At 36.8% G+C, this 121,896-nt stretch overlaps 2 protein-coding genes and 1 pseudogene across 5 annotated transcripts in view; 2 read left to right on the top strand and 1 right to left on the bottom strand.

Annotated features, from left to right (window-relative positions):
* Window positions 1-216: 216 nt before the first annotated feature.
* POLQ (DNA polymerase theta) lies at window positions 217-98,888 on the top strand. Of its 4 annotated transcripts, none has more exons than XM_046657851.1 (30): window positions 217-481; window positions 962-1,147; window positions 2,846-2,976; window positions 4,411-4,567; window positions 6,477-6,585; window positions 9,421-9,640; window positions 11,902-12,049; window positions 14,164-14,310; window positions 15,676-15,888; window positions 20,809-20,951; window positions 22,633-22,837; window positions 23,179-23,321; window positions 30,211-30,404; window positions 31,318-31,442; window positions 33,003-33,246; window positions 41,737-44,471; window positions 46,825-46,968; window positions 47,955-48,151; window positions 56,757-56,997; window positions 64,003-64,196; window positions 69,294-69,431; window positions 70,660-70,834; window positions 73,239-73,365; window positions 73,981-74,102; window positions 79,222-79,406; window positions 82,711-82,822; window positions 86,570-86,694; window positions 94,546-94,699; window positions 97,545-97,660; window positions 97,913-98,888. In XM_046657851.1, the coding sequence occupies exons 1-30, from the start codon at window positions 301-303 to the stop codon at window positions 98,024-98,026; spliced, it is 7,425 nt and encodes a 2,474-aa protein (XP_046513807.1). In that variant the 5' UTR covers window positions 217-300; the 3' UTR covers window positions 98,027-98,888. The 4 variants fall into 4 exon arrangements, with proteins under 4 accessions (XP_046513807.1, XP_046513805.1, XP_046513808.1 ...); XM_046657849.1 differs by having other exon boundaries at window positions 41,737-44,852; XM_046657852.1 differs by lacking the exons at window positions 79,222-79,406; window positions 82,711-82,822; window positions 86,570-86,694; ... (1 more) ...; window positions 97,545-97,660; window positions 97,913-98,888 and having other exon boundaries at window positions 41,737-44,852; window positions 73,957-73,994.
* LOC124237824 (ATP synthase F(0) complex subunit C1, mitochondrial-like) lies at window positions 45,132-45,539 on the top strand (annotated as a pseudogene).
* Window positions 98,889-119,061: 20,173 nt separating the features above from the next.
* STXBP5L (syntaxin binding protein 5L) overlaps window positions 119,062-121,896 on the bottom strand; it is a 352,935-nt gene continuing 350,100 nt past the window's right edge. Inside the window, exons 25-27 of the mRNA XM_046659436.1 lie at window positions 121,544-121,655; window positions 119,679-119,899; window positions 119,062-119,103 (exon numbers count right to left, since the gene is read on the bottom strand). Coding sequence (XP_046515392.1) covers window positions 119,062-119,103; window positions 119,679-119,899; window positions 121,544-121,655 — 375 coding nt within the window. The remainder of the gene's footprint in view (window positions 119,104-119,678; window positions 119,900-121,543; window positions 121,656-121,896) is intronic.

Raw genomic sequence — 121,896 nt, 5'->3', positions numbered from 1 at the left:
TCTTCCCTCTTTTAATCTAGGCCCAACTCTGCTTTTCTCACTCTAACCAACGATTGACGTGAAACGCGGGTAGTCTAAGACGCCCCCGGCGACAGCGAAAGCCGCTCCTTCCCTAGGATTCTATGGTTCTCAGGTTACTCTCCCCATTGAAAACTCTATGGTTCCGGGGCGAGCTAGGAGGCCTGAGTTTGAAAACCGTGGCGGGAAGATGGCGGCTCCACCTGTCACCAGGCCCGGTTTCCCGCGACAGGGTGGACGCTGGGACTGTGGCTTTCCCTGAACTGCCAAGAAGAGTTCGCGATGAATCTTGCACGCTGGAGTGGGAAACGGCGGCGTTCAGCATCAGGCTCCGACTCCTTCTCGGGAAGCGCCGGTGACAGCAGTGACAGCCCCCGGCTGCCCTCGGGGCCGGTGCTGAGCCCACCTCCGGGCCTGGGCCGCAGCTTGAAGGACCGCGGCTGCCCTCCGGCCGGAGCTGCAGGTACTCCCAGGCACTCTGGGCGGCGGCGGGCGAGGTGGGCAGCTCAGCCGGGCCGCACGTCGGGAGGTGTCCTCACCGCGCGGAGTGGCCTGTTCGCGCGGCTTACTCGGCCTCTACTCCCTTTCTCAGTTTGTGATTCGGGCCTGGGGCGGCAGGTCACTTTCTGTTCAGAAAGGATGTGCTTTCAGCCCATACTCAGCGACCGCCTGGTAGTAACATTCAAGTGGTTTCTGGGTCTTTCGACCTTTACAGCAACAGTTTCCTAGTTGGCCAAATTTCATCGCCCGCAGGGGCCTCTCTCCTAGTAGTGCCCAGTGCTCCTTACAGATCCTTGTATGGGATGTGCGTTGTGTCCGGGTGTGCTTTCAAGAGCCTCCTTCCATCACATAGGAATTCCGGACACAGTGGAGGGCTACCTACTGAAGTCAAATGTTAGAACTGAGTTCAACTGTTAATTCCTTTTTTCTTTTTTCCTGAAAGGGGAAGGGGAATGCAAGCAGACAGTTCCTGAGGATCAAATGGACAAGCTGCTCTTGGCAAACTGGGGACTTCCTACAGCGGTTCTGGAGAAATATCACAGTTTTGGTGTAAAAAAGATGTTTGAATGGCAGGCAGAGTGCCTTTTGCTTGGACAAGTCCTGGAAGGAAAGAATTTAGTCTATTCAGGTATTCAAATTTGTGCAAATTAATTTCTCTACTGTTTTAAAGACATGAATGTAAAGGATACTCTATTGAGGTAGTTATGATTTTTTTAAAAGGTGGATGAGGCAGTGCTTTATAACTAGAGAAAGTATTAAAATAATATGTATGTTTAAATTATTCAAATTGCATTACATGGCTGAGAGGAAAAGGCAAGAAAAATAACTTAGAAAGCAAGGCAAACAAGAACTTACTCTGCCAGCCATTCCTCTCAACAAACATATCCCAGAGTGAGTGTGCAATGGGAGATGTAACTGCTCTTCCCTCAGTTGATCTCAGTTGCTTTTCAATGTGTGAACATTATACTTTATAGGTTTATAAATTGATCTGCCTGTACAGGATTGTATACACAAACAATACGTAATATACTTTATGGAAGATTTATGTGGGCTTTCAAGAGCAACTCTGACGTACATACTTTTTAACCTTTTTACTATATTGACTTTAGAAACTACTCGTTTGGTAAGATGCACTTTGTATCCATTTTCTCTGAAATTGTGAGTCATCCAGATTCTTTATTATGGCTGCAAAAAGTAATTAGACAATTAACTTATCAGTAGATATAAGTTCAGGCTAGGGAATCAGACTAGTTGAGTTACACTGGCTCGTAACCTTGCAAGTTACTAGACAGTGCTTAGACCAGTTTTTGACATATAGAAAATACATAGTAAATGCTAACTAGTGGCAGTGGTAGAATGATCTGACCATTTCAATTGCTTAAACCAAAACTTGGGGACCATTCGCAACTCTGGTCACCAGCACACTTCAGTTAGCACCATGTCCAGTTTCTGTTACCTCAGATGTCGTGATTCTGACTACTTCTCCCTGTTTTTAGCTCTTTTACCTAGTTTACTATCATCTTTCTTCCACATCATGCTCCCTATCATCTTAGTTTTTGCAGTAGCTTTATATGTTTATCTTTTCTCTCTGGTGTTGCTCTGCTCCTGCAGCCAAAGTGATCTTTATAAAGTACAAAGCTTTATATGAGCTTGTCATTCCTTTTCATAAAACTCACTACTTATTCTGCATAGCTTTCAAGATAAATTCTAAAACTCCTTACACGGTGGGATTATAAAACTCTTTCATGTGGCACATTTATCGCTCTTCATTCACTCCCCTCCTTGTTTTATATGTCAGGCTTACTAAATTACTGTCATCTGAACATACCGGGCTTTCCTCCAGGCCTTGCCCATGCTATTTTTTTTGCTTAGCATTCCTTTCCTCTTCCCTTCTCACCTTCCTTCTCATAAGTTCTGTTTCCTTTCCGTAAACTTTCTTACAGCTCCTTTCCTTCAACTTCTATTATAGTTCCTATCACAGTGTATGAAAGTTGTTCGTTTTCTTCCTCAAAGCAGAGGTTTTAACCATTCATTACTTAACGGAAAGGATCTTTAGGTACAAGCTAGGTACTCAATACTATTCATCATTTATTGCTGATAAAAAGATTTATTTAATAATTCTCTATATTCACTGTGAGACTATCTAGAGAGCTAGTTTAAAGTCAGGGACATTTAAGAGTGTAAACTTTTCAATCCTAGTTGGGGCCTTAATGGTAGGTTAATCTTAGGCTCTGCAGTTACTGGATATGTTTTAAAACATTTATTAATGCAGTATATCAAATATTACTTCTTTTTGTGATAACCTTGTGGGATAACATGTTTTTAGCTCCTACAAGTGCTGGGAAGACTCTTGTTGCTGAGTTACTTATTTTGAAGCGAGTTTTGGAAATGCGGAAGAAAGCTTTGTTTATTCTGCCCTTTGTCTCTGTGGCTAAAGAGAAGAAATACTATCTCCAGGTAATGTTCTTGTACTGATTTTGAAATTGTGATAAGGCCCATTATTGGCAGCTGTGGCTTTATTCATTTGAAATAGAATTATAAAAGCAAGTGAAAAATAAAGTTTCTTTTATTGCATCCCAATGTAGCTTTAAAAGTTTACCATTTATGAAGGGAAACTTTTTTATTATTGCATAAAGGAGAAAGAGCCATCAAATCAAAAGAGTAATTGGTGAAAGTTGTGTTAAAATTTATAAACTTTTCCTTAGGAAGTAAAGAGAATAGTTCAATTAGCATGTAAGCATGCAAATTAGGAGTGAGCATTTTAACTGAATAGTGGGATAGACTGAAGCATGGCAAAGAGAGTGTTTAAGGAGGCATGTCCCATCCCAACTGAGGGCCATTCGGAACATTTATGGGATGGAGAACAAGATCCATTTGTGCTTAGGTAAAGCTCCAGGCCTGTGATCTGTTCCTCTGTTCTGCAAAAACGAATGATAACATTTTTCATTTGTGTGATACTCACTTTTAAGGCATTTTTACAAATACAATGTTTCATTAAGTAGAATAAATTTATTATTGTGATTTCTGCAGTGAAAAAATGTGCTGTGGAATGGCAAGATTATTGTACTGTGGTTCAAAAATGTGGGTTCTAGCCCCACTTTTGCCACTGACTATGTCTTCAGGCCAGGCACATAATCTGCTGGGCCTCAGTTTTTTCCTTGATAAAATGAGGATGTTAACCCTAGTACTGTGGGTTAATTCAGAAGCGTTTTATTGAATGAACAGCTCTAAAATTCTATGGTTCTACAAATCTTTTTAACAATTATTTCAGAGGCCAAATAGCCAACAAAGCTGATCCTATATGGTAACAACCTATCAACTTAGACCAAAGTAACAAAATGGTGAAAGGATCCTTTTTATTGAGAAGGTATGTTAGTTAAAAGTTGAACTAAAAAAAATTAACATCAAAGTCCCACTGCATTTGACTTTTGAAAACTTTTCATCCATTATATGAAAAGTTAGTGGGATAATGAGAATATTTTCCTCATGAAGTATAAATTTATTTCTTAAAGTGTTACATTAGTGTTAAAGAAAGAGCTAGGTTTTTGCTTATTAGATTAAAAATGTTAGTGCTTAATGTAGTTTTTTTCCAGTTTTCTATAAATAGCTGTTAGAACTGCTTTGATTGTTAAACGCTATCATTAAAATGGCATACTTAATTTTATTTGACTCTATCTTAACAGAAAATCTCTGTACCGAGTTTTGTCAATTCTAAGCTTCTTATTTTTAGTATATGATTCTAAAAAGAACCAGCATGTGCTGGTCAGGAACAACTAACAGTAATCTGATGAATGTCTTTAGATACTTATGTCTGTGTTCTAGGATAGAACCAGTCTACAATTATGAATTTCAAATATTTTCACCTATATTGTTCATTTTTACTCAATTCAGAGTCTGTTTCAGGAAGTAGGAATAAAAGTAGACGGTTATATGGGCAGTACCTCTCCAACAGGGCCTTTCTCTTCCTTGGATATTGCTGTCTGCACAATTGAGAGAGCCAATGGTCTGGTCAATCGCCTCATAGAGGAAAATAAGATGGATCTGTTAGGTAAGAAAATTAGGAAATAAGGAAATACTTTCTATTGTTATTTTTACTGGAATGGAGTGGAGCTGTTGTGATTTCTACATGTCTCATGTTTTTTTCTCTTGTTTCTTATCTACTTCCGGAGGAGAATTGGCATCTGTAATGTTAGGAACTCTGTGTGAAAAAAAAAAAGTTTTTGTGTTCTGCTGCTGTTATTGACTCTTCTTGTATTTTTGCACTTTACAAAACATAGAAGATATCCTTGAGCCCTCAAATCATTTTTCGTTGCTTCTTTCCTGTCTAAACTTTACCAGGAATAGAAGGAAGCATGCTAGGGCTGGATCTACTGTCTCCCTAATTAGTGTATATGTTTATTCATTACCATATTCTAGTGCTATGGTATCTAGATTAGGCCTGTACCCAGAGGCTACCATTTAGCAGGGAAATGTAGGGAGCTACAGAAACTGACACTGTATTTGAACTTGAGACTCTAAGAAGATTTTCTACTTTAATGCTTTTTTTTTTTTTTACCACTTATGAAAGCCCACTATGTAGAGGTATCAACAGGAAGAAAATAGTTGTAGCAGCAACAGAAGCATCAAGAGGATCAGTTCGCTCCTCATTAACATCCTGGTGAACTTAAATAGTAAAATTGGGGTAGGGTGGGGTAGGGGTGGAGAGTGAAATCAAAGATTAATAAGACATGAGCTCTGCTCTATAAAGCTTGGAAAGAGAAATCACATTCATCAATTTCTATCAGAATTGTCTTATTGTGACCCTATTGGACTTTAAATATCTTGGGTATTGCAATAGAATCTTATCAAGTGTTATATCCAATATACCTAGTACAGTGCCTGGCACACTAAGTAGAAAAAATGTTTTATGAATGAATAAATGTGGAGATAACTCATCATACAGTATGATTTGGAGCTAGCTTACTGTTGAGGAAAAGGAGCATCATATGTCGTTAGGAAATAGTCTGAAAATTTGTGGAAGGGACGCCAAGTACATGTGGAAACTATGATATTATGAAAAGTTTAACTAAAGAAGGCTTTGGTTGACACTAAATTTTCAGTAATTCTTGAGCATTATTCCAAGTGCATAGACTGGTTTGATTCTCCAAGTAGTGGAAAAGGAGATTATGATCATATTTATCCTTGTAGTAGGGTGACTCACTTAGCTTACCATAATTAAACCAAAACATCCCTTAAAAACATTTCTTTCTTCTTGATCTGATTCTGTTTTTCTAAGCAACTTTCTAACATCAGTAAGCTTGCCCTGGCCGTTTTCCCCATAGAAAAGTTAATACACTGAATGACTATCATAGATGTCTTTGATACCTCATTTTGTACATATATTTCTACAACGTTGCCCATTAAGAAGTGTCCAAGTAGCAAGAGGCAGTTTTCGCGGAGTTCACCCAGAGTTAGTGAATCACTGGTTTTTAGATCTGTAATACATTGTAGTAGGACCTCTTTGATACCTGAAATATCTTGGAAAAGAATTGTCCATTAAATGGAACTTGAGTTTTGTTTTATGGTTAGAAATTTGCATCATCTGCAATGTATTATAATGACAGCTATTTACTGTATAAGATATAAGATATTAAGTGTTTTAAAATTCTTCTTGAGGGGGCTAACCTGGTAGTATAGTGGTTAAGTTGGCATGCTTTGCTTCAGTGGCCCAGGGGTTGCAGGTTTGGATCCTGGACGCAGACCTGTACACTGCTCAAGCCATGCTGTGGCGGTGTCCCACATTCAAAATAGAGGAAGACAGGCACAGAGGTTACCTCAGTGACAGTCTTCCTCAAGCAAAAAGAGGAAAATTGGCAATGAATATTAGCTCAGGGCCAATCTTCCTCACCAAAAAAACCCAAAAAACCTCTTGGAATTGTGAAATTCTGTAAAACCTAGTATCTGGAAAATCTCCTTAGGAATGGTGGTTGTGGATGAATTGCATATGCTGGGAGACTCTCATCGAGGGTATCTGCTGGAACTTTTGCTGACCAAAATTTGCTATATTACTCAGAAATCAGCATCTCGGTAAGTACCTGAGACATATATTTATATGTAAATAACTTTATATATTTATATATATGCACATATATTTAAATAACTGAGTTCCTGAAATTTCAAACAATGTTGAGAAAGTGTCTGCGAAAGTGCATAATAATTGTGAGTCCAATAAATTAAAGGAGAAGAAGAAGAAGAAGAAAAAAGGAGAATAGTACTTATTTAGAACAAACTCATGTACAGCAGTTCATTTTTGTTCCAAAAGAAGTATTTCAGGCTGAAATTGATTTTAGGTTATTTTGTAAACATTCTTAAGTTTCTGACTGCTCACCACTTTGTGATAGGATTTTAAAAGTCTAGTTTTTGTATTTGTCAGTTATACACACATTTAAGTAGTTAAGATTAATTTTGAAAAATATCATTTCCTAATTCCTCACTCCCAGAGGCAGCTACTTTCAGCTCTTACAGCTTTTTAAAATATTTATTTACAGTGGTATCTCTAAATGCAGTGACTTGAGTTTTTAGTTTTACACATTATATATTGACTTCTTACTATGGAAGATGAATATCTAGCTCTTTTTTATATTCTTTACTCACCCCAGCAATCTCCTCCCCGAACTCCTACAGTGTCTTTTTATCCTCTCATCATCTTCCTATTCCTCAAATATAGTTATGTCATAATTTTACTTAGATCAGTATTCAGTGTTACACTATTATGACTGTATAAATGCCATTGTCAATTGAGCCATGTAGTGTATTATGGTTACTTTTACTTTCTAAATAACTTTTTGTTTTCAGTGAAATTAATAAATGTCTTTTTTGTTTGATGGCTTGCTTTTCTTGGTTTAGTTATCACTGATTTCTCCCTAGCCTCTTCCCCATTTATGTAAATCTCCACCCAAAATGTTTCAAAACATTTGCTATTCTACCAAATTCACTTCTTGAGGAAGTTTCTCCTAAAAGCTTTGGAATTGTTCTAGTCTGGGTAGGTAATCTATATATGTGCTGCACAGCAGTTATCTTGGGATCTTTCTTTATCATAATCATTTGTTCTCATTGTTGTTTGCTTGAATCAGAGTCCCCTTTTTGGGATCACATGTCTTTCTCTTGATTTACTGCCTATTTTTAGCAGGGATATCTTCCAGGAAGTTCTACTTTATTTCAGTGTACAGGCTATAATGGGTATAAATGTTTTGAAAATTCACATCTGAAAATGCCTTGGAATTATTTTATAGATTATCCAGGTATGAAAGTCAAGATTTTAAATATTTTTGCTTTAGTGTTTTCAAGAGATTACTTCGTTTTCTCATTACTACTGAGAAATCCAATGCCATGCTGATTGTTCATCCTGTGTATAAATTTTTTTATTCTCTCTTGGAGTTTTTAGGAGCTCCTTTTCTTCCTCAGTGATATGAAATTTCACACTGACGTGTCTTGGTGTTGGTCTGTTTTCATTCATTGTGCTGGGTACTCAGTAGACTTTCAATCTGGGAGCTCTTGCCTTTCAGTTAAGGGAGATGTTAATACATCTCTCATGGTATGTGAGAAAACATGCAGATAATCATCTATCAGTAGGGCTATAAAAGATATAATTAATACAATTAGCAAATTTGACCTAATGGATGTATGTAGAACAATTACCAAATAAAAGCAGAAAATGTATTCTTTTCAGTTACATAGGAAACATTTACCAAAAAAAATTACCATATACTGGGCCATAAAGCAACATATTTTAAAGGATTTAAGTCATTTAATATATATATATATATTTTTAAGATTGGCCAATCTTTTTTTTTTTTCTACTTTTTCTCCCCAAATCCCTCCAGTACATAGTTGGATATTTTAGTTATGGGTCCTAGTTGTGGCATGTGGGATGCCACCTCAGCATGGCCTGATGAGCAGTGCCATGTCTGTGCTCAGGATCTGAACCAGCGAAACCCTGGGCCGCCAAAGTGGAGTGCACGAATTTAACCACTCGGCCACGGGGCCGGCCCCTAAAATATATTTTCTGATAATGGTGGAATTAAGCCAGAAATAAGTATAAGAAAAGCATAACTAGAAAATGCCCATGTTTGGAAATTAAATACATTCTGACCAATTTTGGGGTCAAAAAAGTAATCAAAATAGAGATTAGAAGATAGTTTGAACTGAAATATAATAAAAATATCTCCTAACAAAACTTGTGAAATGCAACTGAAGTTATTTTGAAAGTGAAATTGATAATATAAAAATGTATATATCATTAAAGAAGAGAGACTGAAAATTAATGAATTATCCATCTCAAGAACTTAGAAAAAGAATAGTAAAATAATGCCACAGAAAGTAGAAGGAAAGAAATAATAAAGAAAAGAGCAAAAATTAATAAAAGAGGAAAGTCGTTATCCCGAACATTAAAAAAATTCTGCAAATTGATAAGAAAAACACAACCCAGTATATCACTGGGCAAGGAGCTTGAACAAGCATTTATAAGAGGATATCCATATGGTCCATGAACATGAAATGGTGCTTAATCTTATTAGTAGCCAAGGAAATATAAATTACCTCCTCAAAGAGATATTACCACGCATTCTCCAAAATAGCTAACATAAAAAAATTGACAATACTAAGTGGTGACGAGGTTGTGGAACAATAAAAACACATGGATTGTGGGGGTGTTACTTTGGTACAGTCTCTTTGGAAAACAGTTGGACATTATCTAATAAAATTGGAGATAATTTGTGACCCAGTAATTTTACTTCTAGCTATATACCCTAAAGAAATGTAAGCATGTACATACCAAAGGACATAACCAAGAGTATTGTTAGCAGCAATATTTGTAATTAACGCTATGTATCTTTTAACATCATTTTAATTTGTTTTTCACAGCCAGGCACATTTATCCAGTCCTCTGTCTGATGCCGTGCAGATCGTTGGCATGAGTGCTACTCTTCCTAATTTGGAGCTTGTGGCTTCCTGGTTGAATGCTGAACTCTACCACACCAACTTTCGTCCTGTACCACTGTTGGAGTCAGTAAAAATTGGAAATTCCATATATGACTCTTCAATGAAGCTTGTGAGGGAATTTCGACCCACGCTGCAAGTGAAGGTAAGTCAGTATTTTTACATCACTACCACCAATACTTTGTATGTGATTTCATTTTCTAGCAACTTGTTAACAGTTTTTGAATTATGTTATGGATTAAATTAGGGATTGCAAAGTAGATAAATAGGCCTTACATACCCATTAGAAGGATTATTAATATTAAGCTCATAACTTTCATCTTAAAGAATTGGTGATGATGGTGAGAGAGGAAATACAGTTGTGCCTTTAATTTAAATGATTATCATTTCCTATAAGTAATAAAAATGACTAATTTTGTAGATTTTTCTTTTTAACTGGGAAACGATTTTTCTTATGGCTTAGTTTACATTAAACATTAATGTGGGAAAATTAACCTTTTGTTAAATGGTAGGTATAATATTTAATAGAGTAGAAAAGACATTATTTTGGAGTCACACAGACCTACCTCTGATACTTAATAGAGATACTTGATATGACTGTGTTATCGGTTGAATCATAAAACCTCTCTGAATGTAGTATCTTCATCTATAAAATGAGATGTAACATTTATCTTTAATATTGTAAGAAGGAAATATGATTTTTAAAAATTGTCTAGCATCTGGAAAGTGCTTGATAAATTCCCTTCCTCACCCTAAATACATTTAAAAAGTTTTAGTTCACAGTATTTTTCTGAGCCTGGTTCTTTAATCCTAAGGTTAAAGAACTAGCTCATCATCTGTGGAGTGAGGCATCTATTTTTATGCAGAGCTGTGCCTCTGAGTACTGAAATAGCTAGGGTAAGTTTAGAGCTGGGAATAAGTCTAAATTTATGTGTTCCAGTACCCTCATAGTTATGCATTTGTAGCCTCTGTATGCCTGGGATGGAATCTTATTCAGTTGCTTTGCTCTGTACCGCAAATTTCACCTGACTATGCCTTGGTTACCTCAATAAATATATATGTAAACACATTCATTTACTCTCCTGTTAATCTTTTTCTTCTCTTACCATATCTATGCCTCCATCCTATTTGAATCACTTTCAACTCTTACCTGGATTATTGAATAGCCTCATAATTGATCTCTCTTTCCCAACCTTGTCCCCTACAGTCTATGCTTAAATCAGGAGGTAGTGATCTATTCAAAATGAACATCAGGTTATGTAACCATTCTACTTAAAAACTTGTGATGGTTCCCTGTTTCATTTAGAATGAGAGCCAAGGTCTCTGTAGTAGCCTACAGGGCCCTGCATGGTCTGCACCTGTTCCCCTAATGCTCTCAACCTCACCTGCTATACTCCTTCTCCCTCCCTCCACAGCCTTTTTGCTGTTCCATGATATGCCAAGAATCTCCTATCTCAAATTTTCTTTGTCTGGAATGCTGTTCCCCTCAGGCATCAGTATGGTTTACTCTTTTCATCTTTGGACCTTTACTCAAATGTCACTTTCTCAGACCTTCTCTGGCCACCTTATCTAAATTTCAATGTCCTCCTCTTCCTGGTCCCTATTTTCCCTGTATTATTTTTCTCCTAAGCACTTTTCAAAATCAAACATGCTGTGTTTTACTTATCTTGTTTTCATTATTATCTATGTCTTCCTATTGGAGCAGAAATACCCTGAAGCCAGAGCTTTTTTTCTGCTTTGTTCTCCATCCCCAGTGCCTAGAACAGTATCTGGCACATAGTAAATACTTGTTTAATGAGTGAATGGATGGATGAATTAATTAACCCAGTTTTGATAACTTCTGGTTTTTAGAACTCTCTGGGCCACCACTGGGCATTCAGGCATGCTCTTTGTTCTGCTTGAAATGTTTCCTCTGTCTCCCAGTTACCGTTCATTGAGATGATGCCTCCCCTCCTTCATATCTCAGCTAAATCATCGTTTTCTCAGGGAAACCTTTCTTTCAGATATTTCTGTCAAATATGAGGCCTCAAAACATCATAAAACTCTCTTTTATAGTACGTCTTATGATTGTATTTTACATTTATTTGTTTAGCACTTTGTTTCCCCGGTGAGACCTAAAACCCTTGAAGATAGGACTTTGACTTTCTTTCGCTCACCATTATATCCCCATCCCCTGAGGATTGGAAGTCATTAAATATTAGTCGAGTGAATAGAAATACTTTCTTCTCGCCTTACATCATAATGAAGTTTATTTCTTCTTTCCTTTTGTTACTGACTTTGTAACAGATTTCTATTATGACTTTGAGTAGAAATAAACCTTCCCTCTGAAGCAAAATGAGTGACTTTAAACTGATGTGAAAATGTTTTGAAAAATCACTGCAGTGGCTATTTTGCTTTCTTTTTTAGGGAGATGAGGACCATATTGTTAGTTTATGTTATGAGACCGTTCGTGATAACCATTCAGTATTACTTTTCTGTCCATCAAAGAAATGGTGTGAAAAGCTGGCAGATACCATTGCCCGTGAGTTTTACAATCTACACCATCAAGCTGAGGGTAAGTTACTGATGGACATGAAAGCCTCCATACTTAGTACATTTGCTTGAAAGTAATATTAATAATTATATTAGCAAAGCATGGCTGTCTTTCATTGTTGCCATCACCTGCCCACTCAACACTCCTTTACAAAACTTTTTTACATTACAAAACATTACAAAATGTTTTTGTGCTTTTATGATTCCTCCTCTCCTTATCCTCCCTGTAGACAACGTATACACACACTCAGGCTAATCTTCAGTTTGTTATGATACTGGATTTGTACAGGTATATACTGAGGTTCTTCATCTGGGATTCATGGGCTTTGCGAGGGTGATCTTTGAAGCCCCTAAATTGTATATAAAACTTCACATAAACACATTTTTCTGGGGAAAGCAGCCATATCTTTCTTTGTATTTCCAAACTCTAAAAAGAATCACATATATACGTACATACATATATATATATACACACATATATGTTTATATATACACGTGAATATTAAAATAGCTTTATTGAGGTATAATTTATATACAGTAAAATATACCCATTTGAAGTGTGAAACTTAATGAATTTTAACAAATATATATACCTGTTTAACTCCTACTGTAATCAACATATAGAACATTTCTATCACCCCAAAATGTTCTCTTTTCCTCTTTTGCTGTCAATCTCCCTCCTCTGTCCTCAGCCCCAGGAAACCACTGATCTGCTGTCTGTCACTCTAGACTAGTTGTACCTTTTCCAAGAATTTCATATAAATGAAGTCATGTAGTATGTATGTGTCTTATATGTCTGGTTTCTTTCACTCAGCATGATATTTTTAAGATTCAAGTTGTTACATTTATCAATTTGTCCCTTTTTTATTGCTGAATAGTGATCTAGTGTATGGCTATAATCATTAGTTTATTTTTTTACTGATTCTAGGATGTGCACTGTTCCCTCACCACTTTTACTAGGCTGTGGTCCCTTGGGGTCCAAGATAAGTGTAGGGAAGACAGAGACCAGTTCTGGTCACAGAATATTAGGATATTTATGACTTTATTATGCCAATGGCATCATGAGAAGGCTCTGCTCCAATATTATAATATCTCTTCTAGTTCCTTCTTACTTGATATTTTCTGTACTATGCCAACTTATATTCCTTATGTTAGACCATGATAACTTATATTCCTTAATAACTAGAAACATTACTATTATTTTCTTTGCTTGTGGTTCTGTTATTTTGATTTATAGCAGTGGTTCTCAAATCCTAGTGCTTGGACCTGGAGCCTGGACAATGATGAAATTTTCATGAGAAAAGTAAAGGCAAGGCAGCACATTTTTCATAAAGCTGAAGTTTAAATTCTGAAATTACCCCTACTAATTTTTTATGTTAAAATGACTCTTCTTTTTAAATAAAGATATTCATTAATGATAATTTAAAACAATTTTTAATTGTCCTTAGCATAATAAAACATTGGCAACCCTTTGTGGGTCATCAAAATTTTAAGAAAAGTTTACCTAAAAAATTAAAAAGTATGAGATACATTAAAATATATTTTATGAGACATTTTACTAATTCAGAAACCCAAAATTCTGGGAAATTCTTTAAGAAAACATAGTTCCTGCATCTAAGAAAGTTAAGTCTTATTGGGGGAGAAGTTTACACAGAGAGGTAAAAACAGAAGGTAAAGTGTGATTAATTACCACATTGCTACGAAAGAGGCTAAAAAAATTGTTGTATAGAACTAGTCTCCTAGATGGTTAGTGGGGCACACTCTGAGCAGGGATTTTGATTTTTGGGCTGTGAGTGGTAGTCAGTATCTGTAATCCTCACCTTCCTTCAGCTGGTTCCTTTGATCCCCTCCTGTGGGTTTGATCTCACTCTAGTATAGTGTTTCCTAAACTTTGGTAAACATTAGAATTGCCTGGGGAGATTTTAAAATTTCTAATGTCCAGGTTGCACCCTATTACATCGCAATGTCTGGGGGTGAGAGCCAGGTATCAGTATTTTTAAAAGCTGTGCAGGTGATTATTATATGTAGTAGTTTTGGAATCATTGCCCTAGTTTTCAGCTCTTTCATGGCTTAGGCAGATGGCACTTAAAGACATCCAGCCAGAAGTGAACAGTGTTGATAATTTTTTTGTGGCAGGATTGGTAAGATCGTCTGAACTTCCACCAGTGATATTGGAACAAAAGGGCCTCCTAGAAGTGATGGATCAGTTAAAACGTTCACCTTCAGGACTGGACACTGTATTACAAAAAACTGTACCATGGGGAGTAGCATTTCATCATGCAGGTATCCATATTTATAATCTCTTATTAAGAAGCCCCCCCAAAAATCCTCATAATTTTTTCATTTTTATATTTGCGTGCATTTGATTTCTTGTTAACCACACTTAATACTCTTAGATTTCATTTTAAGGAATTGTGTGAATGAGATTAAACAAGCGTAAAATGACCGTGTTTAGATTTACTTATCTGTATAGTATATAAATACTAGATATATGCTTTTTTGTACAATTGTGGAAGCAAATTCTAAAATTGTTACCTTTTTATACTTTGTTTCCTTAAAATCTAGGTTAGGGTGGTACTTGCTTCCCTAATTTTATGCCACTCTGAGTGTCTCATTTTATCTCAAGGAGTATTGAAATATTCTCACGAATATATCAAAATCAAATTAATTTTAGAACATGTCATATTGTATTTTGAGAGAGCTAGGAATATTTAAAAATTAAATAGGTTGTCAAAATTGCAACAATTACGACAGTCACTGAATTAAATAACTTCTTTCAGGGAGTGGTCTGTTCATGATCATATGTGCTTAAGGATATGATTAAGAATATATAGTTTCTAAGATTAGGAATTTAACCTTTTCAATTTATATAAAATTTCTATCATGCTATATGTAAATAAATTTTTAAATGTATATATATATATATATGTATGTATATACATACACACACATACAAAAGAATATTTTCATTGTATATAACTTATGCATACTAATAAAATGAATACCTGTGGATCTGCCAATTAACTTACAAACTAGAGCCCTAATCTTTTTTATTTTTTTAAATAAAATAAAAAAGAAGCCAGATAAGTATATATCCTATAGGCTGTTTTTCATTTACTCATGTATTTATTCTTCAGACATTTATTTATGTCAAAACTATGCATGACCACAGTGTTGGATAGGTCCTGAAGATACTGTGATGAATAAGGCATGTCTCCACTCTCAAGGAGTTCAGTCTAGAACAGGGCTCAACAAACCACAGTCTGCTGGTCAAATCCAGCCCACCATTTTTTTTAAAAATAAAGTTTTATTGGAGCACAGTCGTGCCCATTTGTTCGTGGCTGGTTTCATGTGACAATGGTAGGGCTGAGTAGTTGCAACAGAGACCATCTGTCCTACAAAGCCTAAAATATTTACAGAAAAAGTTTGCCAACCCCTGGTTTGGAAGACATAGAAATGTGCTGGGGGTGGCAGATTATACTCTTAAATAAATAGACTGTGACAACTTCTTGTTTATAGTCATAACAGTATCTTGAAAAAAATCTTTGGAGTCTTGTAGCAGATTCTCAGATCCATTTGTAAGTGATCGAGCACAAAATTTTCATTATATGTCAATAAATATGTGTTATTGTAACTTTGTTTTTTTAGGTCTTACCTTTGAGGAGAGGGATATCATTGAAGGAGCCTTTCGTCAAAGTCAGATTCGGGTCTTGGCAGCAACTTCTACTCTTTCATCTGGGGTGAATTTACCTGCACGTCGTGTAATTATTCGGACTCCTATTTTCAGTGGTCGACCTCTAGATATTCTTACTTATAAGCAGATGGTTGGTCGTGCTGGCAGGAAAGGAGTAGACACAGTTGGTAAGTGAGTTTGAATTTAATTGTAGAAGCATTGCTTAAGGACAGTGTCAGTCTATTTGAAATTTGACTAGTGCCTGGCAACCATTTTTCATCATGCTATATTTCTTTGTTATCCTAAGCACTAATGTCATCATTTTGGATTTACTTAATATTTATAATGAGTATAAAAGTTATAATGTTCATTTGTGGTCAACCATTAATTTTCTCAAAAGAGAATTAAGATTTTCTTTTGAATTATGTGCAATGAACTGATTCAGTAATGTTAATCAAGATGACTTATTACATTTAGCTGGAAGATAATTTTTAATTTCCAATATAGTCTACTATTTAGCAGACAAAAGGAGTAATTTTCATGAGTATTAGTTCTCTCTAAGAGACAGTTCAAATAGGGATCTTGAGAACTGGGAATCACTCTCAGACTTTGGGAATAGGAGCTTCACATACCATCTTTTTCTCTCTAAATTGGTGCTGGCTCTGAAAACACCTTTTCAGTTTCTTATCTTGTACAGCAAGTAATGATAATATTACCAGCAATCCAAACAAAAGTTTTGTCTTAAGCAATGAAGAGGAGGCTTGTTTGAATTAAATATCAAGTTAGCAGCAAATGTTATTTATAACCTGCTACATTCTTCTGGGTGTGACTACGTTGTTATGAGTCTTCTACATTAAAGAACCTTGGGAGGAACGTTCTCTGTCACTCATCTTTCTTCTCTAGGATGTGGTTTATGGACTCCAATATTATACTGTATATCAAATAAACGGGCAAATAGTTCTGTGACTACTGAAGAGAAATTAGGATATCCAGGATAAAAGGCAAAGTATTAATGGGAAAATAGGTGGAATATTCTGGGCACCAAAAGCTGGGTAGTATACTGAGGAAGTGACTTTTAGAATAACTGACTTGTCACGTGAAGTCCCCAAATATAGTCAATCCTTGTTATGTGGATTTCATATTTGTGAATTTGTCCACTTACTAAAATTTATTCCTGACCCCCAAATCAGTACTTGTGGGGCTTTCGTGGACATGTGCAGGACAATGAAAAATTTGAGTCTCTGCCACATTTTTCACATTTTTTTGCGTTTTCTTGGTGATTTAACTGTTTAAAATGACCCCCAGGCATAGTGCTGAGGTGCTGTCTAGTGTTCCTAAGTGTAAGAAGGCTGTGATGTGCCCTACAGAGAAAACAAGCATGTTAGATAAACTTGGTTCAGCCGTAAGATAGAGTACTGTTGGCTGTGAGTTCAATGTTAATAAATCGACAATATATGTTAAATAAGGTGTCTTTAAACAGAAACACATATAAAACAAGATTTTGTTTTGATTGATTAATGAAAATGTTGTGTCTAGAGGCTTCAGGGAAGCTACCCCTGTATTTTCCCTGGGAGCACTGGTTCAGTATTCCCTAATTCAGCATTGGCAGTGACTTATGGAACGTAACTACCACCAATAACAAGAATCGACTAATTTATTGAGGACTAGATTAGTTAGAATGTAAATTCACTGCTGTAACAAAAGCTAAGATAATAGGTGCTTAAACAAGGTAGAAGTTAATTTCTTCTCATATAACAGTAGAATTGTAAGTAATCTGGGCTGATCTAGTGACTCCAGTGTCAGGGACCTAGTCTCCTAGTTTATTTTTCCATGTTCAACAATTTAGTTTTCCCATGGTATAAGATGGCAACTCCAGTCTCTGTTATCACATCTGCATTTCAGCCATCAGAAAGGGGAGATGAGGCAGTAAAGGACACGTCCTGCCCTTTAAGGGCACTTCCCGGAAACTGCATGTAGTATTTCTTCTCACATACAATTGGCCAGAACTTAGTCACATGGTTACATCCCCCAACTGCAAGAGAGGCTGGGGAATATAATCTTTAGCTAAGTGGCCATGTGCCCAGCTAGCACTTAGGGGTTTTATTAAAGGAGGAATGAGAGAATAGCCATTAAGTCTCAGCCTTGGCCATAAATGACTCTTCTATCTATAATCTCTGAAGAGCTATTGATCTGCCCCCCTTTTAAGCCCTAAAAATTTTGGTGTTAAAAAAAAACCTACCAACTCATTGGATTTCTCCTATAGGTATTGAAGAAGTTTATCCTGCTTCTGTTTTTTACTTTACCTACAAAATATGCAGATTACATGTATATGTTTAAAGAGTGAGGGGAACAGACTAAACATGCCCTTCCCATTTCTCTCTGCCTCCCTCTGCGCTTCCCCCAGCTCTGATTTCTTAGACTCACAGCTTTGGAGAGTGGAGTGTAAGTTTATTTTACACAGATACTCTTCTTTCAGGTCCAAAGGATCTTTAAGATCAGGTAGAAGATGAGGTTTTATTTGCCTTTCTACATTCTTAGCTGTGCTTATCTTTCTCATGGGGAAGAGTAATTGGAAGGTTGGTGCCCTGGCTAATTATCAAGCCTTAAGTCAGATAACAGTCCAACAAAACTAAAATATACCACAATAACTTTGTTTCTGAGATCCTGGAAGCTTCTGAGATTTTGGCTTTGTATAAGCTCCATTTCAGGATGGCATATGGTTTGCTCAGAACTTCCAGCAAGTGGGGAATGTGCAAACATAGTGTTTTACATCAACTACAAAGATGTAAATACTTGTTCATGCTTTTGGACTGTGTAGCATCTTTGCCATTTCTATGCATTTTATAAATAATGATAATGTTTCCTGGACAGTTCATGATGTTTTATTTAGATTACACTTTAATCTTTCTGTGGATTTCCTGGAACCTTCCAGTGTAGGATGATGGTGCTTTGTGCCGAAATAGTGATTTGCAAGTTAAATAGTTAGTAATAAATAATTTGATGCTAATTAACTTCTCTATTGTGGTATAGTTACTACCTCCCCAGACAGGTGCGAGCAGGAACCTGGACATGTATACTGGCATCAATTTGGGCATTTTCATAAATCTTGATCATCCTGAAAAAGAGTTGTCCATTTTCTTGAAGAATCAGCCCAAAGTGGCTTTAACCTTGCTGCTAATGCTAGTTGATCCATCTTCTAGGTAAATTTTTTTGTCTTAAGCTGGGCTATTTTGTAGTCACTATAAGAGCCAGGTGATATATTTTTTTTCACCTGTTTTTTTTTTATGGCCCTATATTTTTGTAATTATATGTTGGATGAATAACCAATGGTCATCAATTTTATAGTCCCTTATATTTGTCCTATTTTGATTCTCAATTTGGCAGTCAGTGTTCGGAAAGCATCATCTGTATCTAGTCTCTGCCTTGGGTGATTAGTATATACCACCACAGTGTCACTTTTATTTTTCTCTAATGCAAATAGCCTTCATTTTGTCTCTTGAGCATCTTATTTACCTGCTTCCTTTCCGCAACTATTGGATTCATTTTTTTTGTTTGTTTTTTAAAATTTTGAAGTCAATTTTTTTTTTAAGATTTTATTTTTTTCCTTTTTCTCCCCAAAGCCCCCCAGTACATAGTTGTATATTCTTCATTGTGGGTCCTTCTAGCTGTGGTACATGGGACGCCGCCTCAGCGTGGCTTGACAAGCAGTGCCATGTCCGTGCCCAGGATTAGAACCAACGAAACACTGGGCTGCCTGCAGCGGAGCGTGCAAACTTAACCACTTGGCCATGGGGCCAGCCCCTGGATTCATTTTTTAATAAAAGATTATGGTTTTCTCTAGTCTTAATTATTATAATAATAGTTTATGTTTGTATAAATTGTATACGTTTTTACTTTATAAGTGCTTGCACATGTTTTTGTTCATTTGATTGTCACAATAACCTAAGCATTTAATTAGTGAATGTTATAATGTAATTTTTAGGTATCTGTAAATATTTTTTTTTTTTTGAGGGCGATTAGCTCTGAGCTAACTACTGCCAATCCTCCTCTTTTTGCTGAGGAAGACTGGCCCTGAGCTAACATCCATGCCCATCTTCCTCTACTTTATATGTGGGATGCCTACCACAGCATGGCGTGCCAAGTGGTGCCATGTCCGCATGTGGGATTCGAACCAGTGAACCCTGGGCCGCTGAGAAGCAGAACGTGCGCACTTAACCGCTGCGCCACTGGGCCAGCCCCTCCATAAATATTTTTGAATTTATATTATCATCATGTATAAATAGTAATAATTTGCATTTTCCTTTCTAGTTTTCAAAATACTTCTATTACTCTTATATACTTAATTATTCAATAATAATAGTTAATTCTGGAGTTGGGGAGAAACCTTTTTCTCTACCTTCTTAGGTTTTATGGCTAGTGCCTTCAAATTAAACTGAAAAATGACAGATTAACAGGAGAAAAGGCATACATATTTTATTGGATGTTAATATTTTAATTTTTTATGTGTACAGAAGCCTACAGAGAAAAGAAGTAAAGACCAAAAGAAATGATTAGATGCTGGGGGCTAATATACCCTTTTAACAAAGGGTGATAAATTGTGGAAAAGTGACAATACAAAGGAAAAGGGATTTTGGCTGCTAGGGGTGGTAAATTGTAGAAAGGTAAATATTCTGGAAACTAATGGAAGTTAAGGATTATTTGGTAAGGTTTGTGCAGACCCATCTTCGTGCTGACTTTCTGTTCTCAGTGATAAGAATTGTTCTCCTGCTGTGGGAGATGTGAAGGGGAATACCTCACAAAGAAAAATTTATGTCCTGCCTGTAGGCAAATAAGGAGAGGGTGAAGAGCTCTTTCTGTGTTTGCTGCTTTCCAGTTGCCTTCAGATTAAAATAATCTTTATGCCAAAGTGGCATATTTGATGTGGTGTATTCTGATCCCCTTCAATGCAAAGTTCAGAAAATAAAAACATTAGTGATAATTCTGTGACCATAACAACCACTGTCATCTATTATTTCCTTTTAAACAAGTAAGACAATTTAAATTCTCTTTAGCAGATATCTTATGGAAATGTGTGGGGATTTTGCAAATGTATGGTGTTTTGGTTATAGGTGAGAGTATATTAGTTTGTAAGAACTCTGAGAAATCAGAAGGCATAGCTCTACTTCAGGGATCTCTAAAACCTGTTTGTAGCTGTCTGCGGAGACGAGAAGGAGAAGAAGTAACTGCGAGCATGATAAGAGCTATTCTGGAGGTAAGAAAGAGTTCATTAAATTACCATTTATACCATTTTTACTAAAATACAATGGTAGAACTTTAATATATGAAAAATCTTACCTGTGTGTTTCTTTAGGAGATTATTTGTAGCCTTCCCAAGTCTGAATTTTTCTATAGTGATTTCCTGGAGCTTAATACAGCTAGGGCTATATCAGTCTGTTTCAAAACAGTGAATCAAAAACCAAATGCCAGATTTAAAAAACTTTTTAGATAGTCCTTATTTTCTGAATTTAAAAAAGGTTGATAAAAATGGACCCTAGTTTCTCTATCCAGATAATACCTGTTGACATTACAATACAATCAAATGACAAATACACATGATTAAAAGTTTCAGGGGCTGGCCCAGTGTCATAGTGCTCAAGTTCATATGCTCTGCTTTGCAGCCTGGGGTTTGCTGGTTTGGATCCTAGGTACAGACCTACACACCACTCATCAAGCCATATTGTGGCGGCATCCCGCATAGAAAACTAGAAGGACTTACAACTAGGGTATACAACTATGTACTTGGGCTTTGGGGAGAAAAAAAAAGAGGAAGATTGGCAGCAGATGTTAGGTCAGAGCTAATCTTCCTCACCTGAAAAAAAGAAAAACTTTCAAACAGTATGGAAAGATCCAAAGTGAAAAATAAAACCTCTGCACAGAGTCCTCAAAGGTAACCCCTTTTAAGTGTTTCATGTATTCATCCAGAAAAGTTTTCTATTCATATACCAGCATGCCTTGCTGTTGCTTTCAGAACCAGTGCTGGGGATACTGGTATCTGTATTCATACTCTTTTTTTCCCTTTTAGCTCATGGTTTGGAAAAAAACCACAAAGTAATTGATAACATAGGGTTGGTAAAGATGTAGAAAGTAGGTACTCTCATACACTGATGAAACTCTTTTAGAGGGCAACTTGGCCATACCTACTAAGATTTAAAAAAAAATGCACTTATCCATTTATCTAGCATATTCACATCTAGGAATTTTACCTAGGGATGTATTTGTGAAATTATATCAAATTAAATTACAAGAATATTTATTATACCACTATTGGTAATAAGAAAAAACTGGGAACAACCAAAATACCATTGATACTAAATAAATCTTGGTAAAACTATGCTTTGTGGTCATTAAAAACAATGAGATAGCTCTGGTTAGGGTGATTTGGCATGTTTCCAATATATGTTAAATGAAAGAAGGCAAGGAGCAAATTAGTATATGTAATAGACTAGTTGCAGGAAAATGATATCCACAAGACACGACTGACTTCATCTTTTTCTACACCTATTTCCACCACTCTTCTGGGTGGGAAGTATTCAGTACTAGCATTCCTATATGCCCGCATATTTCAGAAGGAAAGATGAGAAGAATTGATGTGGTACATGACCATGAGCCATTAATACCTCCTTTGTAGATGTTAGTTCTCACATTTCAGATAGATAATAATTTATTTATTTTCATTTATGAGAAAATGTTTATCTACTTTTAAAGAAAACTTTTCATGTTGTCAGTAGGTGTTATCTACATTTATAATGAGTGATGATGGAAGAGTTAATAAAGAGTCTCTACATTAAGATGCTGAGAAGATTTTAAGATAAAATCACTTCATTACTTTTATATCGTGAGGGCCTACATGTCTAATTAAAAAGTTACAGAAAATTTCAAACCTCTTCTATCAGGTAATAGTTGGTGGAGTGGCAAGTACATCACAAGATATGCAGACTTATGCTTCTTGCACGTTTTTGGCTGCAAGTATGAAAGATGGGAAGCAGGGAATTCAGAAAAATCAAGATTCTGTTCAACTTGGAGCAATTGAGGCCTGTGTAATGTGGCTGCTAGAAAATGAATTCATCCAGATTACCGAAGCTAGTGATGGAACAGAAGGTAAGTATGACTTCTTAGTTGCAGTGTACTCACTTTTTCATCTTTAGTGGCTTAGAGCATGTAAGACTGCTTAGTAAAAGGAAATTGACTTTTCTGGCAGTATAAAAGGAAACTGATTTTTCAAGTAATGTGTCAACTCATTTTTAGTAAGTCAATGTTATGTTCAGTAACCATCAGACAATTAGCATAGAGCCTGCTCATAAATATCTGTGCATTGGGCAAGATTCTGTTTGTAAAATTCCTCAGAGCCTAAAAGGTTAATTACAGAACATGGAAAGACAGTGTTTTGTTTTACTTTTAACGTTTTGTCTTTTATTTTCCTACTCCCACCTCCAAACCAGGAAAGGTATATCATCCAACACATCTTGGTTCGGCAACTCTTTCTTCTTCACTTGCTCCAACTGATACTTTAGATATTTTTGCTGATCTTCAAAGAGCAATGAAGGGCTTTGTTTTAGAGAATGATCTGCATATTGTCTATCTGGTAAGTTCTGTTTTTTTCACTATTGTGAAAATGGAAATACATTTATAGAATCCTGAACATTGAAGATCCCCTAAGGGAACATCTTGTCTGTTTTCCTTGACTAGGCTAGTAGCGGGAATAGAGAAAAAGAAGTAAGAAGAGAATTGTTTTAAAGTAATAAGCCAAATTTTCTAGTGACCTTTTAATCTATTTGCCTACTTATCTATTTTATCCAGCTTCCTTTCAAAAAGGATTTGAAGTGATTTATAAAAAACGTATTTTACAGTATACATGAGAACAGCAAAGGACAATGAGCTATCAGGAAATTAAAGATAAGATCATAATGTAAAACTCAAGCAAAAGTTGGTACATACACTTGCATGCCATTTAGTCATGTAAATTAACATGGCCAACTTTGGTCCTGGGCTTTCTAGCAACTACAGTAAAAATTCATAAGATAAAAAACAAAAAAGTTGGGAAAAGCACTGCATTTTATTGCCTAAGAGAAATTTAGTCCTAAAAAGACATGACGAGACTTATATTCTTGATATAATCTCTATAATGAATGCAATAAAGAACTTTATAAAAGACAATCTTTTATAAATATTATTTCTTATAACAAAGATTTTGATAAGGATTAGATAAAATAGAATTTGAGATCATGTTCTTTGGCAAGAACCTGGGCGGAAATACTTTATTTTGTCAGTTAAGAGCAGGTGTGGGGAGTGAGGTAAGCAAGATGGTGGAATAGGAGGTCCCTGGCTCTGTCCTCATCACAAAAATACAGATTAGCAACTAATCACAGACAAGAACACCTTTCTAAAAATCCCTGAACCTCATAGTGAGGTTGAAACACTCTCTTGGAGCACAAAAGCTAAGAAAAGGCACATTAGAAGGCTAAGAGCAGTGGTTCCACTTTGACTGCATTGCCCTTCCCCCAAGCCAGCACAGTGCCACACTGAGAGGGATGCCCTGGGCCTACAGTTTCTCCAGTATGAAAAAGAGAACCCAAGGCAGACATCCAGCTTCACTAGCATTCCAGGAGTTCCCAAGGAGGTCCACTTCTCCCTCACCTCATGGAAACACTGAGGGAATAGGCAAGGCTGGACCACCTGAGACCAGCTAGGAACAGATAAGAGGGGTGGAACTCACAGTGATTAGTTTGTGGATTATGGTGGTGGCACTACATCTTTTCCAGCCACTTCACCCAATCAGAGAGCCCAGCAAGCGGTTCCACCCGCCTATGGTGCCAGACTGACTGCCCCATCTGGCCAGGAAGCAAATTGAGCAAAGCCTGCGGCCCTGCTCAACCAGGGAGCCTGACTGTAGAGCACAGCCTGGAATACTACACGATCACAGAGTTCATCCAATAGTCCCACCCAAGTGTGGAGCACAGCCTCTGGCCACACCTGAATATGGAGTCACTAGCAGCACCACCTGGTCAGGGAGTACAGTCTGTGGTCCTGCCTGACCAGAGAGCCCAAGCAGTGGCCCCCACCCAACCACAGAGCTCAGCCAGTGAGTCCACCTGACTATGGAGCCTGGCCAACAGCCACATGTGTCTGTGGAGCCCAGGTGGCAGTCCCACCTGACCAGGCAGCAGTTTGGTCTGAATGCAGAGCTGAGAAAGTGGCCCTACCCAACCAAAGACCCTGGCAGCAAGCCCTGCCTGCCCTTCTGTGGACTTTACCAGCTGGCCCTTGGAGAACTCCAGGCTAGGCTGAGTAGTGAAGGTCTTTCCCTGCTGAAGCAAACCTATAAAGACTATAAGAGGTGACTGCTTCCTCAAATGCACAGACATCAACACAAGTATACGAGAATAATGACAAATCAGGGCAACATGACACCATCAAAGAAACTAATAAAGTTCTGATAACTAAACCTAAAGAAATGGAGATCTATGAACTGGCTGACCAAGAATTTAGAATAATTCTCTTAATGAAAGTTATTCAGGAAAACAGAGAGGCAACTAAACAATGTTAGGACAACAGTCCATGAACAGAATGAGAAGTTTAGCAAAGAAACAGAAACCATTAAAAACAAACAGACAAACAAATAGAAATCCCAGAGCTGAAGAATACAATGACTGATCTGAAAAATTCAACAGCTTCAAAAGCAGACTCAATCAAGCAGAAGAAAGAATCAGTGAACTCAAAGATAGGTCATTTGAAATTATACATTCAGAGGAACAACAACAACAAAAGAATGAAAAAGAGTGAGAAAAACCTATTAGACTTATTGAACACCATAAAGAGAAATAGTATATGCATTATTGAAGTCCACGATGGGAAGAGAAAGAAAATGGCAGAAAGTCTATTTAATGAAATAATGGCTGAAGACCTCCCAAATATGGGGAGAGATATGGACATCTAGGAACATGAAGCTAAAGGGACCTCAAATAGTTCAAAGAGGACTTCACTGAGACACATTATTATCAAATTGTCAAAAATCAAAGAATCAGAGAATTTTGAAAGTAGCAAGGGAAGAGAGGCTCATCATAAAGGAAACCCATTCCTTCCTAAAAAAGGAAATCCTCATAAGGCTTTCAGTGGATTTCTCAGGAGAAACTTTGCAAGCCTGGATAGAATGGTATGATATATTCAAAATACAGAAAGAAAAAACTGCCAACCAAGAATACTATACTTGGCAACGCTGTCCTTCAGAAATGAAGGAGAGATAAAGACTTTACCAAATGAAAGCAAAGCAAGTTCATCATCACTAGATGAGCATTATAAGAAATGCTAAAAGGAATTCTTTAAGCTGAAATGAAAGGATGTTAATTAACAATATAAAAAACATATGAATGTACAAAACTCACTGGTAAAGGTATTTTTATAGTCATGCAGAATTCTGAATGTAATGGTGGTGTGTAAATCACTTTTAACTCTATACAAAAGTTAACGTCAAACGTATTAAAAATAACTGAAACTACAGTAATTTGTTAATGGATACACAATATAAAAAGATGTAAATTGTTAACATCAGTGACCTAAAATGTGAGAAGGTAGAGAAGTAAAAGTAGAGTTTTTGTATCCAATCGAAGTTATCAGCTTAAAATAGGATGTTACAACTATATATACAATGGAACATCATTCAGCCATAAAAAAGAAGGAAATCTTGCCATTTATGACAACATGGATTAAGCCAGAGGGCATTATGTTAAGTGTAATAAGCCAGCCAGAGAAAGACAAATATTGTATGGTATCACTCATATGTAGAATCTGAAAAAGTCAAACTCAGAAACAGTAGAATGGCGGTTGCCAGGGTCTGGGTATGGGAGCCAGGGGGAGATGTTGGTCAACGTTCCTTTGGCTATTTGGGGTCTTTTCTTCTATATAAATTTTAGGATTCTTTGTTCTATTTCTGTGAAAAATTGTTGTTGGAACTTTGATAGAGATTGCATTGAATCTGTAGATTGCTTTAGGAAGTATGGACATTTTAATTATGTTAATTCTTCCAATCTAAGAGCATGGAATATCTTTCCATTTCTTTGTGTCTTCGATTTCTTTCAACAGTGTTTTACAGTTTTCAGTGGACAGGTCTTTCACCTTTTTGGTTAAGTTAATTCCTGGATATTTTATTCTTTTTGTTGAAATTGTAAATGGGGTTGTATTCTTAATTTCTCTTTCTGCTACTTCGTTGTTAGTGTATAAAAACGCAACTGATTTTTGTATGTTGATTTTGTATCCTTCAACTTGACCATGTTTGTTTATTATTTCTAAAGGTTTTTTGGTGGATTCTTCAGGGTTTTCTATATGTAAAATCATGTCATCTGCAAATAGTGACAGTTTCACTTCTTCCTTTCCAATTTGGATCCCTTTTATTCCTTTTTCTTGCCTATTACTCTGGCTAAGACTTCCAGTTCAGTTTACCATTTAACAGAACCTATTTTGGTTTAGTTGACTTTCTGTATGATTTTTTGTTCTTCATTTCACTGATTTCTGCTCTTTATTATTTTCTTCCTTCTTGCTTTGGGTTTACTTTTTGCCCTTCTATTTACAGTGTTGTAAAGTAGAAGATTAGCTTATTGATTTGAGATCTTTCTTCTTTTTTAATATAGGCATTTATAGCCACAAATTTCCCTCAAAGCAATTCTTTCACCATATCCCATAAGTTTTGGTATGTTGTATTTTCATTTGCATTCATTTCAAGGTCTTTGTAATTTCTTCTCTGACCCATTGTTATTTAGTAGTGTTGTCTTTAATTCTGGGATTGTGAACTTCCAAAATTTTTTGTTATTTATTGCTAATTTCATTCCACTGTCAGAAAACATACTTTATGTGATTTCAGTCCTTTTACATTTATTGAGGCTTGTTTTATTGTGTCGTGTGTGGTCCATCCTGGAGATTGTGTTCCATGTGAGCTCTAGGAGAATGGCATTCTGCTGTTGGGTGGAGTTCTATAGATGTCTGTTAGGTCTAGTTGATTTATAGTGTTGTTTAGTCTTCTGTTGATCTTCTGCTTAGTTCTATCCATTGTTGAAAGTGGGAGTATTTAAGTCTTCAATGATTATTTTTGAATTGTCTGTTTCTCTCTTCATTTCTGTCAAGTTCTGTTCATGTATTTTGGGGCCATGAATATATTTTCATTTGTTATATCTACTTGATGGATTGAGCCTTTTATCATTATATAATGTTGCGCTGATCTCTTAATATTTTTTGAAAAGTCTGCTTTATCTATTAGTATAGCCACTCTGACTTTGTTATGGTTCTGGTTTACATGTATTTTCCTTCCTTTTACTTTTGACCATTTATATTTTTGAATCTATAGTGTATCTCTTATAGACATCATATAGTAGAGATTCTGGAGATTCTGTTTTTTATCCAGTCTGTCAGTATCTGCCTTTGATTATATTATTTAAGCCATTCACATTTAATGTTATTATTGATATAGTTGGATTTACATCTTCCACATTTTATCTTTTTATTTTCTATATATCTCATGTCTCTTTTGTTCCCCTGTACTTCTTTTACTGATTTCTTTTGAATTAAGTGAATATTTTCTAGTATAATATTTTAATTTCTTTAATAAATTTTTATTTATATTTTTTGGAGTTATTTTCCATGGGGTTACTGAAGAGGTTACCATATACAGCTTAAAACTTATACTAACTTAATTTCAGTGAGATATAGAAACATTATTCTTGTATAGCTTTATTCCTATTCCTTTTTTTTTTGTGCTGTTACTGCTATACATGTTACATCTATATGTGTTACAAACCCAACAATACATTTTTATAATTGTTATTTTATGTTTTTAAATAAGCTAAGAGAAGGAGAGCAAATGTTATGCTTATAGAGTTTGTTACATTAACATTCTTATTTTAGATTTATGTTTTTCTTTGTTTGTTCCTATGGATTTTAGTTATTATCTCTTATTATTTGGGCTATTATTGTCAACATATTGTATTTTTATATGTTATATACATATTGTTTTAGACAGTTGCTTTTTAAATTAGTCAAGAGAAGAAAGGAGGGAAATATGCAATAGAACCGTTTTTATAAGTACCCACTTAATTACCTTTGTTGGCACTCTTTTTTGTGCATGTGGAATTAAAATACTGTTTTAGGTCACTTTCTATCAACCTGAAGAGCTTTCTTTAGTGTTTCTTGTAAGGCAAATCTGCTAGCAACACATTTTCTGGTTTTTGTTTATCTAGGAATGTTAGTGTTATACCTTTCTTTTAGAAAATAAGATTCCTGATTGACAATTTGTTTTTCTTTCAGCAGTTTGAATATGTCATTTCACTGCATTCTGGCCTCCATTGTTTTTGATGGGAAGTCAGCTCTTAATCTTATTGGGTTTCCCTTGTGTATGGTGGTTGTTTTTCTTTTTCTGCTTCCAAGATTTTTCTCTTTTTTGGTTTTTTGCATTTGACTATGATGCATGTGAGTGTGGATCATTTTGAATTTATCTGATTATTTGAAGTTCACTTAGTCTCTTGGATATATAAACTAATGATTTTCATCAAATTTGGGAAGTTTTTAGCCATAATTTCTTAAACCGTTTTTTCTGTGCCTTTCTATATTCTTCTGGTACTTTTATTATGCATATGTTGGTGTACTTAATACTTCCCACATTTCTCTGAGGCTCTGTTAATTTTCCTCCTTTTTTCTCCCCTCTCAGATTACATAATCTCTATTGATCTACCTTCATGTTTGCTGTTCTTTTCTTCTGCCAGCTTGCATCTTCTGTTGAAATCAACAGTGAGTTATTCATTTCAGTTCTTATACTTTTCAACTCCAGAATTTCCATTTCAGTTTTTTTTTTAATAATTTCTTTCTCTTTACTCGTTTTCTCTACTTGATGAGACATGGTCATCAGACCTTCCTTTACTTCATTAAGCACGGTTTTCTTGTGTTCTTTGACCATATCTATAATGTCTGCTTTGAAGTCTTTGTCTGATATTTCCAACATCTGGAACCTCTCAAAGGTGTTTCTTTTGCCCGTTTTTTTCCCCCTGTGTTTGGGACACACTTTCCTGGCTTTTTTCATGTCTCAGAGTTTTTTTGTTGTTGAATCCTGAACTTTTTAGATAATATATTGTATCAACTGTGAATATTTATTCCCCCTTTCCCTCCCTTCTCTTTCTATTTTCCTGATTCTTTCTTGGAAATCATACAAAATATTTAAGATTGTACTTAGCATTATGATATTGAGATTAAAAGTGTCTGTGAGTAAAGTTCTTAGATTCTTTAAAATCCAGTTTGTACACTTAGTGATCTCTTTTCCTTTTCTCTTGGCCATGAGTTGTGAATAAATGAAGTTTCCATAAAAATGAGGTACTATCACATCCAGAAATTTTTCCAAGTATTGAAGACTTTGTTTTTAATATGAAGTTTACAGTTACAATTTTGTTCCTTTTGTAGTGCAATAGTTTTAGCTAATGAATGATGCTTCTTTCCTTTAGGTTACACCTATGTTTGAGGATTGGACTACTATTGATTGGTATCGATTTTTCTGTTTATGGGAGAAGTTGCCAACTTCTATGAAACGAGTGGCAGAGCTAGTGGGAGTTGAAGAGGGATTCTTGGCTCGCTGTGTGAAGGGAAAAGTGGTAGCCAGAACTGAGAGACAGCACCGACAAATGGCCATCCATAAAAGGTAGGTGTGAAGGAGCTTGGACTATCTAGTATTTAACACAGTATTGAATATACAATAGATAGCCAGTTAATTGTAATCACTTTAATTATCATTAAAATAAAAGTTTTGCCTGAGTATAGTAAAAATTTTCAATTTCCCGTGTTTACTGAATTTATTGATATTTTAGTTTCTTCTTTGCAGCTTGTAGTTTAGAAACCATTATATATGAAGACCTTTTGAAGTAGAACATTTAATTACTTCCTTTCCTTAAAGAAGGTGTGAATCAGAACCCCCAGCTTAATGTGGCTTCATTTGAGAATATGTTTTGTATCATCCTTAGAAATGATTCATTACCAGAAGGGAAGAGCCAATTAAAAGAATCAGATGGGGAAATTGCACAGGCTTTTAGCGTCTTTAAAATAGAATAAAATTATTATTTTTTAAAGCATTAGTTTCTAGTATGTTATTTACAACACAGTCAAGTTTAAATTTTATGGGGATTTATATACTTGAATTATTTGTAGCACTATTGCCTTTTAAATCAACACTGGTTTTTATAATCAAATTCTGTCATTTTATTGAAATAGTTCATGATCATATAATTGTGTATGAAGAGTTTTTTAAAGTTTTTGTGCCATCACATTTCTTGAACCTTCAAGTCTTTGAAATTAGTTAGCAGTATTGGAATATAGAGGAAATCTTTTTGTTATACAGATTTTGGTTCTTTGCTATAGTACTAATTTATGTCAGAACTTACTTTAGAAACAAAGATCTTAGTCTTTGTCCACTACTCCTATATCCTACTAGGTATTTTCTTAGAGTGTATAAACCCTTTCTTGCCTTTTTGGTTCTTACTTGTTTCACAACATACATTGTACTTTCATAGTAGACATAAGTGATGTCGTACCATACTTTTTGGTGATTTACTTTCCAGGTTTTTTACCAGTCTTGTGCTATTGGATTTAATCAGTGAAGTTCCCTTAAAGGAAATTAATGAGAAATATGGATGCAATCGTGGACAGATTCAATCTTTACAACAGTCGGCTGCTGTGTATGCAGGTCAGTTAAGGGTTTCCACATTTATTTAAGAATCTGGTTTGAGGTCAAGTTAAGATTACTGTTTTTCAAATTCCATTTTATTGTAGCTTCTCTGAAAATGAGGGCATCATGTCAAGCTATAATTTTGTATAGTTCTTGTCATCATCAGAATACCTAAAACAGTGGCTCCTCTGGGTTCCGTTACCTGCTCTGGACGACTGGCAGCTAGCTGAGTGTCTCCACCTTAGTCCCATTCCATTCCTTAGCAACTGCTGACCATCTCTCTTCTTTCTGTTTTTTTTTCTTCTTCTTCTTCTTCTTTTTTTCCGCCCATTGCAAGAAGAAACACACAAAGTTCCCAATGGTCTCCCTTTTCTCATCAAGTTACTAATTAATACTTGTTATTGAGGAGGAGGGTGGTAAATAGAGAGGGATTTCTGGACTTCTGTCTGAATGCTGTAAATATTATCTCTTCTCTAAGGAAACGCTCATCTGCCTTAATAAAATTAAACCCATATCTTCTAAGCTAGGCAAACAGGGAAGTTCTGAGTCTGATTTTACCAAGAAATCCTTACAAGCCCTTAGGAAAGAAACCTTAGGCTGCTGGAGAGTGTGTGTATTTATATATGTAAGAGGTTTCATTGTGAAATTGTGTGCATATATGATAGAGTACTGAGGGAAAGAGGAAGGGAGAGAATGATAAGAAGGGAGAGACTCACTCTTTAACTTACTGGCATCAAAGATCTCGGATTGCCTCTAGGGTTAATATTCTCATAGGGAAATGATTTTCTTAATGACTTGGCACTTGACTGCCTTGGCCTCTTTACTTCAAGAAGGTGTAGGGGCTGGCCCCGGGGCCAAGTGATTAAGTTCGCGCGCTCTGCTTAAGCAGCCCAGGGTTTTGCTGGTTTGGATCCTGGCTTGGACCTAGCACCATTCATCAAGCCATGCCGAGATGGTGTCCCACATACCAGAATCAGAAGGACCTACAACTTGAATATACAACTATGTACTGGGGGGCTTTGGGGAGAAGAAGAAGAAGAAAAAAAGAACATTGGCAACAGATGTTAGTCCAGGGCCAGGCTTTGAAAAAAAAAAAGGTATAGCTATTGAGCTGGGTAACTTTTCTTTGAAGAAATTATCAATGGGAGCTTCAGTTTTTGTAATCCTCTCAGCATTTGAATATTTAAATCAGCTCTCTTGTTTTCCTCTAGGTGGAAAGAGTCCCTCACCTGTTTTAAGAGTTCTCTCCTAAAAAAGAAAGGAAAGGAGGGTGAGAGAGAGGAATGAACTAGGGTGAAGTCTTTTTGTTTGTGTTTATGTGCTCTGCCTCAGTTTTTTCAAATGTCAAGTTTGTGACTAAGAATACATGAGATGATATTTAATGTGTTTAGCACATTTATTCGTTGATTAGCTGGGCCCTTATTTATCTGCTCTCCTGTTCACTTACACCTTGGGTCTGTTAAACTTTTACAGTTCAGCAGGAAATAGAAAAACAGTGAAACAAAAGTGCATCTAAAGAAATAGAGAATTGGTCTATAAAGAGTTTTTAATTCAGTAAATATTCTATGAATATTCTAGGGATGATTACAGTATTTTCCAACCGCCTGGGCTGGCACAACATGGAATTGCTACTTTCCCAGTTTCAGAAGCGTCTTACATTCGGCATCCAGAGGGAGCTGTGTGACCTCATCCGAGTGTCCCTACTTAATGCACAGCGAGCCAGGTTCCTCTATGCTTCCGGTTTTCTTACTGTGGCAGATCTTGCCAGAGCAAATATTGCTGAGGTGGAGACTGTTTTGAAAAATGCTGCGCCTTTTAAAAGGTAACAAAGTCCCCCTGTCTACATAGGGTTATTAAATGAAAAATAAGGTCAATTTGTAAATAATAGATAATGTATTACAATGTTTTTCTCTTAGATAATATCATGACATACTTGGTGTAAGTAGAAGAAAATGTGGCTGCTTTTTCTCCTTTTGGGATTGCTTTCTATTTTGTATATTTTAAAAATATTTCATGCCTTAAAAGACACTTCTAACAGTATCATAATTCTCTCCTAGAAAGACGAGTGAAGGTAAATTACCCATGCTTTCTGCTTTAATGGATTTTTATTTTCAGTGTATATCCAGGGCTCATCTTAGACTTCCTTTAGACCAGAGCACTTTAAAATGTACTCCTCTTGAATGTTCTTTGGAATACTAGTCCCTCAAAACAATTTGTGTGAAGAGTATTCCTTGACTATTGTGTGTGTGTATGTGTGTGTGTGTGTATGTGTGTAAACAGTTCATTGAATGGGCTGGATTCAGCATATAATCAAGGAATAGCTTAATTATTTTTTCAACCACTGTTCTTTGAACAGACTCTTATATGAAATCTCAGCCAGATCCTGTAGCTATTTAGGCACTTTCAGATACTAACAGTTTTATTTTCAGGTATTAAAATTTTGTTCTAAATTTAAAAATCAGTCTGGTTTCCGGTTCAGTTCTTCTTCCTTCCCACTCAGTTTAGGCCTGACACAGGCTCTGAAACTTGTAATATGTGTGGGAAGAGATGGAGGGTAGTCAAATGAGGGGCCTTGCTGCCCAGCACCAACTCATATCATGGGCTCTGCCCTGTGCATTCTGCAGCCACCCTAGGTATGGCTTCAGTGGGCCCTGATGCAGCATGTGCTACATCCAGCATAGCTGTGGAGGCATGGCCATCTCTACCTGGATTTTGAAGGATAGAATCACCTGGAGCTTTAGGCATGCAGCCCAGGCAGAAAACTGCCACAGTAGTAGGCCACTGCGGAGTCCGTACTAGGGCAGTGCCCCAGTGGAGCTGTGGAGGCAGGGCCAACCCTGTGACCCTAGACCAGAAGAGCAACTGGTGTGCGATTTTGTCACTTTGGGGTGTGCCTCCGGCCGAAGTCTACGTAGAGTATGCTTTAAAACCTACTTATAAGCATACAACCCAGCAATTTAATTCTTGGGCATTTATCCCAAAGAAATAAAAACTTATGTTCACAAACAAACCTGTACACGAATGTTCATAGCAGCTTTGTTTGTCATAGCCAAACACTGGAATTAGTTTAGATGTCCATCAACAGATGAATGGTTAAACAAAGTGCAGTACCTACATATCATGGGATACTACTCAACAATAAAAAAGAACGAACTATTGACACACACACCAATTTGGATATATCTCCAGGGAATTATGCTGAGTGAAAAAAGTCAATCTCAAAATATTACATATGCTTCCACTTACATAAAATTTTTTCAGTGATAAGATTGATGGTTGCCAGGGATTAGGGATGGTGGGGGAGGGAGGATGGATGTGGATGTAGTTACAAAAGGGCAACAAGGATCCTTGTGGTAGTGGAACTGTTCAGCATCTTGACTGTGGTGGTGGATACACAAACCTACACGTGTAATAAAATTGTAAAGCACTAAATTTGTGCACACAAAGAACTAACTGCACACACACACACAAATGAGTGCAAGTAAAAGTGAGGAAATCTGAATAAGGAATAAGACTGGTGGATTGTATCATTATCAATATCTTGGTTGTTATATTAGACTATAGTTTTGCCTAATGTTACCATTAGGGAAAACTGGTTAAAGTGTAAATGGGATATCTCCATATTATTTCTTGCAATGCATGCGAATCCACAATTATCTCAAATATTTCAATTGAAAAACAAAATCTACAGAAAAGTTGAAAAATAGATAGTATAGCAAAAAAAAAAGAACCCAAGAAACCTACTTATAAAGATGTTATCTCCTCTGGAGCCTCTGTTTTCACAGAATCTTTGGATATGTTCATACTTGCTCAGAAGTATGTATTGATAGTTCCTGAGGTAAAAAAATTCAGATGTGGAAGTATTTCCCTGATAACATGCTAGACATCATACTTGACCCTTCTAGGGAGTCATCTGAAGGCAGTAGACATTTAAAAAAATTTTAATTGGGAAAAAGGTGTTTGTTAACACATTTTGGAATTACTTCTGTGTTATGCTAAGGCTGTTATTGCCATGACTAGGCCTCTTTTGAAAGTCCAGAACTTTATTGATCAAAATTAGTGACATCAGTAATAGGACAAATCAACATCATGTGCCTACCTCATGTGACACTGAGAAAGACACAACATTCTTCCTGGAGTATTCTGATCAAAAATGTATAATATGTATTTAGTCATAAGGAAACATCAGACAAACCTAAATTGGGAGACATTCTACAAAATAATTGGCTAGTACTCTTCAAAAATATCAAGATCATGAAAAACAAACACCAAGGAGGATTTCTAATTAAAGGAAGGTAAAGAGACGACTAAATGCACCACTTTATTCTAGATTGGATTAGAAAAAGGACATGAGTGGAACAACTGGTGAAATTTGAGTAAGGTGTGTAGATTCAGTATAGTATTGTATTACTGTTAATTTTCTAAATAGGAACTGGTGTATCCAGCACCTGGCCACCCTTTCTTTTTAATATTTGGTGCATAAGAGCCAGAAAACTCAGCTAGTGTTTGGATTGTTTCAGTTTGCCGTTACCAACAAGCTGTAATGAATTACCTTGTGCATATGTATTTTCATGTTGTTGGTGATGTTTCTTCAGAGTAAATTATTAGACATGGGATTTCAAACGGTAAGTGCATATGTAGCTTTATTAGATTCCCAATTGCCCTGCAGAAGGATCGTACCAAGATGCATTCTCACTAGTCTGTATACCCCACAGCCTTGCCAACAGAATTGCTGTTAGAGGTTTTCATTTTAATGGTCTGATAGATGAGAAATTGTATCTCAGTAAGGTTTTAATGCGCATTTCTCTGATTGTGAATAATAGGGAGTATCTTTTCATATGTTTCAGGATCACTTTTTTAATATCTTTGTGAATTATCTGGCTATATCTTTTTCTTGTGTTTTACTGGGTTTTGGTCTTTTCCCTCTCTTTATTAAAGAATCTTCTCTTTTTTAAATTGATTAGAGTTCTTAGCCTTTTATTTAATATGTGTATTGCAACTATTTTCTCAAAACTTATAAATTGTCTGTTGACTCTTGTTGCATTGTTTTTCCATGCAGAATTTTTATTATTTTTCTGTTGATTTATATTTTATCAGTCTTTTCTTTTTTTGCTTCTGAATTGTCATAGTTAGAAAGCTTTTCCCTACACTGAGATTAAAGAATTTACATGTTTTCTAGTATTTTTGAGTTTGCATTTAGGTTCCTGATACATTTAGGATTTAATTTTCTGTATCGTATGAAGTCTGGGTCTAATTTTATCTTTTTCCCAATAGCTCCCATTTATAAAAAAGTTTATCTTTGTCTCAGTGATTTGAGATGCCACCTTCATCATATACTAAATATCCACATGTTTAATTAGGTGTATTTCTGCATTTTCTATTCTATTTAGTGTTCTTTTAGTCAGTTTATGAACCAGTACCATGGTCTTAATGATAAAGGCTTCATATATGTTTTAATAACTGGTAGGGCAAGTTACCTCTCATAGTTTTTCAAATTTCCCTGGCTATTCTTGCATATTGGCCTTTATGAAATTTAAAGTGCTTATTGATATTTTATTCAGATTGGATTGAAATTTCAGTTAGAACTGACATCTTCATAATGTTGAGTCAACCTATGCAAGGATAGGTAATAATGCATTTGATCTAGTCTTTGCGATTTTCTGGAGTTTTAAAAAGATATCCTCATATAGGTTTTCAGGAGTTTTAAAGTTTTCCTCATATAAGTTTTGTACATTTCTTGTTAAATTTATTCCTCTTTAATCTTTATTGTTATTTTAATAGATGGCTCTTTTCTCTGATATCTTCTTCATGGTTATTATTTGAGTATATGAAGGCTATTGATTTTTGGATACTTTTATCTTGATGTTTTTTGAATTCTTCATTGTTTGAATTACTTTTATCATTGATTCTCTAGGATTTTCCAGGTGTATTGTCATATCATCTGCAAATAGAGATATTTTACTTCTTCCTTAACAATTTTTAAGCTTGTAATTGATTTCTCTTGTCTAATTCAATTAGCTAGTACCTCTAATAGGTAGTGGTAATTGGGATAGTAGGCATTTTTGCTTTGTTTGTGATCTTAGTGGAAATGCCTCTGGTGTTACCCAAGGAAGATACTGGCTTCAGGACTATAGTGTATATATATTTTATCACTTAAAGAAAATGTCCATTGATTGCAATTTTCTTGAATATTTTTATCAGGAATGAATATTGAATTTTGTCAAAAGCTTTTTCAGCATCTGTGGACATAATCATAGGTGTTTTTGAACCCTTACATCTATTAGCATGGTGTATTAGATTGATAGATTTCCTAATATTGAATCTATCTTATCTTCCAGAATAAATTTTGCTTGGTCATAGTATATTATTTTTTTTATATGACATTGGATTCTGTTTGCTAATATTTAATATAGTTTACTTTTGCATTGTTATTCATAAATAATATTGGTCTAGGGGCTGGCCCCATGGCTGAGTGGTTAAAGTTCCATGTGCTCTGCTTTGGTGGCCTGAGTTTGTCGGTTCAGATCCCAGGCACAGACCTTCTCCACTCATTAGCCATGCTGTGGAGGCATCCCACATACAAAATAGAGGAAGATTGGCACAGATGTTAGCTCAGGGCTGAACTTCCTCAAGCAGAAAAAGAGGGAGATTGCCAACAGATGTTAGCTCAGGGTGAATCTTCCTCACCAAAAATAAAAAAAAAGAAAAGATGGCCTATAGTTTTCTCATGTGTATGTTTTTTGCACTATCTTTATTCAAGTTTTGCTGTCAGTATTTGGTATCAGACTTGCTTCATGAAAAAGAATTAGGAAGTTTTTCTTCATTTTCAGTGCTTTGCAATAATTTATGGAGCCTTGGGAGTGGTTGAAGGTTTAATATGATTACTCTGTGATGCCACCTTGGATAGTGTTTTTTACAGGATTAGTTCCTTGGACACTTTGTCTATTTTATTTTTTTCAAAATTAGTCTCTCTAAGCTTTCTATCTCTAATGGGATCAATTTTGGTAATCTGTATTCCCCTAGGAGATTATCCATTTCCTCTGGATTTTCAAATATATTTTCATAGAGATCTATAAATGAGTCTCTTAGGAGTTTTAAATATTTCTTTTATTTCAGTGGCTCTTCCTCCCTTCTCACTGTTTATTTTTTACATTTCTACTTTCTGTTTTTTTCTTGATCAGTGTAGCTAATGGTTTGCCTATTTTGTAAATTAAAAAATTTTTAGAATTTTGTTTTATTACTTAGGTCTACTTTTTAAAAATAATTTACCTCATTAATTCCTTCTTAAAATTTTATTATTTCCTTCCTACTACTTTCGTTTGTTTTACTTTGTTGCTTTTCTCATTTTTTTTGTTGAACTAGGAATTTAATTTGTTGATTTTTATTTTTTTATTTTCATTGATAAATAAAATTCTATGTGTTTTTAGTTTAGTGCTGTGAATTTTCCTGTGGTCTTTATGTTACCCATAGATTCTGATATGTAGGGTTTTTGTTATTATTTCTTAGAAATTATCTAATATTCCCTCTTTGCCCAGGTGGATATGATTTTTGGTTTTTTAATTTTGTTAATAATTTCTAGTTTTATTGCACTATAATCTGAGTGTTGTTTCTAACATTTGTACTTTATGGAACACACTGATGTTTTGTGACCTAATATATGATCAATACAAACTAAATGTATTCTCTATTATAAAGGTAAAATGTTTAAAATATATTCATAAAGTCTACCTTATAATGTTCATTAACTCTTCTTTATTCTTCATTATACCGCCTGCCAACACTTCATCTGTCTTTTAACTAGAGTGGTTTATTAAAGTCTGCTAATTGTTAGTACACTTCTCTGTCTCCTTGTGTCTCTTGTAGTGTTTGCTTCATAAAAGTGGTCGCTTGTTATTTGGTGTATAAATATTCATTGTAAATATGACTGATTGATAATTTTATCTTTATTGTGATTGTGGTTTTCAGCATTAAATTATACCCTTGTTACATTTAGTGTGAAATATCCCTCACTGCTTTCTTCTTGTTTCCCTCTGCATAGGTATTAACGTTGTCCATGCCTTTATTTTTAGCTTTTTGAAATCACTTTGTTTTAGATATGCTTTTTGTGTATCATGTTGAGTTTTGCTTTCTGAACCAAATTGAAAATCTTTTTCTTTTAATAGATGACTTAATCCCATTCACATTTATCAGTATGACTAATGTGTTTGGTTTCAGTTCTCTCAAATTATTTTAGGAGTATGTGTATTATGTGATGTTTGCTATGTTTCTTTCTCTACCTAAGGGTACTCTTTGGTGTTTTTTTTAAATTTAGAAAGGTGTATGTTTTTGTTCTAATGAATACTTTTGTACTTTTTATAATCTGGTTCTTGAAAATTTTAATAGTGTCCTGTAATTCCTACCTACTGCCTGAACGACAATCATTGACAGCAGCTTACTTTAGTTTTCTTTTTCACTCTCCCTTCTCCTCCTCTTTTTAAAGTGCGTTATTTCTACTTTGTCTCAACAGATAACATTTGTACATTAATTTTCCATCTTCTCCCCACCCTTGTGGAGAGTAGGGATGAAGACTAATACAATCTACATTTTTATTTATTCAAATTCTTACCATCAGTCTTATTGCTGAAGTATTCCTAGACATCTCCTGATTAGATGAAACTCTCCTCTAGTAGATTCCTCAAGGAGGCTTATATAGTATAGAATTCCCCAAGTTCTTACGTATTTAAAAATGTCTTTCTATAACCCTAATGTTTGGAGAACATCTTGGCTGGATACAAATCCTTGGTCCACACCTTCTTATATTGAGTTTTTTGAAAATGCTATTTGTACACTATTTCTGAGAATTCTGATGCGACTATGATTCTTTTGCTCTTCTAAATAGGTAGGCCCTGAATTTCATTTTCATATATTTTAAGTTTGATAATTTTAGTAGGCATATTAGTTAGCTATTTGTATGAAACAAATTACTTAAAAACTTAGTAGCTTAAAAGCAGCAGTAAATATATATTAACTCAAAGTTTCTATGAGTCATAAATTTGGGAACAACTTTGCTGGTGGTTCTGCTTTGAGTTCTCTCATGTGGTTGTAGTAAAGTTGTCAGCTGGGACTGTAGTCATCTCAAGGGTTGACTTGGTTCTGCTTTTAAGATGACTCACACATATGCTGGCAAGTTGGTGCTCAGTTCTCCACATGAGGTTCTCCATAGAGCTGCTTGATGTCCTCATGCTCTGATGGTTAGCTTCCCCCAGAGTGGGTGATCCAAGGAACAGCAAAATGGAAGCTGCAATGTCTTTTACGACCCAGCCTCGGTTTTTTAGTTGTTTTGGGTGAGAGGCTAAATCAGTCCCTATTACTCCATCTTGGTTGAAAACAGAAGTCTCTTGACCATTATTTCTTCCATCATTTTTATGCCTCATCCTGTCTCTGTTCTTGTGGTGCTTCAATTACATATATATTTGACCTTTTAAGGTGTAGAATCTATTCTTTTACCCTGAAGAGCATTCATATTTTATCAGTCAGTTAGCTTGGTTGAATTCAAACTCTAAACTTTTGTCTTTCTGTAGTGCTCAGTAGCTCAAATCACTGTTCAGTTGTTTAGACTTTCAACTGCTTGGATTCTGCCCACACTTGCATGGTTTAGAGGTTAGCCAGGTATTTGGGCAGAATTTATATGAAGAATTTGGTGTTCTCCTTCTCTATATCTCTCATTTCTGGAATTTTTCCCTTCATTTCGTATCTCCTGTAGTTACTCTGAGTTCTATTTCAAATTCTGCCAATCAATAAATTCCAGGTTTTTATCCAAGTTTTTAGCTCCTCTTCATGGCGCTGACTGGGGCGTGCCTTCAGGTGAAAAGTATAAAAATTCACCCATTGCCATTTCTTTCTTCTAGTCTCAGCCCCCTTCCAGTTTCTGGTTCTGTTTGTCACTTTCCAGTCTCTTCAAATACCTTGTCCAGAGTTCGTATCATAAAGGATTTTTTTTCAATGAAAGTTTTATGACACTCACTTTTTTAAGGTTTTTGCTTAAAGAATCTGTGTTAGTGAGGCCTTCCCTAATTATGCTATTTAAAAATTGAAAAACCACTCATCTCTTCCTGGTGCTTCATTTTTGTACACAACTCTTATCCACAGTTGACACAGAATGCATTTTAACATTTGTTTGTTTTATAATTTCCCCAAGTAGATATATTTTCCTCTTGTTCAGTGCTATTTCTTCAGTTCCTAGAAGAGCTCAGATTGATGTTTACTAAATATTTGTTGTATGAATGAATGAATCAATGCATTAATTTATTTCTTTCCCTATCTTCTTGTATAGTGCCCGAAAGGCAGTGGATGAGGAAGAGGAAGCAGTTGAAGAACGTCGGAATATGCGAACTATTTGGGTGACTGGCAGAAAAGGTTTAACTGAAAGGGAAGCAGCAGTCCTTATAGTGGAAGAAGCCAAAATGATTCTTCAGCAGGACTTGGTTGAAATGGGAGTGCAATGGAATCCATATTCCCTTTTAAATTCTGATACCCGCTCATTGACCAGCAGTGAGTCAGAAGTAAAGGAACACAAATTTGTACCCCAAGCTAAAAGTTCTTGTAAAAGATTAACATCAAAGAAAAAAAAGAACACAACATTTAGTGAGTCTTCCAGTAAGCAATTGGCAAATACAGTACAAGATTTAGATAAACGTATGGAGCCTACAAATTCCTTTTATTGTAAGTTTCAGGATGGGAATCAACATCAGGTACATTCCATTTCCAGAGCAAGAAAACAGGCTTTTTTGAATATAAGTAAAGAGAAACTTGGAACCTCTCTGAATGAGGGAAAAACAAGCATTAAGAAAGTTGTTCAGGCTCTCTCATCTGAGAAAACAAAAAAAGAAGCTTTGAATTTCAGTTCAGAAAAGATGAGTACAACTTTTCGATCTTGGAAACATAGTAAGCATCTAAAACGATCCAGAGACAGTAATGCTATGAAAGACACTGGGTTCTACAGAATTGATTTACAAGAACAGAGTATGTCTAATCCTGTTCATTGTGAAGACTCATTAACCTTAGATGAGAATAATCTGGAATTTAGAAATCCAGGTCCATTTGCTAAAAATGTGTCTTTCTGTGCTGAGGGAAAATATAAGGCATTATTCCCATCACAAACAGAACAAGGTTGTTCAAGAAACAAAACAATAACTAATGATATTCTTGTGGAACATTTTATTACAGGATCCCAGAGTAAAAAAGTGACTTGTCAAGCCACTAGTGTGGTTAATGAAAACGAAAGAGGATTAGTTGTTGTTGAGTCAGAAAAAATAAACAAAGTGCTGATACAAAATGATTCAAAAAACCAGAATGTTTCTATGAAACACCATGACACCCATCCAATTAACCAGTGCCTGGAAAAGCAGTCCGATGAACAGAAAAACACTTATGCCAAACAGAAAAAAACAGAGAAACAAATGCCCTGTGAGACAGTCCGTAGTTATGTGAATAGAGACTCAAATGTTATCATCAAATGTGAAAGTATGAAGTTTAATGCTGAGGAAAATAAGTCAAGTAATACTCAAGTATCAGGAGACAATATAAGCAGCACTGAGATACCCAGTGGAGTACATCTACCAGCTGGAACATTTGGTAAATCAGGAGACCAACATGAGGATTTTCTAAATACCTCTAGAATACAAGAAAAAACCCATGCTTATGCAGCAAACAAAACTAAAAATAATTATGTTTCTGACTTAGGTTTAGTTCTCTGTGACTTTGAAGATAGTTTCTACCTGGATACTCAGTCAGAGGAAATAATACAACAGATGGCAACTGAAAATGCCGAACAAGAAGGGGCAAAAGACACCAACCTGGCAAAAGGAGTGATGCAGAAGAGCTTAAACAAACAGAGCTCGATGATCTCTTATCAGAATGAGATTCACATTACTTCTCCTGCTGAACAGCATTCTCCAGGAGTGATAAATATAGATCATTTGGAACTTAAGACTGTAGATACTGTGAAACAAAGGACTGATTCACATGGGGTTGACATCCTGAATCCAGAAAGCCCAATTTTTCATTCTCCAGTACTATTGAGGGAAAATGACCCTTGTTTTAAAGGGAATGAACTTTCTGTTACTGACTCCCAATTAAATAGTTTTCTTCAAGGTTATCAAACACAAGAAGCTGTAAAACCAGTTACACCTCTGGTTCCTCAAAAGAGAACTCCCACTGGTATAGAAGTAGAATGTCTGCCAGATCATGAAACAAGTTTGAATTTGAGTGATAGTTTACTCTTTGACAGTTTCAGTGAAGACTACCTAGTGAAAAAACAACCACCTGATGTACAAGTGAAAAGACCCCTTCCTTCTGAAATAATGTCAAACCATTTCAGTGATTCTCTGTGTCTACAACCAGGAGGCCCAATTGAAAAATCAAGTATGAACGAGATTCAAGAAAATCAGCAGCAGTTGACTTGTTCCAGTGATGAGTCTATTATATTTTCAGAAATGGATTCTGCTCAGATGGTTGAAGCTTTGGAAAATGTGGATGTATTTCCTGTCCAAGAGAAACATAATACTGCAGTATCTCTTAGAGCATTAGAACTAGGTGATCCAGCAATTGTAGGTAATGATTATCCCCAAAGAGAAGTAACTGGAGGAGATAAAGATGAAGGGTCTCAAAAATCCAAATTAACTGGGATAAGGCAAAATAATTCATTTGTGTGGTCAGGGGCATCATTTGATTTAAGTCCAGGACTGCAAAAGATTTTAGATAAGGTGTCCAGTCCTCTAGAAAATGAAAAGCTAAAATCAACTGCTACAAACTTGTTTAATTTGAAAGGAAAAAATACGGAGTTAAATGACAAACAAGAAGTGATTTCAAATTTGGAGCCAAATCAGGTACAGGGAATTTTATTTTTCCCCAATGAAGTAAAAAGCAAGATGGAGGCACTGGAGAACAATGCCATTCATGATGAAACCTCATCTCTCTTTCCTTATGAAGAAAACTGTATAGTAGATGATAATGGGCTCATTCCTCCTACACCTATTCCAACATCTGCTTCTAAGCTGACATTTCCAGGTATTCTTGGAACATCTTCTGTAAAACTTCAGAAAACTAGTAGTGTTTTACAACTTGGTGAAAGTTATTCATTTGACTTACCTTCAGATATTAAAAACCATGATTTAAGTCCAGAGAGTAGAAATGGTTTCAAAGATAACAGTCCTACTAGAGACACAGGTGTTTCACTGCGGTTATCACAGGATGGATCACAGTTAACTCCAGCTTCGTGCAATTCAGAAAGTTTAGCCATAATTGATGTAGCAAGTGACCAAACTCTCTTCGAAACGTTCATTAAGGAGTGGCAGTGCAAAAAGCGATTTTCCATCTCACTGGCTTGTGAAAAGATCAGTAATCTGACATCTTCTAAAAGTACTACTATTGGTTGTAGGTTTAAGCAAGGTAAGAATTTTTTTAATTAAAAAATTTTTTCACATTTGTATGTAAAATAGTGAACTGATAGGGAACTGAGACTTTTCACTATTGGATATTAAATGTAACAAATTTATTCAAAGTTTAATAAGTTTCTCCTATATGGGTTTATATGTAGAATAGCCTTATTGTTTGGCCCAAGAAGATTGATAATAGTTGCCCTCTGGTTAAAGAGATGGGTGACCCAGGGACACGTGGGTGGGAGAGCTGAGCACTGAGACCAAGAGCTCAAGCTAGGAGACTGAAAAAATGCAGACCAAGGCACTACTCATTCCTCTGGCTCTGATCTACTACGGTACTTGGGTCTGATCAGGCCTGTGTCTGCCTCCTTCTGAGGAGGCCAGAGATCCCATCTAAAGAGACTTCCTACAGCAGCTCCACGCTTTAGGTGGTCCAGTGGGAGTTGCAGACCAATATTGTCTCCTAGTACATTGACACAGTGGCTAAGCTTATTGCTGCTGGAGTCACCACAGTTGGTGTAGCTGGTTCAAAGGCCAGCACTGGAACAGTGTTTGATAGCTTGACCATTGGGTATGCCAGGATCCTGTCCCTCAAACAGGATCTCTTTCTTCTATGCCTGTTCTGTGCTTTGCCCTGTCTGACGCCGTGGAGCTCTTCAGTTTGATGGTTGCATTCTTCACCCTCTTCACGTTGTGAGGCTCTGTGGTTATCTAGGCATCCCTGCTGTTTCAACTCCAGGCGTTGCCTGGTGCTAGATTGTATTAAGCTTTACCATTAAACACAGTGTTTCTCTAAAAAGAAAAATTCATGTGTATATGTAATAACTATATATATTATTATATAATATGTAAGTATATAAATAGAATATAAATTTGTAAAAATTAAGATATATGTTTTGAATATGGATCACTGTTTTTGTGTTATCTTAATGGTATAACATGATGGTTTTTATTAATCATCATTGCTCATGTATTATTTTCTATTAAACAGTAAGATCCTTATTCACTTATATAATCACAAAAGTACATAGGAAATAGGCACTATAATTTTCACGGTGTACATTAGCTACATTTGCCAATACTTAAGTAGAACTTGTCTCTCCACTGATAGTCATGAATTCTATACTGAAATGTTGATCCTAATGTCATGTCAGTGACAGTGAGGATTCTGTATCATGGGTAATAGCTACAGTCAGTTTGACAACCTGTTGTGGAAATCAGGGATTTGATCAGATTTCTTAATTCTCTATATGAATGAATTTGTTCACAAAGCTTTGAGTATTCATTTGATCTTAAATTCATGGAGCACGTATGTTAATGACAATTTTATGTACTTTCATTGTTGACTCGTATTTTCTGTTTTTCGTTCAACAAACAAAATTGAGCACATTTTCTGTGCTAGGGGTTAAAGGGATAAAAACATTCACTTAAATTTAACAAATATGAGCAAGTTATTATCCAGATATTAGGGATATAATTACAAATAAGGTAGATTGGTCCTTGACCTATATATTTGTAAAATTGGAGATGCATTATTTTAGAAAAAATATTGACTCCAATTACAAAATCATACCTAATTCTTCCCTAGGAAGTAAGACTGTTGATTTTTCTGGAGTTTCTTAGAGTTAAGAATTGCTGAGTTCACTACAAAATTGTTGTAGCGTGCAAGTGGTCTTTATTTCTGTGAGTTATAGAAATTCAAAATGCAGCTTTTAAAAAATTTAGTTAATACCCATTTTAGTTATAGATGTATTTTAAGAAATCTTTGGTAGATTCTTTTATAGTGACAGTTATCTTAATTGATAAGAATCCTAGAAAGATCTTACATACACCTAAAAATGATTATCCAAAGAATGCATATATTAGGGATCTGGAAATTTTTTCCCTATCAAATAGTTTTTTATTATTATCATTGTTTTAACATTCAGTTTAATGGCTTTATTTTTAGAGGTTTTTAATTATTTCTCTTTTGATTTACTTAGTTAGCTCACCTCAGGACGCCCCTATTAGAGAGGATGGATTTCCTGTTAAAGGTTGTGATGACGTCTTGGTGGTTGGACTGGCAGTATGCTGGGGTGGAAGAGATGCCTATTACTTCTCATTGCAGAAAGAACAAAAGCATTCTGGTAAGTAATGACTATTTGACCAAGTCATCATATAATTTTCATGTAACCTCTGTTAGGATAGTGACTTGTTTGTCGAGAATAATTTTCTATTTATGTAGAATTTATTTTTAGGATTAAAAAAATTTTTTTTTTGGATGGGGGCTAATGTGGCATCATTTCATATGTTAACTAGAATGAATGCTGAGACACTGCCATTACGCCCCTCTGCTTGTCCCATGGGACTACTAATACTTTCTTTTCTTTTTGGTGGTAGCCTATCCCTGGCCACCTTGAGGGTTTGCTTTTGAAGACTGGATCATAGCAGTTTCTTTTCAGACTTTTTTCCTCTTATTGACTGGGTCTGGAACTCATCTAGAGTGTGAGACTATCCACAGTAGTTGAATCAACTAGCCTTTGGAAGAGTTTTCGGAATTGAAAGGATATGATCTGGAAATACGTTGTGATCTGATCATGGTTGTTGGATACTTAGCAGATTAATTTTAGACAGGAGCAAAATGAATAAGGAAACGTTTTAAAGGGTACCATATAATGTCTGTTCCTGAATAAGTATGAAATATTTTCAGTTGTTTTGCAGGAACATATGTTAGGGTGAGTAGTTAGTTGAACTTCTTCTTTTTTTTTTTTAGTATGTAACATTATATGTTCATACTAAATATCCCCTTAAAATTCATTTTAAAATAACTTTTCTGTCTTTAATACCTCATTTTGAGAAATGTAAATTTAGTTTTAGAAATCTTGATATGTAGAATTTTCTGTTACCTAATTAAGTAGAGTATTATAAATCACCTAGCCCAAACATCATTTTTAGATTATGAGGCACATCATCTGCATGGATGACGTGACCTGGATAAGGTCATGCTGAGTTATTGGTTACACAGAACTAGACCCTTAGGCTTCTGAGTCTTTTTCAGTCTTTGCACTAAAGATTGCTGCTTCAAGTGAATGAATATAATTTTTGCCTTAAAACTTTTTTTTTTTTTTTAAAGAAATTAGTGCCAGTTTGGTCCCACCTTCTCTGGATCCAAGGCTGACTATGAAAGACAGAATGTGGCACCTTCGATCCTGCTTTCAAAAGGAATCTGATAAAGAACGTTCTGTTATTGTCTATGACTTCATCCAGAGTTATAAAATTCTTCTTCTGTCTTGTGGTATCTCCCTGGAACAAAGTTATGAAGATCCTAAGGTTTCATGTCTTATTTAATTTTTGCATACTTAAAAAGTTATTTTTTAATGTTTAGAACTAATTCTTAAATGACTTGGTATTTGTTTAGCTCCAACAATGCAACTTAAGTTTTTTGGAGTAGTCACTGCTTTATCCAGTAATCTCATTCATCCAGAACAGAATATTATACACCAAATCTCTTTGTGCAGATAAAAACAGAGATGTCACAAATTCTAAACACTGAAGTTCGTATCTTTTCTCAGAGATTTAAAAATTTTATTTTTGTCATAAGTTCCAAGTTTTCTGTCTTACAGTAAATTAGAAATGAGAATTGTTAGATTTAGATATTTGATAGCAGGATGTTTCAAATATCCACGAGGATAGAGGCAGGAAATAGAAGTGTGTAGATATAAGAATAGTTAGGGGCCATTTAGCATGAGAACAAATCACCTTTCTAGCCCCTGAGAACTTTCCTATACAATGGTAAAGTGTGATACACTCTTCATAATGATGACTCTAAGTATTAAGGAAAAGATAACTTACGTTATTGTAGTATACATTAATAGTATAATGCGTTTTCAGAAGGCATTTATTTATAATACTTTAGTCCTCAAAGGGAGCCATTTTTCCCCCTATTGACACTGGATACATGAGGCATGTGAAATATTAATTTTGAGTTGAACTGTAATACTACTTGGTTATTATTATCAATATAATTATTAATAATAGGATAATTTTTAGGTTCTTAGTTTCTTTTTTCTTTTCTTTTTTTTTGTGAGAAAGATTGGCCTGAGCTAACATCTGTGCCAATCTTCCTCTGTTTTATGTGGGATGCCGCCCAGTGCTAGGTCCACACCCAGGATCCGAACCTGTGAACCCCAGGGGCTTGAAGTGGAGTGTGTGAGCTTAACCACTACACCACCAGCCTGGCCCCAGTCTCTTAGTTTCTTTAGCTTTTTTGGCAAAGATTTTCAAAGATAGTGTCAGATAAACTAAAGATATTATCCTTTTCTACACTTCAAGCCAGGCTTGGTTTACATGTGATAAATTCCTTGTAGTTTCTAAACTGACTTTTACTGGGTATAAAAGGTTGTCACTTAATTTTGATGCTCCAGAGTCCAAAATGAGAATATGGATAATATGAGCTTCTCAATAAAACTACCATAGCATCTCAGATTTATATAGCACCTTTTACATAAACTACTTGAAATATTCCATAATTGACTTTGTTAATCACAACACTTTTGATGTAAGAAGATGAACGATTAATTTACAAAATCTCACTTTTATAAGAAACATTTGCTAACTTTTACATCAGACTGTCTTTTACAATACCGCCTAGAAGAGTTCTGATCACCAATTTCTTTTCTTTTTTTTTTTTTTTTAAAGATTTTCTTTTTTCCTTTTTTCTCCCCAGAGCCCCCCAGTACATAATTGTATATTCTTTGTTGCGAGTCCTTCTAGCTGTGGCATGTGGGATGCTGCCTCAGCGTGGTTTGATGAGTGGTGCCATGTCTGCACCCAGGATTCGTACCAGCGAAACACTGGGCCGCCTGCAGTACAGCGTGCGAACTTAACCACTCGGCCACGGGGCCAGCCCCGAGATCACCAATTTCTAATGTTGGTAGAGGAGGCTTTTCCCCACACCCCCAGCAATTCCCCAGGTACCAGACTGGGTGTCCTACAATTCAACTCAATTCTGACACTGTCCACCTGGAGATAGTGTCAGATCCCACAGGTTAACAGTTCCGTCCTAGAAGACTTCTCCTGAGACACCAGTTGCAAGCCCAGGCTATTACCTGTACTTCTGACCAACCAGCTATAAATCAGAGGTTCCATGACCCCGTCCTTGGGCTCAGTTAATTTGCTAGAGTGGTTCACAGAACTCAGGAAACCAGTATACTCACTAGATTGCCGGTTTATTACAAAGGATATTGAAGGATATGAATCAACAGCCAGATGAAGAGATAAATAGGGCAAGATATGTGGGAAGGGGCATGAAGCTTCTGTGCCCTCTCTGAGCATGCTATTCTCCCCACATCTCCACATGTTCACTAACCCGGGAAGCTCTCTGATCCCTGTCCTTTTGGGTTTTTATGGAGGCTTCATTACATAGGCATGATTGATATTAAATCATTGGCCATTGGTGATCAATTCAACTTCCAGCCCCTCCCCCATCCCAGGAGTTCAAGGGGTGGGACTGAAAGTTCCAACTCTCCAGACACAGGGTTGTTCCACACTGCACCCCCCCCACCATCCTTCTGTTACCTACGACCATTTCAAAAGTCATCTCATTAACATAACAAAAGACACTTTTAACTCTCACCCGTTAGGAAATTCCAAGGGTTTTAGAAGTTCTGTGCTAGACAAGGGGATGAAGACCAAATGTATATTTCTTATTATAATTCATAATATCAGTCCATCCCCAGTCTTCAGACATGGTTGTCGTAATACGATTGTTATAGCAAAACAATTATGAAAGTCAAAGGATGCTGGCACAATAGTAGAATCTCATTCAGTCACTAATAACTGTCCAGGCCACCATTATTAATGTATGACAGTGTCTCCCAGGTTGCAGGCTTCTGTTTGATTTTGTCGGGTTCCAAAAGCAGGAGTGGTGTCAGTAATACATGGCTTCACTCTTTTGAGCATCTGGCATAATCAAGCTATAATACAATATCATATTTTGCTTTGAGTCTCTTTCGAAGTGTTAATGTAATATTGGATATCCCTCATTACGTAACTCATCTATTCATTCCTTCACCTATAGCTATTTTTCCTTCTCTCCATGGAAGGGATATTAGGTTCGGCTACTGTGCTGGTCTAGATTGCAGGCAACAGTGCTAGTCTATCAAGTGCCTCTCCCTCAGTCTACTCCCATTCAGGTAAGATAAGGTTACATAGGTGCAGAGTTAGTGGGCTATCTGACCACCAGGCAATAGATGCATTCAGTGTTAGCCCCAATTTTGCCATATGAGGTGAAGGCACATCCTGCCTCATCAGGCCCTTAGGAATTGTAACATAAAGGTTAAAAACACAGTTACAGTTTCTTGCTTAGGAATCATCCCTGCTTCCAGCCCTTATAAGTTATAACTCTGGTCCTCGCATCAGGTAGGGAAAAAGAAAAGTTGAGGTGATTTGGGGAAGAAAGTATACCAGCACCTTCTCCACCCCTTCTTCCCGAGATCCACCAGAAAAACAGAGAAATCTATCTGGTGGAATACTTCTTTAGCTCCACTCATGTTCATGTTGAGTGTGCGCACATACTTGTGAAGGCGTGTAAGCCAGCCCTTCATGCCTTTATCTCCCCTCATTTTAGACAGCCAATGTTTTAATTGCCCATTCCAATTCTCTAACAAACTACTACTCTGAGAATGATATCTGTCTGCCCATTGTTGGACATTATGGGCTGTAAAGTGTGTTCTGTGGTCTGAAGAAATGACGGTCAGCTGTCCAAACTGGTGCAATAACTTCTATTCCAGTTCTTTTATATCACTCTGAGCATTTGCTTCTAACACGGGGTAAGCAAAGCACCGTCCAGAGTGAGCATCTAGTCCCCCAGGACCCATTTGTAGCTCCATTTGTAGCCATCCCAGGGCTACTAGCACCATTCTCACTTGCCAGCTATGTTTCAGGGCCTTCTCACCAGGAAATCTGCCACATAGCCATCAGCAGTCTCTGTCTCTCTTATCGCAGGCAGAACAGGTCTTACTGGCATTCTGTGTCTCAGAGGATACAAGAGGAATATGTCTAGATTGCCCATCTTTGCATTCCTGCAGGGCCCCCATGTCCACTCATTTCATGGACCCAGGTGGCCATCTCAAGGGAGCACATGGGGATATCTGCTTGTCGATTCCAGTCACCTTCCAAACCTAGAAGGGCGTTTTTGTGATGGGCATTGACATGCCCTATGTTAATGCACCCCCTCAAATTTCCATAGGACCCTGCCACTTAAGGGCATCCTTTCTGTAAGCCAGGTTTCCATTGCCTTTCTTACTAACCACATGACAGGCAATGTGCTCTCACCCATGAGTCAGTAAAAACCCAAACATAGGGCCTTTTCCCAGCTGTTCAATTCTTTCATCACTGCTAGAAAAATAGTATGCAATTCATCTGTTGGGTGATCTGTTTTTACCTTCTTTGATCAGAGTGGTAGCCTTCCAAACAGGATGTTGTCTGATCGCCTTGGAACTGTCATCCACAAACCAGGCAGCTCTTTGTGGGTCAGTTGAGAACTGTTTATAGGGTACTGTCCAAGTGACAATAGAATCCAGCAGCAACTCACACAATTCCAGAGTCAGATCTAGGGGAAAAGAGGTTCCCTGTTCATGAGTATCTCCTCTTTGCATTCCAGACAGTAAGATCCTGTATAAATCATTTCCATTTTATTAGGGAACTGTTTGGTCCACTGCCATCTCCATTAGAGCATTTCTTGGACATCACCCAAGACTTTGTGGGTATTTCAGGTTTCAAGATCATGTTATGTCTTTCAGTCATAGGAGTAGCTTCAGTTAATAATGTTAGATAACAAGGTAGTAAATGCCCCTCAAGTGGAAATTCTCTTGTTTAAAGTCCCAGTAGTTGTCAGTGGGAGGCACTCAGGCTCTTGCCATAAGCCCCAGTATATGCTCCATATAGAGTTATTGCGCAGAGAATTTGTCCCTACCAGCACTCCAGCTTCTATTCTACACTGTATGGGCTTGGGTAATCTTACTCACTCCCATTTATCATGTCCAATTAACATTGCTTGAAGGGCAATTTACATGCCTTCTGTTTTACAATACTAGGAAGGGGAAATGTTTCCCAGTCAGACAGACATAATGTCCATTTCCAAAATACAATCAAGACTCAACCACTTCACATAAAGCTGTTCAAGCGTACCATTTCTACAGACTTTTACCTCAACCCTTACATTCCTAACTGAAGCCTCCGTTAGGACTTCATCAAGAGGTTTTGGTTTTACAAAACCTGATGGGAGAAGTGTTCCCCGGCCAGACATAATACTCATTCCCATAAAAGATTCAGGTAAAGGAGACGCAACTTCTTTATATACTACCTGCTTAAATGTTCCAACTTACACAATCCTATCAACCATTATATTTTTACATTCTCTTGATTGAATTGTAGGCTGAGTGAGGGCCTCACCAGTGGGTTTTGGTACCACAGTCCTTGAGACTCCCTTATCAGAGAGTCCTGCAAAATTCTCTTCCCCACCCCCTGAGCATTTTACCCATTCTTGTGCAAAGGGGTTTGGGGTCTCCAGTGAGGGGTTGAAGGAGGGATACTGGCCTTTTTATCTATCTTTAACTTGATTAATCTGCTTAACCACTGCCCCAAGCGATTGTTGGTCAGGTTTATCGTAATATTTGCCTTCATCCTTTTTAAATTTCTTCAAATTGGGATAAATACAGCAGACTTATTTGGGGCCCTTTAATGCTGGGGGACCAGCAGGGCGTCGCCTTGGCCTGCCTAACCTGTGGTAGTGTTGTATTAAACCTTTGTTCTAACCCCATCAATGCCTGTTTTATTTCCCATTTCTGAATAACCATCTAGAGATTTCTGCGTTGCTGGGATGAGTCCTATGACTATCCCCTTCCTGTTTCCTCTTTCTTTCACTCCTATCAATATTTGCTTTATTCACCTTATTTCTTAATAACATTTAAAAAATTTCCACCTTGTTGGGAAGTCTCTTGACTCTCCCTCTGCCTCTTCCCATTCTCTTGTTAATTAACCTTAAGTGTTTATTAGCATCTATAAGACCTATGGGGGGAAGCTGAGACAACAGATTTGATAAGGCTTCCCAAACTGTCCTAGATTTTGCAACAATAAGGTTTTATGGGATGCCCATGTGAAAGGGGCCCCCTAACCACAGCATTTACCATGACCTGGGTAGTGGGCATATTCAGCAGTTAATATGCTGGTCATCATAAAGTCAGTCCCACATGGCTTGCATATGAAGCATATCAGCTACTTTATCTGGGGTGTTCCATGTGGCATGTATAGGGGGAGACAGACAGTCCCCCTTCTCAGGGTACAGACCTCACAGTAGCTTTTATCCCATGCACCAGGCTGGCAGTTCCTTGGGGAATAACCTCCTGTGTGTCTGGATCACATATAATCATCTGTGATTGTTCCATAGTAAGCTGCGGGTCCTGCATCAACCCAACCATGCTCTTCCAATCTGCAGCATTCAAAGCAGAGACACTTCTAAATTCTTCTCATAGTCCACTTTAGTGAAGGTTCCTCAGGAAGCTGATGATAGACATCCACAAAATGAAACAGCTCCTTCACACTATCCCCCCGGTTTCAATAGTTTCTTGGTTTTGCCCTCCCCTTACATTGATTACCTTCTTGTGACCAGAGGTCTTAGAGGTACTCCCTGTTGCCTCTGCGTAACTTTTCCCTTTCTAGGCAGCATTGAGGCTTGTGGCTAAGGCTTAGCCTGACCCAAATCTGAGCTTGTTTTAGCATCAAGGTCTGACCCAGCACTTTATTTTACTTTCGATTTAGCCATTACACATAATAATAACCAAGAGATTTTATGTTTAGCGTGGTTATTATTTTGTATTTCCTTATATATCCAATGAACCAACTCCTTGGGAGTCAGATCTACTACCATTTCTAAATTCCATTGGTAGCTTTTACTTTCAGTAACTGATTGCAATGCAGCTGCACTTTCATACCATGGGTGACTAGGTAGCCATCCAGGGATCAAAGGATTATCATCCCCGCCCTTTTATCCTTTCTCTTCGAAAACTGCTGTGTCTGTAAGCCAGAGCCCTTCTAGCCAATCCCGTTTCTCTGACGCCAACTAAAATGGCTCTGAGACAAATTTCAACATATGTTTGGGAAGTTTTCCCCCGACACCACCACCCGAGCTAGGGACACCAGCTGGATGTCCTACAATTCAACTCAATTCTGATACTGTCTACCTAGCGATAGCATCAGATCTCACAGGTTAAGGGCTCAGTCCCATAAGACTGTCCTCTACTTCAAGGCCAATCACTAGCCCAAGTACTTCTGACCAACGAGCAATAGACTGGAGGTCCAAGCACTCCCTCCTTGGGCTTCAGAAACCAGTTGCAAGTCCAGGTTGTTACCTGTACTTCAGAGCGACTGGCTGTAAATCAGATGTTCCCATGAGCTCCTCCCCCTTTGGATTTGATTAATTAGCTAGAACGACTCATAGAACTCAGGGAAACATTTGCTTACCTTTACCAATTTGTTATAAAAGGATATGATAAAGGATACAGATGGACATCCAGATGGAAGAGATGCAGAGGGCAAGGTATGTGAGAAGGGGAGCAGAGCTTCCATGCCCTGTCCAGACATGCTGCTCTCTCAGCACCTCTGTGTTCACCAACCTGGGAAACTCTCCGAACACTGACCTGTTGGGTCTTTATGGAGGCTTCATTACATAGCCGTGATTAATTAGATCATTCCCCGTTGGTGATCAGTTCAACCTCCAGCCCCTTCCCCACTTCCCAGAGGTTGAGGGGTGGGACTGAAAGTTCCAATCCTCCAATCACAGGGTTGATTCTGTGGTCAACCAGCCCTCATTCTTAGGCGACCTAGGAGCATTCCAAAAACCACCTCATTAACATAACGAAAGATGCCTTTCCTCTCGCCACTTTGGAAATTTCAAGAGTTTTAAAAGCTGTGCTAGAAATGGGGACGGAGACCAAATTTGTATTTCTCATTACAATTCATAATATCACCCCCTCCAAAACTACATTCTTAACCTACAAAGGAAGTAACCGAGTCATGTAGTAATTGTTGGAATTATGAACAGGGTTTAGATTTCCTGATTCTAAATCCAGTTTTGATTTCCTAGATTTAGTATTAGAAATGACGGGTCTTCTAATCTTATAGGGAAGCTAAAAATAGCAATTAAATGACCAGTTGGATGGTCCTGATGACAGACCCTCATTCTGCGGGGAAAGCCTAGAGGCTTTCTGAAACTCTGGATATGAATTTTTAATGGTAAAACATTTATGCCTCACTTCTGATGTTGAAAGAATTAAATAAACCTAAAAGCACATAGGCCCATGGGGCTATCCAGGTGGTGTACTGGTTAAGTTCACACACTCTGCTTTGGCGGCCTAGGGTTCGCAGCTTTGGATCCTGGGCACGGACCTACACGCTGCTCATCAGGCCATGCTGTGGCGGCATCCTACATACAAAATAGAGGAAGATTGCCACAGTGGTTAGCTCAGGGCCAATCTTCCTCACCGGAAGAAAAAAAAATGTATATAGGCCCATCTTTATTATAGTAGCTTAGCCAAAATCAGCCTCAGTGGAGAAGAGTCTATTTGCATTTCAGAAACAGGATTTCAGTTAGCTGAGAGGTTTCACTTGGTTTTCAAGCCTACTTCAGAACTAGATTGGCAGGAGCATTGCAGTAATGGAAAAATTTTAAGTTTTCCTTGTTTGAAGGCTGCTGCTCTTATTGGTACCAAAAATGAGTCCTGGTGTAATTATCCTTTTCTTCTTTCCTGGGAAGACCACTGAATAAGTATTAAGTGAAAATAAGATTAGAAATGAGCTTTCTTTTTTCAGCTTTTAATTTAAGGGTAAAGAAATGTCTGAAAAATCAATAAAACATTCCAATCACTATCCCATTCAGGTGGCATGCTGGTTACTAGATCCAGATTCTAAGGAGCCGACTCTTCACAGCATAGTTACCAGTTTTCTTCCCCATGAGCTTCCACTCCTGGAAGGGATAGAGACTGGCCAAGGAATTCAAAACCTGGGGCTGAATGTCGACACTGAGCATTCTGGGCGATACAGAGCATCTGTAGAGTCCATTCTCATCTTCAACTCTATGAATCAACTCAATTCTTTGTTGAAGAAGGAAAACCTTCAAGGTAAGAACGAACTTCCTGGCATTTTTAGGCTGTTACAGACTGGTGATAGTCATATATTTAGTCACTCTTTATCACAGGTGAGTAAATTACACTTTTTTTGCAAACCCCATCTTTGGATTGTCTAGTCCAGGGTTCAACAGACTTTTCTATAAAAGGCCAGATTGTAAATATTTTTTTTTATTAAGATTATGATAGTTAACAACATTGTGAAATTACAGTTGTACATTATTGTTAGTCATGTTGTAGGTACACCACTTCACCCTTTGCGCCCTCCACCCATCCCCCCTTTCCCTTGGTAACCACAGATAAGTTCTCTTTGTCTATATGTTAACTACCACCTATGAGTGGAGTCATACAGAGTTCATCTTTCTCTGTCTGGTTTATTTCACTCAACATAATACCCTCAAGGTCCATCCATGTTGTTGTGAATGGGACGACTTTGTCCTTTTTTATGGCTGAGTAGTATTCCATTGTGTATATATACACCATATCTTCTTTATCCAATTGTCAGTTGCTGGGCACTTAGGTTGGTTCCACGTCTTGACTATTGTGAATAATGCTGCGATGAACATAGGGGTGCATGGGACTTTGGAATTGCTGATTTCAGGTTCTTAGGATAGATACCCAGTAGTGGGATGGCTGGGTCATAGGGTATTTCTATTTTTAACTTTTTGAGAAATCTCCATACTATTTTCCATAGTGGCTGCACCAGTTTGCATTCCCACCAACAGTGTATGAGGGTTCCTTTTTCTCCACGGCCTCTCCAACATTTGTCACTCTTGGTTTTGGATATTTTTGCCATTCTAACAGGTGTAAGGTGATATCTTAGTGTAGTTTTGATTTGCATTTCCCTGATGATTAGTGATGATGAGCATCTTTTCATGTGTCTATTGGCCATCCATATATCTTCTTTGGAGAAATGTCTGTTCATGTCCCCTGCCCATTTTTTGATGAGGTTGTTTGATTTTTTGTTGTTGAGCTTTGTGAGTTCTTTATATATTATGGAGATTAACCCTTTGTCAGATAAATAACTTGTAAATATTTTTTCCCAATTGGTGGGCTGTTTTTTTGGTTTCAATCCTGTTTTCCCTTGCCTTGAAGAAGCTCTTTAGTCTGATGAAGTCCCATTTGTTTATTCTTTCTATTGTTTCCCTCGTCTGAGGGGTTATGGAGTCCGAAAACATTCTTTTGAAACTGATGTCAAAGAGTGTACTGCCTATATTCTCTTCTAGAAGACTTATTGTTTCAGGCCTAATCTTTAGGTCTTTGATTCATTTTGAGTTTATTTTTGTAAATGGCGAAAACGAATGATCTATTTTCATTCTTTTACATGTGGCTGTCCAGTTTTCCCAGCACCATTTGTTGAAGAGACTTTCTTTTCTCCAGATTGTAAATATTTTTAGCTTTGTGGCCTAGATGGTCTCAATCACAAATATTCGACTTTACCACTAGTAGCAGAAAAGCAGCCAGACAATATGAAAATGAGTGTTCAATAAAACTTTGTTTATGAAAACAGGCATCTGGCCCTTATTTGGCTTTAGTTTGCCGACGTCAGGCTCTACTGTAAAGAAGAGAATTAGTGGCGTTTTATTCATTTATTGCTGATTTTATATTTGAGCTTTTTCAAATGACTTTTAGTCACACTTAGAACATATCTTTCATGGATTTAAAAAAGTGAACTGCTTTTTTTTAGAACCATTAAGAGTTATTTTTTTCAGCAAAGGATATTCTTGTGAATCTTTTTTTCCCTCATGACAAATAGTATGGATTTATTGTGCAGGCTGCTGGCCCAGATTGAGTGTCTTGACTTCAGAGAGCGTAACATATGCTTATGGTAGAAATGAAGTAGAACAAAGTTGTCTTCATTGTGAGAAGATTTAAAACATGAATTTATTGCCTGATTAATAAATACTAGCGACTGCATGCTGATGAATTCACACAGACCAGGGTTTGATTCTGCACTGTATCATTTATTCATGAGGGGCCTTGGGCAAGCTACTGAAACTAGAGTTCTTACAATGTTGTTATAGGTATTAAATGAGAGAGACCTTAGTGCAGTGTTTGCCACAGAGTAGGTGCTTGTTATTGTGTTTAGTTGATTATTATTGTTACTTTTACTGCTAGCACAAGCCCTCTGTGCTGATAGTAATGTTCTCCTCAATGTCACTGGGATAGAATATTATAGACAAAGATGAGACTGACTTGTTTGTTCATTGGAGACTTGCTTAAGTGCTGTTAATTAGCAGCTGTTGAACAGGCACTGAAGTATCTCAAACTCAGCTTTTCTCTAAGCCAGTGGAGTGGGAGTATGGGGCACACATGCCACAGGCCTGCTTCTCCATTTATGGACCATAAATGACTGAGCTGAATGGACGAAGGTGAATGAACACGGCTCTCTTTGCCTCGGTCTGCCTGCCCCTAGGGTAGGTCTCCTGGGTAGTCAGTGTAGTTCCTAGACACCCACATTTGATGATGGTGCTGTGGATTAGTCTGTAACTTTTTATAGACATTTCTTGCTCATTATCAGAATTAGAAGCTTTCCGTTTCTTTGGAAGAGGACTGTTCTACTACTTAAAGACAGTTTTTCATCTATGAAAAAAGGAGACTATGGTTTTCCTTTACAAAAAAGTACAAGAAATCCTCTAGATTTGTTTTTTAACTTTCACAATTTCAGTGTGTCTTGAAAGGTCCTTTTTTCTGCAAATTTTCAGAAGTGGGTGAGTAGGAGGTGTTGAATGCACTCTTGTATGGTGTTAAGTCCCTTTCTTATTGAAAGCACAGAATTGAAGCACATTCTTTTGGAGAAAATGTGGAAGGCTGTCAAATTTTGTTTAGAAATCATTGTTTCAAGATGTGCTTATTTATTTTAATAGACCTCCAGAATCTTCACCTTTTTCTTTTCTCATCTTCTTGCCTATTGGGTGGGTATGCTCTGGCAGCTGACTTTCTCCCAGTAGAAGGCTGATTTTTGTTTGGATGAGTAAATATTAACAACAGAATGTATTTGCTCAATGTGACCCAGGACAAAGTATGCTGTTCTCTTCATGTGGATCAATCAGGTCCTTTCTGGTGTGGTTTAAACATGTATGAGGTGATTTTGTAGGTATGGAGTGAGTTGGTTTCTCTCTTTTTAAAGGACTTCAGCTGTACAGATTTGTATTAGTCATAATCTTTCTTTCATGTACACTATCATCATTGGTCCATGTATGGTCCTATTTATTTATTTTAGTAATATAATCAATAACTAACTCACATTATTAATAACTTCACATTTGTGTCTATTTATGTGCTCCTCCTTTCTTACATATCCCAAGTTTTATGTCTATTATTCTCTTATTTTTTAATTCAAATTTTATATTTTAATTAAAAAAATTTTAGCGTATATATAAGTTCAAAAATTATATTATTTAGTTTTTCTTGTTTTTGAACTTTATAAAACCTCTGTCATACTGGGACTTGCTTTTCTCATTCAACATCATGTTAATAAGATTCGTACATATTATTGCAAGTACCTATAGTTTGTTCATTTTCACTGTTGTGTAATATGTCACTGTGTAAGTATGCCAGAATTTATTTGTGCATTTCCTATTGATAAATGTTTGTGTTGTTTCTAGTTTTGTTTTTTGTTTTGCTATAACAAGTAGTTCTGTATACGTGTTCTTACTCATATACATGTCTCCTGGTACATGTGGCAAGAATTTCTTTTGGGTATGGAATTGCTCTTTCATGTTAATGGGAATTTTTAACTTTATAAGATTGTGTTAAATTGTTTTCCAGAATGATTGTATAAGTTCACTCTCTAAACAGCAATGTGAAAGAAATCTTGCTGATTCATATTGTTTCCACTTTGCCAATTCATTGGTTGTAAAATGACTATAATTTTCCTTTCTTGTCCTTTGTTTTTGGTAACAGAGTTATTCTAGCTTCATGGAATGAGTTGATGAATACAATCTCTTTTTATTTTGGAGGAGTTTATATATCATAGAAATAATGTTTTCCTTGAAATTTTGGTAGAATTTGCCTGTAAACTGTTTTTTTGTGGAAATATTTTTAACTACTACTTCAATTTCTTTAATAGCTATAAGATTATTCAATTATGTCTTTTTAATTATGTTTTGGTAAGCTATAATTTTTTAAGAATGTATCTCTTTCATCTAAATTTTCCAATTTATTGTGATAAAGCTATTGCTGAATTTTTTACATCTCTGGTTTATCTGTTATGTCTTCTCTTTCTTTCATAATATTATTTATTGTTCTATCTCACTAGAAGTTTATCCAATTTTTCAGTCTTTTCAAAGAACCAACTTTTGCCTTTGATCTTTCCTGTCGTTTCTATTTTCTATTTCCTTGATTTCTGTCAGCATATTATCTCTTTTCTTCTAGTTCTCCTGACTTTATTTTGCAGTCCTTTTCCTAAGTTTGATACTACACTCATTACTTTGTCAAATCATTTTTTTCTTTTCCAATGTAGGTATTTAAGGCTGTAAATTTCCCTCAAAGCTCTACTTTCATTGTATCTCATAGGTTTAACATGTAATGTTTTCATCATTTTGTCCTAAATATTTAAAAATTTCTGTTATGATTCTTTTTAACTCATAAACTATTTAGAAGATTTGTTTTTAATTCCCAAATATTTAGAAACTTTTTATTTTGTACTTTTATTATTACCTTCAAACTTAGTTGTATTGTGGTTAGAGAACATGGCTGTATAATACCCATTCTTTGAAATTTCTTGAGTTGCTTTGTGCCTTAAAACCTGAACTATTGTGTAAATGTTCTATGCGTATGTAAGAGAATGTGTATTCTAATTCTGGATGCAGAATTTAATATCTATGTCAAGGTTGTTGTTTAAATCTTCTATATCTAATTTTCCCTGTAGTTCAGTCAATTTTAACTGTATATTTTGAGTCCATTTTATTAGACGCATACATGTTTCAAATTGATTTATCGTCCTGGTGAATTAAACCTTCTGTCATTATGTTGTGACCAGCTCTACTACTAATATGATTTTTATTCTTAGTCTATTTTCTGGAATGAATATGGCAGCAGTAACTTTCTTTTGATTGATATTTGCCTCAGACATCTTTTTTCTATCCCTTTTAACCTTTCTGGGTCCTTATGCTTTAGATGTGTCTTATAAACAAAGTATAGCTTATTCATTTATTTTTCAAACTTACCTATTTTTTTTACAAATTTACCAATTTATTGTGATTATTGATGTATTTCTATTCATTATGATTATTGAAATATTTGTACTTTATTTTCATATTTCTTTGCTATCTTGTATTTTTCATATTCTCTGTGAGTTCAAACACGATCCTAACTTGGCAGAAGCCTTCCTCTAGAAAGGTTTTGCTCTTGCTTCTTCTGGTTACCAAACTATAATGCATCCAAGGACCACATTAACCTTCCTTGAGAGTTTTGATTCAGAACAGAAGTCTGAGGATCAGCTTCTCCTCCTGTTGCTATTTAAAAGATCTATATTTCTTCAACCTTTTGGCTATAGAACTTCATTCCCATGACAACCTAGCTCCTTCCTACTGCCTGAGGATCCAGGCTGGCTCCCTGTCACTCTGACTTTGCTCTGACTGTGCTTGTTCTGACTTTAGTTTCTTATTTCTCTGTGGTCCCACGTCCCATGAATTTCTGCTCTGTGTCCAGGCCTCCAGAGCCAGGCTCTGACTGCCCAGTAACTCCTCCTGACTGTTAGAGGCCAGTAGCTCTCACTTGTTTGTTTTTAGTGGTCTCTGGAGATCTCTCCTGCTGATTAGCACCAGTAATGCCTCAAAGAAGGGGTACATGTGGATCTGGGGAGGGCAGGCCAGGGTTGCTCAGAGTCCTAGTGACCCCATAGTACTGGAAGCTGAAGTCTTTGGTATGGATTTTTTCTTAATGATTTAGGACAGCATTTCCCACAGTGCATTCTATTGACACTTTTCAGGATGTTAATAAGTATCATAAAATGAAGGATTTTATGGTCAAATAATTTGACTTTTGGTTAATACAAAATTAAATAGTCCTTTTTGCTTCAGGTCTTCTCAGAGCCTTAAATATATTAGCAGGCATCATGAATATCCAAGAACAGTATACAAATGCTGAAACTCACATTATACAGTGTCTCTCAACTCCACCCTTGATTTAGAGGATTTTTGAGACTAATATTCTAATGAACATACTGGGAAAACTGATTTGGAATGAAGACAACCCTGTTGAGAAATGTGAGCAGATAGAAAAATGCTCTGATTCTTACTTCAGGAACTTATCCTTTACTCTTTGGTAAGAGCATTGGAAAATATAAAACCTCCATATTTAGTTCTTTGTGCCAGCTTTCATGCCATAGGACCAGGGATATTGGCTGTAATTTCAGGGGATTAACCCTTTGTAGTCATTTTAGCAAATAAGATTGGCTGTCTTGCTCTTGCTAAAAGTAGAAGCAGAAACACTATCTTGGGAGAAATAGTCTCTTTTTTTATTTTATTTTATTTTTTTGAGGAAGATTAGCCCTGAGCTACCATCTGCCGCCAATCCTCCTCTTTTTGCTGAGGAAGACTGGCCCTGAGCTAACATCCATGCCCATCCTCCTCTACTTTATATGTGGGACGCCTACCACAGCATGGCTTGCCAAGCAGTGCCATGTCCGTACCCCAGATCCGAACCGGCGAACCCCGGGCCTCCAAAGCGGAATGTGCAAACTTAACCGCTGTGCCAGCAGGCCAACCCCAGAAATATAGTCTCTTGTAATCCAGATTATTCACAAGATTGCCAATTCTTCTACTGTCTGCATAGACAAGGATAGTAGTCTAGTGCTTACGTGGAAAAATGGGAAGTACTTTCACGCCTTTCATTGTTGGTTTGAGAATGTTGCTCAGGAGACTGGATCTTGAAGGATAGCTTGCATAGCATCTCTAGAATTTCCTAGAAAAATTCTGTATGTGTTTAGGTAATAATGCTGATCTAGTCAATTAGCTGGTGAATTAATGTTTTACTTTTCTTTTTTTCTTCCAGATATTTTCTGTAAAGTGGAGATGCCCTCTCAGTACTGCTTGGCCTTGCTAGAACTAAATGGAATTGGCTTTAGTACTGCAGAATGTGAAAGTCAGAAACACATAATGCAAGCCAAGCTGGATGCAATTGAGACTCAAGCCTATCAGCTAGCCGGCCACAGTTTTTCCTTCACCAGTTCAGATGACATCGCTGAGGTTGTATCATGGGGATAGGGAGTTTAGAAAAGTAATTTTTAGAGTTAGAAATGATTTGTGTGTGTATGTATTTCCTAGATGTGTTTAGCTAATCATCAAAGATCAATAAAAAAAAATTCAGTTAACCAGGTTACTTTGGAGATGGAGTATTCTAGCATCTAATTTATGTCTATATTTATGAAATAGGAAGGTAGTAAAGAAGGCTCTTAGAATGTATGCTCCATGAGAAAAGGATTTCCCTAGAATGAAGGAGGCGCTCAGTAAATATTTGTTGAACAAAAGATCTGTAGTGGTAGTTGTGTAGCAGTGTAGCTGTTTCTCCTTGAAGTTGGTCTTTTTATGAAATCTCACCCCTTCCTCACCCTAAAATCTTTTTTTAAATTAATTTTTTATTGCAGTAACATTGGTTTATAACAGTATATAAATTTCAGATGTACATCATTATATTTCTATTTCTGTGTAGATTACATCATGTTCACTACCCAAAGACTAATTGCAATCTGTCACCATACACATGTACCTTGTTACGCCTTTTGTCCTCCTCCCTCACCCTTCCCCTTTGGTAACCACCAATCCAATCTATGTCTCTGTGTGATTGTTTGTTGTTGTCTTTATCTTCTACTTATGAGTGAGCAAGGCTGTTGTCAGCTGTCTCAGGATTGCAGCTGAGTGGGGCAGGTCCCAGGCATGGGAGCACCCCACTTTGGAAGGTGGGGCTGATCGCCTATGTGGCTGTTTGTGAAGCACAAGTCTTCTGCAGCTGACAAGCCCCATTGCCCGCAGGGCCACACACACATCAAAACAGTCCTTCCCCATGTGCACACTCCGACCCCCTGAAGTGGACCCAGTCACCCCACTGCAGAGGTCTCACACACCCCACCAGTGAGGGCCCACAAGTTGCCCAAGGGCTTACCTTTGGGTGAGGCCAGTCTCTTTTCACCAAAGAACTGTGCACCTTTCTTTCTAATGACTTTAGGTTCCTTTCCCAAGTGGGTGAATTTGCGCATGGGCCCTTTAAAAGCAGACTTTTTTCCCTGTAAGTCCGATGGCTTTTCTGGGGATATTTCCCATTGTTGTTAATAGCCAGCAAAGCCAGATATTATGACACTCATCTCAGTTGGGCTGAGTCCAAAAACTGCTTATTGTGGTAACGCTTCCCCACTCAGATCCCTTGCTCCTCCAGGGGAGGCTTCATACCTTCAGAGTGCTCCTGGCCAGCTGTGAAGCACTGTGGCTAGAAGGTGGCTTTTTTCTTTCCAGAAAGGAATTTCTGTCTCTTCCACCTCAGTCAGCACTGTCCCTTGCTGTGGGGGTCCTTTTTATCCAGTTTTCAGTTCCATCTCAGGGGCAGTTGTTCCAAGAGTAGCTGTAAATTTGTTGTGTCCGTGGGAGGAGGTGAGTTCGAACAGAGTCTACCTACGCCGCCATCTTGACACTGGATCCCCCAAATCTTTTTTAGAATACAAAATTAGGTAATTTTCTCAGTTGTTAATGAAGAAGACATTTTTATGACTGCTTTTTTAAACCTAGATAAGATTTTTATCACCTGTCATAAATTTTGACATAGTTTACTCTTATTTTTATTTTCAAAGTTTGGTGTTCTCTTTTCTTCTTTCCCCACACTCCACAAAAGGTGATTGGGTTGCTTTAGAGGGGTTACAAATACAGGGTGGGTGCTTGATAGCATTGAAGTCTAGTGTCTTCTAGATGCAATTCAGTAATGTCACATATTGGTAAAGATCACAGGCTTTAGAGCCAGACTTCTTGGGTTTGAATCCTACCTCCTCCATTTATTAACTAACTCTGTAACCTTGGGCCAATACATCAACTCTTTTTTTTTCCCTCATGAGGAAGATTGGCCCTGAGCTAACATCTGTTACCAATCTTTCTCTTTTTTTTTCTCCCCAAAGTCTCAGTACATAGTTGTATATCCTAGTTGTAGGTTATTCTAGTTCTTCTATGTAGGGTACCACTACAGCATGGCTTGACGAGCAGTTGGTAGGTCTGTGCCCAGGATCCGAACTGTGAATACCAGGCTTCTGAAGCGGGGCACATGAACTTAATCACTCAGCCACGGCATGGCCCTCCATCAACTCTTTTTATCTCAATTTCTTTATCAGTAAAATGAGTTATGATAGAAATACCTCAGAAAGTTGTTGTGAGCAGGAAATGATAAATGTAAAACAGCTAGAATAGTGCCCTTTTCCTGGTAAGTGCTCAATAAATGTTATATATACTCATTAAAATGTTCTTTTTTTTAAGCCACAGAGTTATATGTTTGAAAAAAAAGAGAAGCAACTTTGTTTCTCCCAATCACGTGGTACATTTGTATTGAATTCAGTGATGCCTTTTGGGGTATTTTTCTATATTTTCTTTTGAGTTCTTTAGCCCAGAATTCCCCAAACCAGTTGACTGCACATAAAATTACATAGAGAACTTATCAAAAATATAGAATCTCTGGATTTCAGCACACATAGGCTTGGTGGAAAAGCAGAAATCTGTACCCTTGTGATTCAGATGAGATCTAAGGCATGTGAGCCAGAGGCCTACACCAAACTCTGGGCTAGAATAAAAGGCCTTTGATGTTGTTGGCTGTTCTTAGGTCTTCATGTTAAAGTAAAAGTTATATTTAAGGTAATCTAACAGTTTCACACATGGACTACTTAATCTTTGGTGATTTTAGCTGAATCTTTGAACTGGGCAAAATCTTACTTATCATCTAGAGCTGCGCTATCCAATACAGGAGCCACTAGCCACTTGTGGCTATTTAAATTTAATTAAATTTAATAAAATATATCAATTCAGCTTCTTAGTTGTGCTAGCCACATTTCAATGCTTAATAGCCACATATGGCTAGTGGCTACCTTATTGGACAGTGCAAATATAGAACATTTCCATTATTGTGAAAAGTTCTTTTGGGTGGCACTGGTCTAGAGCAGGGATCAGCAAACTACAGCTTGGGGGCCAGATCTGGCCTGCCACCTGTTGGTAAATAAAATTTTATTGGAACACAGCCATACCTGTTCATTTACTTATTGTCTGTGGCTGCTTTTGTTCTGTAATGGCACGGTTGAGAAGTTGTGTCAGACAGTAAAACCTGCGCAGTTGAAAATATCTATTATCTGACCCTCTATGGGAAAAGTTTACTGACCCCTGGTCTAGAGGAAAGTATAAGTTAGTGGAAAAAGTTAGAAGACTCGGGGTTCTAATTCTTAATTCTACTACTTTCTGGCCGTGTAACATTGGGTTTCTCCAACTGTCTACACTTTTCAGCTTTGTCACAGATTTGTTATAAAGATTACATGTGATAATGCATGTTAAAGCACCTGGCATAATGGGTGGCACATAGTAATCGCTCAATCAGTATTAGTGCCTCTTACCCCTGTTTAGTTCAGCATCCTCATTTCACAGATATATTCATTGAGACCTGGAGAGGTAACTTATGTATGAAGTTTTCACAATTAATTCTGAAGGATTCACCAAAAATAGAAGCTTAAGATAAAGAACTTTTAAATACGTAACTTGAGACCTTTGACTTGTCTTAATCATGATAGATCTCCCTTCCTGGGATTGTTGATTTATTGCTACTTTAATGATGTCTCATTTTTCCTATTCAGTTATGTGAGTCTCTCTCCTATCTTTCCATTCACATACCCTTTGATATCTGTACTAGAGTTTCCTGATAAAGTATGGGACATTCACTTAGATTTGAATTTTAGATAAACAATGGACAATATTTTAGTATAAGTATGCTCCGTGCAATTAAAAGTTAACTGGGCATTCTGTAATTTTATTTGCTAAATATGACGACCCTAATCCCTACACATGCACATCCACATAACACAGTTCTTGGACAAAATAGTTACTAACATTATTAGTAAGACTCAATACCTTTCATTTCTAAGAACCCAGTTATTCCCACTATTTAAAGCTGGAACCAGATCTTTGTTTCTATCATCACTACTGTTCTAGAAAAGCACAGGCATGTCTTTCCTTCCACCACTGGCCCAACTTGTGGAAAAAATTCTTATACTTATGCAAATAGTTTCAATTTTTAAGATTATTACTGGGAAAATAAAGCCCACTCAACATATATAAATGAATGAGTAGAGATAGTAGATAGTGTTCTGAGTTGCCTGAGTTTTATCCCCTCTAATTTGAGCCAGTGAGTTAGGTATATATTGGATCTTCCTCTGCCCCAGAGCCTGGATCCCTGCCCTGTATAGGGCTAGTTTCCTCAGTGGGTGCTTACCGACCATTCTCCAGCTTTCGTTATTGTTACATTGGGTTGGCCAACTTCTCTTGACTTTTTGTGCCCAGGGATTCTCAGGGTCCAGCCTTATGGTAGTGGAATTAAATGGCTTTTTGGACCCTTCCTACCTTAGTGTTCTGTGATTTTTGTGATCACACAATAGCCATGAAGGCTCGCATGTTGACCCTCTATGGGGCTTGAGTGATTGTGCAATCACGTTGGTTACCACATCAAAGTGTATTTAGGAGAACTCATAATGCTCCAAGCAACTTAAAGTCTCAACATCAGTAGCTTATTTGTCAGTTGTTCAGCAGAGTATACATTCCTGTATTCTCGACTATTTAAAAGCCTAGTGTTAGTATTAATCGGATAGTGCCTAAATTAGGATATGGACAGCCTATTGACATATAAAATTTTCATTCTCATTGTCATTATTTATTAAGTGTGATAATTCCAAATTGTCCAAAATAATAAAATTCTTCCAACCCATGTTGAGCTGTACAGATTGTTTTCTCAAATAATTAAAAAAATTTTTTTTTCTTTTGCTGAGGAAGATTAGATTTGAGCCAACATCTCTTGCCAATCTTTCTCTTTTTGCTTGAGGAAGATAAGCTCTGAGCTGACATCTGTGCCAATCTTCCTCCACTTTATATGTGGGTTGCCACTGCCACATGGCTGACGATCGGTGTAGTTCTGCACCCAGGATCTGAACCTGTGAACCTGGGCCACTGAAGTGGAGTGCATGGAACTTAACCACTACGCCATGGGGCCGGCCCCCAAAATGTTTTTTGAATGACAGTATTTGCGATTTGATTCTTAACTAAAGAAGCGTTAATTTCTTGCAGGTGTTATTTTTGGAATTGAAGTTGCCACCAAACAGAGAGATGAAAAATCAAGGTGGCAAGAAAACTTTGGGTTCTACCAGAAGAGGGAATGACAATGGACGCAAGCTAAGGCTGGGAAAACAGTTCAGCACTAGTAAGGTGCTCTTTGGGGCAGTCACAGGGCAGAATCTGAACTACTTTTAGCATTTTGGTATCTTGAAACAATGCTGATGAAATCAAGATCCAACATAGCCCACCATTTGAACTTATTCAAATAAAAGCAAATTGGTTTGTGTTCAGCTGCCCACAAAAACTGTGGAGACATTCCAGCATGGCAAAATCTGGACTATAATCTGAGTTAGCAGTTGTGTCCTTCCTTGTTAAAACAGTATAAGGTTTGTAAACTCAGACCTGTAGGCATTATTTAGTTATTGACATCCACTACTCTTGGACTTCCAGTATAGTATAATTTGGGTAGTTATATGAACATGAACAAAGGCATAGAAGAATTAAAGAAAAAAATCCAGCCAATACAAATACAAATAAATTAATTAAACATTTTTTTCCAATATCAGGGCAAAATAGTATGTTTTCCATGAGTTTGTTTCAAGAGTCTAATCTGCTGATTTCAAAGTAAAATTGCTAATCACAATCCATGGAAACTATGCAGGGGAGAGAAGAGAGAAAGGGCTTAATTTTGCTTTTTTATTGAATGGATTTTCAATAGAAAAATAAGAATATAAAGTACGGCCACAGCAGCCATGGAGAGAGCAGTGCAAGTTGCCATTCTGTAGAATTTTGACCCTAACTATGACTTGCCTGCCTTGGGGAAGTTTCTACAGCTTCATTCTGTAGCAAAGCTTTTTATTTGATCTCACTGGCCCTTTTATTTCACAAGTTTCTAATCCTTAACTGTTCATCAAATTCTGTAGCATGGAAAATTCAAAGTTTTAAAGATAAATGTGCTTTCCTTGATATGGAAACTATGAAAGTATTAGGGTAAAAAAGCAAAAAATCTGGGAAACTTCCAGTCACTTGAGGAATGGAGGAGGAAAATATGGAGAAAGAAAAGAGATGATGTAAACTCTTGGGGGGAGGTGTGGGGAGGCAGTTACTTTGCTAAGTTGACATCACATTTATTTTTTTAAAGGGAGATCTAAATTGATCTCACTCAGCATTAAAATGTTTACATTTTATAATTTATAGTTATCATAGTTTTATCATTATGGTGATTTCCAAAAAACCCAAACAGTAATTTTGAGTTGCAAATACAGGAGTTACCAAATTTAAATTTGAGACTTTTTTTTTTTTTTTACCTAAAAGAGATTCTAGTTTGCTATGAATTTGGACAAGAATCTGATCTTACCTTGTTATATTTCCTTGGCAGGATATTTTGAATAAATTAAAGGTATTGCATCCTTTACCAGGCTTGATATTAGAGTGGAGAAGAATCACTAATGCTATTACCAAAGTGGTCTTTCCCCTGCAGCGGGCAAAGCGTCTTAATCCTTTTCTTGGAATGGAAAGAATCTATCCTGTATCACAGTCACACACTGCTACAGGTAATGAGAAATCTTAAATATGGTATTATCCAATTTTGAAAGAAAAACATTTTCATGTATAATATTTGCTTATGATGACCAAGGAATTCAAGTGTTGATCATTGGGTTCAATGAATTTCCATAAACATTTATGAAACACAACTACATCCAAAGCATAGGTGGATACTACCTAGATTCAGAGATGAGATTTAGTAGGATATAGTTCCTGCTTTCAAGTACTGTATAGAGTAACTGTGAGGTCTGAGATTGTGCTTTGGATGAGAGTATACCCAGGAATTAAAATTTGAGTCAGTGGTTTTATCTAATTTCAGTCTCAGCCCTCTCCTGAACCTCTTTACGATTCTCTCCAAGTTGAATGTAAGTAGGACTTGGGCAACTGTGTAAAGTGAGTGTCTTATTTCACTCAATCAGAAAAGAAAGCAGTAGACTCCTTTGGGTGTCTCATAGCCCTCTTGGGATAGGTATGAGTGCAATCTGGTAAGGAAAAAAGCATTCTTTTTCTAGGCAGTGCAAAACTATAAATATTTTCCAAATGCAGTGTGCAGTAGAAGAAAGGGCAGTGTTAACTCCTGCATGGGGAAGGCAGTTAGATTGGTGGTATAGAATGTGGGCTTCGATATCAGATTTTTACAAGGTTTGAATCCTGGTGCTTTGAATCTTTAGGCAAGGGACTTAAGTTCTCAGTGCCTAAGTTTCCTCATGTATAAAGCGGGGTGATGATAGTCCTACCTCACCGGGTCATCCTGAGGCTTAATTTAGAATAGTGTGTGGCACTTAGTGCGTGTCTCGTTATCAGTTGTTGCTGTTACCAAAAATGGAGACACCATAAAGAGCTACTTTTCTCTCTGCTTGCCTAGTCTCTGTTCTAAACAACTTCTCCTTTCTTCTTCCCTGTTTAATTAACCTCTTGGTCCTTCTTAGTCATTTCTTGCCTTGTTGGTATTTCAATTTCATTTGGAAACATATGCTAATGCTGTAAACGTATGTAAAATAAATACTTGGTGAAAAAACAAAATCAACCTGGAATTTTCAAAGGTTTTGCACAATTTATTTGTTGCTTATAAAGCAGAAAGTAATCAATTCCTTTTTCTTTTTCTGGTTGGTTTTCATCATACCATGCCTACGTTTAAAGAATATTTTAGAAATACAAGCTTACCTAAGCACAGCAAAGCCATTTCATTATAGAATTCATCTCCTTGTAACTACATCCATGTTTTGTAATTTATTTCTGCTATCTTGTTTGTCTGCCAGTGTTCCTCATTAATTCAAACAATAGACCTGAATATTAAGTATTATTGTAAAAAAGAAGACAGTGTGCTGACAGAGACTTGGATTCCTTCCTCTATTTGTTTACCTTGTAACATCGAACAGGCCATTTAATGATAATAAGTATATTAATATCTAACGTTAATTGAGCACTAATTTTACTAAAGTCTAAATATCAAAGATATAATATCAGAGGTTTATTCAGAAAAACAATATGTGAGGAACTTAAAATATCTGATGTGTTAAAAGAAGATGAAATTATATATACTAGCTAGTAGAGAGCCTGTTACAATGAAGAGTGTGTCATAAAACAAAGAATTTTGTATCACTATGTATGTATTATAAAAACCGCAGTAACAAAGTCAGTCATCCCAACTTCTTTGAAAAATGCTTATGTGTTTTAGAAAAATTCAACCAATAAGTAAAAGTAAATAAAATGTAAGATATTTGGGGGGAAATAAAGGCTATAAGCATTAAAACAAATAGCTATTTCCTAGAAAATTCACTAGTGTCCAGCCATGTCAGTGCTACCATTAATTCTCTTGATGAGTGATGATGAAGAAAACTGGCCAGGTGAGGTCTAGAAAGTGATGCTGCAGTCACCACCTCTCAGCACTCCTCCAGCTCCCGCGTTAGCGAGCTCCTCCGGCCCCGGTGGGCCCTCTTCAGCGCTCATTTGCTCTTCTGCTCCAGGTCCTCTTCTCTGTATCTTGTGCATTCCTTTGAAAGGCTTTGACAATCATTTCTCCTAGGATCCATTTGATTAGTCTTTACTCATTAATATGACTGTAAACATTTTATAGAGCTGACATCTGGTACTCATTATAGCATAGGAATAGTTCAATTTATCTAATTACTTCGTATCATGGGATTGTTTTCTAGAGAGCTAGGTTAATGTAAAAGCGTTATATTGTAGCTGATTCATATATTCACTTACATTGGGATTGGTCATGTACTTATGTTATCATTGTTAGACACATGAACATATTGGAAAATATTTCGTTTAAATATAAATTTTTTTTAGTTTAGCCATAATAGAGCATGCATTTTTAAAATAAATCGAAAATACAATTACTGTTAAAAATAAATGTCAGATCTTCCCCCTCTAACTTTATGTCTTCATTCTGCTTGGTTTTAGGACGAATAACCTTTACAGAACCAAATATTCAGAATGTGCCAAGAGATTTTGAGATCAAAATGCCGACACTAGTAGGGGAAAGCCCACCTTCCCAAGCCCTCGGCAAAGGCCTACTTCCCATGGGCAGGTAGACTCTATTTCTCTGTATATGTGTTAATATACTTTTGTGAGTATTAATGGCTCAAAAATAGCCTATTAGACAAAATAATGAAATTAGTTTAATTGTCTGTTCTAAGAATACATATTATTATTCTAGGCAATATCCATTTCAAGTCCTGAGTCTGTCTATAGAGAAGCTAGTTGATGGTGAAAGGCTGAAAACCTGGGCCATTAATTAAATCAAACAGCAAAATATGCTTAAGTCAAATACTAAAGGGAAGAGGAGTTTAGCAATGTCAGGAACATCCCGCCTCCTGCCCTCCCCATATACACGTAAAGGGAAGAAAAGACGTAGATAATTTCTATTAGATATGGTCAAAGAGATTTGTTGAGTTGAGCAAAATGTCAGTGAATTATCTCAGAAGCAGTTTGTGGGAAAAGCTGTTACAGAAATGACTTACTTCCTGTTTAACTGAATGTTTGCTGAAAAAATCTAGTATCTTTGTTAAGCTTTAAGATGAGTTTCAAATAATAAGGTTTTCAAGTTTCCTAGATGGAAACACTGACTTTCCTGAAAAATCAGACCTTTTTCATGTATTTGTGACTGGTTTATGTCCAGTTGATGATGTTGTTTGCATGGCAGAAGAGGAAATGAGAAGAGTCATGGCCTGAACCTTGGGCACCAGGCACAGACAGAGGAAAGAGCCTCAGACAGAGGAATGCCGTTTTCAGTCAGCATGCGACACGCCTTTGTACCTTTCCCAGGTAAGGCGGCTGATGGGTGTTGAGCTTCTCAGTGCTGTGGGAATGGTTTTCAAAGCACTGATGAAGCCTTCATTACAAATAAGACTCAGAAGTACGCATTGGTCCCTCCATCTTTCCTCATTTCAGTGTACCCTGTTTTCCTGTTTGTGTTGTCAGGTTTATAACAGTCAGTCATCATTGTCTTCATGATCTGCTCTATGGGAAGCTTCTGTGATGTATGCTCATTGGCAGCAGTCTGCTGAAACCATGTTTTCCAAGATCGTTGTAAACCTGGCAGAATCCAGTGGATTTTGTTAGTCCTCATCCTTTTTGACTTCTGTACAGCATTTATGCAGCATTTGTTAATCAACCCTCACTTTTCTCAATTTCTCTCTTCCCTTGACCTCCAAGGGCACAAGTTTTTTGACTCTCTTTCTGACTTGCTTTGCTTTTTTTTTTCTTTTCCTTGTCTCCATACTGCTGCTTCGTATTGCATGAGGTAACCCCCAAGGCTATCCTCCTTCTGTCTGACCTCTTCTCAGTGCTTAAGTATTAAACCTTTTTGTCATCAAAACATTTGGAAGTCATGATCTACCTCTAAAATCACCCCAACTATTTGTATACATATTTGCTATTTTATCTTTTGCTAGCTGACAGGTCTGGGTGAGTGCAGTTAACCATCTGAATTTATTCTAATTCTGTCAGAAACTTATATTCCAAGGGTGAATCCATGTCTATGATAGCATAACCTGCATGGCAATTTTTTGTTTTGCTTTTTAAGTATGAATTATTGGCATTTTATCATTGTAACCATTTTTAAGTATTCAGTTCTGTGGCATTAAGTACATTTGCATTGTTGTGCAGCTGTTACCACCATCCACCTCCGGAACTTTTTCATCATCCCAAACTGAAACTCTATACCCGATAAACACTAACTCCCTTCTCCACTCCCCAGGCCCTGGCAGCCACCGTTTTACTTTCTGTCTCTGTGAATTTGACTACTCTAGGTACCTCATATAAGTGGAATCATACAGTATTTGTTCTTTTGTGACTAGTTTATTTCACTTAGCATAATGTCTTCAAGGTTCATCCATGTTGTAGCACTGGTGTCAGAATTTCCTTCCTTTTTAAGGCTGAATAATATTCCATTGTATGTATATACTTCACTTTAGCTGTTCACCTGTCAATTTATTCTTCTAAACAATAAAAGTGTGTTTAATGCAACAATATTTTATACTGCTTTTGTTTAAAATTTTTAAATTAAATCTGTGAATTCAATCTGAAAATTTCTGCCAATTAAATGTAGTATTTAGTACATTTACATCCAAAGTAATTATTGATATGTGGTTGGATTTATGTCTACTATCTTGGTTTTTGTATTCTATTTATTTTATCTGTTCTTTATTTTTTAAAAAACTTTAAATGACGATTTTTATTATTCTGTTTTATTTCCTCTATAGTCTTATTGACTATACATCTTAAATATTTTAGAGTTTGCAATATGCATCACATAACAGTCCATCTTCAAATAGTTTTGTGCCACTTCATTCATAACGTTAAGGAGGTTTTTTCATTTCCCTTTTCTTATAATAGGTTGAACTTCTATGACTGTTATAAACTCTGCTATATAGTTTTTGGTTTTGCTTTAAACAATCTATTATCTTTCAAAGAAATCAAGAAACAAAAGTGTCTTTTCTATCCACTTTTTACCATTTCTGACACTTCATTCCTTGGAGTAGATTCAAGTTTCTATCTATTATCATTTTTCTTCACCCAGAGTACTTCCTTTAAGGTTTCTTGGTGCAGTTCTACTGACAATGATTTCCCTCAGCTTTCCATGTCTCTAAATTTCTTTATTTTATCCTTTCTTTTGAAAGATACTTTTATTTGACATAGATTTCCAGGTTTACAGTCTTTGTCTTTCTGCATTTTATATATATATTTCCATTAGCTTCTGGTTTGCATTATTTCTGATGAGAAGTACACCACCATTTTTCTTGCTATTCCTCCAAGCATAATGTATCTTTTCCCTGGATGCTTTTTTGATTTTTTTATTTCTTACTTAGTTTTAGCAGTTTGATTTGGGCATGAGTCTCTGGGTAGTTTTTCATGCTTTGCTTCTTGGATTTTTGAATTTGCTGAATTTTCTGAGTTTGTTTAGTTTAGTTTTTTTAATCTATGTGCTTATATAAAACTTATATATTTTTCATTAAATTTGGAACACTTTCAACCATTATTTTTTGTTCCTCTCTCTCTTCCGATTGCTCCAAATATACATATGTAATACTACTTGGTATTGTCCCACAGATCACTGAAGTTTTTTTCTTTTCTTTTTTATTCCTCTCTCCCTGTTTGTTTTTTTTTTTAACTCTGTGCTGCAATGGATATTTCCTTTGACTGTTTTAATAATGTCCACAGGTCTTTTCTTCTACAGTGTCTAATTGTGTTACATCCTTCTAGTAAATTTTACATTTCAGATATTGTATTTTTAGTTTTAGAATTATTTGCTTTTTTGTGTTGTTTTTATTACTTTATCACAGGTCACTATTTGTTACATCATTGTGTTCATTTTTGTTTAAAATTCCTGAACATATTTATGGTAGCTATTTAAAATTCCATCATCTCTGTAATTTCTGGGCCATTTTTCTATTGATTGAATATTCTCCTGGTCGAAGTTACATTTTCCTGGTTCTTCATATGTCTAGTATTTTTTGTTGTATGCTGGACCTTATGGTTGCTACAGTTGTTTCTTTGGATTTTGTAGTCTTCATTAATAGCGTTTTCTTCTGGCAGACAATTAATTTACTTTCACATCAGGTTGATCATTTTAAGACTTTTAAAGCTTTGTTAGCAAATGTTTAGAGTAGCCTTTACTTTAGGGTACATTAGCTTGGATTGTAAGGTGTGGTCTTGCTTGGATCTCTACTTGGTGCTCAGCTTGTTCAACAAGGTCTCTCCACTCAGCCTGGTCTGAGCTCGAACGTCTGTCAACATTCACGGTTATGTTGTTGAAGTAATTGTTCAGCTGACAGCTATGCGATGGTGGTTCTTTCTTTGGTAATAGTTACTTCTTTAGTGTTTGTTCTTTACCTGGTTCCCTGAGCTTTGTCCCTGCACAGCTTAGTATTTGGTCAAAAATCCAGAGGGATGGGGCCAGCCCAGTGGCGCAGTGGTTAAGTTCACAAGTTCCGCTTCGGCGGCCTGGGGTTTGACGGTTTGGATCCCGGGTGTGGACCTACGCACCTCTTGTCAAGCCATGCTGTGGCAGGCATCCCACAGATAAAGTAGAGGAAGATGGGCATGGATGGTAGCTCAGGGCCAGTCTTCCTCAGCAAAAAGAGAGGATTGGCAGCTGATGTTAGCTCAGGGCTAATCTTCCTAAAAAAAAAATCCAAAGGGATTACTGTGCATATTTCTGGTGCTTCTTTTATGCACAGCTCCTTTCCCTCCAAATTTTCACAAATTCTAGCTGCCTCTGTAGGCCCAAACTCTGGTCTCTGCTTCCTCGGCTAGAGAGACCATAGTGCTTTGTTTTATCTCTCTTCCCTGCAGTGCATTCTGGAGGGTGCCTCCATTCAGAAGCCTGAGATAGTTGCATGGCTCACCCCGTCTTATCTCTACTCTCCCCCTTCTCAAGGATTATAGCCCTGCATTGCCTGTTGTTCAACGTCTGAAAACAGTTACTTCATATATTTTGTCCAGTTTTATCTTCTTTATGGCAGGAAAGCCATAGAAGTTGTGGTTGTTTTAAATCAAAATTTATATATTTTTTAATTGATTATTCATTCACATAGTTAAGAAATCAAAATGTGTGAAAGATATATATTGAGAAGCTTTGCTTCCTTCCCTGTCCTAGCCACCCTATTATCTACAGCTCTTATGGATAACTACATATATCAGTTTCTTATATATCCTTCCAGTATTTTTTATGTAGATACAAACAAATATGAATATGTAATATTTTCTTCCTCTGTTCTTATAAAAAAATAAACATTCCATATATACTGCTGTGTGCCTTGCTTTTTTCATTTAATGTTTTTATACCAAAGATTTGTGATTATCAGTAAAAAAATTTGAACATAAACCAGTTTAGTTTGTGTGCAGTTGATCTATGCAGCGATCTGTAGGCTTGTTCGCTGAGTCACAGAGTAAAAGCCTGTTTAATTTTGATAGATATCGCCAAATTACCATCTAATGGGGAACAGTTACCATTTACACCCCAATAACAATATATGAGTGTTTCTCAACCTTGCCAGAGTGTGCTGTCCAACTTCTGGATTTTTGCAGTGTCGGTAGAGAAAAATTTTTTCTTGCTATAGATTTAATTGGCATTTCTTTTATTGTGAATGAAGAGCATTCTTTGATATATTTAAGGTTCTTTTGTTTTTATCATTTCTATGAACTGCTTGTTTATGTTTTGTCTTATTCTTGATTTGTAGTACCTCTTTTATTATATGGCAATGAATCCTTTAACATCAGTTGCAAATTTTTCCTAGTTTTCCTTTGACTCTGCTTTTATTTGTTTTTGTTTTATTTTTCCATGCATATCTAATCCAGTCATTTCTATTCCGTAGGTAAATTATCTGAATCTTCTTAATAACTCTTCTTCACATATTTACCGCTTGATTCTTTTCACTGAAAGTCTTTGTTACTGTCAAAGCAGAGCACACATTTCTCTTCAGCCCCCTTAAAATGTGCACATGTTAGAAACCAGTTTCTCCATTCATTCATTCATTCATTTATTTAATGGCTTATTATTTTCCAAGAACTGTGCAAAGTTTTCTATAGCATGCAAGGGAAAATTAAGTCTTCCATATCTAATGGCTCAGTGCCACGTGGGAGAGGCATGAAAGAACCTTTTAGATGATATGTCAGGTGCTGTGGGAACACTGAGGAAAGCACTACCATGGTGGTGAAGGGGCAGAGGTCAGGAGTGGCTTTACACATACTACGTATACTTGAAAGTTAAACGGAAAAAAATGATCTAAGTTACAAAACTGAATTGCATCATGTTAAGGGCAAGGTTTTAACTTTTGGACACATGATCTCATGTTAGAACTAAGTTTCTGTCATCCTGCTCAATTATATAAAACTTGGGTTTGTCTTTGTACCAGCTTTACTAAAATTATTTCTACTTCAGGTGGTTTAATACTAGCTGCTGATTACTCTCAACTTGAACTGAGGATCTTGGCTCATTTATCCCAGGATCGTCGTCTCATTCAAGTGTTAAACACTGGAGCTGATGTTTTCAGGAGTATTGCAGCTGAATGGAAAATGATTGAGCCAGAGTCTGTTGGGGATGATCTGAGGCAACAAGCAAAGCAGGTGATCTTAGTGAACATGCTTAATATAAATGAGGAGAATTTTAATGATTCAGAAAAATTAAAAAATTGTCTCAATCATTTGTAGTTGAAGAATGATTTCTCCATCTTTGGGTCTTTCAAACCACATTCATCTGAGCCTTCTCATGGTATTCATTATACTTTCCTTCATAGAGTCAGTAGAATGAATCCTAGACTTAGTCTGAGGCTACCTAGTGTCAAGAAGGCCATGTGCATTAGTGGTAGATATTGTGGTGGTGGTACTTGTTATTTATGTATGTGTGTGTATTTTTTTAAACCTGTTTCTAGTCTGTAAGCATCCATATTTTCATGAAGCATTGAGCCACAGTTCTTTTTATAGAAAGATGCTCTCTAAATGTTTGTTGAAAAATAAATATTGCTGAGTTGTGGATTATAGTTAATAACTGATAGCTATTTAGTTTTTTGAGGCCATTGGTTAAGCTGATCTAGCTGTGAAACATTATACTGCCCTTGGACATTTCAAATGGGTCCATATTAGTTCCTACTCCTGGATGTCTATCAGGCACAGAGAAGGTCAAAGGCCACATTTACACTATTTCCTGGCTTGGATTAACACTGCTGCTTCCTTACCACATGACCTGTGGGAAACCTGATACCATTTTCAAGAGAGTAGGATTGGTGGCTAGGTAAAGGCACACTACTCCCACCTCTAAGATTCTGCTTTATCAGTTTTACTTTCACACTTCTAGTTACTCTCAGCTGTAATTCTTTTTTTTTTTGGAAGATTAGCCCTGAGCTAACATCTGCTGCCAATCCTCCTCTTTGTGCTGAGAAAGACTGGCCATGAGCTAACATCCGTACCCATCTTCCTCTACTTTATATGTGGGATGCCTGCCACAGCATGGCTTGATAAACAGTGTGTAGATCTGCATCTGGGATCCGAACCGGGGAACCCTGGGCCGCTGCAGCGGAACATGCAAACTTAACCACTGCGCCACTGGGCTGGCCACTCGCAGCTGTAATTCTTGACCAGCTCATTAGGCATGAAACATTTCCTCTCACCACTGCCTGTTCAGCACCAACACTTGTTTCGTCACTGTTTAGAAGGCCAGCTTTGTCCTGTCTATTTAATCTCCTCTGGGGTCCTGCATTTAGCAAAAAATCACACTCTAGGTAAAATAGGTAATATGCCAGTATTTAATCTTCATATTAAACCCATGAAATAGGTATTATTATTATCCCCATTTCATATAGGAGGAAACTAAGGCAGAGAAAGTTAATACTTTGCTTAACTATACATCTCTACAACTGTAAGTAGTGGAGCCAGGATAAGTTCAGACTGCCAGAACTTAGACATCTGACTCCGTAACCTGAATATTTATCCACTGATGATAGCTACCTCTATTTAATAAGTTCTTGCATGATTTAATGGTGTTTATGCTATACCAATTTTTTCCCCTAAATCACCATGCACTGAACCATCTAATTCTTGAGTCTTACTGAGATCTCAGCCAGTGCTGACACAGTATCCGAGTTAAAAAAAAAATGTAGGAGTCACAACAAATAAAATATAAAAGGACCAAAAAGGAAAAGAAAAAAGGAGGAAAAAAAATCCCTCCAAATGTATTAAAAAAAAACAAAAAATCTCTAGCTGTCTTATCACATTAAAAGTATTTTTGAATTTTGATAATTTTTTCAAGTTATCTTTTCAAATTTTATTTAACAACATTTTATAGAGCTTGCTTTATGTCAGGCAGTTTCATAAATACTTAATTTCATTTACCACTAACAATCTTCTGATGTAGGTATTACTATCCTCATTTTATGGAAGAAGAAATCAAGATGCCAAGAGTGTAGGTAGCTTGTGCACGATAATACATCTTGTAAATGCTGGCTGGAACTAGGATTTGAACCCAGGCAATATTTATTAAATTGGAGTTTCTTTGTTGATCTATTTAGATCATTTCCCTCCACTACTCGCAAAATTTCCTCAGGAGTTTGTGTTAACCCAAATGAATTCTGCAATTATGGGATTTCAGGTGGCTGTGAGGTGAAGAGGATATTTATTTTCAATGAAATTTCCCTATTATCAAGTCATGAAGCCTGCTCTTCCTGCTCTTTCAGTGCTATCCAAGGACGAGGAAAGGAATGTTTTTAATGTTTCTCTTTCCTAACTCTTAGGCACTTCTTTGAGCAGAAGTTAGGGAAGTATTATGAGGAGTAGAAAACTGCTCTGAAGACTACTACTACTAGATAAATGACAGAGGCAGAAATAAATCTTCCCTTTTAAATCACTAGGATTATTTTCTTAAAACACACAGTCATTCATATTCATTCATATTCTGCCCCTCCTCCCTGCCCCCCCAAAAGGAAGTACAGTTGTGCACCACATAATGAAGATTCTGTTGATGATGGACTGCACATATGACAGTGGTCCCATAAGATTAGTACCATATAGCCTAGGTGTGTAGTAGGCTATTCCATCTAGGTTTGTGTAAGTATAGTAGAGGAAGAAGAAATTTTCCTCTACCCTTCTAGGTTCTTCTGGCTGGTCTAAGAATTAAATTGAAATGAGACAGATTAATAGGAGAAAAACAAAAGTTTAATAACGTGTATACATGGGAGAAAACCAGGAAAACTGAGTGACTCACCAAAATGGCCAAAGCCCTCACTTTAAATACCATCCTCAGCTGAAGACAAAAGGAGATATTGGGGGTGTGGAGAGTCAGGGACTTCAAAGGGAAGGAAGGCAACTACAAGTAGATGAAAGGAACACGTATTTGGAAAACAAGTGTTTGGCCACACAGAAACAGAAGAACACAGAGGGGAGCCCAACAAACTGGCTTTTTTAGGTTCCTCCCTGTCTACCACCTAGTTCATGTGCTAAGCTTCACTTCCTGAGACAGGTTTTTTTATCTCAATGCTTTCAGGTAGTTAAAAGGAAGATAAAAACCTCTGAGTCTTTCGTTTCTTAAAAATAATCAGCCTAAAGTAGTCCTCATGTTAAAGAGACACATTCTGGAGTGGCAAATTTTATTCCCCTTCAATGCACTTTATGATGTTCTCACAAGGAAATCACCTAATGACACATTTCTCAAAAAGTATCCCCATCGTTAAGCAACACATGGCTATATTGCTAAAAGGCAGAAAAGATGTTTATTGGATATTGGCTTCTACGGATCTAACCCTAAAGCAAATCTAACCATTTCTTTGACTTACTATGAAATAAAAAGTTTACCAAATTTCAATCGTAATGAACTTTTTATATTTACATTTTACATAGTTATGTCCTTTGGTTTACTTACTGAGTGTGATGACTCTTTCAGATTTGCTATGGAATCATTTATGGAATGGGAGCTAAATCTCTGGGAGAACAGATGGGCATTAAAGAAAATGATGCTGCTTGCTACATTGACTCCTTCAAATCCAAATACACAGGTAAGGAAGTGTTGAGTGTTAATTATCTTCTAGATACTATTCTTTTCAACTGTCTTTCCATACTTTATTACGTTTAAAAAGTTTGTGTTACAGAATTTTCTATTAACATTTCTATTAATCAGAAGTTTCCATCAGGCATTGTTAGTTAAATAATATTAATCTTATTATGAATATTTACTAAGATGTGCTTTTATCATAAGAGTACGGACAGAAATGGAATAGCAAAATGCTGTTGATGTGTATACTACTGTGTCATTGTGAACATCTCTTGAAATCTTGGAATTGTCCTGTGCTTTAGGTTTAGGTAGCTTTAATTTGAAACAGTAAACCATTGATTAAATGTACCAGAAACCACGAGAGAACAATTGCTGTTAAAGAGCAGTTTGAGTATCATTGTCTTAAATGATCTCTTCTTTTGGCAGTTTATTGAGGTGTAATTTACATACAATAAAATTCACCCTTTTTAGATGTATAATTCTGTGAGTTTTGACAAATGCACGCAGTCATATAATTTATACCACAACCAAGATATGGAACTGTCACCCCATCACCCCTAAAAGTTCTTTTATGCCCCTTTGTAATAAACGTCCCCCACTCCCAGAAGAAAGTTTTATTCATACATGACATGACCTTGTATGTAGAAAATCAAATTCTACAAAAACAACTACTAAAACAAAGAACTAAATTTAGCCAGGTCCCACCACACAAGGTCAATTTGTAAAAATCAGTTGTATTTTTATATAGTAGCAACAAACAACTAGTGAATGAAGGAAAAATACAGCCATTTACAATAGCATAAAAAATATGAAATACTTGGAATAAATTTAACAGAGTGTGTGCAAAACTTTATTGAAAACTCCAAAGCAATTCTGAGAGAAATCAAAGAATACTTAAATAAATGTGAGGTTTACCATGTTAATTTATTAGAAGGCACAAATACTGTTATGATGACAGTTCTCTGTAAGTTATTCTATAGATTCAATGCAATTCCAATGAAAATTCCATTAGACTTTTATGTAGAATTTGACAAGCTGATTCTAAATTTATATAGAAATTCAAAGGGCCTGAAATAACTAGAATAATTTTTAGGGAAACGTACAATGTTGAGTAATTATATTCCCTGGTTTCAAAACTTATTGTAAAACTGCAATAATCGAGAAAGGTATAAGGGTAGACGTAGAAAACAGTGGGTCACAATAAAGGGTCCAGAAATAGACCTATCCATATATGGAGAATTGATTTTCAACAAAGCTGCCATGGTAATTCAATGAAGGAAAGAAGGTCTTGTCAACAATTGGTACTGGAGCAACTGCATACCCGTATATGAAAAAAATGAACTTTAACTTTCGTCTCACACTATATTCAAAAATTAACTTGATATGGAGCATAGACTTAAAAGTAAAAGCTGAAACTATAAATCTTCCGGAAGTAAACAGAGGAGAAAAGCTTTGTGACACTGAGGTAGGCAAAGATTTCTTAGGTGGTAATAACTGAATTACCTGAATTAACCATCAAAGATAAACATTGATAAAAGACACCATTAAGAAAATGTAAAGGCAAGCAGCAGACTGAGGGAAAATATTTGCAGTTCCTATTATCTAACTTATGTCCAGAATATATAAAGAACTCTTATAACTTAAAGCTAAGAAGGTAAACAATCCAATAAAATAAAGGTCAAAAGGTTTGAACAAACACTTCAGAAAAGAAGATAAATGAATGACCACATCAAATGTTATCATCATTAGTCATCAGGGAAAAGCAAATTAAAACCACAAAGAGATACCATTAAAAAATCTTAGAATGGCTAAAATTAAAAACATTGTATCTCTTTTACATTGTTGGTAGGGTTGTAAAATGGTACGACGACTTTGGAAAACAGTATGGGTTTTTCATACAAAGTTAAACATACACCTAACCACGTGATCCTGCAATTCTACTATTGGGTATTTACTCAAGAAAAATGAAAACTTATGTCCAAAGAAAGACTTGTTTGTGAATGTTATATAGCAGTTTTACTTATAACAGCCAGAGATTGGGAATAGTCCAAATGTCTACCAGCAGGATTGTGGATAAACAGATTTTGGTATATCTCTGCAATGGAATACTACTTAGCAAAAGAAGGCAGACACAGGTGAGAACATACAGTATAATTCAGTTTTTATGAATTTTGAGAACATGAAAAACTAAGATATGGTGTCATAGAGTAGATCAGCGAAAGTTTGAAGCTCATAATGGAGAGCTGACTGTAAAGGTGATGAAAATGTTTCATATCTTGTAGCAGTTGTTATAAAGATGTGTACACTTGTTAAAATGCATCAAATTGTTCACCTGAACTGGGTGCCTTTTGTTGTATGTAAATTTTATCTCAGGATTGTTTTTTAAAGTAGTTCTTGTAATCTCTGAATATTTGAAAGCCTCCTACAGGAGTCAGGTAAGAGAATTTGTGGAGGTGTGGTCTATTAAATCTCATCCTTTTCTTTGCTCTTCACTCAAAAATATCGTAGTAATTCTTAAAGAGAAAAAGATGAGAGCCTGATTGCTTTCTGAAATTCTTACATTATTAGTCAACTGTCACCAACACCTTCACTTGGCAGGGTTTTCTTCCCTTCCTTTCCCCACAGTCTCCTCAAATGTCTTTCCTGTGCCAGCCATACAACAGAAATCCTCAACTGTGTTTATTACTTAGGACAAGCAAAGCTGTGAGAAAGCAGAGATGTCGTATATGAATAAAGACAGATTTTCATAGTCTATACTAGATTGTGTTTTAAAGAGTACAGAGGAAAAATGTTCCAGGAGAGAAGAACCTCTCTAACTCAGAGACAGGACTGAGCAGTGAAGAGATTGGCACAACTGCAGCAAAGAATTCTTCCTGGAGATCCATGAGACATAATAATGGACCTATACTGCAAAGGATGAATGCTAGTATAGGGAATATGAATGTGTTTGAATAGTATTCTATACGTAGTCTTTTTAAATTTTAAGAAGTGGGTTGTTTATGTTCCTAATGAAATATTTATTATAACTTGGGCATTAATTTCAGTTAGGCCCTATTTGGTTCATAGCTTACATGGTAACAAGGAGCCTAAAATGTTTTAAGCCTGGAAATGAGAACATCAAAGAGTAAAGAGGATTAACATGATCAAAGAACAGAAACCTGTGAAAAGTAGCATGGAATAGTCTTAAGATCCTGGAGTAAAAGCACCTAGGTTTTAGTACCTGCTTTGTTATTCTGGAGTTTAGTTTCGTATTTTTTGTTGTTGTTATTGGTTAAAAACAAAGAGAGAGTTAGATTATGTCATTTCCAAAGTCCCTTTTGTTTCTAACTTTCTGAGACTACAAAAAGTGAATGAAAGTTTATATGCAAAGTTTTGATGATGTGATAATAGTGTTAAGAATCATGATGAGGTTTTGGAACAACAAACAAACACATGGAGACAGAGATTGGATTGGTGGTTACCAGAGGGGAAGTGGGGAGGCAGGAGGGCAAAAGGGGTGATTAGGCACATGTGTGTGGTGATGGATTGTAATTAGTCTTTGGGTGGTGAACATGACGTAATCTACACAGAATTGAAAGACAATGATATACACTCAAAATTTATGTAATGTTATAAGCCTATGTTACTACAATGAAAAAATATGTAAGAAAAAGAATCATCATGAGGTTTTGGTCTATTTCACTATACTAAAACAAGTGAATGAGATTAAGAATGACTTTTGGTTGTAATTATTTCTGTATTTTCTTTGTAGGGATTAATCATTTCATGAGAGAGACAGTGAAGAATTGTAAAAGAGATGGGTTCGTTCAGACCATTCTGGGAAGGCGTAGATATTTACCAGGAATCAAAGACAACAACCCTTATCATAAAGCTCACGTATGTTGAAATTTCTCTGGGTTTTTAACTTAATGTTTCAATGACATACACTTTTTCAGCAAAGACTAAACACTACTAATGTCCCTTTTAGGGATCACTAGCATGTTAATTGAATCTTCAGTTTCATTAAGGACTTCTGAAGTGATGGCACATGCCAGTGTTTGCTGAACACAGTCTTTGGGAGACTAATGTAAATATGAGTTCACTTAATAATACTTCAATTAAAGATCTTTTGTTTCAGTAAGCCAATTATTTATTAGCTTTGGTTAATAAGTTATAAATAAACTTAATTCTTACATTTGCTAATTGTTCTATTTAGGGTACCATACACTAGTTTGTCATATCACAGTAGATTGTCAGTGTCTTCAAAGATTAGCCAGTCATTTAATTTGTGATATTTTTTGGTTCATTCCACTTATTTATATTTTTATTTTAATTTTTTTTGGTGAGGAAGATCAGCCCTGAGCTAACATTTGTTGCAAATCTTCCTCTTTTTGCTTGAGGAAGATTGTATTTGAGCTAATATCTATGCCAATCTTCCTCTATTTTGTATGTGGGACACTGCCATAGCATGGCTTGATGAGTGGTGTGTAGACCCGTGCCCAGGATCTGAACCCACAAACCCCAGGCCGCCAAAGTGGAGCATGCAAACCTAACCACTGTGCCAATGGGCCAACCCCCAACTTGTTTGTTTATTTTAACTACACTGGTTCATCAGAGGTTATCAGGATACCCAAAATATTGAAGGTTATTTTTAGCATCATTTTAAAGATTTGTTGATGGGATTTGCTCAAATTATGATTAAAATCTCTTTCTGAAATCATTGGGATTCATAGAAGTATTCTATGTAGCTGAGCAGTTAAACTTCTATTATAGTCCAAATCTTCCTATTTTAACTGATTGTATTTTGCCCTTCCCCCATACTTTTGTGTGTCAGTGTCCACTGAACATTGTATGTAATGAAAATACCTAGTCCCCATACTGCTAAACTTCTATCTGGAGCTAGCAGCCTTCAGAGCAGTAGTGCTCTTAGGGACCATAGAGAAATAGTTGACTTTTACTTCACTCTCTGGCCTCCCATATGTCCACAGACAGACATCAGATATTATCAGGCTTTTACCGTATTTCTAAATGAACTAGGCACTATAGTTTAGTTGATGCACTAAGAAAAATGAGTCTTGAAATGTAGCAGAAGAGATAAAGCAAAATAAACAAATATAAAAATGACATATATACTCAATTATTTAGGCTTCAAGGAAGAGGTCAGACTTGAACAGATTCTTGAAGATGATTTAAAGTTTAGATTGTTGGGCATGAGAAAAAGACAATCACAAGTGGATAAGAGTTTGAGGATTGGCTAGAATCTAATCTGGTAGGAATGGAGAGTTTGAGTTGTTACTTAGGGGTAGATGATTTTTCTACTGGTCAGATGGAATCATCTTGTGGAAGGCTTTTAATGGCAGGCTGAGAAATTTAGACTTGGTCTAACACGAATTGATTATGTTTCTTGGGATTTACATGACGAAAAGTGGTAGATAGAGTTAGTAATGTAGATGAACCATATAATTTTTTGAAAACTAATATTTTTGTACCTAAAGATGTGAGAGTAAGACTTTTCATGCCAAATCCTTAGGAGTCAAAATTCTAACTGATTCATTAGGTTGTTGCTGAGAAAAGAAAAAATTTCAACACTGAGTTAGGAATAGAGTACATATAGCCAGATTTCTTTTTTGGTTTTGGTTTGGTTTAGTTTTACTTTTTGTTTAAATTTTTATTGTATTGAAAAATATACATAGAGAAAGCACAGGAAACAAATGTAAATTTCAGTAAATTATCACAGAACTACAGCTTTGTAACCACCGTTCAAGTCGAGAAATAGAAATATTTTCAGCACCCCAGAAGGCCCCGCTCATGCTTCCTCCTAATCACCATCCACTGCTTCACAGAAATAACCATTATCATAACTTCTAACCCTATAGTTTTATGTATTTTTGACCTCTCTATATGTCATGTATGTGTATTCTTCTGTGGCTGGCTTCTTGCACACAAAATTACATAGGAAAGTCATTCATGTTGTTTCATGTATGGGTAGCTGTATAGTACTCTATTATATGACTATACCATGATTTATCCATTTTTCTGTTAATGGGCCTTTGGGTTTCCAGTTTGGAGCTATTATAGATCTTGCTGGTTTGAGCATTCTTGTCCAAGGTTCCTGGTGTACATATGCTACCATTTATGTTTATTGAAGACCTAGTCATAGAAATGCTGCTTATCTTCAGCTTTGGTAGAGAAAGTGAAATTGTTTTTCATGCTGGTTGTAGCAATTTGTCCTCCTGTTGGAAGTGTATGTGAGTTCTCATCGCTCTGCATCCCTGCCACCATTTGCTTTCAAGTTAGTATAATTTTAGGTATTCTGGTGGGTGTAAAGTAGTATCCTGTAGTTTTAATTTGAATTTCCTTGAATACTAATGAGGTGGAGCAACTTAACAAATATTTATTAACCATTTAATTTTTTTTTCTTGGGAAAGTGCCTATTCAGGTGTTCCTGTTCATTTTTTTGTTGGGTTTTCTGTCTTTTTCTTATTGATTTGTAGGAGCTTATTATTGGTTATATGTGTGGAAAGTATTCTCTCCATACTGTGTCTGCCCTTTTCATTCCTTATTTGTAATTTTACATGAGGAGAGGGTATTAATTTTGTTTATTCTTAAAATTTTTATCAAGGCATAATGTATGTGCAGTAAAGGGCACAAACAAGTGTAAAGCTTGGAGTTTTATGTATGCATGTACCCATATAACCACCATCATGATCATGATATAGAACTTTTCCAGACCCCAGAAGACTTCTTTACCTCCCTCCAAGTCAATAATGTGTCCCCTGCTTAAACACGTAAAACTATAGGTTAGTTTTGTATGAACTTGAATTTGATTTAAATGCAATCATACCATATGTACTCTTGGGTCTGAGTTTTTCTGTTCAGATGTAGGTCTGTGAGATTCATCAGTGTCATGTGAACTATAGTTCACTTCTTTATTTTAGCTGAGTAGTATTCCATTATAGGAACATACCAACAATTTATGCATTCTAATATTGGCAGGCATTTTGTTATTCCCAGGTTTTGGCTGTCATTAAAAGAGCTGCTGTGAACATTCTTGTTTGTCTTTTGGTGAACATATGAACCCAATTCCATTGCCGAGTCATAGAGTAAGCATGTTTTTACCTTTAGTACATACTGCCTAACAGTTTTGCAGAGTGGTTATCCCAATTTACATTGCCATCAGCTACGCATATTGTATCTACTACATTCTTGCCATTACTTGATATCATTGGTCTTTAATTTTAACCATTCTGGTAATTGTGTAGTGCTATCTCATTGTGCTTTTAATTTGCTTTTCCCTAATGACTAGTGATGTTGAGCTCCTTTTTTATGTTTATTGACCATTTGGATATCTTCTTTTGCAAAGGATCTGAGTCTTACGTCTTTTGTGTTTTTGAGTTGTCTATCCTTTAACTGATTTATAAGAATCCTTTATGTATTCCAGATATGAGCCCTTTGCTTACATGGATTTATCAGTCTTTTGTATTGTTGTAGTACTTTCTTTGATGTGTTTAAGAAAGCTTTCTCTACCCCCAACATCAAGAAAATATTCTATACAAGTTTTTGGTTTTGCCTTTTACATTTATATCTGCAATCAACCAGGAATTGATTTTTATGAATTATGAGAGCTTGAGAGTCAAGGTTTCTCTCCTTCTCCCACCCTGCCATGGATATACAATTGTCCCAAACTATTTATTGAAAAGACTGATCTTCTTCCCACTGCTCTGTAGTTCCACCTTTGCTACAAATTAAATTTCCAAATATGGATGTGTCTGTTTCTGGACACATTATTTTGGTCTGCTGTATTTGCTCATCCTTTAGACAATGCCACACTGCCTTAGTTACGTAGTTCTGTAAGGTGTCTTGATATATGGTAAAGTAAGTTTTTTTACCTTGCTCTTTTTTTTTCAGGAATATTTTCCTATTCTTGGTTCTTTGAACTTCTATATAAATTGTAGAAGCAGCTTGTGAATTTCCACACAAACACAAAATTCTGTGGGGATTTTTTTTATTGCAATTGCCTTGTGTTCATAGATCAAGATGAGATATAAACTTGAGTTTTCCAATCCATGAACATGATATTTTCTTTTTTTTAACATGATGTATTTGTCCATTTATTTAGGTCTTTAGGTCTTCTTAAATTCTCTCACTTACATTGTATAATTTTAGAGAAGAGATCTTATACCTTTTTTATTAGATTTATAGCTAGGTATTTGAAAAGTTTTGATACTATTGCAAATGGTATCTTTCTGTATTCTTCCTTTTTTACAATTTCTAACCCTTTGCTGCTGGTATGTAGAAATATAATTGTTTTTATTATTATTCTTTGTCTAGAAACCTTACAAATATTACTTACTAATTCCAATAATTTATCTGTAGATAATTTTAGATATTTTGTCTATACATTTATCATCTGCAAAAAAAGTAGTTTTATAACTACCCTTCCAAACTTTATTCCTTTTATTACTTTTGCATGACTTCCTAGCTGGGACAATGTTGAATAGAAATAGTGACAGTGAGCATCTTTGCTTCTTTTCAGATTTTAGAGGGAAATTTTAAACATTTTACCAATAAGTAGAACTTCCCTTTAGGTTTGTAATAGTGCCTGTGTCAGATAAAGTAAGCTCATAGAGTCTCTGTCACAACTACTCAACTGTGCTGTTGTAGTACGAATGCAATCATAGGTAATACAGAAATGAGTGTGGTTGTGTTCCAATAGAACTGTATTTACAGAAACAGGAGATGGGCCAGATTTGGCCTGAAAGCTGTAGTTTGCCCACCCCTAGTCTAGCTGTTCCTTCTTTGAATGTAATCTGCCTTTTTTCTCTAGGTTGCTTTCAATATAGTGTTTTTCTTTCTGCCTGGTTTCCAGCAGATTTTCTGTGATGTGACTTTGTGTGCGTGTGTGTGTGTGTGTGTTTAATTCATGTGCCTCTGTGTTTAATTGATCCTTTGAGGGTGCTAGGACTTCTTGAATCTGCAGCTTGATATCTTTTGTTGATTTTAGACAATTCTTAGCCATTTCTTCTTCAAATACTGCTTTATTGCATTCTCTTCTCTCTTTTTGGGACTCCTATTATAATTTTTTAAAATCTTTAAAAAAAACTCCTCATATTTGATATCCTCTGTTATATTCCATGTTTATATTTTATCATGCTTAATTCTGGATATTTCCTTCTAACTTACCTTTCAGTTTTCTAATTTGCTCTTTACTTTGCTGTTGAACTCAGCCATTGAGCTTTTAAGTTCTAAATGATATAGAACTTTTCCAACACCCTAGAAGGCTTCTTTCTGCTCCTTCCAAGTCAATACTATCCCCCGTCCCAGTGCACACCCACCAAACTATAGAGAAAACACTGTTTACGTGCTTTAAATTCTGTTATTTTTATTTTTCAGTTCTAAAGTTTCCTTTTTGTTCTTATTTTATGGGTATTTGATTCTTTGCTCAAATAGTCAATGTTGTCTTTTATTCTCTTGAACATATTAAACATTATTTTATAGTCTAATAAGTTTGATAGTAGTGTATATCCTATTAAGTCTTGCACTTGTATACCTGTAGTGTGTTCCTATTGCCTTTTGTTTTTCTTAGTTTTCTACAAAAGCAGTGATATTGTCTCAACTCCTTGTTGTCCTGGTTATTTTTTTATTGACTATGAAACATTGTATATAAAAGATTGTGGATATAATTTGAAGTATGTATGATGACATTACTTTTATTCAGAGGATTTACATTTGCTTTTGGCAGGAGACTAGAATGACCAACGGTATAGGGCTACTTTGATCCGACTTCAGGGATAGGGATGATGTGAAGCAAGGGTATTGTGCCCACACTATGCCAAGTTTATCTTTTTCCTAGGCTGCTAGTTTTGGAGTTGCAACTTGATGGTTTACCAGGCCTCCTTCTGCTTGTTGGGCCCTGAACCCATACTCCAAACTCCAACTCCAGGCTCCTCAAGACCGTCAAGCTCTGCTCAGCTTCTTAGCCTCTCAGCTGTGTCTTCTGTAATCTGTTGATTTCCCTGGAAGAAATGGTGGTTATCAATGCCAGGATCACCTCCTTGGTTTCCTTTCTCTCACAACTTTCTAGGTTCTATAATTCTTCACTTCCTTTTTAACTGTCTGATTTATTCAAAGAGGTATTTTCCATCCAGCTTTTCCAGTTGTTATCAATGGGAGGGTTGATCCTAATGGCCTAATCTTCCATTAGCAGAAACCTGTATTTTTTAGGTACGTGAGAAAGCCCTGGCGATGAAGGAACTGAGACTATGAGACACAAAGCCAAGACTGCCAAGTTTTCTTATTTTGGGAGAGAATTGGGAAGTACCATATCATGAAACTGAAGTATATACTTTAGTCACATTTTTGCTTGCTTATTTCAGAGTAAAAACAACCCCAAAATTTCAGTGGTTTATAATAAGAAGCTTTATTTTTAATTCATGTTACAGTGTGATTCTACTCCATATTTTCTTCATTCTGGAATTCAGAAGAAAGGAAAAGTCCCTATCTGGGATAACCTTTGTTTTGTGACAATGTTGGATACTTTTAAAACTGCTTAGATGTGCCCTATGTTAGTTTTACTCACAGTTCATCCACCAAAACAAGTCAAGGCCATCCTTTCAGAGTGAACAGCACTTCAAATCACATGGCAATGAACGGGGCTGTGTAACTTCACGGAGAAAGGCAGCAAGTAATAGCAACAATAACACAGTCCACGACGCAGAGGCGTATAGTTTCAAGAAGAGGAGGAGTTAGTAGAACTCTGAAATTCAGTCACTCTTTAAACAGAGACAGCTAAGTGAGTTTAGAATGGATTCATCAGCATTAGACAAAACAACAGTCATAAAAAAAAGTTCTCTCTTTAACAGATATTTAATATCCTAGGAGTTGGGTGTTCCCCAGGTGACAGGGAACTTAAAAACATGTCTCAAGTTACATAGATCCCTCCAATGAACAGACCCTTCCCATTTTCTGAGACCTTGTGGGACAATAGCAGTGATATTCATGGGTTGGTTCCACCTTCAATATTAACCCAGACCGCCATCCCTATTGCCCAGGATGATCACTTTTAGCAGCTATGGTTGCCTGCCAGGAAGCTCATTGGCAGCAGTAGTTTCAGGGAAGTTCTAACTTAATACCTAGGGATCTAAGATCCACATTTTCACTAGCAGCAGCTAATGATTAGCCCCAGCAGCCCATAAAAAGCTCTGATTCATACCAGAGAGCTCCAGACCTGCTCGGGCCAGCTCTACATAGGACCAAGAGGCCACTGATATGGGGGATGCACTTGGAACATTCCACCCACATCACAAAGAATGATATTTTACGTATATGAATTTAGGATCAAGAGGAGTTGTATTTTGAAGAATAGATCCTTTAGAGTGAAGTTTAGAACAGCTAGAACATTGATAATATACGTTTATAAAATAAGTTAATTTTGAACTACTTAAATATATTTTAAGTATAAGGTAGGTTTTGGTTCCTAACTGATGTTGAAGATTTCTAAACGAAAGCTATCTGATTTTTTTCTATGTAATCTATCCTCATGTAGATGATAGCCCAGAATCTAGATCCCTGGATCATTCTTGTTGTTATTCTCAGGATGCCGCTTAATAGTTGATGTCCTGGGTCACATCTCGGTCCAGGTTTCCAATCTGGTTGCAGATGTAAGCACTGATATATGGACACTAAAGGCAAGTATGAAACCATGTTGGTGTCTGATGGAACACCTGTTGTTTTTATTGGTTTTTGTAGGCTGAGCGTCAGGCTATCAACACAACAGTCCAAGGTTCAGCGGCTGATATTGTCAAAATAGCCACCGTTAACATTCAGAAGCAATTAGAGACCTTCCACTCAAGCTTCAAATCCCATGGTCATCGGGAGGGTATGCTCCAAAGTGACAGAACAGGTTTGTTCGTAAATGAGGCTCCTGCTATAACATGGTGAGATTAATTGTATCAGAAAAGAAAAGAGGAAGTATTTTATATATTAATGCTTAGCACTTCTCAAATGTTTTGGTCTCATGATGTCTTTATGCTTTTAGAATTATTAAGAATTCCAAAGAGCTTTTATTTATGTGGGTTATATCTACTAAGATTTACCATATTAGAAATTAAAACAGGGAATTTAAAAACATTTATTAACATTTTAAAATAACAATAATAAACTCACCATATATTAACATAAGTAACATATTTTTATGAAAATAACTGTAATTTTCAGAACAAGAAAATTGGTGATACACAGCTTTATTTTACATTTCTGCAATCTCTTTAACATCTGGCTTAAGAGAAGACAGTTGGATTCTCTTATCTAGTTCTGCCTTCAGTTTCTTGCAATATCACCTGTCCTGTAACCTCTGGAAAACCTGTACAGTCTAGGGTGATAAATGTCCCAGTTGGTGGCAGACTGATGAGTTTCCCAGGATGTGGGACTTTCAGTGCTAAAACCAGGATAGTTGATCACCTCGCTGTATATTTATGAGAGAATGAGACTATAAAGGAAAATAACTGCTGAGTGTTATGAAAATAATTTTGACTTTGCAGACGCTTTCAAAGGGTCTCAGGGATCCTCTGTGGTCCTCAGACCACACCTTAAGAACATGTTGATTTTCCTAGCTGTGACCTTCCATGTTCTCTGAAATCTGGGAATATACACTGAGTTGACCTCGTTATCACATACATTTTTTCTTGTTCTTCTTTTCAAAATATTTTCCCTAAGTTTTCTCCTTATTGCTTGGATAGATTATTTCTTGTTCTAACAAGCACGCATGACTTTTCCTTCTCAGTTTGTCCCATGTCCATATTTCCGCTTTAACTATGATTTCACTGTCACTGAGATTGTCAAACCATGACTGTAGCCATATTTTAAATTTTCCTGGGAAGAACTTAAGAAGGTTTGGAGCATAAAGGGGAAGAATAAACTGCTGGAGGTGGGCAGAAAAGGTAGAGATTAGCTGTTGAGGATGGAAATTTTGCTATTTCTAGAAGAAACATACACATATGTTATAGAGAATAATATAGCCAGGTACATATATATAAAGATATTTACTTATATATACAAATGAGTAGATGTAAAAACTTATTTGCACATCAAATAAGGATTGTTAATTTTATTGTCTTCAATCTCCCCCAAAATCTAAGGCTGCTCTTTCAACATTTTGTGTGTGAGCATGTGTGCACACACACAACACATGCACACACACACTCTTATATTTATAGAGAAAGAATATATGATCAAACTTATTTTGGGAATAACACTGTACTTTGGAAGATTTAGAAATAAAAATTATCAACCTTTGTTTAGATTTAAAATCTAAGGAAAGGAAGGGAAGATATGTTATCTGACTGTGAAATGTTTTCCTAACTCTTCACAGCAGAGTGATGCAGTGTCAAAATGAGGCTATAGACAACAACCACCTTTAGAGTGAGTGGAAGGCTATGTGGATATGTCACTAAGGATGACTTCATGGTGTTGTGCTGGGTTAAAGGTAGTAGTAGGTCAGTGGGTTCAAAGGGAGCTGAGCCTGAGGAAGCAGACCACACAGAGAACAGGAGGATGATGGCATTCTGGATCAGAAGCCAAGTAACCAAGGAAATCAAGAGGACAAAGGTATGGTGATCAGAAATCAGAAAAGCCAGAGCATCCAGACAGCCAATGATGTGAGATAAGGGGGGCCCAATGGGTCAGATCAGATTCCAGCCAAACAGGCAAACAGATGCACAGCCTTTGCAGCCCTGGTGTGAAAGCAGCTTGCCATGGCCTCATCTGCCTTTGTTGTCTTATCTCGTGTGAGCCACCTCTGAGAAAACTTGGGCTGCAGATAGTGACGTTAAAGAACTTTCTGAGGGAAGCATCAGATATTGAGGGAGCACCAGACATAGAAGGAGACAGTATTTGTGCTGGCCTGAAGGATAAGTAGGAAATTTGGATGGCAGAAAGGAAGGACTGCTGTGAGATATGGGCAAACAATTAGAGGCAGTTACTCCAAAGGTATTCATGTTGAACCTTGTCTTAGTGATCAGAGGAGCATAATCTGTACCACTAGACCCAGCTAGTTAGGAAATAGTCACTAAGTCTAGTACAGTGGTTTTAACCATTTTTGGAGTTTTAACCATTTTGAGAGTCATTTTGGAGTCTACTGAAAGGCATAGATCATTTTCACAGAAAAGTGTGCAGACAATAGACTCTTACATATAACTTCAAAGGATTTACATACTCTCTGAGGTCCACATTCGGACCCTAGGTTTAGAATTACTTGTCTAGAGAGTTTGGCCCAATTGGGGAAGCATCAATTCTACAATAGTGACCATAAAAAGACATCATAGAGTGTCCCCCTTATAAAGCACTGCCTAATGACAATAGCAGTTCACTTTCCTGGAGCAGGAATCAGGCCCCATACTACCGTGGTGCTACTACTCAGTGGAGTTGGTAGTGGGAACTCCATGGAAAGAGAAGATGTCGGTTGTTCATGAGAAATAAGTTAGACTAGAGTTTGGAGCAGAGTTCTTCAAACTCCATTTACTGATTTCTTTGTTAGACTCCTCCTTTCTGGGAGGAAGTTGATGAGGATTTGAGCTTACCTGATAGGTGGGCTAGGAAGCAGCTAGGAAGTAGTTATTTTCCTGATAGTTCTAAGGCTTATGTGTTTTAATCTCTTAATTAAAATTTCCCAGTTTCTCAAAATCTCTAAAAAAATTTCTCCTATGGTACAGTAACATGCTGATCAATATGCTACTTTTTTCACGGGGTAGGATTGTTACCAAAAAGAAAACTGCAAGGGATGTTCAGTCCAATCAGAGGTGGCTTCTTCATCCTTCAGCTCCATGATGAACTCTTATATGAAGTGGCAGAAGAGGATGTTGTTCAGGTATTTTTGCGGTGTTTGTGTCCAATCTATGGAAAGCTAAGACACCCTCTGAGCGTTCTAGCTGGATCTGGCAGAGCTCCTGCTCCTCAGGAGACCAGTTTGGGAGGTTGGCATGCCTGGCCCTTTTTGGATTTTGTGTTTTAAGCACCATGAAGTGAAGAGCTCCAGTCAGGCTTATCACCTCAGTGGGTGGGTTGGGGAACATTCTTTGATTGGGTAGAGAGTTTGTTAACCGTTTTTTTTTTTTAACAGGTAGCTCAAATTGTCAAGAATGAAATGGAAAGTGCCATAAAACTTTCCGTGAAACTGAAAGTGAAAGTGAAAATAGGTGCCAGCTGGGGGGAGCTGAAGGACTTTGATGTGTGATTGTACGGCTGATGAAGTCCTCCTGGGGAGGCCTGGTGCAGGTACAATCAGGTGGAGAGAGTAGAGATCACCCTTCCACCTGCTTCATGAAAACAGACACCCTCAGTCTCCATGGACCTGGGATAGTCACTTTATAGTGTATCAAAATGTGTACCAGAGTTTATTCTCTGTAGTGTAAAAAATTTTTTTTGAGGTAAAATACCAAGTTTAATGATTATATTTACTCTCAAAGAGTATCTATGAAGTTGCCTTTTCTAGTTTACTGTGGCTCTAAGCAGGCTCAGAGCACATGCTTGAAATATGCACTTAACACTTTGGGTCCTTATTGATCTGGGTTGAGTGTGAAGAATATGGAACTGCTGCTGCTGGGGCACTTTCAGTCCTGTCCCGGGGTGAAATGTGATACAGACCCCAACGGGAGCCACAGGCAGATAAGGATTTGGTTTCACATACACCACCAGGCTTAGGCATTGTGTGTGATTTTCCTCCAATATCAATTTAAGACTACTGAAGTGGTATTTTTAAATATATTGGCTAATAAATTATGAATTCTTAAAGTAGTAAGACTTGGTATGTAGTCTAGGAATGGACTTTAATGAAACACTGCTGCTGCTTCCTTTTCTTGCCCTACTTCATGCAGTGAAGGTATTTGCAATACTTAGGTATTATAAAATAAGCTACACCTCTTCAAGAGGCATCCTCTTCTGCAAGGTCATATGTTTATGTTGCAGGTTAGTATAATACTGCCAGAGAAGGAAGACACCCCTTAGGAGTCCCTTAGTGCCTCTTGCTATTTTTGTGGCACGGTGAGAGCACGCATGCTAAAAAGATTGTACTTTATAACCCCAGTCAGAGGTGTGTAACTGACCCTTTTGCTGTTGAAATAAAATGAATTTATGAGAAACTTTATATCAGCAGTTCAGTTTTTAAAATTGTGTTTGGTCTAAGAGTATCAGAAACCTGTGTCTCCTATTTACTTATTCTGTAGTTTTCTCAACAATGTCTGTGCACATAGGAAGTGCTTATTATATTCTTAGTTATCAGAAGAGCTCTTTTATGTTTATTAATCAGAATAAAGAAAAAAGACAGTTGCTTTATAAACAAAATGTAATACACTATCAATAGTTGGATATTAGGGCACAAGATACTCAGACATGTTGTTTTGTGGGGGAGGGGGAGTGGGCAGAAGATGGCAGAGGTAAGAGGGAAGTTATGTCATTATTTCTCAAGTTTTTTCCATATTCATGTTTCTCAGAGAGAAAAGCTGTAATGCTGTCAGTATTATGGTGGCTTTGAGATCCAGCACAAGAGACAGCTCATTCTCTTCACTTGTGAGCATTCTCCAAATATGAGTGTAGACATATAGTTCATTCTCACCTCATTTTCTGCAGCCATGACCCTGCATGTGTAGTCATATGCATTTCCTCATCTTTTTTGACTTATCAGCTGAACTCAAAATAGGCAGTCCTGGCTCTGCAAGATTGAGTTATGCACAAATTCCAGTTACCAGGGTTTACTTAAGTAATACTAGTGCCCCTACAACACAATTCAGATTACAGTTACCATGGTGTATTAGCAGTAATTGCATAGAGTTCGAACTTCACTAGTATCTCTTCAGTCCACGGATCACTATGTAAATAGCAGATGTGCACTGTGGCAGAATAATGCCTGCCCTCAGGAAAACGCTCACATCCTAATCCTCTGAAGCCGTGAACATGTTATACTGCATGGCAAAAGGGACACTGCTGCTGCGATTAAGTTAAAGATCTTGAGATGGGGGGATTATCTTGGATTATCTGGTGGTTCCAGTGTAAACACAAAGGTCCTCATAAGAGGAAGGCAGATGGTCAGAGTGAGAGGAGGAGATGTGACGATGGAAACAGAGTCAGACTGAGATTTGAAGATGCAGCATGGCTGGCTTTAAAGATGAAAGAAAGAGCTGTGAGCCAAGGTATGCAGGCGGCCTCTAGAAGCTAGAAAAGGCAATGGAATGGAAATGGATTCTCCCCTACAACCTCTAGAAGGGATGAAGGCCCACCAACACCTTGATTGTAGCCCAATAAGACCATATCAGGATTCTGACCTCCAGAACTGTAAGATAATAATTTATGTTGTTTTTATTTTTTTGTTTTTCAGTTTTATTGAGATATAATTGACATATAGCACTGTATAAGTTTAAGGTGTACAGCATAGTGACTTGACTTACATATATTGTGAAATGATTACCACAATAAGTTTAGTTAACATCCATCATCTCATAAAGATACTAGAAAAAAAGTTTTTTTCCTTGTGTTAAGAACTTTTAAGATTTACTCTGTTAGTAATTTCAAATACATTATATCCCCAGTACTTATTTATCTTATAACTGGAAGTTTGCACTTTTTGACCGCCTTCATCCAATTCCCCCACCTTCCACTCCCCACCCCCTGGTAACCACAAATATGATCTCTTTTTCTGTGTTATTTTTTTAGAATCTACTTATAAGTAAGACCATACAGTGTTTGTCTTTGTCTATCTGATTTTTTTCACTTAGCATAATGCCCTCAAGGTCCATCCATGTTGTTGCAAATGGCAGGATTTCCTCCTTTTTATGGCTGAATAGTATTCTACTGTATATACTGTATATTCCACAATTTATGCATTCATCCATCGATGGACACTTAAGTTATTTTCATGTCTTCGTTATTGTAAATAAGGCTGCAGTGAACATGGGGCTGCAGATATCTAACAGGTGTTTTTGTTTCCTTCAGATAGAGTTCCAGAAGCAGAATTGCTGGGTCATATGTTAGTTCTCTTTTTAATTTTTGAGGCTCTTCCACACTGTTTTCCATGGTGGCCACACCAGTTTACAGTGCCACCAACAGTGCGCAAGGGTTCCCTTTTCTCCACATCCCAGCCAACGCTTGTTATCTCTTGTCTTTTTGATGACAGCCTTTCTAACAGGTGTGAGGTGGTATCTCATGTGGTTTTGATTTGCACTTCCTGATGCTAGTGATGTTGAGAACCTTTTCATGTACCTGTTGGCCACCTGTATATCCTCTTTGGAAAAATGTCTATTCAGTTCCTCTGCCTATTTTAAATCAGGTTGGTTTTGGCTATTGAGTTGTATAAGTTCCTTATATATTTTGGATATTAATTCCTTATCAAATGTATGATTTGCAAATATTTTTTTCCCATTCTATAGGTTGCCTTTTCATTTTGTCGATTCTTTTGCTGTGCAGAAGCTTTTTCATTTGGTGTAGACTCACTTGGTTATTTTTTTGTTACTTGTGCTTTAAGTGTCATATCCAAAAAATCACTGCCAAGACCAATGTCAAGGAAATTTTTTCCTATGTTTTTTGCTAGGAGTTTTGTGGTTTCTGGCCTTATATTTAAATGTTTAATCCATTTCAAATTAACTTTTGTGAGTAGTATAAGATAAGGGTTTACTTTAATTCTTTTACCTGTGAATCTCCAATTTTCCCAGCACCATTTATTGAAGAGACTATCTTTTCTCCATTGAGTATTCTTGGCTCCTTTGTCAAATGTTAGTTGTTGGTCCATGTGTGGGTTTATTTCTGGGCTCTTGATTCTGTTTCATTGGTCTATGTGTCTGTTTTTATATCAGTATCATACTGTTTTGATTACTATAGTTTTGTAAAATGGCTTGAAATTAGCACATGTGATGCCTCCTGCTTTGTTCTTCTTTCTCAAGATTGCTTTGGCTATTCATGGTCTTTTGTGGTTCCATATAAATTTTAGGATTATTTTTCCAACTTCTGTAAAAAATGACATTAGAATCTTGATAGAGATTGCCTTGAATCTATAGATGGCTTAGGGTAGTATGGACATTTTAACAGTATTAATTCTTCCAATCTATCAACGCAGGATGTCTTTTCATTTATTTGTGTCTTCAATTTCTTTCATCAATGTTTTGTAGTTTTCAGAGTAGAGATCTTTCACCTCCTTGGTTAAATTTATAACTAAGTATTTTATTGTTTTTGATGCTATTATAAATGGGATTATTTTCTTTATTTCTTTTTCAGATAATTCATTGTAGTGTATAGAAATGCTACTGATTTTCTATGTTAATTTTACAACCTGCAACTTTACTGAATTCGTTGATTAGTTCTAACAGTTTTCTGCTGGAGTTTTTAGGATTTTCTATATATAAAATCATGTCATCTGCAAATAGAGACAATTATATTTCTTCGTTTCCAATTCTGATGCCTTTTATTTCTTTTTCTTGCCTCATTACTCTGGCTAGGACTTCCAGGACCATGTTGAATAGGAATAGTGAGAATGGGCACCTTTGTCTTGTTCTCGATCTTAGAGGAAAAGCTTTCAACCTTTCACCATTGAGAATGATGTTAGCTGTGGGCTTGGTCATATATGGCCTGTATTATGTTGAGGTACGTTCCTTCTATACCTAATTTGTTAAGAATTTTTATTATGAACAGATGTTGAATTCTGTTAAATGCTTTTTCTGCACCTATTGAGATGATTATATGATTTTTTCCTTTCATTCCGTTAATGTGATGTATCACATTGATTGATTTGCGTATGTTAAGCCACCCTTGCATCCCAGGGATAAATCCCACTTAATCATGGTGAATGGTTCTTTTAATGAGTTGTTGAATTCGGTTTGCTAGCATTTTATTGAGAATTTTTACATCTATATTCTTCAGGGATAGTGGTTGTAGTTTTCTTTTCTTGTAGTGTCCTTTTCTGGCTTTGGTATCAGGGTAATGCTGGCATTGTAAAATGAGTTTGGGAGTGTTCCTTCCTCTTCAGTTTTTTGCAAGAGTTTCAGAAGGATTGGCATTAATTCTTCTTTAGATGTTTGGTAAAACTCACCAGTGAAGCCATCTGGTCTTGGGCTTTTGTTTCTTGGGAGGTTTTTGATTACTGATTCAATCTTACTAGTAGTTGGTTTATTCAAATTTTCTATTTCTTCTTGATTCAGTCTTGGTAGGTTGTATGTTTCTAATAATTTTTCCATATCTTCTAGGTTGTCCAGTTTCTTGGCATAAAGTTGTTCATAGTAGCCTCCTGTGATCCTTTATTCTGTAGTATCAGTTGTAAAACTCCTCGTTCATTTACAATTTTGTTGATTTGGATCATCTCTCTTTTTTTCTCGGTTACTCTAGCTAAAGATTTATAAATTTTATCTTTTTAAAGAACCAATTCTTAGGGGTTTTTTTGTCTTTTCTATGGTTTTCCTGCTCTTTATTTCACGTATTTCTGCTCTAATCTAATCTAATTATTCCCTTCTTTCTGCTAACTTTGGGCTTAGTTTGCTCCTCTTGTTCTCGTTCCTTGAGCTGTAGAGTTAGGTTGTTTATTTGAGGTCTTTCTTGCTTCTTTATGTAGGCATTTATTGCTTTATTGCTATGAACGTCTCTCTTAGAACTGCTTTTACTGCATCCTAGAAGCATGGTATGTTGTGTTTCCATTTTCGTTTGTCTCAAGATACTCTTTTATTTACCCTTTAATGTCTTATTTGATCCATTGGAGAATAATGTTTAATTTCCATGTTTTCTTGAATTTTCCAGTTTTCCTCCTGTTGTTACTGATTCCAGGTTTCATACCATTATGGTCAGAGAAGATACTTGGTATGATTTCAATCTTCTTGAATTTGCTAAGCCTTTTTGTGGTCTAATCTATGTTCTAGTCTAGAAAATGTCCCATTCGCATTCGAGAAGAATGTGTATCCTGCTTTTGTCAAATACGATGGTCTGTACATGTCTGTTAGGTCCATTTGGTCTATAGTGTTGTTCAAATCCTCAGTTTCCTTATTGATTCTCTGGATGATCTATCCATTGTTGCAAGCGGGGTATTAAAGGCTCCACCTTGTATTGCTGATTATTTCTGCTTTCAGTTTGTTTTTGTTTTATATATATAGGTGCTCCAATGTTGAGTGAATAAATATTGACAATTGTTATATCCTCTTGATAAATTGACTCCTTTATCATTATATAATGATGTTCTTTGTCTCTTTTTACCATTTTTAGTTAAAAGTCTATTTTGGCTGATATACCCTTGCCTTTTCTTTGGTTACCATTTGCTTGATTTATTTTTTTCCATCCCTTTACTCTCAGTCTGTGTGTGTCTTTAAAGCTGAAGTGAGTCTCTTGTAGGCAGCATATCATTGGATCTTGTTTTATTATTCATTCAGCCATTCTATATCTTTTGATTAGAGAATTTAATCTATTTACATTAAAGTAATTATTGATAGGTAAGAACTTACTATTGCTGTTTTCTTAATTATTTTCTGATTGTTTTGTAGATCCATCCTTCCTTGCTTCTTATCCTGCTGTCTTTTTTTATATTTTGATATCTTTTGCTGTCAGTATGCTTTGACTTCTTTATCATGTTCTTTTGTGTAATTACTACAGGTTTTTCCCTTGTGGTTACATGAGGCTTCCATAAAATATCTACAAATTATAACACCCTGTTTTAAACTAACAACTTAACTGCTATAGCATTCCTAAACTGTATACTTTTACTTCTCCTTACATTCGTAGGTTATTGATATTACAGTTTACATACCATATGTTGTACATCCAAAAACATATTATTGTAGTTTTGGTTACTTTTACTATGTTTATTTAAAAAATTTTTAAACTAGAATTGTGAATTACACACCTTCATTATCATATTACAGAATCTAATTTTGACTGTATCTTTACCATTACCAGTGAGTTTTACACTACCTTCTTATGTTTTATAATGTTAGTGTTCTCTTACTGCAACCCAAAGAACTCCCTTTGGCATTTCTTGTAAGGCTGGTCTGGTGGTGATGAACTTCCTCAGCTTTTGCTTGTTTGGGGAAGTCTTTATCTCTCCTTCATTTCTGAAGGACAGCTTTGCTGGGTTTAGAATTCTTGGTTATATTTTGAATATATCATCCCATTCTCTCCTGGCCTGAAAAGTTTCTGTTGAGAAATCCACCCATAGTCTTATGGAGCTTTCCTTGTATATAACTTTTCTCTTGCTGCTTTCAAAATCTTTCTTTGTCTTTGACCTCTGACAATTTAATTATAATGTGTCTCTGTGTAGTCCTATTCAAGTTCAGTGTCTTTGGGCCTCATGGATCTGGATGTTGATTTCTCTTCCCAGGTTTTGGAAGTTTTCAGTCATTATTGCTTTAAATATACTTTCTGTCCCTTTCTTTCTCTTCTCCTTCTGGGATACCCATAATGCAGATAATGTTTCTTTTGATTGTGTCCCATGAGTCCTGTAGGCTTTCTTCACTCTTTTTCATTCTTTTTCCTTTTTGTTTCTCTGAATGGATAATTTCAAATGTCCTGTCTTCTGGGTCACTGATTCTTTTGTGTGGTTTAGTTGAAGCTCTCTATTGAATTCTTCAGTTCACTCATTGTATTTTTCAGCTCTAGGGTTTCTGGATTTTCAGCTCTGGATTTTTATGGTTTCTATTTCTTTGTTGAACTTCTTGTTTTGTTCATTCATTGTTTTCCTAATTTCATTTAGTTGTCTGTCTGTGCGTTCTTGTAGTTCTCTAAACTTCTTTAAGAGGATTATTCTGAATTCTTTGTCTAACAGTTCATAGATCTCCATTGCTTTAGGGTCAATGAGTGGAGCTTTATTAATTTCCTTTGGTAGTATCGTATTTACCTGATTTTTCATGATCCTTGATTCTGTGCATTGGTCTCTATGGATTTAAATAAGCAGTTTCCTTTTCCAGACTTTACAGATTCGCTTTGGCAGTGACAGTTCTTTACCAGTCCACTCAGCTTGGTGTTCTGGACATGTCAGCTGATAATGTCCTTGGCCAGTGGGGCTTGCCATCGGGTCTGTATTTGGGCAAAGCCACTGCCCACATTTTGATGTCAAACTGGAAGGGGCAGTATGCTGGCTGGGAACAGTTAGGATAGGACTGCTGACTTGGTTCCCTGCTCCATCGAGGCTGTGGAATGGGTTCCCTGATTGTCTGGGTTCTCTGGTTAGGCTTCCTAGAAGATCAAACTGAGTACTATACTCAGTAGTAGGTATGGCTATGAATTAGCTTCCCTGTCCTGGCGGGGCAGAAGAATAGGCCCCAAGACCTGCCTTGCTCATTGCTTCTGGACCTGAATCAGGCTAGACTTTGCATTGAACTTCCTGGCCAGATGGGGCCATCGCTTTTGGTCTGCAGTTGGGGAGAGCCCAGGGCTGTGCTGTCTTTTCAAGTGCCACCGTAAGCAGGGCTGTAGGACGGGCTGTGCAGCTATCCTTGTGCTCTGGTTAGATCCTCTGGCCAGGCGAGCTGAAGGCTGTATTCAGCAGTGGGTAGGGCTAGGAATTAGTTTCCTTGCTCAGGAAGGGCTCCATACAGGCCCTGTGGCTGGTAAGGCTCTTATATGGTGATCAAATCAGACAGATCTGTGTGCTAAGCTCCCTGGACAGATGGGGCCAGCATCTTGGCTATGCAGACAGAGCCACTGGTCAGCTGCTTTGCTTAAGTGCCACTGTAATCAGCACTCCAGGGTGGGCTATGGAGACTCCCGGGAGCTCTGGTTAGGTTTCAGGTTAGCAGCATTGGAGGCTGTATTCAGCGGTGGGCAGGGCTACCAATTAGCTCCCCTGGCCCGGGAGTGGGGTCACAGAGCAGGCCCCACAGCTGACGGGACTCTTGATTGGGGAGCTAATCAAGCAGACCTGTGCACCGAACACTCTGGCCAGACGGGGTCACTGGCTTGTCTCTGTGGACGGGCAGAGCTGCTGGCCAGGCTCTCTGCTTGAGTGCTGCTAGGCCAAGACATTTCCCAGGTGCTGAGGCCGGGCTTCCTGGTTGGGCAGGGCTGGAAGTGGGTGCGGCTATTAATTAGCTCCCCTGCCCAGGTGGGGTGACAGAATTGTCTCCAAGGCTGGCAAGGCTCTTTGTTTGTGGTCTTGACTGAAGCCAACCAGTGCCCCAAGTTCCCTGGCAGAATGGTGCCACTGGCTTTGCTGTGAGGATGATCAAATCTGTTTGCCAGACTCGCCATTTGTACGTTGCTGGGCTAGGCAGCTTCCAGGTGTTCTGGCCTGGCTTAAAGTTTGGGCAGGTTGGGAGCTACACTCAACAGGGGGTGGAGTTATGACTTATCTCCCCTGCCCAGACCAAGGGGTGAGGGAAGATCAGGCTCTAGGGCCTCAAAGGCTCAGTTGAAGTCCAAAATCAGGCAGACCCACACCCCACCAAGTTCTCTGGTCAGACTCCACCACTGTCTTGACTCTGCAGGTGAGCAAAGCTGCTGGTTGGGATTACAACTTGGGTTTTGTAGGCAGGACCTCAGTCTGCCGAGGTCCAGTCACTGGTTGTTGCAAGCCCGCTTCTCCATCACAATCCTATTCCCAGTGGTCAAGTCCTGCAGGTTCCCCCTCGATCCCTGTGAGGCAAGACCAGAGTGGGATTCCCAACATACAATGCTGGAAGAGCTAGATGTCCACCCTGGGCTCTCTTTTCCCACTGAAGGAACTGTAGGCTTAGAGGAGACCTCTTGGTACTATCCTGTGCTGTCCTGGGCGAGGGGCAATACAGTCAGTGTGTAGCCCCTTCTCCTGCTTCTAATGCAATCTGTCTCAGTCTCTGTGGTGCAGAGGGTTGCTCCAGCCTCACCCCATGTTCTGGGATTTTCTCAGTGGTGTCTTGTCCACAAATGCTTGTTAGTTGTTCTTCTTGTGAGGGGGAGTAAAGTTGAGAATGACCTATGTTGCCATCTTAGTGACGTCACTCCTCAATTTGTGTTTTTTTTAAGCCAATTAGTCTGTAGTAATTTGTTATAGCAGTAATAGGAAACTCATACACACTTCATGATGAGCTACCAATTACATCACTTCTTTCAGAGTCTGTCCGTGATCGGTGACTGCACATGTGTCATTCACTTTACACACAGTAAAGCGTGTAGCAGTGTTGACTTCTTGTGTCCCAGTATTTAATCCATGTGAAATTTTACAAAAATGGGTAATCAAAAGAACAAATTGGCTCATAATAAGATGCAACTACACGAGAGAAAGAAAAATGACAAGACTGGAGGTGAAATTCAAATTGAACTTGGATAAAGTTATAGAAGAAATAGCTGACTGTGGAAATATTGACACTGATGCATTTGAGATATTCTAGATATGCAACTTGAAAAACTTAGTGAAGGCAAAATTATCAACATAAATTAGGAAAATGGTTGTGACAAAAAGGATGAAGATGTCTTAGAGGAAGTGATGCCAGCAAAAAGCCTCATTACTTATTAATCTGTAAACGAACTGTAATTCCTGTCAGTCTCAACAAGAGTTTTTTTAGATAGACGATATTCTAAAACTCAACTAGAGAAAAAAATACCTATCTTGAAAAAGATCAAAGATATCAGATATTAGAACATATTATAAAGATAAAATAATTTAACAGTTTGATAAGGACACAGAAATAGATAAATGGATTACTTGGGCAGACTAAAGAATTTAGCAAACAGACTTATACATATATGGGAAATGATTAAAATGGCATTTCATATCAGTGGTGAAAGGATGAGTCATTCAGAAATAGAGGTGTAGTGATGTATTATTCATTTGTCAGAATATCAAGTTAGCTCCCTATCCCAAAACTCCAGATGGATTAGACGCCTAAATATGAAAAATAAAACTATGAAAGTAAAGAAGGAGCTCTAAGAGACTACTTATTATTTTATAGAAGTAAAAGCCTTTAAAACAAAGTTGAAAAGTCATAAAAACTAAAAGATTATAAATTTGACTGCGTTAAAAGTAAAAAATCCTCAATATGAAAAAGTGATGACGTCAAAACACTGAACAGTCTACCCTAGGGTCCAGGGCATGACAGAGGACCCAAAAGGAGTCCATAGCCTAGAGGAGGCTGAGTCAGCAAGTGAGGACCACAGGGCCCTGCCCCAAACAAGAGAGCAAGCCACACATTGACTAACTGTTCTTCAGCACAGATCTGTGAAAGGTACTCAAAGGTCGAGAACAGACCAGCCTTTATCCTAGAGGGACTCATAGAAGACTCTGGGAAGACCAGGGCCAGCACCCCTCTTCCCTTGCCATGAGTTCATATAAGCCTTCCTCTAGACCCAGAAGCCAAAGCGAGAAGGAAGGAGAGCATATCTGAATAGCCTTTAGGAGGACTCAACAATAAGGAAAAATCAGTTATGTAAAATAACTAAGCTACATTAATTTCCAGAGTTATAAAAACCAATAATAGACAAACAACCTGCAACAGTCTGACTCTGCGCTTTGGTGTTTGCTGACAAGTTTTAAGCCTCACCTTCCCTCTTCGCCTTCTGCCCCACATCTGGGTAAACTGAGAAGAAAGCCTGTGTGCCCCCTTCTTTCCCATGTGAGCTCCTTCCCGCAAACCCTGGCCCCACCCTCTAACCTTAATAAAAACCCCACCCCAATCTCTTCTCCTTGTTCTCTCAAGCCATTTTTGGACCAGTTTGGGAGCCACCCTGCTCCCCCCAGAAAGCCTCTTTATGTCTGTAATAAACCTTTCTCGTGTCCTCTTAGGGTCTGTGTGGTGTCATCAGTCTCAACATCCAAACCAAATTTTGGGTAGGGTGTCCAGTCTGCTTCTGTAGGAGGGCCACAACTATTCAGAGAAAATAGTCAAAATTACAAACAGACAAGTGACAAAAGAGGGAATAAGAGTGTCTAATTAAATGTAAAAGGTGTTCAGTTTTACTAAGCAGAGAAATTACAATGAAAACAAGATGCCATTTTCATCCTTCAGATTGTGAAAAAAATAAAAAGATTAATATTGAGAAGAGGCAAAGATGTAGGGGAACAGTAATTCTTATGTACTGGTGAAGAATAGTTTAATTGGCAACATCTATTTAAGAGGTTTTTTTTTTTTTTTTAAAGATTTTATTTTTCCTTTTTCTCCCCAAAGCGCCCCGGTACGTAGTTGGGTATTTTCAGTTGTGGGTCCTTCTAGTTGTGGCATGTGGAATGCCGCCTTAGCATGGCCTTTTGAGTGGTGCCATGTCCGCGCCCAGGATCTGAGCCGGTGAAACCCTGGGCTGCCGGAGCGGAGTGCGTGAACCTAACCACTGAGCCACAGGGCCGGCCCCTATTTAAGAGGTTTAAATAAGCATGCATCTTTGATTCAATTCCATGATATCTTCCCTAGAGAAACACTTGCAGATTTGCAAAATGCATGTGCAACAACGTTCGTTGCAGTCTTTTTTGTAATATCAAAGGATTGGAAAATAACTGTTCACTAATAGAGGAATGGTAAGAGATTATGCTTTATTGATACCATGGAATAATATAAGTAAGTTAAAAAGAATCAATGATATTTATAAGTACCGTCATGCGCCACATGACCACGTTTTGGTCAACGACAGACTGCATAGATGATGGTGGTCCCATAAGATTACTACCATATAGCATAGGTGTGTAGTAGGCTATGCCATCTCAGTTTGTGTAAGTACACTCTATGATGTTTGCACAACGACGAAATTGCTTAATGACGCATTTCTCAGAACGTATCCCTGTCACTAAATGATGCGTGACCGTACTGACATGGAAAGATAAGGCATAGTAGGTACGTCCTGTGCATAAGGTACATACGCAAGCTGCAGCTTAGGAAAACGTTAGGAAGGAAACACAACAAACTAACAACTAGTTTAGATAAGGAGTTGGAGGTGACCCAGGGAAGCTTTCACTTTGTCTTGCCTAAATTTTTTATTTGGTGTGATTATAAATATGCATTCATATATTATTTGTGTAATTAAAACACATGTTTTAAAAGAAAAATTTTAAATAATGGTTAGATTCCCAAACCAGTTTAGAAAACTACTCTTTAACCCATAGAGCAGCTGTCCATTTGCTACGAAAGGTAGAAGTCAATGTCATATGCAAGTAATTCAACAAAATTGAAAATATTTTTTATTTTTATAATTTTATTTGAGATAATTTCAAACCTAAATAAAAGTTTCAAGAATAGTACAAAGAATCCTACTTAAATGGGAAACAACATGTTAAGTTCTCTGAACTTCTCCAACTATGTCTTTTATAGAAAGGGGTCCAATCCAAGATCATGTGTTATGCCCAGTTGTCACATCTCTCTAGTCTCCGTAAGTCTGGAACATCCATCTTTCCTTGGCTTTCAGGACCTTAAAAATTTTGAATACAGGGCAGTAATTTTATAGCCTGTCTCTCAATTTGGTTTTATCCATTATTTCCTCATAATTGGACCTGGATTATGCATTTTTTGGCAGAACTATCACAGAGGTGATGTTGCGTTCTCATTCCATGCTGTCAGATGGCACACAATGTTGATTTGTTCCCTTACTAGTCATGGTAAATGTGATCACTTGATTAAAATAATATCAGCCAGGTTTCTCTGGTGTAAAATTATCTTTTTTCTTTATGATTAACAAGTATTTTTTGTGAAGACACTTCAAGACTATGTAAGAATCCTATTCCTCCAAACCATTTTAACCCACTAGTTTTAGCATCCACTGGTATTTCTTGCCCATGTTAATTACTACAATGATTGCCAAATAGTAATTTTTAATTCAATCCACATTTATTGGTTGACATTATATTGTAGGGAAGGGTAGGGAAGGGCTTTCTCTTTTCCTAATTAATTAATTAACATCAGTGAGGACTCGTGGGTACCTATTTTATTCAATTACTATCATTACTTTTGATACTCAAATTATTCCTGATTTGGCCTGTGTGGGCCCTTTCAAGCTGGCTTCTGTGTCCTTTTGACGCCTCCCCATTGTTCTTTGAATACTTTATTTTCTGGCACAAAAATACATCCCAGCCTTGAATCAGCTATTTCTTCGAGGAGCCCCAGTTCCCAGAGAATAGTGTTTAGGAATAAAAATCCAGGGCCTAGGTGTGCTCATTGCTGCTGGGCTGTTGCTCCCAGTCCTCTCAGAGTTCAGAATTAGGATAAATATGTGTACAACACAGACACACCTTTATATCATATATATTTATTAAACTATGTATGTGTGTGTATTATATATATAAAACTCATACTGATAGTTCCAATTCTAATCCAATGCTACAGAGTTTATCCTCACTTTCCCTTTTATTTGTACTTCTCTTCTCCCTCAGTGAGAAACCTGGCTCCTGTGTCCTCGTTATATTTAATTAATTGTTCAATCTCCAGTCTCCTGACTGGCTGGGCTGCCTCCTGACTGGCTCCGATGCCTACCTCACTAGGCCACCATTACTGATTGCCTGAGGGCTGACCCTGCCACCTCACTCCAACTTGTCCTCTTGTGGGCTGTCCCTCTCATTCTGCTCCAAAGCAGTCCTTGCATTGGGCTGCCGTCAACAACCGGGAGGGAGGCGGGGAGGAAGTCAAATCAGTATTTTAAATATTGAGTGCACATATGTTAAGCCCGAGTGATGAGGTGAGGAGCTAGATGGATCCTTTTGAGAAAATTTTGAAGGATAGACTGGGCATTTGGATTTTAAAGGGTCTGTCTTTATATTGGTACTTTTAATTGAAAAACATTTTTCAGCCTAGGGTTGGTTGGTTGTTTTTCCATTTTTATACGGAACGAAAACTAGGAGGGAAATTGTAGTGGTGGGAAGTTTTTCCTGAGGTAATTAGACAGCATTTGGAAAAATAAGAATAGTTGGCTAAGGCCATAGTATAGATAGATACAGGGAAAGTGCCTGAAGAGGAACCGTCTGTGCAGAGGAAAGCCAGAGGAGCAGGAGCCTGTGCTCCTGGGGGCCTTTTGGAGGTGCCGGGTTAATGAATGCTCATGGTGACCACTAGGTGGTGGTATGAGCCCATAATAGCTTATTTTTTTGCCTGCACAGGGATTAAAGCTTGAGCTTTAAAGTGAGGAAGGAAGGTCTGAATGTTGAATTTGTAAAGACATCTTTTTCAGCCTCAGTTTCTTATGATGCACTCTCACCAAACTTAGTTTTACTTGTACTTCACTGAAGGTGAAATCAGGTAACATCCTCAAAAATTGTCTCTAAAATCTTCCAATAAAAAGTTACACATCTCCCCAGTTTGATGGAAATTTTGAATGGCTATTTCTACCCTCTTGGATTAAAAACTCTAGGAAAATCTGTAAGTGTGGGGAACTTGTGTTTACTTTTTTCTCTTTTTCTTTTTTAGTTCCAATAAATAAAGTCTATTGCTCCTCCACCTGCCTCCCTGCCTTGTTAAAACAATTCTACTTTGCAAAACCATGGTTCACAGTGTTGCAAATGAGGGTCTTACCTCTGTCCATATTTAATCCTGGCAAAAATCATTAGTAGTGCATGACATCATAACATAAGAGAGCATCTATGTACAAACATATACAATTTTATTGATATCTCTACAGACTACAAGAATTTTTAGTCACAATTGCTGAGTGCAACAGAAAAATAGTAATTTGTCATTTTCTGAAAAGATGCAAAAATTCTGAAGATGAAAGAAAGATACATCAATGATGTCATCTGTTTCTTATTTCCTAGAATAAAACATCACATAATTAAGTACTAAAAATTATAGGTTGTCAGAGATTTTGATCCTGTGTACACTTGTCCATAACTACTGCCTAGTTTATTTCCTGGCTTTGCAGTTGAGAAGGGTGGGCTAATACAAGAGGGGAGCAGTGTGAGAGGAGAGAACTCTCTCGAGTTTTCTCATCGAGTGTTATTGCCTTGGATAGGCAGACTCTCCCTTTGTTCAGGACACTGGAGGACAGATATTGAATTATAGGCATTCTTCTCTCTTTAAATACATGCCTAATAACTAAGAAAATAAATCCAAGTGGCCCTGGGAGCTAAGACAACAATCAAAAAGGAAGAGGTGTTCTCCCTTCTTGCTAAGATCAAGTCAAGTAAAATATACCTATAGCAGAACAGGTAGCTGGTACCCATATCTCCTCCAAATGAAGAATGAATAATAAATTTGGATCTGATTTAGTAAATGATTGTTTTGAGGATTTCTACTATCCAATTATTGAGAATTAGTTTTCCACTTAGTTTTACATGCTATTGAATTTCTTATGATAGTTCTGGTGTCTTGTGATGTCACCTGTATAAGACTATCAAAACCTGGATGTTTGAATTGCAATAATTAATGGCCAAGTCACATGGGAGAAAATCACAAAGACAGAGTTATTAAGAGTTAATGGGGCACTGCCTGGTCAGAAATTTGCACAGAACATTTGTTTAGGTTGCAACACAGAATAAATATCACTCTAGCCATCACTATATCGCCTACATCTTGCCCTCCCTGACCCCTCAGAAGTGGGCTTGGACACCAGCCAAAGCAGACAAGCATGTCTTCCTTAGTTGGCCATAAAACAGTGGTTATCAACCTTAGCTGGACATTGGAACAACCTTGGGGGCTTTCAAAAACACTGATGTTTTGTTCCTATTCTGAGCGATTTTGATATAATTTGGAATTTTAAAAGCTCCTTAGGTGATTCTTATGTACAGCCAAGGTTGAGAATCACTTTCCTACACAAACATATAAATAAAGGCAACCACCTGTGCCACTAGTTCCTCATCAAATCCTCTTATACTTCACTCTGGCTCCCACCTCCCTTCCCACTCCAACCTCTTGCAACAAATTGGCATTTCCTCTTCCTTTCCCAAGTCAGACCTTACTGCATGTCACCCTTTAAGGGCTGTGTTGTCTACAAATATATACACTGAACCTGCTATGCAACAGTGATGTTCCTTGAAATGGCGCAATCCAAATACAGGACTTACTGGCAAGTATTTCCGGTACCCGGGGCAATGTGTATGTGAAATAGTATCTAGTCAAAAATGGGGTTGGGGCTCCAGAGGACAGAGAGGGAGACGCTGTGAAAGCCACCACATTTCTCCTGATGCAAAGAGCAAGGCCTGAAAGGAATGTCTGACTCCTTTTGACATTACCCTTTCTGAACGAAAGTGGTCAAGTTACAGTGTCTTCCCACAGGGCAAGCTGCAGTCACACAGACCCTCCTGGGTGCTCCAGTGACCCTAAGGAGAGGATGTCTAGCCTACTCTTCTACACCTGCTTCACTTTTCCCTTCTGCCAATATTTTATAACCAAGTATCTCAAAGAGCTAATTTTAATCTCCTCCAACCAATTGTAGGCATAATCTTTTTTCCTTTTCAAAGCCATAGTGATGCCTTAATGCACATAATAGACAAGTGGCACCTTTAAAACTGGACGCATGGGTCACATAAAAAGGGACTCCAACAGTAAGATTTTTCCTTTACGATCCCCTAAGATCTTTGAGGAATAGAGACCTGGATTCTGATTTATTAACTTGAGAATCACTAAAGACTATATGAAAGATTTGAAAAATTGTCTTTCTGACTGAATTATCAGAAAACATCTCACTCAATTCTGTCACTGTTCTTCCAAAGTTAGTTAGACGAGACCCTGATGGTGATTGGGACCCTTAAGTTGAGGTCTCGGTGAAGTATTGGAAACAAAGTCAGTAGTACTGCTTCTGTAGGAGATTAAAATAAATGATAATCATCCTTCCCTCCAAACTCCAAGGTGGGGATTATTGCTCACACTATTAGGACCAGGAAAACAAATACTTCTATCTTCTCACTGATGAATAGAATGCAAAGGCCTATTTTCTCCTAGAACACTAAGAAGGGCTTATCTCTTGAGGGAATGATAAGGAGATAAGGTCAACTGGTTTGCAAGCCTTATCTTCTGATGCCAACTTAGTAGATGTAATTAATTTTGATGACAACTAAGGCTCAGAGTCATTTTCTCTATCATCGTCCAAGTTACTAGGAGCAGTTTTCTTTTGTTTCAATATAGAGGCAAGACATTTTAGTAGTAGAGAAGAGAGTTGTAAAGAATTAGATGGATCAACAGTACTCATTTTCCAAAGATGATGATAAGATGATGATGGTGGTGGCGATGGGGTGTGTGTGTGCTAAGGTCAGTGCAACAGAATGGAAATGTTCAAAGAGAAAAATCGCATCCACATTAGAGTCTTGTTATTGCTATCTCTTTGAATTATAAAAATAATTTTGATACAGTAAAACCTCATTAATTTGTATTCCACTAATCAGGAGTTTGTGGGGTGAAGTTACCCTTACATTAAGAAAGGGTTTATAAAAAACAATATTGAAAGTCACATTTTAAACTACTTAAAAGAATCTGTTCTTTTCAAGCATTTGAGAAGCACCTGTTCATGTCCAACTGGTATGTCAATTATAAATTTTTGATCTACTCGTTCAAGCCAAAGTTTCAAGCTTTTCTACTGTGAAATGCTATATTGTCCTTTTTGGTATTTTCTCTGTATGCTTTAAAATAGTCTTATTATTTTTCACTGATTCATGTAAGCTTTCTCCAAAAGAGTATTTTATTGCGTATGGACCACACATGTAATTTTGGGTATAATTTATCTTGTTAAGACACTGTGCACTTAGGATGTTTCATTTTGTACAAGACATATATTACTTATTCACACAATCATCTTTAAATGATGTAGAACAGTGGCTCTCGGAGCAATTTTGGCAATGGCAGGAGACATTTTTGATTGTCATTAATTGGAGGTTGCTACTGGCATCTAGAGGACAGAGGCCGGGGAGGTTGCTACACATCCTACAACGCAAAGGACAGTCCCCCACAACAAAGAAATTTCTAATAGTGCCACTGTTGAGGAAGCCTGATGTAGAACACATTAAATCAACTCTTGTTGGGGGCTTTGGAGATATTCGTTGAATTTAATGCCACTTTGGACTGAATTTCATTCTTTCTTTTTTTTTTGAGGAAGATTAGCCCTGAGCTACCATCTGCCGCCAATCCTCCTCTTTTTGCTGAGGAAGCCTGGCCCTGAACTAACATCCGTGCCCATCCTCCTCTACTTTATATGTGGGACGCCTACCACCGCATGGCTTGCCAAGCGGTGCCATGTCCACACTCGAGATCTGAACTGGAGAACCCCAGACCGCTGAAGCGGAACGTGCGAACTTAACCGCTGCAGTACTGGGCCGGCCCTGAATTTCATTATTTCCAAAATAAACCACTATTTTACTCTTTTAGGGTTTTTTCCCCAATATAAAAATTATAAAGTATCTGTTCAGAAAATCAGAAGACTGGGTCCTTGAAACTGATGGTACAAAGAGGGCACTGCAGTTTGACTACCAATGTTTTCCAAATCCTGGTCTCAAGTTTCTTTAATATTTTCATCATTTTTTAAATTTAAAATTAAATATATATTATGTTTAAAATTAAATATAATTTTATGTGCCATGTTTGTATTTCCAAGTCAAGACTGTTCATAGGAGTGTGAAGACATTCATGGAAAGGCTTTTTTCAGAAATGAGGAGAATTCAAGGACTCTGAGAAATGCTATCCTGTTATAGATTCTCTAACTCTTCCCATGATCTTTGATCTTCTCAATAATACTGAGAACATTGTAAAGGAAGTGCCACTTCAAAGAAATTCACTAAAAATTAAAAAATCTAAGAAAACAAATAGAAATACTATTTTGGGCAATTAAAATAACCTGGACTTCAGGAAAAGGGTGAATGCTTAAGAAACAAATGAAATCTAGTAAGACCATGATTAATCAAAATTCAACAAGCCAAACTCATTAATTTTTAAAAAAGATTCCTTCTGAAGGAACAACATATTCCAGGATGGGTCCTGGAATCTCCATATATTCATTTCCTACGACTTTTGACTTCCAGAATCATGTTAATGATAGCAGATGACGTTATTTTGTTTTGCCTCTAGAAGTTCTCTGTTGAGTTATGATAGATACCTTTAATCATGTTAAGGATATTCTTTATTCCATTTTTTAAGAGAATTTTTAATAAGGAAAGGTGTTTGATACATATTGACATAATCTTGTGGCTTATATTATTTGGCCTCATGAGTGACAAAATTATTGATTTTGTATCATTAAACTCTCTCTGTATTTCTGTAATGATGACTGAGGCCAAGATAGCAATCACACCACTTCATTTTATAAAGATTTTCAATAATAAGTATTGAAAAAAAAAGTATTTTCTCATGAAAGCCCTTGTTAATCAGAAATGTAATAAATCAGAATCCCTTTTCTAAAACATTAACTGAGGTTTTACTGAATCATACTAAAGAGAATGACCAGTTTGGTCTGTGAGTGTCAGGCGGCAAGAGCACCTTTGGATTGAAGACCCCACTGGGTTTGAACAGTAATATACTGTGTAATCGGCAGACAAGGATACAAATGGAGCATTAAAAGTATATCACTTTAGAAACGGAAACCAGAGTGTGTGAAATCAGTTCTCAAAGCTAACTGCATTGTCCCTATAGTCTAATTTCCCCAAACCTATCAACTCCTGCAGAGTACAAGCCAGGCTGAAAAAAATGCTTTGAAGTGACCCAACCCTGCATAGTTTGTGACTAAAAATAGCTCTGAAGGTGACAGAAATGGAAATAATTGTGTTGGGTATCTGAATACTTGATTATGATGAAGAACTGTGAATGATGTAAAATATTATGGAGAGAGAGGAACATTAATCAGATTCTTGCCATTAGAATTCAATAATGTCCTAGTATAATGAAAGTTACAGATGAGAAGAAAACTCTGGTTTTTGTTTTCTTTTCTTTTTCAGTTGGGAATGGCAAATGTACTTGAAATGCACTGATATCTTCCAATGCAGATTTTTAAAATTGTCAGGTGTGGCCCAATTTACAAAAATAGTTTACTACAAATCTTTTTTTTTCTTCTGTCACACGTGCTTTTTTTCTTTTCCTCTTAAGATGTTAATTTATCATGCAAAGATTTTTTTCATTAAGTGCATTAATGCTCTTGTTTGTACAGGATTTTTCAAATCAGAAGGACTCCCCGTAGTTCCTAAATGTAAATCCTTAGCAAATGACATGCCAAGATGATAGCTCCATTCCGTGTGGAAAAAGGCGAATTCAGACACATCTCAGGATTTTAACCAGGGTTCCAGCCTTTGGGTTGTACAGTGTCTCTGATAAATCTCCTTTATGATAACTTGAGATGGACTGTAATGGAACATTTTGTAGAAGAAACTGGCTTCTAGCAGTTGGATAGTGATGCTGGGAATAAATTTGGTTTCCCTGAATAATGGTTTCTCAAAGCAGTCACAGCTTCTTTAGAAGTTTAGAATTGGTACCATTTCTTATCTTTATATTTCAGCATTAACTGCAAAGAAAAAATAGTCACCATAAGACATTAAAAAAAATCTTTAAAAGTGCTAATCAAAGCAAGCTCATATTGAGTTAGTCATGCATATCTAACTAAATCTCAAAACTTAGAAAACTCTTTTATTTTGTGAAATAAAGCATGTGTGAAAAAGATTTTTAAAAAACTTAAGCTGTAAAGACTCAGCTGACAGGAAATGATTTTTAATGATTGGAACAAAAAGGAGTGTGTGATCCCAGCCTCTCCTGCTCTCGCACCTTCTTGGGGGCCCGTGTAATCTACCTAAGTGCCTTTTTAGCAGCTGATGCACAAGAGAGACCCGGTATATCAGAATCAATGGATAATTTTCTTTTAAATTATATCCTAAGGTAAAGAAGCATTAACTTATTATTTTTTAAAAACTTTTTTCCCCCAGATACTGAAGGAATTATAAAACTTATAATGAAATTCAATTTACCTTGGTTCTCACACAGGATTACTTACAGAGGCATCTCTGTCTAAGCTTTCTTGTGCAGGACCTGAATGTTTCAAGTTATTACTGTATGAAGATGCCGATATCTATGTCAGCAGTTTACCTCGTGTGCATGTTTGGAAAATGCTTCGGCGCTGGTCATCATGCCCGCAGTTTTCTCTTCCAGTTCTCCCAGCCTCTGTCCTCTCTCGTCAAGTGCGATCCGTGCACGAGTCAGCTCTCCCATCACTCCTCCAGCAGCGCCTTTCATCCCTTCTATACCACCTGGTCCAGGAATGTGTTGTGCAAGGCTACGGGATGCTTTTCCTGCTGAAGCTTCCCCAACTGGGAATGCAAACCATAGCAATTTAAAACATTTTGTCAGTAATTTAAATAATTGTAGTCAAGTTTATCACCAAAGTACATATATTAAATTCTACTGTCATAATTCTCATTAAAAGAGAGACATATTTGGTCCTATCATAGATATGTGTTTGGAGATGTTAGCACTTACCCAAAAACTGCCTAAAAAGAGACTGAGAGAGGTATTGTTTCCATATGCATTTTTGTATGTATGGGGGTTCCATACCATATAGCATAATTGCATTTCTTGATGTTGCTGAATTGGGATGCTCACAATATATGTGACCTCATATTTAACCCACACTTGTGTCTGTTCCAATTTCAGGCCTGATCATTTGTTTAAATTTCTGCCCAAGACTTCATGCCAACCTTCTCTGTTCATCTTGGTCTCAGCCTTTGTAAGCCTCAGTTGTTTTTAAATCTGTGTGTGTATAAATACTAGAGAACGGGGTAGATGCATGAGGGACAATAATATACATTTGTTGAAATTTTGTTACTTTATAAAAGACTAAAAATTTCCCCATTACTTACAAAGCTCCAGTTTCATTTAATTTTAATGAAGTAATTTTTTAAATTGAAAGTTAACTTGAGCAATTTAATGAGCATTCCCAAGGATGTAACGTTAGGAATGGAATCTGATCTATTTTTTTTTAAAAAGAGCCTTATTGAGATATAATTAACATACCATAAAATTCACTCTTTTAAAATGTACAATTCAGTGGTTTTTAGTGTATTCACAGAGTTCTGAAACTATCACCACTATCTAATTTTAGAACATTTTCATTATCCCAAAAAGAGACTCCATCCCCATGAGCAGTCACTTGCCAAAGCCTCCTTGCCCTAGACCCTGGCAACCACTACTCTACCTTCTGTCTCTATGGGTTTGCCTGTTCTGGACATTTCATATAAATGGAATCATACAATATGTGGCCTTTTTTGTCTTCCTTCTTTAACCTAGCATGTTTTCAAGGTTCATCCATCTTGTAGCATGTATCAAACTTCACTCCTTTTTATGGCTGAATAATATTCCATTGTGTGGAGGCACCTAGATCTCTTGCATAGTTAAAAAAGTTCAAGAGTAAAGGAGTTTTGATCTGCAGAGCCAAATGGTGGTGAGATATTCTGGAAAATATATTCTTCTTTCTTAAAATGTTCCCTAGTATCTTTCTACTGCTTTTTGATTATTATTCATCAGAGTCTCACTGGCAGATTTTTAAAGTAATTTATTCTGTAGCATTGATAAACCTTGAGTTCTGAATAAAGAATCTGTTTCCCAGCAGTGGTTAAAGGAGGCAGATTCAAAAACATTTTTCCAGACTTTAGTAACCAAATGTCTTCACCCTGCCTTTCAGGTATGAGCTACTTGCAAATGACACATTTATTAGCTTACTCATTGTTTGTATGAATTACATGTGCTGTTTTTGTTAAACTATTTCCTAATATGAAGTGATCCATTTTATTCATGTTTGGTAAACAGAAATAATTTTTATGGTATAGAAGCAAAAAAAAGCTAGTCCAGAATTTGAGATCTCATATTACAGTGTTCCACACACACACACATCCATCCACACACAGAAACAGGTCTTCTATTTTGTGATGCAATTTTACAATCAGGAGTTTACTCACAAAGCTCTTCTCTGTCAAATGTTTGCCCACTGCCACCGAACAGTCCCTTTAAAAAGCCTCTGTTCTGAGCTTCTGGTGTCTCTATGGGAGTAAACAAATCTCCTAGCATATCCTGTACCAAATTCAAAGAAAAAAGCATTACAGCAAGGAAAAATAAATTAGTAGATCAAAAGATAACACTGTAGTATGTTAGAGCACATCATGAAAAGACAGTCCACTTTCCATATATTTTTCTGGTGATTTTTGCTTTACTCCCAGTTCTACCTCTGATTTCTTTCTCCACCTCTTTTTTCTTCCCTTCTTCAGTAACTGACGTCCTAAAATTTTCATTTTTCTGCTCTCTTCTCGCTTCT

The sequence above is a fragment of the Equus quagga genome, chromosome 4 (assembly GCF_021613505.1).
Source record: "Equus quagga isolate Etosha38 chromosome 4, UCLA_HA_Equagga_1.0, whole genome shotgun sequence".
Classification (NCBI taxonomy): Eukaryota; Metazoa; Chordata; class Mammalia; order Perissodactyla; family Equidae; genus Equus; species Equus quagga.
Note: the sequence above shows the minus strand (reverse complement) of the source record. Positions and strands in the feature narration are given on the sequence as shown.

What these genes read in the sequence shown, in the direction of transcription:
- POLQ (XM_046657849.1), top strand. Translation starts at nt 301, where the DNA reads ATGAATCTTGCACGCTGGAGTGGGAAACGGCGGCGTTCAGCATCAGGC. An exon ending in GAAAGAACAAAAGCATTCTG is followed by an intron (nt 46,969 to 47,954) that starts GTAAGTAATGAC and finishes TTTTTTTTAAAG; the next exon opens with AAATTAGTGCCAGTTTGGTC. An exon ending in GTTCAGATGACATCGCTGAG is followed by an intron (nt 64,197 to 69,293) that starts GTTGTATCATGG and finishes AATTTCTTGCAG; the next exon opens with GTGTTATTTTTGGAATTGAA.